The sequence below is a fragment of the Nycticebus coucang genome, chromosome 14 (genome assembly GCF_027406575.1).
Source record: "Nycticebus coucang isolate mNycCou1 chromosome 14, mNycCou1.pri, whole genome shotgun sequence".
NCBI classification, from domain to species: domain Eukaryota; kingdom Metazoa; phylum Chordata; class Mammalia; order Primates; family Lorisidae; genus Nycticebus; species Nycticebus coucang.
Window position 1 is genome coordinate 7,629,799 of NC_069793.1, and position 105,050 is coordinate 7,734,848.

At 49.7% G+C, this 105,050-nt stretch overlaps 2 protein-coding genes and 1 non-coding gene across 17 annotated transcripts; 1 reads left to right on the forward strand and 2 right to left on the reverse strand.

The window, feature by feature from the left end:
• The first annotated feature begins 16,413 nt into the window (after positions 1–16,413).
• MARK2 (microtubule affinity regulating kinase 2) lies at positions 16,414–91,758 on the forward strand. Of its 13 annotated transcripts, none has more exons than XM_053560580.1 (19): positions 16,414–17,389; positions 74,131–74,310; positions 74,532–74,585; positions 78,431–78,479; positions 78,814–78,879; positions 78,962–79,032; positions 79,252–79,308; positions 80,135–80,371; positions 81,733–81,852; positions 81,956–82,055; positions 82,133–82,245; positions 83,157–83,289; positions 83,561–83,742; positions 83,992–84,089; positions 84,894–85,055; positions 85,673–85,930; positions 86,962–86,988; positions 88,949–88,993; positions 89,582–91,758. In XM_053560580.1, exons 1-19 carry the CDS (start codon positions 17,336–17,338, stop codon positions 89,940–89,942), a joined length of 2,367 nt encoding a protein of 788 aa, XP_053416555.1. In that variant the 5' UTR covers positions 16,414–17,335; the 3' UTR covers positions 89,943–91,758. The 13 variants fall into 13 exon arrangements, with proteins under 13 accessions (XP_053416555.1, XP_053416561.1, XP_053416562.1 ...); XM_053560583.1 differs by lacking the exon at positions 16,414–17,389 and adding an exon at positions 66,759–67,522; XM_053560577.1 differs by lacking the exon at positions 16,414–17,389 and adding an exon at positions 69,589–70,059.
• On the reverse strand, positions 71,200–71,303 carry LOC128566157 (U6 spliceosomal RNA). The gene has a single exon (XR_008374452.1). It is a non-coding gene; the product is annotated as a U6 spliceosomal RNA (small nuclear RNA).
• A 209-nt stretch (positions 91,759–91,967) lies between the features above and the next one.
• On the reverse strand, positions 91,968–98,843 carry RCOR2 (REST corepressor 2). Of its 3 annotated transcripts, none has more exons than XM_053561174.1 (13): positions 98,768–98,843; positions 96,964–97,195; positions 96,180–96,236; positions 95,830–95,910; positions 95,545–95,597; positions 95,295–95,456; positions 95,063–95,187; positions 94,658–94,730; positions 94,350–94,565; positions 93,499–93,576; positions 93,313–93,370; positions 92,956–93,185; positions 91,968–92,859 (listed from the first exon to the last, which is right to left on the reverse strand). In XM_053561174.1, exons 2-13 carry the CDS (start codon positions 97,088–97,090, stop codon positions 92,545–92,547), a joined length of 1,575 nt encoding a protein of 524 aa, XP_053417149.1. In that variant the 5' UTR covers positions 97,091–97,195; positions 98,768–98,843; the 3' UTR covers positions 91,968–92,544. The 3 variants fall into 3 exon arrangements, with proteins under 3 accessions (XP_053417149.1, XP_053417150.1, XP_053417151.1); XM_053561175.1 differs by having other exon boundaries at positions 96,964–97,180; positions 98,768–98,814; XM_053561176.1 differs by lacking the exon at positions 98,768–98,843 and having other exon boundaries at positions 94,658–94,727; positions 96,964–97,810.
• Between the last annotated feature and the right edge of the window lie 6,207 nt (positions 98,844–105,050).

The following is a 105,050-nucleotide window of genomic DNA, read 5'->3' on the forward strand; positions in this document are numbered from 1 at the left end:
CTGTGAGCTGTGTGAGGCCACGGCACTCTACTGAGGGCCATAAAGTGAGACTCTGTCTCTACAAAAAAAAAAAAAAAAAAAGAATTACCATGAACTTTCTAAGGTGAGATGTGTTCAGCCTGCGGGTGGAGAGATACACTCCTTCACCCAGGGATGGCAAGGTGGGCATGGGGGTCCTAACTCAGCTCTGCTTCTGAGCCTTTCAGGCCTGTACCCTCAACTGCATCTCACCCTCTCCTTGGCTTAAATGAACCTGAACACCAACCTGGGCCCATTCCCAGGAGCATGAGGTGGCCCACTGGGGGCTCTTCACTGGGCTCTGCACCCTCCTAAACTAAACCTCACAGGCCAAGTCTTTGCGTTCCCCCCCTTGAGCCCCAAACTGCACTGCTGTCCTGTTTGGAGCCCCAGGGGAGGTGTGGTAAGGACAGTGCACCCTGCACCAGGGCTGTCTCGCTCATGGTAAGCAAGTGGGGTGTGGGGGGCACAGGCAGACTTGGAGGGCAATTGTTCCCATGGGATACTGCCCGCCTGATTTTGAGACTGACCGGAAAGTTGGTATCAGGAATGGTTTGGATGTGGGGGTGGTGTGCTGCCTGCCTGTCTGAGCACGTATTGCCAGCCACGCACCCAGCCAGTTGAGGGATCTGTTTTGTGGGCTTCTGGACGTGGACTCTCTTCTCCATCTGACAGGCTCAGAAGGAATCGGAGGATGTACAGGGTCCTTATCCACAGAAGAGTAAAAGACCACTGCTGAGGTGTGGTGGACAAAAGGCAGTGGCCAAGGACTTGGGATGCCTTATGTCCAGGGTGACTGCCCACTGTGTGGCAGCCGGTGGACCGTGGAACTCCAGTACCTCAACCATCATGCCTACAAATTGGCAAAACTTGTACCCCCCTGACACGAAGGAGTAGGTCATGCAAACATCTAGCTCTAGAAACCTAAGTATTACTGCAAGTGATTTCTGTCTGTCCTTTCAGTCGGAGCTGTGTTTACCCTCAATGCCCGTGTGCTTTGAAAACAACACAGTATGTTGCCAGGTGTTTATACCTGAGAAAACGAGTTCCTTATAGGCTCGGCGCCTGTAGCTCAAGCAGCTAAGGCATCGGCCACATACACCTGAGCTGGCGGGTTCGAATCCAGCCTGGCCCACCAAACAATGATGGCTGCAAAAAAAAAAATTCCTTGTAAAGTTGTGAACTAAGGCTGGGCGCAGTGGCTCACGCCTGTAATTCTAGCACTCTGGGAGGCCAGGGTGGGTGGATTGCCTGTGCTCACAGGTTCAAGACCAGCTTGAATAAGAGAGAGAACCCCCATCTCTAAAAATAGCCAGGCATTGTGCGGCTCCCTGTAGTCCCAGCTACTTGGGACGATGAGGCAAGAGAATCCCTTGAGCCCAAGAGTTTGAGGTTGCTGTGAGCTATGATGCCACTGCACTCTACCGGGGAGCAGCACTCTACTAGGGAGCAACAAAATCTCAAAAAAAAAAAAAAAAAAAAAAAGTTGTGAACTTAATGTCCCCCTGATGCTATTATGTGACTAAAGGCTTGGCTTGCTGAACTGAGAGCTCCTTCTGGGCTTCTGGGTGGGGACCAGGTTGTATTGACTTCTTTTCCCAGTGCCCTGCATACAGCCTGGTACATAGCTCCTCAATAAATGTTTGTCCAGGTCCCTCTTGGTATGTATTCCTGTGTGACCTATCTCTGGCACAAGCTGGTTCCTGGAGTGTGGTTCTCTGCACAGGGTGGTGGCCACAGTGACTGGTTGGGTGGTGGTTTCATGACTTCAGCCCCATATCCTGGCTGTAGAGGTCTGAACGTAGCCAGGACCCTTGGGACTCTGTGAGTGTGTGTGGCCATGAGCTGCTTGTGGGCACCTCTGAGTTTCCCAGGAGAGATGGAAAAAATGTGAGCAGGGACATGACTCCCACCAAGTGTGGAAGAATTTTGTTACTGAATGTTAGGTGATCACTTAGGACTCTCCTGCCCTCTACCCTCCCTTGGGAGTCTTTCCACCCACGCCCCCACCCCCGTCATCCCAACACAGTATCAGGGAAGCTCCCCATACAAATACCAGTGACCCTCCAGGGGAGGCAACTTAATCCAAATGTGGGCTGAGGTATGACCATGCCTTAGAGTGAAGGGATGGGCACACACTTTTTCCCCTGCTCCCCCAGCACTCCTGTGCTCCCTGAAGCTGGCCACCTCCTGCCCCTCCCAGCTGCCTTCTTTGAAATTTCAGCAGGGAGGTCTTCTTGGATACCTAAAAAGGAAAAACTTCTATGATCAAAACACTTAAGACAGGGTGGTGTCAGTAGCTCAGTGGGTAAGGTGCTGGCCACATACACCGAGGCTGGCAGGTTCAAACCCAGCCTGGGCCTGCTAAAAGAACGATGACAACTGCAAAAAAAAAAAAAAAAAAAAGCCAGGTGTGGTGGGCACCTGTAGTCCCAGCTACTCAGGAGGCTGAGGCAAGAGAATCACTTGAGACCAAGAGTTTGAGGTTGCTGTGAACTGTAACACCACGGCACTCTACCAAGGGCAACAAAGTAAGACTCTTGTCTCAATAAAAAATAATAAATTAAAATTAGGGCAGCGCCTGTGGCTCAAAGGAGTAGGGCACCAGCCCCATATGCTGGAGGTGGTGGGTTCAAATGCAGCCCCAGCCAAAAACTGCAAAAAAAAAAAAAAAAATTTTAATTAAAATTAAAAACGCTGTCCCAGGCTGTGGAGGGAGAATTGCTTAAGCTCAAGAGTTTGAGACTCGTCTGAGCGGGAGTGAGACCCCGACTCCTAAAAAAATGAAAAAACCCAGCCGGGCGCACGGTAAGCGCCTGTAATCCCAGCGGCTTCAGGAGGCTGAGACAGCAGGGCGCCCGCAGCCCGCTGAGGTTGCAGTGAGCTACCACGCCATTGCACCCTGCTCAGGGCATAGGGTGGGACTCTGTCTCAACAACAACAACAAAAAAAAGCACTGTGCCACTTATGATAGCAAATGTGGAGCAGAGGGGGTTCCTACACCAACCAGATACCAAATGTGTTTCCTCCAGTTCAAGTCCAAGACTAGCAGCCTTCCTGGGGTTAGTGCAGCCCCCACAGGGTAAGGGGGGAGGTGTCTCCCTCAAAACTGCCCCCACTTTAGATGCCAAGCATGCTGCCTATACTTCTGACTAGGCCCAAACCTACCAGGTTTGGTAATTTGCTATAATGGCCCATAAAAACCACAGAAACATTCATTTACGTGAACTGGTTTATTGCAAAGGATGTTAAAGGCCAGGTGTGGTGACTCACACCTATAATCCTAGCACTCTGGGAGGCTAAGGTGGGAGGATTGCTTGAGCTCACTGAGACCAGCCTGAGCAAAAAGCATGACCCATCTCTACTAAAAATAGAAAAACTAGCCCAGCATAGTGGTGAGCACCTATAGTCCCAGTTACTTGGGAGGCTGAGGCAGGAGGATGGCTTGAGCCCAAGAGTTGGAGGTTGCTCTGAGCTGTGATGTTACAGCACTCTACCCAGAGCGACAGCTCGAGGCTCTGTCTCAAAAAAATAACTAAAGGGCAGTGCCTGTGGCTCAAAGGGTAGGGCACCAGCCCCATATGCCGGAGGTTGTGGGTTCAAACCCAGCCCTGGCCAAAAAAAACTAAATAAATAAATAAAAATAAATACATAAATAAATAGGGGGCAGTGCCTCTGGCTCAGTGAGTAGGGCACTGGCCCCATATACCAAGGGTGGCAGGTTCACTGGCCCCAGCCAAACTGCAACAAAAGCTGGGTGTTGTGGACACCTGTAGTCTCAGCTACTCTGGAGGCTGAGGCAGGAGAATCGCCTAAGCCCAAGAGCTGGAGGTTGCTTTGAGCTGTGACGCCACGCACTCTACTGAGGGCGACAAAGTGAGACTCTGTCTCTAAAAAAAAATAATACTAGGGCCGTGCCTGTGGCTCAGTCGGTAGGGCGCTGGCCCCATATACCGAGGGTGACGGGTTCAAACCCGGCCCCGGCCAAACTGCAACCAAAAAATAGCCGGACGTTGTGGCGGGCGCCTGTAGTCCCAGCTACTTGGGAGGCTGAGGCAAGAGAATCGCTTAAGCCCAGGAGTTGGAGGTTGCTGTGAGCTGTGTGATGCCACGGCACTCTACTGAGGGCCATAAAGTGAGACTCTGTCTCTACAAAAAAAAAAAAAAAAGAAGAAAGAAAAGAAAAAGAAAAAAGAGAAGAAAAAGGAAAAGATTTGCCTACCCTGGGCGGCGCCTGTGGGTCAGTCAGTAGGGCACTGGCCCCATATACCGAGGGTGGCAGATTCAAACCCAGCCCCGGCCAAACTGCAACCAAAAAAATAGCCGGGTGTTGTGGCGGGCGCCTGTAGTCCCAGCTACTCGGGAGGCTGAGGCAAGAGAATCGCTTAAGCCCAGGAGTTGGAGGTTGCTGTGAGCTGTGTGAGGCCACGGCACTCTACCGAGGGCCATAAAGTGAGACTTTGTCTCTACAAAAAAAAAAATATAAGAATACTAATAAAATAAATAAATAAATCCTGTGCCAGGAGTCAGGATGAAGACCAAATATATATTTATTATGTCACAATTCTGGTAACGTAAACCTTAATCTCCTGTAGGCAAAGCCAGTGTGAAACACGGGAAGAAGTAGCATCTGCCCTCGTGGGGAAATTCGAGTGTACAGGAGTGTGGCTGGGAGAGGGAATGGTGGCTTGGCCCCTTTGCAGCACCCAAGCTGTGTAACTGGCCTGGTGCTGACTCTGCAGTTCCTGAACAGAAGTTTCTCCTACCTGAGCTTCCTGTTTCTCTGCGTAAAATGTAGTAGTCACCCCCACCCCATCCCACACACAGCTGGGCTACTGTGTGCCTCAAATGAGACTCAATGGGGCCAGGGGCAGTGGCTCACACCTGTAATCCTAGCACTCTGGGAGGCCAAGGTGGATGGATTGCCTGAGCTCACAGGTTCAAGACCAGCCTCAGCAAGAGCGAGACCCCCATCTCTAAAAATAGCCAAGTGTTATGGTGGGCGCCTGTAGACCCAGCTACTAGGGAGGCTGAGACAAGAGAATCCCTGCCATGTTTGAGGTTGCTATGAGCTATGACCCCATGGCACTCTACCAAGGGCGACAAAGTGAGACTTTGTCTCTAAAAAAAAAAAAGAGGGTTGTGCCTGTGGCTCAGTGAGTAGGGCACCGGCCCCATATACCAAGGGTGGCAGATTCAAACCCGGCCCCGGCCGAACTGCAACAAAAAAATAGCCGGGCGTTGTGGCAGATGCCTGTAGTCCCAGCTACTCGGGAGGCTGAGGCAAGAGAATCGCCTAAGCCCAGGAGTTGGAGGTTTCTGTGAGCTGTGACGCTACAATACTCTACCGAGGGCGATAAAGTGAGACTCTGTGTCTACCAAAAAAAGAGAAAGAAGAGAGAAAAAAGAAGAACTGAGGTAAGAGGATCACTTGAGGCTTGGCACCCGTAGCACAGTGGTTACAGAGCCAGCCACATACACCGAGGCTGGCAGGTTCAAACCCAGCCCAGGCTTGTTAAGCAACAATGACAACTGCAACAAAAAATAGCCAGGCATTGTGGCGGGCGCCTGTAGTCCCAGTCACCTGGGAGGCTGAGGCAAGAGAATCACTTAAGCCCAAGAGTTGGAGGTTGCCATGAGCTGTAATGCCATGCACTTTACCGAGGGTGACAATAGTGAGACTCTTGACTCAAGAAAAAAAAGAGGATTGCTTGAATCCAAGAATTGGAGGTTGCTGTGAACTATGACGCCATGGCACTCTACCCAGGGCAACAGCTGGAGACTCTGTCTCAAAAAAAAAAACAAAACAAAAGAAAAAAAGGGCACTGCCTGTGGCTCAAAGGAGTAGGGCGCTGGCCCCATATATCGGAGGTGGCAGGTTGAAACCCAGCCCTGGCCAAAAACTGCAAAAAATAAAATAAAATGAAATAAAAAAAATAAGAAAAGAAAGAAACAGGTGGCGCCTGTGGTTCAGTAAGTAGGGCGCCAGCCCCATATTACGAGGTTGGCAGGTTCAAACCCGGCCCCGACCAAACTGCAACAAAAAATAGCTGGGCGTTATGGTGGGCGCCTGTAGTCCCTGCTACTTGGGAGGCTGAGGCAAGAGAATCGCCTAAGCCCAAGAGCTGGAGGTTGCTGTGAGCTGTGATACTATGGCCCTCTACCAAGGGTGAAAAGGTGAGACTATGTCTCTAAAAAAAAAGAAAGAAAAGAAAGAACCAAATGAGACTCAATTTGTTTGGGGGCCTTTGTAACCTGTAAAGTCCTGCACGCTCCTGAGGTATGATAGAAGGAGAGGGTCTCTGATGGACTGCCAGCCTCTCTGTGCTGCTCCACTGGAGCCTGGGGAAGGGGTGTCCTGCTGATCTCCAAGCAGGGAAGAGCTGTTGCTTGTGCCAGAAGCAGGTCAGGGAGCTTTGCAGCAGCCAGCTATCTGCTTCCCACCTCCCTGGAACCTGAGGCCTCAGCCCAGATCTTCATGCTACCAAATCTGAGCAGTCCCTTCCTCTCCTAGAGGGAGCACTCTCATTCTGAGAACAAAAGCTCCACCCTCCAAAGGAGGAAGAGAAGCAGCTTTTTTTTTTTTTTTTTTGCAGTTTTTGGCCAGGGCCTGGGTTTGAACCCACCACCTCTGGCATATGGGGCCGGCGCCCTACTCCTTGAGCCACAGGTGCCGCCCCAGGAGCAGCTTTTTTTGTCGATGGCTAAGATCTGTTCTGGCCCCACCCTGTAGAGCTCTGATCCACAAACACTGATGAAGGGTCCCATAAGCAGGTACTACGTTAGGAACCCTGGGGTACAGATAGGACACTCTATTATTTTTTTTTTTATTTATTTATTTAGTTTTGGTCGGGGCTGGGTTTGAACCCACCACCCTCGGTATGTGGGACCAGCGTCCTACTCCCTGAGCTACAGGCGCCGCCCTAGGACACTCTGGTTTTATCATGGGTTGCCCTACAATGTGTCTGTCATATGGGTGAGGAAACTGAGGCATAGTGAGACGAACACGGTGACTTACCTGCCATTCCAGAGCTAGGAAAGAAGCAGAGCCTCTGTTGCCCTCAGAAGAGTGCCGTGGCATCTTCATAGCTCACAGCAACCTCAAACTCTTGGGCTCAAGTGATCCTCCTGCCTTATCTTCTCAACTAGCTAGGACTACAGGCACCCACCATGATACCTGGATAATTTTTCTAATTTTAGTAGAGACAGGGTCTCACTCTTACTCAGGCTATTCTTGAACCCCTGAGCTCGGGCAATCCAATTGCCTCAGCCTCCCAGAGTGCTAGGACTACAGGTGCGAGCCCACCTGGCCCAGCCTCATTTTAACCATTTCTGAGCAGGCAGTTCAGTAGAGTTAATTAAATACATTCACATTGCTGTGCTACTGGTCTCCAGAACTGTCCTGTGAAATACCCAAGTAACATCCATATATTGCATTTGGTTGATATTTTTCTTTCAGGCTTGGCGCCTGTGGCTCAAGTGGCTAAGGCGCCAGCCACATACACCTGAGCTGGTGGGTTCGAATCCAGCCTGGCCCACCAAATAACAATGATGGCTGCAACCAAAAAATAGCCGGGTGTTGTGGTGGGCACCTGTAGTCCCAGCTACTTGGGAGGCGGAGGCAGGAGAATCGCTTGAGCCCAGAAGTTGGAGGTTGCTGTGAGCTGTGATGCCCCAGCTCTCTACCCAAGGCAACAGCTTGAGGCTCTGTCTCAAAAAAAAAAAAAAAAAAAAAAAGATATTTTTCTTTCAGCTCATAACAGTTTTTCTTTCCTCTTTTTTCCCTTCTATTATTTTATTATTATTATTATTATTTTCTTTTTTTGAGACAGAGCCTCAACTTGTCACCCTGGGTAGAGTGCCATGGCACTCTTGGGCTCAAGTGATTCTCTTGTCTCAGCCTCCCGAGCAGCTGGGACTACAGGCACCTGCCACAATGCCCAGCTATTTTTTTTTTTTTTTTTTTGTGGTTTTTGGCCAGGGCTGGGTTTGAACCCGCCACCTCCGGCATATGGGACCGGCGCCCTACTCCTTGAGCCACAGGCGCCGCCCAATGCCCAGCTATTTTTTAGAGAAAGGATCTTACTCTTATTGGGGCTAGTCTTGAACTCCTGAGATCAGGCAATCTGCCATCCTCAGCCTCCCAGAGTGCTAGGATTACAGGTGTAAGCCACCATACCCAGCCTTTTATTTTATTATTATTATTATTTTTTTTTTTTTGTAGAGACAGAGTCTCACTTTATTGCTCTTGGTAGCATGCTGTGCCATCACAGCTCACAGCAACCTCCAGCTCCTGGGCTTAGGCAATTCTCTTGCCTCAGCCTCCCCAGTAGCTGGGACCACAGGCACCTGCCACAACGCCTGGCTATTTTTTGTTGCAGTTTGGCTGGGGCCAGGTTTGAACCCACCATCCTTGGTATATGGGGTCTGCGCCCTACTCACTGAGCCACAGGTGCCGCCCTATTTTTTTTTTTTTAAACAGAGTCTCAGTTGGGGTAGTGCCTGTGGCTCAGTGAGTGGGGTGCTGGCCCCATGTACTGAGGGTGGTGAGTTCGAACCCAACCCTGGACAAACTGCAACAATAAAAAAAAAATTAAAACAAAAAACAGAGTCTCAGTTGGTCATTCTGGGTAGAGTGCTGTGATGTCATAGCTCACAGCAACCTCAAACCCTTGGGTTCAAGTGATCCTTTTGCCTCAATCTCCCAATTAGCTGGGACTATAAGCACTCCCTACAACAACTGGCTATTTTTTAGGGATGGGGGTCTCACTCTTGCTCAGGCTAGAATTATTATTGTTATTATTATTACAAATATAGTGGTTTGTTCTATGAACAAAATTTCCTCCATTCTGGATTTCGCTGATTGCCAGACCCATGGCATTGTTTAGCATGCCTCATCGAGGGAGGCCATTGGGAGATGGGGGCTGGAGAGGGCTTTTTCAATAGGAGACATTTAAGCAGAGACCTCAGTGAAGGGAACAAAAGTTATAAAGTGACATGCAATTAAACAGGGAAACAGCATTCTGGGCAGAGGGGATGGGGGTGCCAAAGCGTTGGTTCCCCACGGATTCACAGACACCTGCTGTGTGCTAGGTACTGCTGGGGGGCAGGAGAGCAGGAGGACTCCACGAACCAGAGCTACCCCTGCTCTCCTAGGGGTGGGAGTCTCAGGCACCGTCTTCCATGGGGAGAACTGAAGATGATGAACTGGCATGTTCCTCCACAGACACCCTGCCTGCTCCAGGACTGACTGCATAGCTCTGAGAGTGTGGGGACATCATCTTGGTGCACTGGTGAGTCACTGTCCCTTTTGCCCCCTGCCTTCTCTGAAAAGCCAGTCAGAGCCTTGGACACCAGGTGGCCCTGCTTCCCCTTTTCCAGCTCCAAGTGGGAAGCCACTGTTGGCCCATCTGACATCTCCTCTGGGTAAGAACTCCTAGAAGGCTGGTCTCCTTCTTTCCTGCAAAGTTTGCTCCTGTCCCTGCCATCTTTTTTTGCAGCCCTTTATTCATCCTCAGCATCACCTCCTTCGAGAAGCCTTCCTTGCTGTTCCCTGCAGTCCTCATGCTCCCACAGGCCCCTGGTCTTCCATGTTTGGTGTCCCCTATGAGTTCCATTAAAAACTGCCCATTTGTGGGCGGCGCCTGTGGCTCAGTGAGCAGGGCGCCGGCCCCATATACCGGAGGGTGGCGGGTTCAAACCCAGCCCCGGACAAACTGCAACAAAAAAATAGCCGGGGTGTTGTGGTGGGCGCCTGTAGTCCCAGCTGCTCGGGAGGCTGAGGCAAGAGAATCGCTTAAGCCCAGGAGTTGGAGGTTGCTGTGAGCTGTGTGATGCCACGGCACTCTACCTAGGGCCATAAAGTGAGACTCTGTCTCTACAAAAAAAAAAAAAAAAAAACTGCCCATTTGTTTCCCCCTCTGCTTCTCACGAGTCCCCTGCCAGTATGGAGGCCTGGGTCTTCATCCAAGATGTCCAGCCTTCTCAGGAGTGGCGGCAGCAGGACCTCGCCTGTAGTAGTGACCAAGTGTGGGAGTGTGGGTTGGTCCAAAGGCACCTCCTCCCAAGAAAACAGACCCTGAAGGTGGGGCCCAGTCTGTGCTCCCAGGTTGGTATGTGGCCTCCTGCTGGCCTGTAGGCATAGACAGAGCAAAGCTGGCAGGGACCTGGCCTCCCCCACAACAGGGATGATTCGAGGGGGAGAAGGAAAGGGGCCATGTTGCTGGGTTAGGATTTTGGAGATGGAAGACCCGCAGAAAGCAGTGTCCAGCTCCCCCTTGCTGTACAGAAAAGGAACCCGAGGTCTCAAGACAGGAAGGGAGTTACCTAAGCTTCATATGATGCCCTAGTGACAGAGCCGGAATCAGCTCTCTTACTTCTGATCCAGTGTTGTTCTTCTGGGGAGTGGGGAGGATGCAGCAGGGAGACTTAAAGGAAAACAGAGAGACTTGGCTAGAGTGGCCCCAATAGTAACAGCAGCCTACACAAAGCAGTGGCCGCGTCCCATGCTCTGCGTAAGGATGTTTGATATATTAACTCACCGTATCTTCACAAATCAGTCCTAGGAGGTAGTTTCTGTTATTATCTCCATTTAACAGATGGGAAAACTGGGGTAGAGAGAGGTTAAAGGGCTTGTTTGAAATGACAGTGCTAAGGAGGAGAGTCGTGGGTTAACACACCGCCCCACACTCCCCTGACTCTCATAAGCTTGAAAGCCGGAGATTGATTTTTCCGTTCTTGCCCCCACTAGCAAGGCACCAAGCTTATCTAAGCTTCGATTTCCTTATTAGTAAACTGGGAGAAATATCAATGCCTCTCTGCTCATTGTTTGAGAAATAAATGTGGGTGGTGCCTGTGGCTCAAAGGAGTAGGGCACTGGCCCCATATGCCTGAGGTGGTGGGTTCAAACCCAGCCCCGGCCAAAAACTGCAAAAAAAAAAAAAAAAAAAGTGATAATGTACACATAGCAGACAGCTCTCAAGGCATGTTAACAAAAAGCAATAAGCAGGAAAGAGACTAGAAGCTTCTGCCCTGACATCCTAGTGATGTTTAGGACAGGGAGTACGAATAGTAAACATGTCTATTCCATTAATTCTAAGACGCACATCTTTTCACATTGTAACATCTCTGAAATGTCCTAAGTTCAATGTTATATGTCAGCTCGGCGCCCATAGCACAGTGGTTATGGTGCCAGCCAGATACACTGAGGGTGGCAGGTTCAAACCTGGCCCAAGCCAGCTAGACAACTGCAACAAAAAATTGGGTGGACATTGTGGTGGGTGCCTGTAGTCCCAGCTACTTGGAAGGCTGAGGCAGGAGAATCGTTTAAGCCCAAGAGTTTGTGGTTGCTGTGAGCTGGGACGCTACAGCACTCTATTGAGGGTGACATAACGAGACTTTGTCTCAAAAAAAAAAATTTGTTTAAAACAATAAAAATAGATAAAACTGAGGCAAGAGGATCACTTGACCCAAGAGTTAGAGGTTGCTGTGAGCTATGATGCCATGGTACTCTACCTTGGATGACAGCTTGAGACTGTATCAGAAAATAAATAAATAAATAGCCTGTCAGCTCTACTTTTTGAATAAACCCCAAATCTGATCACTTCTCACTACTTCCACTACTGCAGCCTGGCCCCAAGCCACTGTCCTCTCCCGCCTGAGTTACTACAAGAGCTTCCTTGCTGGGCTCCAAATTCTGCTTCTGTCTCACCCCCTTTACTCTCTAGCCACCCAGGCAGACAGGCAGGATCATGTCACTCCAGCATCAACTCACCTCACTCAGTGGGAAAGCCAAAGCAGTGGCCCAGCAGGCCTGGCTCCCATCACCAATCACCTCCCCACTCATTCTGCTCCTTCTTCCTACCTCAGACTCTTTGCGCGGGCTGTATTCTCTGCCTGGAATGCTCTTCCCCCAGATATCCACAATGCTCACTCCCTCACCTCCTTCAACTCTTCACTCAAGTGTCGTCTACTCAGTGAGGCCTTCACTGACCCCCCCCTCAATGCTGCAACTCCTTTTTTTTTTTTTTGAGACAGAGTCTTACTATGTCACCCTTGATAGAGTACTGTGGTATCACAGCTCACAGCAACCTCAAACTCTTGGGCTTAAGCGATTCTCTTGCCTCAGACTCCCAGGAGCTGGGACTACAAGCGCCTGCCACAACGACCGGCTATTTTTTTGTTGTTATTGTAGTTTTCATTGTTGTTTAGTAGGCATGGGCCAGGTTCAAACCCACCAGCCCTGGTGCATGTGGTTGGCACCCTAGCCGCTGAGCTACAGGTGCTGAGCCTACAACTTATCTTTCGACCCCCATGCCTGCAATCCTGATCCCCTCTAGCTTGCTTTATGTTTTTCCCATGGCACTTAATACCTACTATTTTGTTTGTTGTCTGTCTTCCCCCAGCAGAAAAGTAAGCTCCCCAAGGGCAGAGATCTTTGTCTATTTTGTTCACCGATATGCCAGAAGAACCTAGGACAATGCCTTGTACCTAGTAGGTACTCAATAGAGATTTGTTGAATGAATAAGTTTGCAGATTTAGAGAGAGGTAAATGTGTAGCAATAGTTAATCTTTGAGGAAAACTAGGAAGGTTCATGGATTTGAGTAGGTGACCATTGAACTGGGTCTTGAAGTGGGTCTAGAAGCTGAGGTAGGTAACAGGCAATCATTGATCGGCTTGAACAAAGTATGGAAGAGAGGTTGGTGGTAGGCAGGAGTTAGGGATAGGTGTCAACCAGTGATAGAGAGAACATCGGCAAGGTAATTTGAGGCCAGATTGAGCAAAGCTTTGAATGCAGGTGAAAGGGTTTTTCCACAGCCAGGACTGGCTAGATAATTTGTGGGGCACAGTGCAAAATGAAGATGCAGGGCCCCCTTCGTAAATGCTCAGTGACACCAGAGCATTAAACCAAGCTCAAGGCCTTTCTGAGCACAGGTCTCTGTGTGACTGCACAGGTCATAGGCTCAGGAAGCCAGCCCTGCCTATAGCCCACTGGGGAGTTGGTAATAGCCTTCTAGAAGAGCAAAGATGTAGTTGGAGGTGGACTTCATTTCATGTATTTGTTTTTTGTTCTTGCTGTGGCACCCAGGCTGCAGTGCCACGGCATTATCATAGCTCACTGAAACCTTGAACTCTTGGGCTCAAGCAATCTTCCCATCTTGGCCTACCAAAGTTCTTGGACTATAGGCGTGATGTACTGCAGCCAGAGCTGGACTTTATGATTATTCTGATATGTCTGGTATGGTGGGTTGGAGAGAGCCTAGGCAGGGAGACTGATTGAACAGCTGAGGGACAGAGGGCAGTGGTGAGGCAGAGGTTAGAGTTAGAGTGTGAAACACGAAGAAAGTGGAGTCTACATCAGGCAAGGAGAGACCCCAGAAGGCTCCTTCCTCCTTCAACCCCTTTTTTCTGCTTCCCAGGCCCTGGTTGTAGAGGTGATGCCTGGTGCAGGAATCAGCAACGTATCATCTCCTTTTGGCCACCAGAGGGCAGATCATTCTCATGGATTTTCTGGTTGAATTTGGGGTAGGAGATGGAGTGTTCGCTGCCCTCTTCCTCTATTATCTCTAGACTTCCTTCCCAGTGCCTTCATCAACAGCTTCCTCAAGGGTTAGGTGCCCAAATGAAGCTGGGGTGGGGCACAAGGAAGTGTCCTAGAATCTATAGATTTACTAAGACTGAAGGTGGTACCTGTTGCCTTAGGAGGTACTTTTATACCCCTTTAATTTCATATGTTCAGCTGCTTATTTCTCTGATGTCATCAAGGTGGCTCAGCATCTGTAGATGGGACCTGGAAGTCAAGTGTCAGAGGTCCAACCAACATTTTTTCCCATAACCCCTGGGGCCTCTCTGCTCCTGTGCCTTTGAGGACCTGTTGCCTGAACCTGATCTCTGGTTCCTACGGACCCCTGGCTTCTGTCCACCTTAAGCTGCTGTTGAGCCAGGAGGGCAAGTTTTGGCTGGAGTAACTTAGGTGGGGACAGCTTGGATAAATCAGCACAGTCTTTTTCTTGGTAAGACAGTCTAGGGAGAAGTGAGGAGTGGACTTGGGTTGCCATAGGGACTTCCTGTTAAAGTCAGGGACTCTCCAAAGCTGAGAGGGACCTTGGAGTTCATTAACTCAATGACCTCACTTTATTAATCGGGAAATGAAGCCCAGAGAAGGAAAGAAAAGAAATTTCTCCAATACCCATTCTTTGTACCATCCTGAGGAAGCTTCATTTCAAGAGTTCTTTTGCCAGGTGTAGCGGCTCACACCTGTAATCATAGTACTTTGGAAGGCCAAAGTGGGAGGATTGCTTGAAGCCAGGAGTTTCAGTTCAGCCTGAGCAATATATTGAGACCCTTGTTCAACAAAAAATAGAAATTAGCCAGGCTTGGTAGCACACACCTGTAGTCCCAGCTACTCAGGGGCCTAAGGCAGGAGGATCACCAGAGCCTAGGACTTAGAGGACGCAGTGAGTAATGATGGCACCACTGTACTCTAACCCAGGCAACAAAGCAAGTCAATGTCTCAAAAATGAATAAATGAATAAATAAATACAATTCAAAGATATTATTTTGAATGTCAGCACTGGAACAAAGGCATAGGTCCTTTTGTTTTTTTTTTTTTGTAGAGACAGAGTTTTACTTTATTGCCCTTGGTAGAGTGCCGTGGCATCACACAGCTCACAGCAACCTCCAACTCCTGGGCTTAGGCAATTCTCCTGCCTCAGCCTCCTGAGTAGCTGGGACTACAGGCGCCTGCCACAACGCCCAGCTATTTTTTTTTTGTTGTTGCAGTTTGGCCGGGGCTGGGTTTGGACCTGCCACCCTCAGCATATAGGGCCGGCGCCCTGCTCACTGAGCCACAGGCGCCGCCCGGCATGGGTCCTTTTAAGACAGGGAAAAGGAGCCTAAATTCAAATGTTGTGTGACTTTTCTTTTTTTCAAGATCACAGAGCAGGGGGCAGCTGTAGCTCAATGGTTAGGGCGCTGGCCACATGCACCAGTGCTGGTGGGTTTGAGCCCAGCCTGGGGACTGCTAAACAAACAAACAAAAAATAGCTGGGTGTTTTGGCTGGCAGGCGCCTGCAGCCCCAGCTACTTAGGAGGCTGAGGCAAGAGAATTGCTTAAGCCCAGGAGTTTGAGGTTGCTGTGAGGTGTGACGCCACAGCACTCTACCGAGGGAAACAGTGAGACTCTGTATCAATTAAAAAAATAAATAAATTAGGCTCAGAGCCTGTAGCACAGCAGCTAGGGCACCAGCCAGATACACCAGAGCTAGCTGGTTCGAATCCAGTCCGGGCCTGCCAAACAACAATGACAAACTACAACCAAAAAAAAGCCAGGTTGTGGCAGACGCCTGTAGTCCCAGCTATTTGGGAGGCTGAGGCAAGAGAATTGCTTAAGCCCAAGAGTTTGAGGTTGCTGTGAGCTGTGACACCACAGCGCTCTACACAGGGCTAGAGCTTGAGACTCAGTCTGGAAAAAAAAAGGTGGCGCCTATGGCTCAAAGGGGTAGGGCCCTGGCCCCACATGCTGGAGGTGGCCATTCGAACCCAGCCAGGCCAAGAAAAACTGCAAAAAAATAAAAAAAATCGGGCGGTGGCTGTAGCTCAGTGGGCAGGGTGCCAGGCCCATATACCAAGGGTGGTGGGTTAAAGCCCAACCCCGGCCAAATTGCAACAAAAAAATAGCTAGGTGTTGTGGCGGGCGCCTGTAGTCCCATCTACCTGGGAGGCTGAAGCAAGAGAATTGCCTAAGCCCAGGAGTTGGAGGTTGCTGTGAGCAGTGACGTCACATCACTCTACCAAGGGGGACAAAGTGAAACTCTTGTCTCGCCTGTGGCTCAGTGAGTAGGGCGCCGGCCCCATATACTGAGGGTGGCGGGTTCAATCCCGGCCCCGGCTAAACTGCAATCAAAAAATAGCCGGGCGTTGTGGCGGGCGCCTGTAGTCCCAGCTACTCGGGAGGCTGAGGCAAGAGAATCGCCTAAGCCCAGGAGTTGGAGGTTACTGTGAGCTGTGTGAGGCCACGGCACTCTACCGAGGACAATAAAGTGAAACTCCGTCTCTACAAAAAAAAAAAAAAAAAAATTCACAGAGCATTTTTCTTTTTCTTTTTTTCCAGCTAGGGCTGGAATGTAGGGCCCTGGGCCCTCCTTCAGCCAATGCGGTGGGAAAGATGTTGACCTGGTCTGGCCTTGCCAAGCCCTGCAGACTAGATGCGGGATGTATGACTGATATATAGAAGCCAAGATAAGTGACGGCAGGTATATAGCAGGCAGACTGACGCTGCGTGACATATGTTGATAGGGTAGACGATAAGAGGAAGATGGGTTTCATGAGCTGACCAAGAGATGAACAGAAACGCAGGCAGGAACCAAAGGATGCCAATCGTAGGGACAGCCAACATTCTTATTTTGTATTTAGTAAAATCATAAACACTCACAGGTAACCCATGCTTCCTGTTCAAGGTTTGAAAATACCCGAAAACTGACGGAAAGAAACGAAGAGACTCAGACTTTGAGAACTATCCCGGGAAACGATCGGGTGATCGGCGAGTGTCGGGTGTTGCCGGAAATGGCCGACGACTGTACTCGGAAGCGAGGCGGGACGGGGGCGTGGCCCGCTCTACACGCGGGGCGGCTTCGGGTGTTTCCGGAAACTACCGAAAACTCGCTTGAAGTGGGCGGGGGCGGCTAGTGGGCGTGGCTGGATGGCTCCAGGGTACCTGGAGTCGCTTCGTAGATTTCCGTAAACAGAGCCGAAGCTTCGCCTTCGGAATCAAGGAGGCGCGCGCGTACCCAGGGGGTTACCTTCTTCGGCTGTTTCCGGAATTCACCCGTAGTCTGTGACCGGGAAGAGAGGCACTCCCCCTCCCGTTCCTAACAGCTTCGGATATTTCCGGCTGTTGCCGGCGGAAAGAGCCGAGGGCCGGCGGTGGTGGCGGCCATGTTGGGAGCAGCAGGTCCGGCGGCGGCTGCCTGTGTGCCGGGCGCGGAGCAGTGCCGCTGAGGGCAGGGGAGGAGCGAGGCAGGCGGCCGGCTGCGGCGGCAGAAAGTAGGCGGAGCGGCGCGGCCCGGCCGAAAGGCGGCACAGCCCAGCCGGGGGTCGGGGGGGGTGCGGTCCGGAGCCGCTCGGAGCGGGCGCGGCCTAGCTCGAGCGGCGCATCCCCGGGCTGGCGTGAGCGGCTGCCCGGCCTCCCCGCACCCCCGGCCGGGGCCCATGCGGCCGGTTCTCCTCCTGTGAGAAGCCCCGCCCGGCCGGGCTCCGCGCCTTCCCTTCCCTCCCTTCCTGTAAGCTTCTCGGTTCCCTCCCTGAGATACCGGCGCCATGTCCAGCGCCCGGACCCCCCTACCCACGCTGAACGAAAGGGACACGGAGCAGGTAAGGAGCCCCGAGGGCTCCCTGAATTCTGTGGCTGGGCCCCTGCACCTTGCAGAGTCTCCTCCCTCCTCCGCCCTCCTCGTGCCCCTGCTGCCACCCTGCAAAGCTTCAGTTGCCCTGTCATCCGGCTTTCGGCTTCGGCCCCGCACATCCCCCTTCCGAGTCCTGACCTGGGACCCACCTTGTCCTGACTCCGAGCTGCACACTTGTCTTTCTGCCAACACCTCTCTTCCCTCACCGCCCTCCTGCGCTCTTCCGTGTCACCTCCCCAGCTTCCCCTTCTCTTCCCTTTTTCTCTCAGGGGCCTTTCTGGTCTTCCTCCACCCACGCTTAAAGCAACCACCCTCTGGCTTCTCGAATAACAAGCACCCCGCGATTTGCCACAGATCGCTGTCCACCTCTCCCTTTATCTCTTGACTTGCTTCCCCTTCGCCCGCACCGGTTCTCCCAGTCCCTGGTTATCACCCTTAGGGTGCTTGCCCCAGAGTGTGTTCTCCATCCCTGTCCCCTTTCAGTTCCCCAGCCTTTTCTCTCCAGCTTCTTTTCCAAATTGTACTCTCCCTCTTGTTTGCAACCCACCAGCTCCACCCTCATCACCTTTGCAAATCGTTCGCCTACTCTTTGCTCATCACTTTCCCTTCTTTCCTCCCGGAGCTCCCTGGCTCCTGGCGCTGGCATTTGTCGCTTCCGTGTTTCCCATACAGCTGTCATGCGCATACTTTTCCCACAGGTTGACTTTGAGGCTTCGCAGGCTTCATCATACCCCTCAGAGTCTTTGGGTCTCTTGTTCTCTTCCCCCGGGTGTTTGGTTTTTAAGTTCTTGGGCCTCCTGTTTATTGCTGTGCAGGTCTACCAGCCTGCTCCCTTGGCTCTTCCTTCCAGTGAAGACACTCAAAACACAACCTGTTGCTCAGTCCTTTCCTGGAGCTTGGTGCATCACAGTTTTTGCCTTTCTGCCTTTGTGTCTACTACACAAACCATGGTGGCTTTCTCTCTCCGCTTTTGTGTCTGTCATTTCTCAGTGTCTTCCTCTTTGCGTGTTGCCTTCCTGTTTCTCCACCTTCACCCCGTCTTCCTTACTATGCTGGTTAATCCGTGTCGCCTTTCATCTCCCTGTTAGTCTCCTGCCTTCTTCACACTATCCTCCTAGTCCCCGCTGTGTACTCCTGTCCATTCCCTTCCTATTGGCTGGTCTTTGTAATTCCCAGGAAGTCCAGGCTTTGGGCAGTCCCAGACTTCAGCCTCACCAGCATCCATGCTCCTTCTCATCCTGGCAATCACTGCTGTCGTTTGTCACCCAGTCCTCAGCCTTTTTGTGTCATCTCACCTCTGAGCTGAGAGGATCCACTTTCCACCCCTTCCTTTTCTTTCACTGTCTCCAGTATCCCCTGCTGACTACTTTGTGTAGAGTCCCCTGCCTTTCTCATACCTTTCTAGGTGGAGACCTTTACTAGGCCAAAGTAACTCAACTTGACAAAGGAGCTCTTCTGCCCTGGGGCTGCGGTGCTTTTTGCATTCTTTTCCCTCTTTACATTCTTTGTTTCCTCTTGTTCCCTTCTTTCTTTGTAACTCTAGCTGCTGTTATATTCCCTTGCATGTTAACATCCTTCTCTGAAAAATTTTACCTCCTTTCATTTCCTGTGTTTTTCTATTTCATTATACCCCTCTCCCCATATCATCTGGGCAGTTAAGAACTCAGTAGGAGTTCTGGACAGAGGTTTTCTCTGCTGGGTTGACCCTTTTATTACTGATGGATTGTTTGCTTCTGGGAATGAAATAGGGGTTGAGAGGGAGGGATGGTTAATTTCCATTTCATCACTGGGTTTGGCAGCTGGTTCTGCATGGGACAGAGGTCTTTGGACACAGAGGAACATGGTTGTCTCTCTCCGTCATTCTCTCCCTTCCTTGCCAGCTGTTTTCTCCCTCCTTTCTGGGAACCACTTTCTCCAGGACTTCTTGAGGTTGCTCATTCCATCCCTTTTCCTCTCACTATCTTTGTTTTAGCAGGTAAGCCCTGCTGAACCAGAGAACTTTCCAGACCTTGATTATGAGTTGGTAGGAGGCGGCCAAGTGACTGACTGGCATCCTCAGGCATTTGGGGAGTGGCATGGAGTGCCTACGGGGGGGGGGGCACGCGTTATGTTCAGTGAAGTAGAATAACAGACTACCTCAATGTGTTTTCTTTGTATTGTTTACTAAATGTAAATGTGTTATTACCACGGTCTTTTTCTGGGTGTATGATGTGTGCATTGATTTCCTCTTCCTTAGGTGCGTGTTGTACTGCTGACTGCATAGTAGGGACTCCACTGTAGGGCACATTCACTGATTTCATGACAGCAGTAATCAGTAACCATTTTGGGATGTAAGCTACTCTTTAATAACTTTGTCCAGAGCATTAGTTACATACATTGTTTTCCTGTTCCAATTATGCATTACTTATCCCATTTCTATTCTTTATGGTGTTAGGTTCCCCTGAGCCACTTCAGAGCGCCTACTGTAGTTCTCAGGGTAGCCAATCACACCATCAACTTAAGTCTCATCTGGCCTGGCATGGTGGCTCACACCTGTATTCCTAGCACTCTGGGAGGCCGAGGTGGGTGAATTGCCTGAGCTCACAGATTCAAGACCAGCCTGAGTCAGAGCGAGACCTCATCTCTTTCTTTTTTTTTTTTTTTTTTTTGGCCGGGGCTGGGCTTGAACCCGCCACCTCCGGCATATGGGACCGGCGCCCTACACGTTGAGCCACAGGCGCCGCCCGAGACCTCATCTCTTAAAAAGAGAAAGAAAGAAAGAAAAAGCCATGTGCCGTGGCGGGCACCTACAGTCCCAGCTGGGAGGCTAAGGCAAGAAAATCAAGTCTTTTTTTTTGTTGTTGTTGTGTTTTTTTTTTTTTTCCTTCGGTTTTTGGCCGGGGCTGGGTTTGAACCCGCCACCTCTGGCATATGGGACTGGCGCCCTACTCCTTGAGCCACAGGCGCCGCCCGAGAATCAAGTCTTAAGGTTGCTGTGAGCTATGAGGACATGGCACTCTACCAAGGGTAACAAAGTAAGACTCTGTCTCAAAAAACAAACAAAATAGCTGGGCGTTGTGGCAGGTGCCTGTAATCCCAGCTGCTCGGGAGGCTGAGGCAGGAGAATCACAGAAGCCCAAGAGCTAGAGGTTGCTGTGAGTCCTTTGACATCATGGCACTCTACTGAAGGCAGTAAAGTGAGACTCTGTCTCTACAAAAACAAACAAACAAAATATAACTTAAATCTCATCCCAGTAAAAGCAGGGACTTGGATGCACCTATTCCAAGCAGGTGCCTGTATTCTTTAAAACAAGAAAAAAGACAAGCAGCAGCTTTTCTGGTCACAAGGCCAGGATGTCAAAAGCACTCGCCTCTGGAATACATCTGCCACCAAGTGAAAGTAAGAAACCTCTTCTTGGTCCTGTTGTGAACCAAGCTAAAGTAGTTGTGAAAGCTCAGTCATTGCAGTCTTTTTTTTTTTTTGCAGTTTTTGGCCGGGGCCAGGTTTCAATTCACCGCTCTGGTATATGGGGCCGACACCCTACTCCTTTCAGCCACAGGCGCCACCCATTGCATAGTCTTAATGTTATGAAATAAAACTCAAGGGATTTGGGCTTGGCGTCCATAGCTCAGTGAGTAGGGCACCAGCCACATAAACAAGGCTGGTGAGAGTTCGAGCCCAGTCCCGACCTGTTAAACAATAACAACTACAACCAAAAAACAGCTGGGCATTGTGGCGGGTGCCTGTAGTCCCAGCTACTTGGCAGACTGAGGCAAGAGAATTGCTTAAGCCCAGGAGTTGGAGGTTGCTGTGAGCTGTGACACATGGCACTCTACCCAGGGCAACAGCTTGAGATTCTGTCTCAAGAAAAAAATTAAATTAAAAAATGCTGGACTCTGACCTCTGCCAGAAGCCAACTCAATCAGTATACTATGCTAGACCAAGACAGCCTTAAGGGGCCCCACTTCCTGTGACTGGAGATCCAGTCGTTCAAATTCTCGTGGGCAAAAAGACTAACAACCCACGCGAGGGTCCTCAAACTGCGGCCCCGCAGGCCACATGAGGCGGTGTGATTGCATTTGTTCCTGTTTTTTCTTTTTACTTTAAAATAAGATATGTGCGGTGTGCATAGGAATTTGTTCATAGTTTTTTTTTTAAACTATAGTCCGGCCCTCTAACAGTCTGAGGGACAGTGAACGTGCCCCATGTTTAAAAAGTTTGAGGACTCCTGCTAGGGCCTCTAACACTACATTCAAAGACAGCCAATGACAGCCATCTGTGGAGGAGTGGGAAGTGATGGGGTAAGCAAAGGTCTAAAGAAAGTAGAGGGCTCATGCCTGTAATCCTAGCACCCTGGGAGGACGAGGCAGGAGGAACTCTTGAGCTCAGGAGTTCAAGACTAACCTGAGCAAGAGCAAGACCCAGTCTCTACTAAAAGTAGAAAAACTGGCTGGGCTTAGAGGCTCACACCTGTATCCGAGCACTTTGGGAGGCCAAGGCAGGTGGATTGCTTGAGCTCTACTGAAAATAGAAAAATTGGCTGCGTTTGCAGCTGAGTGGGTAGGGCACTGGCCACATACACCCAGCCTGGGCAAGCTAAACAACAATGACAGCTACAAAAAAAAAAAAAATAGCCGGGCGTTGTGGCAGGCACCTGTAGTCCCAGCTACTTGGGAGGCTGAAGCAAGAGAACCGCTTAAGCCTAAGAGTTAGAGGTTGCTGTGAGCTATGACGCCACGGCACTCTATCAAGGGCGACATAGTAAGACTCTGTCTCAAAAAAAAAAAAAAAGAAAAAAACTCAAAGGATTTAGTTGGGTTGATTCCCTCCACCCAAGTGTCCTATATCACTGTATTTAGATTTCAGTTATTTAAACTGATTTCACCAGAACATAGATGAACAAACACCACTGGTTGTCTCCAATCTCCTTTCTTGCTCTTCCTCTCCCTCTTTCTTTAAAAATGTGGCTGATGAGAAGCTGTTTCCAGGAGGTCTTTGATCACATCTGAAACACACACAGACAGAAAATGTTGAAGCATAAAAATAAACCTTGTGTTGCAGGGAGATTGCCTGTTTGCTGTGGACTCTGCTTCTAACAGTGAAAGTAGGAGATACCAAAAAAAAAAATCAAGCCCTGTCTTTAAGATGTTTTTTTGACACCTGGCTACATACAGATGAGCTTTTTCATAGCCACAGACTTCTTCCTTCTGTAGAAAGAGGATTCTGACCTGGGGCTGGTAGTTTTGGGGATTCTCAGTCTGTGAGCTAAGCTTTCTATTTGCTTCTTTTCCAAATGGCTCTGCTGGCCTGGAGGCTTGGCAGTAGTGAAAGCAATCAGCAAGATGACTGTTTGTCTTCCAGCCAGCAGCAGCAACAGCAGTAACAAGCAAGTATGGAAAAGGGCCCAACTTCCAGAGTTCACCTGCTAGAGCTTTCTGTAACTCCTGGGGGAGGGCTACGTGGCTCCGGATCTGCCCTATCTCTAGGCCTCAGAAACTATGAGAGGAGAGGGCTCTTAAGAGAACACAGAAGCATTCCAATATCTCCCTCTACCCCTTTCTGCTGGAGTGGGCAAGGGAGGGGACTCCTGTCAATTTTCTAGGGAGTGAGTGGCACTGTTTAGTCTCTCAGTCATAGGAAGAGGAATTTGGAAGTTTTGATGAAGAAAACAAATCTAAGTTACAAGATCCTGTGAAGAACAACTGCCACTCCAAACACAAATATTCATTGGATCCCAGCGTTAATGTTGGCTAAATGTTTTTTGCTTTTGAGATCCTCCAGGTAGGCTGGCTCCGTTAGCAAGGCATTTCACTCCCCAATTCTGTAAGCTGCGCAGCACCATGTCCTGGGTCTGAACTCTGATCTGTTCCTTGATTTTGGCTAGGGGCTCCTTGGTGGTGATGCCTCTGGCTAGGGCTGTGGGTGGATACCGGGCCATGTAGCCTCACTTTCTGCTTGGTACTAGAGATCAGAATGAGATGTTGTTAGAGCAAGGGCGGTAGGAGCCCTGGAGTTCATAGAGTTTCTATATCAAAACACTTGAATCTGCTTAAAGAACTGCACCTAGTAAATTATAATATTTTCTCTCCATTGTGGACTTCAGGAAGTAGCTAAACTGATAGATAAAAGGTAATTGTTGAAGTTTGACCTGCTTCAGATGAAAATGAAGTTTCCAAAGGGATAACTGAATCTAGGGCGGCACCTGTGGCTCAGTCGGTAAGGCCCTGGCCCCATATACCGAGGGTGGCGGGTTCAAACCCGGCCCCAGCCGAACTGCAACAAAAAAAAAATAGCCGGGCGTTGTGGCAGGCGCCTGTAGTCCCAGCTGCTCGAGAGGCTGAGGCAAGAGAATTGCCTAAGCCCAGGAGTTGGAGGTTGCTGTGAGCTGTGTGATGCCACGGCACTCTACCCAGGGCCATAAAGTGAAACTCTGTCTCTACAAAAAAAAAAAAAAAAGGGATAACTGAATCTTTTAGGGTGACCAAAGATAAGGCCAGAGATTCTTTTTAGCATAAATGCCTTTTTTTTTTCTTTTTGTTTTTTTGAGGCAGAGTCTCTCTTTGTTGTCCTCTGTAGAGTGCTGTGGCGTCACAGCTCCTGGCAACCTCAAACTCTTGGGCTTAAGCAATTCTCTTGCCTCAGCCTCCCGTGTAGCTGGGACTACAGGTGCCTGCCACAACACCTGGCTAATTTTTTTTTTTTTTTTTTTTTTTTGGTAGAGACAGAGTTTCACTTTATTGCCCTCGGTAGAGTGCCGTGGCGTCACACAGCTCACAGCAACCTCCAACTCCTGGGCTTAGGCGATTCTCCTGCCTCAGCCTCCCGAGTAGCTGGGACTACAGGCGCCCACCACAACGCCCGGCTATTTTTTTGTTGCAGTTTGGCAGGGGCTGGGTTGAACCCGCCACCCTCGGTATATGGGGCCGGCGCCCTGCTCACTGAGCCACAGGCACCGCCCACCTGGCTAATTTTTTTATTGCAGTGGTCTTTGTTTAGCTGGCCCGGGCTGGGTTCAAACCCGCCACCGTTTGTGTATGTGGCTGGCGCCAGGCCTAGCATAAATGTCTTAAACAGAGCTGATGACTGTGAGGTAGGAAAAGATAGAGAATTTGTTTGCCTGAGAGGTTTACAGGGTTAGATCTGTTGTTAGATCCCTTTGGACAGAAGAACCCTATTCTGAGTGGGTATTTGACCAGGACTAACCGAGGCTTTCATGAACTCTTTCCCATTGAGCACTTAGCCACCTGACCAGCATTTATTTTCTCCCAGGACCTTTCATGATGTTCCTACATATGTATTATGCTGACTTGAATGAATATTTTATGCCTAGAGTGCAGCCAAGCCTCAGACTTTGCGGCCCATTATTGACAAGTGGGGTGGGGGCTGGGTGCTACCTTTGGCCCCATGATAGCGTCTCTGCTAAATGGACTCCCCCAGCAGCACTTTGAAGCCCATTAATGGATTGGGATGAAGTAACCCCAGCAGATCATCTTCCTTTTCTGAGAGTGCCTGATGAGGCTTTCTTGCAGTAACCAGGATCACCTCAGTCTCTGCTTGGTTAATCTATAGACTGGGGCTGCTAGGCCTCTGCTTTGAGAGGAGGTGTGGAAAGGGTTTGATTCCCTTTCAGCTGTGGTGCTGCTGCCAGGTTTATTAGTTTCCCATCAAAGCAAAAATTGAGAGGGATGTGGAAAGGGTGGGTGTTTAAACCTGGCCCTTTCTTCTTCATTAGAAGTTCAGCAAAATGATAAACTAGATAGGTGGCTGAGTTTCCTTCTCTTGATAGGAGATACCAGTATTTATATTCTTTGCACTTGAAGCATACGTTTTCCAGGCTTTCTCCAGTCTTCATGAGACATGAGTGAGTCAGAGAAGTGTTATCTGCTCGTTTTTAGTCCATTTAGCAGGAGAGGGAAGAGTAAGCCTTTGCGATCCCTGTGGGGAGGAAAGTAATCTTGTACCTACTGCTGGCATGGGCAGAGACAGGCCATCCCCAGGTTAGCTCTCCGAGCAGCATGGCACTACCCCATCACAGCCTTTTTGGTGTAGGCCTCTGAAGATCTTTGCTAATCTTTTGGACAGATAGTATAGCTAACCTAAAACACCAAAGTGAATCTCACCTCTTGGTTTCCAGTAATTGCAGAGGAGGCATGCCATTTCCTACTCCTTGCCTCTAGACCAGCTCCTCTTTTGGGAAGTATAAATAGGCTAGTCTTTTTATTTGCATTTCTGTTTTTGTCTAGAATGTTTGAAGTCTCTTGGTCCCTGTGAGGAGTTCTTTCCACAGATGTCTGTCTTTGGGTTGGTACTCATTTCTCCCTACTTCAGTTATTCCTTACATTTCTCACTAGAAAATGGCAAAAGGGGCAAATATAAATGTTTTTCCTCTTGTACACCAAATCATTAATTTTAGGCTTATACACATGTAAAGCAATATGGTCACGCATGATTTGGTAGTAGAGAGGGTGAGGTGGACACTAATACTGATGGCTGGGTGATCTCCAGGGCCATTTGGGCCCGGGGAGAAAGGAGGAGTGTGTTCAATCACTGGCTCCAAGCCACTTTTTGGCCTTTTTTCTTAACTTAAGGAAGGTGGAGCAGACCAGGGGCTTCTCTGTAGAACCAGTTAAGCTGGTTTTGAGTAGCCTCGTCCTATTTTCCTGTGTGCTCTTTGGGAAGTTGGCAATACAAAGGTCTGCCTCCTCTGGGACTGTGTTCCTTCAAGCATGAGTTTGGAAGCCGGCTGTAAACAACCTCCTCCCCCTTTTCCTCCCCAAACATTGAATGGGTCTCTGAGCTTAGCCTCTGCTCCAGGGAGGAGACTTTCTCTACACCCTATACTAAACTTCAGGCAGCTTTGTTTTACACACCTTTCACTAGAAGTTGTAAGACACACTGCTTTTCTTGTGAAGGGGCTCCAGATTCACAGCTTGGCAAAAGGTCCCCAGCCTGGCCAGGAGGCAGGGACTGGGTCTGCTGTGGCTTCTCATTTGTGGATCTGGAAAGGAATTGGGTCTCCTGACGGCTGTGATCTGGCTGCTCAATTCATTAAGACTCCAGACCTTTTGGGACTATGTAGAACTGTCCAGGCCTGCTGGGAAAGAACACAGAAAAGAGTAGTTTCTGATCTTTGGCAATTTGCAGGTGTGTCAGCTGTAAGAAATAGCCTATAGGAAAGGTAGGAACTATCTGTCTGTCACCACATGTGTGATACTTCCTGAAACAGCAGTGGGGAGTTTTTCTCAGGGAGTAAGACCTAGCCAGGCTCTGAGATGCCACCGTCAGCACTGCTAACAGTGCATGGTTGTTGATCCAGTCTCCTGACTAAACAGAAGATTCCCAAGTGTGAAAGTTTGGTAAGTAGTGAGTGAAACTACCTACAGAGAGGGCTCCAGCCAATGTCTTTATCCTTGAATGCTGGCTATACCTGTTGCCTCTACAATAATCCACACAAGGCTTCTTCTGAGTACCATTTGCCCTGAGATTGTCTTGGTAACTGATATCCCATATGCAGAGTGGCTCCCTTTTTCCTCCACCTTTTTTTTTGAGACAGTCCTACTTTGTCACCCTTGGTAGAGTGTTGTGGCATCATAGCTCACAGCAACCTCAAACTCTTAGGCTCAATAGATCCTCTTGCCTTAGCCTCCTGAGTAGCTGGAGCTACAGGCATTTGCCACAAAGCCCGGCTATTTTTTTTTTTTTTTTTTTTTTTTGAGACAGAGTCTCACTTTGTCATCCTTGGTAGAATGCTGTGGCATCACAGCTCACAGCAACCTCAAACTCCTGGGCTTAAGCAATTCTCTTGCTTCAGCCTCCTGAGTAGCTGGGACTATAGGTGCCTGCCACAACACTCAGCTATTTTTAGAGATGAGATCTCATTCTGGCTCAGGCTGGTCTCGAACCTGTGAACTCAGGCAACCACCCGCTTCAGCCTCCCAAGTGCTGGGATTACAGGCGTGAGCCACTGCATCTGGCCTTATTATTTATTTATGTATTTACTTATTTTTATTTTTTAGAGATTGGGTCTTGCTCTTGGTTAGGTTGGTCTTTAACTCAAGAGCTCAAGCAATCCACCTGCCTTGGCCTTCCAGAGTGCTAGGATACAGGTGTGAGCCTCTATGCCCAGCCAGTTTTTCTGCTTTTAGTAGAGACTGGGTCTTGCTCTTGCTCAGGGTAGTCTTGAACTCCTGAGCTCAAGGGTTCCTCCTGCCTCAGTCTCCCAGGGTGCTAGTATTACAGGCATGAGCTGTTGTGCCCAGCCCTCTACTTTCTTTAGACCCCATCACTTCCCACCCCTCCACAGATGGCTGTCATTGGTTGTCTTTGAATGTAATGTTAGAGGCCCTAGTGGGTTGTTACTATCTTTTTGCCCATGATAATTTAAATTACTGGGTCTCCAGTCACAAGGAAGTGGGGCCCCTTAAGGCTGTCTTGGTAGCATACTGATCGAGTTGGCTTCTGGCAGAGGTGAGAGTCCAGCATTTTTTTTTTTTTTTCTTCTTCTTGAGACAGAGTCTTAAGCTGCCGTCCTGGGTAGAGTGCAATGGCGTCACAGCTCACAGCAAACTCCAACTCCTGGGCTTAAGCAATTCTCTTGCCTCAACCTCCCAAGTAGCTGGGTCTACAGGTACCCGCCACAATGCCCAGCTATTTTTTGGTTGTAGTTGTCATTGTTGTTTGGCCGGCCTGGGCTGGATTCAAACCTTAGCCCCTTGAGCTATAGGCGCTGAGCCAAGTCCAGCATTTTTTTTTTTTTTTTGAGACAGAGCCTCAAGCTGTCACACTGGGTAGAGTGCTATGGCTTCACAGCTCACAGCAACCTCAAACTCCTGGGCTCAAGAGATTCTCCTGCCTCAGCCTCCCAAGTAGCTGGGACTACAAGTGCCTGCCACAATGCCCAGCTATTTTTGGGTTGCAGCCATCGTTGTTTGGCGGGCCTGGGCTGGATGCGAATCCACCAGCTCAGGTGTATGTGGCTGGTGCTTTAGCCTCTTGAGCCACAGGCACTGAGCCCAAGTCCAGCATTTTTTGACTTCAAATAAGTGGTTCAACTGTGGTTAAGAGCAGGTTTTGCAGCTTAATTCTGTGGATTGGAATCCTGGGTTAGCCTCTGCTGTGGTTTTAGTTTCCTTAATCCCTCTGTTTGCTGACCCATACAATGGAAGTAGGAACAGTACCTATCTTACAGGTATAGTTGTGAGCATTAAAAGAGTTAATGAGTATAAAGTTTTTAGACCAGCACCTGACACAGCAGAATATTCATTGTCATAATTGTTCCAGTTGAACAACTTAGTGAATTTTCTCTGAGCACCACTCAGCTCAAGGTCAGAATGAGGGATGCATTTTGGAATTCCTCTGTAGTCAGTTAAAGAATTTATTTATTTTTTTTTAATTTGAGATAGTCTCAAGCTGTCGCCATGGATTTAGTCCATGGCATCGTAGCTCACAGCAACCTCCAACTCTTGGGCTCAAGTGATCCTCTTGTCTCAGATTGTCTGTTTTTCGTAGAGACAGGGTCTCGCTCTTGCTCAGGCTGGTCTCAAAACTGTGAGCTCAGGCAGTTCACCTGCCTTGGTCTGCCAGAGTGCTAGGATTACAGGTGTGAGCCGCTGCACTCAGCTCTAACATTTGTTTGCTTATTTTTATTAGTGTTTTTTTGTTTGTTTTGTTTTTTAACCAATCAGCTGTCAGGCAGTTTTATTGATTAAAGGGGGGAACCCCATCCCGTGCCTGCCTGTATTCTCTGTCGTAAATGGTGATGGTGGTGGATGTGCTTTGCTATCGGTGGTTGGAATGCCAAATCCAAAGTCACCAGAGCTGGCTGGGCGCCTGTAGCTCAGTGCTTAGGGCTCCGGCCACATGTACTGGGCCAGCTCAGGCCTGCTAAAACAATAACAAAAAAAGCCAGGCTTTGTGGCAGGCCCCTGTAGTCCCAGCTGTTAGAGAGGCTGAGGCAAGAGAATCTCTTGAGCGCAAAGTTTGAGGTTGCTGTGAGCTATGATGCCCTAGCAGTCTATAAACTGAGACTCTGTCTCAATTAAAAAAAAAAAAAAAAAAAACAAGGTCTGGGTGTTAGAGGGGAAATGGCAGGGTTCCTCTGTGCAGGGTCCCACCAAGTATGGGGATTCCTTTCTTTAGAAAGTACAGAGAGTGGGCGGCGCCTGTGGCTCAGTCGGTAAGGCGCCGGCCCCATATACCGAGGGTGGCGGGTTCAAACCCGGCCCCCGCCAAACTGCAACCAAAAAAATAGCCAGGCGTTGTGGCAGGCGCCTGTAGTCCCAGCTACTCGGGAGGCTGAGGCAAGAGAATCGCCTAAGCCCAGGAGTTGGAGGTTGCTGTGAGCTGTGTGAGGCCACGGCACTCTACCAAGGGCCATAAAGTGAGACTCCGTCTCTACAAAAAAAAAAAAAAGAAAGTACAGACAGTGTTGACCCTGTGGCCTGAGGAGAAAGCTCCCTGTTGCTCATAAAGACAACATGGGAACTTAGCAGCCCGACTGCAATTCCTTTTTCCCTACCAGAGTGGTCTTATTACCTCTGCTTTGAGAAACCTGAAGGGATGCAGCCATTTCTCAGCTGTGCTTATGAATTTGTGGACTTTGAATCTTGGGCTCATATGTTGGTCTGTATTGGTTCCCTGCTCAGTCTTCATCTTCTTGCCATTTTTGGAGCACAGACACATTGTCAGAACAGCAAGTAAGTTGCTTCATGTTGCAGCCGTGGCTGGGGGAAACAAGGTAACAGCTGAACTCACCTGGGACTGTTTCTGTCTGTATTTTCCTCTTGCTTTTGACCCCTCTACTGCCTTGTCTCACTTCTCTTTTTTTTTCCTGTTTGATTTCTTTGAACTCTATTCCTTCATTATTATGTCCATGTTCCCATTCTCGGATTTTCACTCTCCCTTTCCATTTTTGTGCCTTTTTTGTGACATAGCTTAGAAGAGGAATTTTGATAGTCTGAGATCCTTCATGTATAGACCAGACCACCTAGTCTTTTTTTTTTCTCCCATCCTCTGATTTCTGTAAAGTTAAGGATTCACTGCTTTAGAAAACGTGTTCTTTTTATGTCTCTGAGCCACCTTCCTCAATTAAGTCAGGCTTGGTAACCTGACAGCTTACTAGGGACTGCATTCTGGTTTCCCTGGTGACAGGCTCTATGCTAGTTCTGGGCTGTTTTCCTCTGACCCATCAGGAAGCTCGTAAGTTTAGGCCCTGTTTTGGGAGAGATCTGAAGAGGCACTTGTGAATTTTGGACAGTGCAGTATTGAATTTAGTTCTAAATGTGGTCAGGGGACACTGTGGATCACTCAGACACTGTGGATCACTCAGACTCTTTACATGCACAAAGTCAAAAAATTATTTTCATTATGACATTAATACAGTATTTGCCTTTATCACTCTCATTCCCTTGCCAGTATACAGTGGCATGTTCCAGAGGCCAAATGATGGTGTGGTGACATCATCAGTCCCTGGGTAATGAAATGCGTGATTCTGTATTTCTTTGTTTCCTAGAATTTTTAAGGTAGTACTTTAAGGTAAAAATACAGAAGTTTTCAATGATGAGCTGAGTTGGTTTACAGTACTTCTACAATGCTCCTACTAGCTCTCTTTGGTTATAACTGCTGTGATTTTTCTGTAAATTTCATTATTGCCTAATAAGTCATTATTTTGAAACCTCAGCATTTTCCTGGTGCTTTTGAGGAAATACAGCAAGAAGTAAGTACAACTTGTAAAAACTTTTGGTAAAACTTCTAATATTTCAAAATATTTACAACTTATTTTAGCATTTAATTCTATTCTAAAATAGAAGAAAATTTATAACATTTCTCTTATATTTAAGGATGGATTGTTGGCTTAAAAAAGGGAGATTATTAGAAGACTTGCTTTTTCAACCCATAACTGCAGCTTCTATGTTTAAAGATACCGGAGGGCGGCACCTGTGGCTCAAAGGAGTAGGGCGCCGGCCCCATATACCAGAGGTGGTGGGTTCAAACCTGACCCCGGCCAAAAACTGCAGAAAAAAAAAAAAGACATAACAAGTGAACTCTAAGCCAAAGAAACTGGGTGTAACTACAAATAAACATAAAAAAAAATAAAAAGAAAACTATAATGTAAGCTATCTTTTCAACTTCGTAGGTGTTTATAATATATCTTACTGTATCTTATGCAACAGCATTTCGTATAGTATTATGGTGCCCGTTAAGTTGTGGCACTCTTTCAAGATCAGTCATTCAGAGTTTAAAGCAAAAGGAATTGAATATTTTAAGTGGATATACTGTGAGCTCTTTAAAAGCCAAAATTTGTTCCAGCTTTTCAAACTGGAACTAAAAAAGTCACTGAAGCTTTTGTACGGGGAAAGTTACCACTTTGCTCTGGCTGGAGAAACCCACACAATGGCTGAGAGACTAGCAAAGTCCTGAACAGCTGATGTTCCTGAATGCCCACTGGATGAAAAGTCATTAGAATTCAGAGCAGTGCCACGTCAATCAGATGTCATTAAATTAAAAGATTAGGCAGCTTGCCTGAAGACCAAGTTAATATCTTGTTTATAGAATTTTGCTTTCCCTATGTACTCAATTTTGATATGAGGACAATTAATGACAATTAAGGTTATGAGGGGGGGAAAGCAGAAAGAGGGATGAAGGGAGGGGGGTGGGGCCTTGGTGTGTGTCACACTTTATGGGGGCAAGACATGATTGCAAGAGGGACTTTACCTAACAATTGCAATCAGTGTAACCTGGCTTATTGTACCCTCAATGAATCCCCAACAATAAAAACAAAAAAAAAGAATTTTGCTTTCACCATACATATGAGCAGATCTATAGGTGGGGCTCAACTTGCCATATCAGCACCAACTTTCTCCAAAGAATAATTTTTTTTATGTGAATGTTCATCAACAGACACAAGTGATGGTAAATATTCAACAAGTTGACTAACTTTTGGAATCTCATGGTTTATTCTGGAACAACTTTGTTTCTTTTCTTTCTTTCTTTTTTTTTTTTGAGACAGAGCCTCAAGCTGTCACCCTGGGTAGAGTGCCATGGCATCTTAGCTCACAGCAACCTCCAACTCCTGGGCTTAAGCGATTCTCTTGCCTCAGCCTCCCAAGTAGCTGGGACTACAGGCACCCACCACAACACCTGGCTATTTTTTTTGGTTGCAGCCGTCATTGTTTGGCAGTTCCCGGGCTGGATTTGAACCCGCCAGCTCAGGTGTATGTGGCTGCCACCTTAGCCGCTTGAGCTCAGGTGCCGAGCCTAACAACTTCATTTCCGTTTGCGCTGTTGGTGCAATGGCAGAGAACACTGCTGGCACCATAACGCACGCAAAGGCAATGGCACCAGAGTCTACGATTTGTTGTTGTCATTGTCTTCTTTCCTGCCACACACTTGGGGGGAGGGCATTTTCACTTAATAATGTCTGGCATGAAAAACTAGAAATTATTTTCATTAAGTCTCAACTCTCTAATAAAGGTTTATTTACTATTGTGAGGGATGAAATACAGAGTATCCACACAGCATTGCTGACATGGTGTTTATAATGGTCTTACGGAAAGCACATGTGTGATGCAGCTAAACCAGTTGTAGGGGTCATCATTTTTTTTTTTTTTTTGTAGAGACAGCGTCTCACTTTATCCCCCTCACCCTTGGTAGAGTGCCGTGGTATCACACAGCTCACAGCAACCTCCAACTCCTGGGCTTAGGTGATTCTCTTGCCTCAGCCTCCTGAGTAGCTGGGAATACAGGTGCCCGCCACAACGCCCGGCTATTTTTTGTTGCAGTTGTCACTGCTGTTTTAGCTGACTGGGGCCGGTTTTGAACCCGCCACCCTCCGTATACGGGGCCAGTGCCCTACCCATTGAGCCACAGGTGCTGTCAAAGGGGTCATCATTTTTGCTTGAAAGAATAATGATGGAAAAACTCATGTTTGAGTATGTGATGAACACTTTTTTTTTTTTTGTGACAGTTTCATTATGTCGCTTTCGGTAGAGTGTTGTGCCGTCACAGCTCATAGCAACCTCCAACTCTTGGGCTTAAGCGATTCTCTTGCCTTAGCCTCCCAAGAAGCTGGGATTACAGGCACCCACCACAGCACCCACCTGTTTTTTGGTTATAGTTGTCGTCGTTTGGCAGGCCTGGACTGGACTTGAACCCACCTGCTCCGGTGTATGTGGCTGGCACCCTACCTGCTGAGCTACAGGTGCTGAGCCGACATTTTCTTGAATATGAGCAAAGTGAGTCTGTTATTGTCACTAGTGATAAAATTCAAGTTTTCAAGAGAAAATTAGAATTTTAAAAAACTTATCTGTTAAAGACTTTTCCAATAAGCGTGGTGGTAAAATCAATGAATGTGAATTTTAAATATTGTACGAAATGTTGATATTTGGAAATTCTACACATCAGTGAAGGAGTTATTTTCCAGATTGCCAGTGGGTAAAAGAGCCACTCAAAGTACAAGATAACCGATGGATTTTGTAAAAGAATACAAAAGATTCATTGAGAAAATGTCAGATTCCACATTGCACCCAGCCTTTAAAAACTGCCACTTGGTGAGTTTTGATCTAGTATCAAAGAAGAAAATCCTGTGTATTTGAAAGGCTGTTAAATTCCATTTTCCAACTATATGTCTGTGTGAAGTGAGATTTTCTTCATACACTTAAACCAAAAATGACATATCAAAACAACACTGAACACAAGAAGCAGATAAGAAGCTGTCTTCCATTAAGCCAGGCATTAAAGAGATGTGCAAGAGGAATTTTTTTTTTTGTGTGTGTGTGTTTTTGGCTGGGCCTGGGTTTGAACCCGCCACCTCCGGCATATGGGACCGGCGCCCTACTCATTGAGCCACAGGCACCACCCCTGAATTTTTTTTTTTTTAAGATAGAGTCTCAAGCTATAGCCCTCGGTAGAGTGCTGTGACGTCACAGCAACCTCCAACTCTTAGGCTTAAGCGATTTTCTTGCCTTAGCTCCCAAGTAGCTGGTACTATAGGCGCCCACCACAACGACAGCTATTTTATCTTTGAGCATTTTTTTGTTTGTTTGCAGATTTTGGCCAGGGCTGGGTTTGAACCTGCCACCTCTGGCATATGGGGCCGGTGCCCTTCTCCTTTAAGCCACAGGCGTCGCCCACGGCTAGTTTTTCTTTTGGTTGTAGTTGTCATTGTTACTTGGCAGGCCCCGTCTGGATTTGAACCTCCCAGCTCTGGTGTATGTGGCTGGTGCCCTTAGTCGCTGAGCTACAGGTGCTGAGCCAAGAGCAATTCTTTTTTTTTTTTTTTTTTTGAGACAGTCTCACTATGTCACCCTTCGTAGAGTACTGTGGCGTCACAGCTTACACAACCTCAAACTCCTGGGCTTAGGTGATTCTCTTGCCTCAGCCTCCCAAGTAGCTGGGACCACAGGCGCCTGCCATAACACTCAGCTATTTTTTGTTGCAGTTTGGCTGGGGCTGGGTTCAAACCCACCACCCTCGGTATATGGGGCCAGTGCCCTACCCACTGAGCCACAGGTGCCGCCCCAAGAGCAATCCTTGTTGTGAAATCTTGTTTTGGAAAATACTGGGGTTTTTTTGTTTGTTAATTTTCTTTGAGACAGAGTATCACTTTGTCACTCTCCATAGAGTGCGATCGTATCATAGCTCACAGCAACCTCAAACTCTCGGGTTGTGATTCTCTTGCCTCACCCTCCCTTGGGACTATAAGTGCCCAGGCATGATGCCCAGCTATTTTTAGAGACGGGTCTCCTTCTAGCCAGGCTAGTCTTGAACACATGAGCTCAGGCAATCTACCTGTCTCGGCCTCCCAGAGTGCTAGGATTATAGGTGTGAGCCACCATGCGAGGTTGAAAATACTGGTTTTTCATTAAGAAGATAAGTTGTTTGTTTAAACATGTCATGGATTTATTGTTATTTTGAATGAATAAATACTTTAAAAAATTAAAAGTTTTGATTTCTAGTAAGATAGATACGGATAGGGTGGCGCCTGTGGCTCAGTGAGTGGGGCGCCGGCCTATATGCCGAGGGTGACAGGTTCAAACCCAGCCCCGGCCAAACTGCAACAAAAAAATAGCCAGGTGTTGTGGCGGGCGCCTGTAGTCCCAGCTGCTTGGGAGGCTGAGGCAAGAGAATCGCGTAAGCCCAAGAGTTGGAGGTTGCTGTGAGCCGTGTGACGCCACAGCACTCTACCCGAGGGCGGTACAGTGAGACTCTGTCTCCACAAAAAAAGATAGATACAGATAGCTGTAACCTACTTAAAAGATTTTTGTGGTCCTCAATAATTTTTGGCCGGACTGGGTTTGAACCCGCCACCTCCAGCATATGGGGCCGGTGCCTCACTCCTTTGAGCCACAGGCACCACCCCCTCAATAATTTTTTAAGCCTGTAAAGAGTTCTTCAGACCAAAGTGATAAAAATACTCCAGTAGACAAAGCTTAGGTTGATTGTCCTCAGGATGGATTGTTTGGTTACTTGCCATGACTTAATAAGGAGCCCTTGTTCCTGCCCATCTTTTAAATTCCTCTTTTTCTCATTTTCCCTTTCATTTTATTTTTATTTTTTTGCTTTCTCATTTTTTCCATTTTTTATTTATCTTTTTTACTTTATTTGTGCTCATCTTTTTCTTTTTTGCTTAATGTCAACCTTCCTAATGCTGTGACCCTTTAATACAGTTCCTCATGTGGTGGTGACCCCCAACCATAAAATTATTTTCATTCCTACTTCATAACTGTAATTTTGCTACTGTTATGAATCATAATGTAAATATCTGATATGCAGGATGGTCTTAGGTGACCCCTGTGAAAGGGGTGGACTTCCTTTGGTATATAGTTATGGTTTAGAAAGTAGAGTTGTTTTGTTTTTTTGTTGTTTTTTTTTTCCTGAGATCACTTTGTCATCTTTGGTAGAATGCCATGGTGTCATAGCTCACAGCAACCTCAAACTCTTGGGCTACAAACTCCTGTCAGCCTCCTGAGTAGCTGGGACTACAGGCGCCCACCACATGGCTAGTTTTAAGTAGAGATGGGGTCTTGCTCTTGCTTAGGCTGGTCTTGAAAGTCAGCTCAAGCCATTTACCTATCTCAGCCTCCCAGAGTGCTAGGATTATATACCTGGCTACTGTGAAAGTTTTGAGAAATACTGTGTTCTGGTTCATTATTTCACTATTAAGAGCGTCCTTTCTTTTTTTTTCTTTTTTTTGCAGTTTCTGGTGGGGGCTGGGTTTGAACCCACCACCTCTGCCATATGGGGTGCCACTTTGAGCCACAGGTGCTGCCCGAGAGCGTCCTTTCTGATATACCCGTGACAGTTTCAACTTGCCGGTCTTATCAGGCAGACTTCATTTGTTACCATCCACACAGATTTCACATTTCTTGCTTTTATGTATCTCAAAGCTTTCATAATGACCCACGTATACAAGCAAAGGGCTTTTGAGAGTTTTATTTTTAAGAATGCAAACGGTTGGGCTGGGCACAATGGCTCACACCTGTAATACTAGCATTCTGGGAAGCCAAGGTGGGTAGCTTGCCTGAGCTTAGGTGTTCAAGACCAGCCTGAGCAAAAGCCAGACCCTAGTCTCTAAAAATAGTCCAGCATTGTGGCAGGTGTCTGTTGTTCACTGCTTGGGAGGCTTAAGCAGGAGGATCACTTGAGCCCAAATGTTTGAGGTTACTGTGAACTATGAAGTCATGGCACTCTACTGAGAGCAACAAAGTAAGACTCTGTCTCAAAAAAAAAAAAAAAAAGAATGCAAAGATCTTGAAACCAAAAAGTTTAATAATCACAGTTGTACATAAAGCTTGGGTTGATTCTGCCTGGCTTTGGGTAGTTTCTTGATAACTGCATAGGAAACTTTCATTTTGCAATTTTTTTTTATTAATAGTTTATAACTCATATTCATAGCTCAGGAACATGGGTCAGTGACAAACGTCTATGTAAATCAGCCCAAAGAAATTATTTATATTCCAAAATCACTTTACGCTCTGAAAGACACCAGCCTTCCTCATCTCCTCAAAATCTTTCATAGAATCATAATTTCTGTAGAAATCTGCATATGCCTTCTTTCTTGGTTCAGCCACAGCATACTTATAGAAAGCTGCAACCCCCAGGGGTACAACAAATGCTCCAACAATATGAATCCGCAGGTGCCTGGCCTCTGAGGTTTGGCCAAAGCACTGGAAGCCATGGTAGTCATTGTCCTTGATGAGTATGCCAACCTCAATACCTCATTTTGCAGTTTGAGCCCCTATTTAGTCCTGACTTAACAATAACTTTTTATTTATTAAATTTTTTTTTTTTTTTTTAGAGACAGAGTCTTACTTTGTCGCCCTGGGTAGAGTGCTATGGCGTCACAGCTCACAGCAACCTCCAGCTCTTGGGCTTAGGTGATTCTCTTGCCTCAGCCTCTCAAGTAGCTGGGACTACAGGTGCCTGCCACAATGCCCGGCTATTTTTTTGTTGCTGTTTGGCGGGGACTGGGTTTGAATCTGCCACCCTCAGTATGTGGGGCCGGCGCCCTACTCACTGAGCCACAGGTGCCGCCCTGTTTTTTTTTTTAATTTTGAGATAAACTTAGAAGAGTTGTAAAAAATATTTCAAAAAGTTCTTTTTTTCCTTTTCTTTTCTTCTTGAGACAGTCTCATTTGTTGCCCTCAGTCGAGTGCTGTGGCAACTGCCAGCTCTTGAGGTCAAACAATCCTTTTGCCTCAGCCTTCTGAGTAGCTGGGACTACAGGTGCCCACCACAATGGCTGGCTATTTGTAAAGGAGAGGAGTCTTGCTCTTGCTTAGGCTGGTCTTGAAACTATGAACTCAGGGCAGTCCACCTCCTTTGGCCTCCTAGAGTGCTAGGATTATAGGCCTGAGCCACCAAGTCTGGCCCATTAATGTGCTTTTAATGTCCCCTCATCCTACATTGCATGTGACTATCATGTCTCCATAGTCTTTTTTTTTTTTTTTTTTTTTTTTGAGAAAGAGTCTTCACTTTGTCACCCATGGTAGGGTGTTGTGGTGGCATAGCTCATAGCAACCTCAACCTCTTGGGCTCAAGTGATTCTCTTGCCTCAGTCTCTCAAGTAGTTGGGACTATAGGTGCCGCCATAATGCCTGGCTATTTTTAGAGATGGGGTCTTGCTCTTGCACAGGCTGATCTCAAACCTGTGAGCTCAGGCAATCCACCTGCCTCGGCCTCCTGGGGTGTTAGGATTACAGGCGTGAGCCACCATGCCTGGCCTTCCATAGTCTTCTGACGTCTATGACCATTTCTTACTTTTTCCATATCTTTCATGACCTTGACAATTTTAAGAATATGGGTCTGGGGCGGCACCTGTGGCTCAGTCGGTAGGGTGCCAGCCCCATATACCGAGGGTGGTGGGTTCAAACCCGGCCCCGGCTGAACTGCAGCCAAAAAATAGCTGGGCGTTGTGGCGGGTGCCTCTAGTCCCAGCTGCTCAGGAGGCTGAGGCAGGAGAATCGCTTAAGCCCAGGAGTTGGAGGTTGCTGTGAGCTGTGTGATGCCACGGCACTCTACCAAGGGCCATAAAGTGAGACTCTGTCTCTACAAAAAAAAAAGAATATGGGTCTGTTATTTTCTAGAATGTTTGTTCTTTACTTATGATGATCTGAAATTCTCTCATGGTCTCCTGCTTTCATTTCATTTTTTATTATTTTATATTAATTAATTTTTTATTGTTGGGGAATGAATTTATTTATTTTGAGACAGAGCCTCAAGCTGTCGCCCTGGGTAGAGTGCTGTGGCATCACAGCTCACAGCAACCTCCAACTCTTGGGCTCAAGTGATTCTCCTGCCTCCACCTCCCAAGTAGCTGGGACTATAGGCGCCCGCCACAACACCCGGCTATTTTTTGGTTGTAGCCGTCATTGTTGTTTGGTGAGCCCGGGCTAGATTCGAACCTGCCAGCTCAGGTGTATGTGGCTGGCGCCTTAGCCGCTTGAGCCACAGGTGCCGAGTCTCATTTTTTATTTTGGTAAAAAATATATAACAGAGGCCGGGGCACAGTGGTTCATGCCTATAATCCCAGCACTTGGGAGGCCAAGATGGGTGGATTGCCTGTGCGCACTGGTTTGAGACCAGTCTGAGCAAGAGCAAGAACCAGTCTCTAAAAATAGCTGGGTGTTGTGTTGCACACCTGTAGTCCCAGCTACTTGGGAGGGTGAGGCAAGAATCACTTGAGCCTAAGAGTTTGAGGTTGCTGTGAGCTTTGATACCACGGCACTCTACCGAGGGTGACAAGTGAGACTCTTGTCTCCAAAACATATATATATATATATATATATATATATATATATATATATACACACACACACATATATATATCACATAAACTTTATCATTTTAATCATTTATACTTATATAGTCCAGTAGCATTAGGTAAAGCACCATCACTATTTCCAGAACTTCATCCCAATAGAAACTACCAGTTAAATAGTTGCTTCCTGTTTTCCTCTCTCTCCAACACCTGTTAGCCTCTATTCTTTTTGTGTCTATAAATTAGTCTATTCTAAATATGTAAGTGGAATCATGCAATATTTGTCCTTCTGTGCATAGCTCATTTCACTTTGGCATAATGTTTCAAGTTTCAATGTTTCAACTATATTATATGTTTAATTGCATTTTAAAAGTTGGTTAGCCTATTCATATTTTACTATGATGATAATGTATTAAATATATATAGGTGGAAAATATGGTGTTCTTTGAAAGTTTACTTTTTTGAGACAGAGTCTCTCTTTGTCTCCCTGGTTAGAGTGTTATGGCATCATAGGTCACGGCACCCTCAAACTCTTGGGCTTAAGCAATCCTCTTGCCTCAACCTCCCGAGTAGCTGGGACTATAGGTGGCCACCACCATGCTTGGGTAGTTTTGTATTTTTAGTAGAGATGGGAATCTCACTCTTGCTCGGGTTGGTCTTAAACTCCTGAGCTTGAGCAGTCCACCTGCCCTGGCCTCCCAGAGTGCTGAGATTACAGATGTGAGCTCCTGTGCCTGGTCATATAGTTATTTTTTATTTAAAAAATGGGGGCCAGGTGCAGTAGGTCACACCTGTATTCTGAGCACTCTGGGAGGCTGAGGAAGGTGGATTGCTCAAGCTCAGAAGGTCGAGACCAGTCTGAGCAGTAGTGAGATCCCATCTCTTAAAAAAAAGAAAATAGCTGGGCATTGTGCCAAGTGCTTAGAGTCCCATCTTCTTGGGAGGCTAAGGCAGGAGGATCGCTTGAGTCCAAGAGTTTGAGGTTGCCAGGCAGCGCCTGTGGCTCAGTGAGTAGGGTGCCGGCCCCATTTACTGAGGTTGGTTTTGAGCCCAGCCCCGGGCAAACTGCAACAAAAAAATAGCTGGGCATTGTGGTGGGTGCCTGTGGTCCCAGCTACTTGGGAGGCTGAGGCTAGAGAATCACCTAAGCCCAAGAACTGGATGTTGCTGTGAGCTGTGATGCCTCAGCACTCTACCCAGGGTGACAAAGTAAGACTCTGTCTCTTAAAAAAAAAAAAAAAGAGTATGAGGTTGCTGTGAGCTATGATGCCCTGGCACTCTACCAAGGATGACAAAGTGAGACTGTTTAAAAAAAAAAAAAGAAATTATAGTATATATGTAACAATTATATATAATGAAAAATATAAAAATGTAATGGGTTTAGTAGTACTAAATAATTTTAACATTTTCTCAGATTTAGTTCTATTACAGTAAACATCAATAGCTGTAAGCTATCAATAAATCTATTCATCAATAAGAATTTCCTGGGCAGCGCCTGTGGCTCAGTGGGTAGGGTGCCGGCCCCATATACCAAGGGTAGTGGGTAGGGTGCCGGCCCCATATACCAAGGGTGGTCAGTTCAAACCCAGCCCCTGCCGAACTACAACAAAAAAATAGCCAGGTGTTCTGGCAGGCGCCTCTAGTCTCAGCTACTCGGGAGGCTGATGAGGCAAGAGAATCACTTAAGCCCAGGACTTGGAGGTTGCTCTGAGCTGTGTGACGCCACGGCATCCACCGAGGGTGACAGTGAGACTCTGTCGCTGTTTAAAAAAAAAAAAAAGAATTTCCAGACAGGGTATGAGAACCAGTTTCCACTTTTGTAGACAGAGAGTTGATCATCCCTGTCTTTGATTGGTTGATTAGTTTCTATGACATCATAATGAGTCTCTGTTTTGCAATTCTCAGAGTCCTGAGGAGGCTTCAGGAAAGTACTTGTTGCCATGGTTTGCAGTTGATACTTGCTGAGGAAGCTGGTTCTCAGTGACCCAAGGGACTTTGTCCAAAGTTGACATGTTTCCTCCTTTGAATACATAGCATTGGCTATTTTTTTTCTACTCCATTAGAGAGATCATTTGGCTTACTTGGATTTTTTTAAGCTTATATGTTGGCTAATGGTCAGTTCCAAATTTGAAAATTGCAAAGCTTATATATCTTCTCTCCTTGAAGAACCTTAGTGCTTACAATAGCTGAAGGCTGGTGGGCTGCAATCAATAAGGCCAAAATGTTCAACAATCTATATTCTCTTATTTACTTTATTTTTCTTTTTGTACTTTACTCTTTTTAGCACTTATTTCTTAGTGAAACTTGCTTACCAGTCCCCCACATTTAAAGGTACACTTTTATTTTCTCCTGTAAGACACAGACATTTGTGGTGTGTTTGTAACAGGGTGTCAACTTCATCTTAGCTTGGTAGATCTTTAGGACATAGGAAAGTTTGTAGTAGATATATAGTTTCTAAGATACCCATAATTCTCAACCTTGTTCTTTTGCACATACTCATTCTCCAATTTCCATAGCACTTTTAACTTCTAAAAAGCCTCTCTTAGGGGTGGCGCCTGTGGCTCAGTGAGTAGGGCGCCGGCCCCATATACCAAGGGTGGCGAGTTCAAACTCGGCTCCAGCCGAACTGCAACAAAAAAAATAGCTGGGCGTTGTGGCAGGCGCCTGTAGTCCCAGCTACTGAGAAGGCCGAGGCAAGAGAATCACCTAAGCCCAGGAGTAGGAGGTTGCTGTCAGCTGTGTGACGCCACGGCACTCTACTGAGGGCGATAAAGTGAGACTCTGTTTCTACAAAAAAAAAAAAGAAAAAAAGCCTCTCAGTACCATAAATAGTAGACCTTGGGTCTCCTCTAATAGTCTCTTTGACCCCCTTTAAGGATGTCTTTTAAAATTCATGTCATTTGCTCAGAACCACTTCTTATTGGAATCATTAAAAAATATTTAATCAGGCGCTCCATACCTGTAGCTCAATGGCTAGGGTGCTCGCCACATACACCAGAGCTGGTGGGTTTGAACCCAGCCTGGGCCTGCCAAACAACAATGACAACTACAAACAAAAAAATAGCCAGGCGTTGTGGCAGGCACCTGTAGTCCCAGCTATATGGGAGGCTGAGGCAAGAGAAACGCTTAAGCCCAAGAGTTGGAGGTTGCTGTGAGCTGTGATGCCATGGCACTCTACCGAGGGTGACATAGTGAGACTCTGTCTCAAAAAAAAAAAAAAGGTGTTTATATCAATCTGAGTCTATATACAGACTTACAGGATTATAGCTTTATTTCCCGTCACCCATCATCCTCTGCTTTTTTTTTTTTTAAAACAGTCTCCCTCTGTCACACCCCAGTAGAAGTCCCCTGGCATCATCATACTTCACATCAACCTCAAACTCCTAGACTCAAGTGATTATCTTGCCTCAGCCTCCTGAGTAGCTGGGACTACAGGCACCTGCCACAACATCTGGCTAGTTTTTCTATTTTTAGTAGAGATGGGGTCTCATTCTTGCTCAGGGTGGTCTCTAGCTCCTGAGCTCAAGCAATCTGCCTGCCTCAGCCTCCTTGAGTGCTAGGAATACAGATTTGGATGTGGCTTTCATCTTAATTCCATCCAGAATTGAACTTGATGTGTTATTTTCTCTTCTTTGGTCCCTGGTCTTCTGGTCTTTTTTTTTTTTTTCTTTCTTTTTTATTTTTTTGAGAAAGATTCTCACTCAGTTGCTCTGGGGTTGAGTGCCAGGGCATTATAGCTCACAGCAACCTCAAACTCTTGGGCTCAAGTGATCCTTTTGCCGTGGCCTCCCAAGTAGCTGGAACTACAGGCATCCACTACAATGCCCAGCTGTTTTTAGAGATAGGGTCTCAAACTCCAGAGCTCAGGCATTCCACAGGTCTTGGCCTCCCAGAGTGCTAGGATTACAGATGTGAGCCACCATGCCAGCAGGTCATTGGTCTTTATGGAAGATAAAAAAATTTTGCTTTCAGGCAGCGCCTTTGGCTCAGTGAGTAGGGCCAAACTGCAACAACAACAACAACAACTGCAACAACAACAACAAAAAATAGCCAGGTGTTGTGGCGGGCACTTGTAATTCCAGTTACTCAGGAGGCTGAGGGAAGAGAATCGCCTAAGCCCAAGAGCTGGAGGTTGCTATGAACTGTGATGCCACAGCACTCTACCGAGGGCGACAAAGTGACTCTGTCTTAAAAAAAAAATTTGCTTTCAAAGGTTTATTCACTTGTGCTAAGCAACAGCTCAGCTCAGTAACAGCACCTCCTCAGTGGCCCTCTGAGTGCAGCACTCTGTTCCAAGTCATTATGAAACTAGGTCTTAAAGAGAATGGATTGAGTAGACAGTTTCGTTTTATGTTCACTGACTCAGTTACTCTCTGTGAAATAATAGGTCTTAGGGCGGCGCCTGTGGCTCAAAGGGATAGGGCGCCAGTCCCATATGCTGGAGGTGGTGGGTTCAAACCCAGCCTCGGCCAAAAACCACAAAAAAAAAAAAAAAGAATAGGTCTTTTACGTGTATGTATGTATATGTGTGTGTGTGTATATATATATATATTTTTTTTTTTTTTTTTTTCTTTTCTTTTCTTTTTTTTGCAGTTTTTGGCTGGGGCTGGGTGTGAACCTGCCACCTCCGGATCCGGCATATGGGGCTGGTGCCCTACTCCTTTGAGCCACAGGCACCACCCCTTGTATTTTTATAAATGAGGAAACAGAGGCCCCAAAGTGTTGAGTAACTTGTTTAAGACAAACTCATGTGGTCCAGAGTGTGTTATTGTCAGACTGTCCTTTCTTGGCTATGAGAGCCCTTCAGCCCTGGCTCCAGTTGTGTCCAGGCAGTAGAAGATAGCATCCTTAGGATTGGCTCCCGGTCTATGTGAGGCCAAAAAATGTCTCCCAGATTGGATTTGTAGTCATATATGGTCCACAGTTGTTTCCTTCTGTCCTCTGTGGCCTACTATATATATATATACCGGAAGTAGTCTGGATGCAGGGAGTGCAGCTCTCTGGGTTTACCACCTTGTGGTTGCATGCTCCCTACAGGGCTTATGGAAAACTTTTTTAAAAGTGTTATTGGGGGCGGTGCCTGTGGCTCAGTTGGTAAGGCGCCGGCCCCATATACCGAGGGTGGCGGGTTCAAACCCGGCCCCGGCTGAACTGCAAACCAAAAAATAGCAGGGCGTTGTGGCGGGCGCTTGTAGTCCCAGCTACTTGGGAGGCTGAGGCAAGAGAATCGCTTAAGCCCAGGAGTTGGAGGTTGCTGTGAGCTGTGTGATGCCATGGCACTCTACCTAGGGCCATAAAGTGAGACTCTGTCTCTACAAAAAAAAAAGTGTTATTGGGGGGCGGCGACTGTGGCTCAGTGAGTAGGGTACCAGCCCCATATGCTGAGGGTGGCGGGTTCAAACCCAGCCCCGGCCAAACTGCAACAACAACAAAAAAAAATAGCCGGGTGTTGTGGCGGGCGCCTGTAGTTCCAGCTACTTGGGAGGCTGAGGCAAGAGAATCGCTTAAGCCCAGGAGCTGGAGATTGCCGTGAGCTGTGTGATGCCACAGCACTCCACCAAGGGCCATAAAGTGAGACTCTGTCTCTACAAAAAAAATAAATAAATTAAAATAAAATAAAATAAAATAAAAAGTGTTATTTGGCTGGGCTTAGTGGCTCATACCTGTAACCCTAGCACTCTATGAGGCTGAGGTAGGAGGATTGCTGGAGCTCAGGCGCTCCAGCTCAGAAGTTTGAGACCAGCCTAAGCAAGAGTGAGACTCTTTTTCTACAAAAAATAGAAAAATTATCTGGGCATGATGGTATGTACCTGTAGTCCCAGCTACTCAGGAGGCTGAGGCAGGAGCATCACTTGAGCCCAGGAATCTGTGGTTGCACAGAGCTATGATTACACCATTGCACTCTAGCCCAGGCCACGACTCTGTCTCAAAAAAGAAAAAAAAAGCCCTATTTAATCCTGGCTTGTGATTTACATTTTTATCTCTTCCCATATTTTGGAATTTCAAGAACCCCTTTAAAAAAATCAGGGCGGCGCCTGTGGCTCAGTCGGTAAGGCACTGGCCCCATATACCGAGGGTGGCGGGATCAAACCCGGTCCCGGCTGAACTGCAACCAAAAAATAGCTGGGCGTTGTGTTGGGCACCTGTAGTCCCAGCTACTCGGGAGGCTGAGGCAAGAGAATTGCTTAAGCCCAGGAGTTGGAGGTTGCTGTGAGCTGTGTGATGCCATGGCACTCTACCCGAGGGCCATAAAGTGAGACTCTGTCTCTACAAAAAAAAAAAAAAAAAAAATCAAAGCCCTCTGCCCAGTTTAGAATTAGTAAAAAGAAAAAAATCAAAGCCTGAGACCTAAAATTGGTAACCAACAAATAAGTACCTTACAGCATAGGACTTTTTTTTTTTTTTTTTGTAGAGACAGAGTCTCACTTTACCGCCCTCGGTAGAGTGCCATGGCGTCACACGGCTCACAGCAACCTCCAGCTTTTGGGCTTAGGCGATTCTCTTGTCTCAGCCTCCAGAGCAGCTGGGACTACGGGCGCCCGCCACAATGCCCGGCTATTTTTTGGTTGCAGTTTGGCTGAGGCCGACCCACTACCCTCGGTATATGGGGCAGGCGCCCTATTCACTGAGCCACGGGTGCCACCCAGCATAGGACATTTTTAAATTAAATCATAACTGTGTACATTTATGCATTTATGGAGTACAGTGTACTGATTTGATATACAATGTGGAATGCTTACATCAAATTGATTAACATAGCCATCACCTCACTTATTTGTTGTGGTAAGACATTTATACTCTTTTTTTTTTGGGCCGGGGCTGGGTTTGAACCTACCACCTTTGGCATATGGGACTGGCGCCCTACTCCTTTGAGCCACAGGCACCACCCGACATTTATACTCTTTTTTTTTTTTTTTGTAGAGACAGAGTCTCACTGTACCGCCCTCAGGTATTGTGCCGTGGCATCACACGGCTCACAGCAACCTCCAGCTCTTGGGCTTACGCGAGTCTCTTGCCTCAGCCTCCCAATATACTCTTAATAGTTTTGAAATGTACCATTGCACTGTGCACAATAAATGACATCCCACCAAATACCCTCCCTCCTCCCGCCCTACCTCCTCCCTTCTCCTCTCTTTTTCTTTCCTTTACCTCCTCTTCCCTCCTTCTTTCTGGACTATAGATGTCCAGAAAGTTGTGTTTTATTATTCATATGAATGTGTAGGTGATTATATATTGGTTTCATAGTAGTATTGAGTACATTGGATACTTTTCTTCTGTGACATTTTGGATTTTTATGTTTGTCCTCTGTGGCAACCATGAAATGTTGGGGTTCTAGAACTTTTTTTGTAAATACCCTCACCCCCTGAACAAAAAAAGAAGCTCCTTCCCTTTTTTTTCCCTTTAGGGCATAGGTAGGAAGAAAAAGAAGCTTTTGTGTGGGGCTCTTAATTTTGTGTATTTTGTCTTTATTAAACTCAAGTTCTCTCCTTCCACCCCTCCGTGTGCTGCTTCCACACACAACCCCACAGAGCTACTCCTCTTTGCCTTGACTGCCAAGAGCACTGAGCACTGTAGCTGGTAGTGTCAGGCCTCTGTGTGTATTTTGGACTTGCCATCCAATCCTGAGAGCTGAACTCTGGCCATCCTGATGTGTGTCTTTTTCTCCCATTGCTTGTGTAATATGCCACTACTTCCTGTTTGCACTTAATTGGTCTGTCCTTTAGTTCACATTTCTCCTGAAGCTGGTGCCTATAGCTGTGTGTGTGGCTAGCCATGGAGACCAGATTCTAGATGTCCTAGACATCCCTGCAATTGTTTCTTTTTTGGAGTGGTTGCTGTGTGCCCTGTACGGAATTTTAGGTAAACTTGAGTGTAAGGTTTATTTTACTTGCTCTTCTAACCTTGGTAGTAGTGCCTTTTATTTTAGCATGCCAGCATGGGGTACGGGAAAGGGGTGAGCTACTTTCCTTGATTCAGTCCTCGCTTACCCACTTGTGCCACTATTGCAGCCCTAGCAATGAAGAAGAGAGAGTTGGACTATAGCTTGTTTGTGTTTGCATTCAAAGCTGATTCACTTCTCCATAACCACAGTCATGTGCCATTTCTAAATTACTTTCGAACTTAGGGTCTCATAAATTATTTTGAGAAGCACAACTTGTTGGCCTTATGAGTCTAAGTTCTCTCCTTCCCTTTACCCATCTGCAACATATTTTTATCAAGAGAGGCAGCTGCTGTTCACACACAGGTGTTCTTTAGCGATGCAGGCCACAGCTTCCTTGGAGAATGCATGGCAGTGTTACCCTTGCTAATGAAAAGGCTGTCATAATGGGTTAGGTCCCGTAGGGGCTCTGCCCTTCTGTACTTGTATTCCCAGCTAGAGACGGCTCTACCTTAATTACCGGCTTCATGCTGTCAGAGAGGTGTGGCTTGCTAATTGATTAGATGTCAGTCCTTTGCATTAAGGTGGAACTGTTGGAGTAGTTTGGTTTGGTTTGTGTTTTTTAAGATAAACAAATAGTTTTGGGCCAGCTGAGTTGGTTTTGAAGAGGAAGATCTGTGTAGGCATTTTCCTTTTATTAATCTCATGTCTTTAGTGCCACTTCTGTGTTCTAGTTTTCTAACTTGGTATTGAGAAGTTTTGAGTTAGCTTGTCTTGCCATTTTGGTGCAGGTGGTAGATAATATCTCTTTCTGCCCTGCTGCTTGGTGTGCTCCCTTTTAGTTTGGTAACACCAGATTCCTTTATTTGGTTTGGTTTTCATTCCATCCTGCTGTGTTGGAATGGTTGAATCCTATTCTGAAATGTATTTTTAAGACAGTGTTTAAAAGCAAACACCCTGCCTTTCTTGAAACCACAGAAACTGCTTATGAAACATTTGATAGGGCAGGCTGCCAAATACAAACTGTTAAGACCAATCCCTTAATAACAAAATGCCATACATTAATGTTAAACCTTCATTATGATTGCGGTGTGAGGATTTTTCTCAATATTAAGTGTTTAGGTGCTGAATTCCGTTTCACATTTTGAATGCTTACATTATAAAATTCTTAAAGAGTCTAATGTGCATGTACATGTGATGTACAGGAAAGGTTTTTAAACCAGTTTCTATTCCCTCTCATCTATTTATTTATTTATTTTTTTTTTTGGTTTTTGGCCGGGGCTGGGTTTGAACCCACCACCTCTGGCATATGGGACCTGCGCCCTACTCCTTGAGCCACAGGCGCCGCCCATATTTATTTATTTTTTTAATTCCAGGAAGTAATTTTTATTTTTTTTAAACAGAGTCTCACTTTGTTGCCCTGTGTAAAGTCCTGTGGCGTCACATCTCATAGTAACCTCAAACTCTTGGGCTCAAGCGATTCTCTTGCCTCAGCCTTGCAAGTAGCTGGGACTACAGGTGCCGGTCACAACACCCGGCTATTTTTAGAGGCAGGATCTCCCTCTTGTTCAGGCTGGTCCTGTACCAGGTGAGCTCAGGCAGTCCACCTACCTCGGCTTCCCAGAGTACTAGGATTACAGGCATGAGCCACCGTACCTGGTTGATTTTTTTTGGTTTTTGGCCGGGGCTGGATTTGAACCCGCCACCTCCAGCATATGGGACGGGCGCCCTACTGCTTGAGCTACAGGCGCCACCCTTTTTTTTTTTTTTTTTTTAAGGTAATTTGGACCAAGACTTACACCAGCTTTTCCCATTTGTGTTTTTTCCCCCAACAAAAGATTAAGACTGGAGCATTAATCTTTATTCCCATGCCTGAATTAACTGACTTATCTTTTTTTAGATGGCATAGAATCTTTTGTTTGTCCAGGGAATTTTACATAGCTTTTTTTTTTTTTTTTTTTTTTTTTTTTTGTGGTTTTTGGCCGGGGCTGGGTTTGAACCCGCCACCTCTGGCATATGGGACTGGCGCCCTACTCCTTGAGCCACAGGTGCTGCCCTTGTCCAGGGAATTTTATTTTTGCCAAGCATTTTCAGGAATGACTATTTTTTTTTCCTCCTTACTATCATCTTGAAGAGCTTTGAGGCCTCTGGTAGCCCAGTGGATAAGGATCTACTAAAACTGGTATGGGTGTGAACTGAGCTATAGCACTGGTTGGATGGGAATTAAGGAGACCAGGCTTGCCAACCCAAAATTGGAAATTAAAGAAAAAATATACAAATGTGCCTTCCTAGTCACAGCCAACACTAAGTTATGGAGGTTCTGGATATATAACTTTAGGAATCCCTTTCAAATCGTCCCCAAGATAACCTACTTCTTGTTCCTATTCCAAAGGACTTTTTCCACCTTCATTTCCATTAGTCAGAGTCCTGTGGCATCATAGCTCACAGTAGCCTCAAACTCCTGGGCTCAAGCAATCCCCTTGCCTCAACCTCCCAAGTAGCTGCAACTACAGGCACCTGCCACCATGCCTGGGTAGTTTTTATACTTGTAGAGATGAGGTCTCGCTTTGTTCAGGCTGGTCTCAAATTCCTGAACTCAGGCGATCCCCCTACCTCAATCTCCGAGAATGCTAGGGTCACAGGCCTGAGCCACGGTGCCTAGCCTGAGTTGGCTCCTCTTGACACTGCATGACACTAGCTGCAGTTGCTTCAGTGGGCAGGCATCCCCCTTCATGCACTCCACTGTATTTAGACAGGTCTCAGCAGAACTCATGGTCCTAGGGAGCAGTGACACTTGGGATCTCTGAAAAATAACAGAAGCAACTAGTGAACTGGGGGTAAGAGACTAACTTTTACATTGTTCCTGGATTTGGTCCCACATTGATTGTGCAATTTGTGGTGCATCTCTCTTAGACTATCACCTCCTTTGAAGGTTGGGCTGTATTTTATCCTTCTTTGTATTCCTTCCTATGGAGGAGTGGTTTGCACAGGTCAATGAATTATTTGTAAAAAATAAAATAAAATAAAAATTGTCATAGATGCACCTTCTTCCTGGTAAAAGCAAAATAAATTAATTAAAAATAATTGTGGCTCCGCGCCCATAGCACAGTAGTTACAGCGCCAGCCACATACACCAAAGGTGGCAGGTTTGAGCCCAGCCGGGCCAGCTAACTAGCAATGAAAACTGCAACAAAAAATAGTCAGGCGTTGTGGCCGGTGCCTCTTGGTCCTAGCTGCTTGGGAGGCTGAGGCAAGAGAATTGCTTGAGCCCAAGAGTTTGAGGTTGCTGTGAGGGTGACATGGTGAGACTCTGTCTCAAAAAAAAATAAAATAAATAAAAATAATCGTAACATGGGTTATTCTTCATTACAACTACCTGTAGGGAAGTATGTGTCCACATTGATTTGTAAATCAGGCATCTGTCTTCGTCCAGTTTTTTTGGCCATAGAAGTCACAAGTCTTAATTGGTATCTTAAATTAGGCACGATAATGACTCAAAAGAGCTACTTTTTCAGATTGAGAGAATGAGGGCAACGGTTTACACCATTGCTAGATTGTGTTAAAAGCTGAGAGAGGAAACTACAGGGAGAGTATGTGCTGCTGAGGAAATTGTCTGGCTGCCCCAAGTAGGGACCAGAGCCAGAGCACTAGGTTCTGTTCTTGTGCCTAATACTCAGCATGTCTGCCTGCATTAGTGCTTCTGGTTACCTTGGCCTTATGCTTCCCTCTTTTTCAGTGGGTGAACAGAGGTACACTAAGTGTTGGGGATTTTTTCTGGAGTTGGGGAGATCATGTAGTCTGTGTCAGAAGGCTAGTTATTTACAGCAGGAGAAAAGCTCAGGAGCATGGCATAGGAAGTAACTGATTCTATACCAACCCAGCACCTGCTGATGGTGAGAACCCAGATTTTTCTTTGAGCAATTCAGAGAACATCAATTGTGTTCTAAATTGACCTAAGATCTGCAAAGAGATTAGGGACCATGTTTTCTAGGACCACTAGGGGTAGAGCAAGAGTGAGAAAGATTTTCTCCTTGTTTCTTGATTCTCTGGTCTTTTTGAGGTGTAATATGAAAACTATCCAACTTTTATTTATTTATTTTTACTGTTTGGGATTCACTGAGGGTACAAAGATCTATCCAACTTTTAAATCTTCTGTTTTTGAACTGGTGAAGAGAGCACCAGCTGTGTAAGGTGGTGGAAATGAGGACCTGTTAGACTGGTTTGCTTTTACCCCCCCCTTCCCGCCCAACCAGGCAGTGAGACTGAAACTGCTGCTTGCTGAGCTTTGCCTAGTCAGTTTCTCCCTGAGGATTACCTGCTCTTGGCAGCCAGGTCATAGGCAGGCAGCTCCCTACTCAGAAGCCATCAGACAAGCCAAGCTGCTGTGGGAGTCACGGAGTCACGATGCAGGTGGGGGCAGGTACTAGTTGCTAGGTGTGCTGTTCACCCTATAAGGGACTGTGGGGTGGCACCTATGACTCAGTGAGTAGGGCGCTGGCCCCATATACCGAGGCTGGTGGGTTCAAACCTGGTCCTGGCCAAGCTGCAACAACAACAAAAAATAGCCTGGTGTGTGGCGGGCGCCTATAGTCCCAGCTACTCGGGAGGCTGAGGCAAGACAATCTCCTAAGCCCAAGAGCTGGAGGTTGCTGTGAGTTGTAATGCCACAGCACTCTACTGAGGGCACAAAGTGAGACTGTCTCTAAAAAAAAGGGGGACTGTGCTCACTCAGAGCTGCTTAAGCTAAGGCTGCAAAGCCCGGAGCCCTGCTGGAAGTAGACTACGCTACCGCCTTTCTCTGCACCATGTGGCCACATTTATGATATGTGTAGAGTGAGAGGGGTGAGGAGTTTGTAAATTGTAGGTAAATGAAATCTAGGGAGGGAGAGGATTTTCCCTAGGGCATCCCAGGTTTAAGGCTGTCTTATTTCTAAGGCATGCTTCTGTTTAGTATCTTAATTTTTAGAGCGGTCACCTGGGTTACCTTTAAGTTTTTCAGCCCTAGGTGAAGAGGTTTTCCAGTGTGTGCACCTGGTGTCCATGTTAGGTGAGGTTTACTTACAGAGCTAGACTTTAGGCGGGTTGACTTGACATAAGCCAAGGTCAGGAAGTGGCCTTGAGGACATGCAGACCATACCCACTTCCTCCTGTGGTCTGGGAGGGGACTGGAAGGCTTGTACCACCTTGGCCCTGAGGGCTCTCACATATATACAGGACAGACTCTTAGGAGCTTGTCTCTGGCCCCTCCTTTTATAAGCAGAGAAACAAAGGTCCTACAAGTTCTGCCTTGCTCAAGGTGTTACGTAACTAGTTTGGGCAGAGCTGGGTCTAGAATAGATCTCTCTTGGGACCCTTGGCATCATAGCCCCATTGCTTCTACTTCAGAGGCAGTCCTGCCCCTTCGCAGGTCTGCTGTGTGCAGCCCTCACAGCAGAGGGCAAGCTGGGAAAGGGCAAGTGGATGGGCAGCAGGCCCCAGCTCTGCACACTAGAGGTGAGCTGTGGCATCCTGCCAGAGACTGCATACCTGGAGGTACCAGAGGCCCCAGGGAATGGATTTGAAGCAGTGGATGCCAGCATTCTAGCTCTGACCCAGGCCTAAGGGGCCATGTTTAGCAGTTGATGAAAACCTTTTAGGATGAGGGTGTCATTTCAAAAAAGGCAAGAAGGCTCGGCACTCATAGCTCAATGTTTAGGGCGCCAGCCACATGCACAGGGGCTGTTGGGTTTGAACCCAGCCCAGGCCTGCTAAACAACAATGACAACTACTACAACAACAACAAAAAATAGCCGGGTATTGTGGTGGGTGCCTGTAGTCCCAGCTACTTGGGAGACTGCGGCAACAGAATCGCTTAAGCCCAAGAGTTTGAGGTTGCTGTGAGCTGTGACACCACAGCACTCTACCGAGGTTGACATAGTGAGATTCGGTCTCAAAAAAAAAAAAAAAAAAAGGAGGAGGAGGAGGCTTGGTGCGTGCAGCTCAGCGGCTCTGGTGCCAGCCACACACGCTGGAGCTGACAGATTCGAATCCAGCCCAGCCCAGGCCTGCCAAGCAGCAGTGACAGCTACAACCAAAAAAAAAAAAAAAAAAAACAGCTGGGCGTTGCAGCAAGTGCCTGTGGTCCCAGCTGCTTGGGAGGCTGAGGCAAGAGAATTGCTTAAGCCCAAGAGTTGGAGGTTGCTGTGAGCTGTGACACTACAGCACTCTACCCAGCGCGACATAGTGAGACCCTGTCTCAAAAGAAAAAAGGCAAGAAGATCCTGACCCTCTGTTCCCCATTATGAGTTAGGAAAGCATTTCCAGAGATGCCATTAAGTACCAGGAGCTGTGCCTAGCACGTGGGGACACAGAAGTGACTTAGTCTTGGCAATTTCCCTTAGGCTGCTTTTCAGTCTTGGGAAATAGTGAACAAGACAGCCACCAAGAGTTGTGAAGGAGACAGCTATTCAGCAAGAGTGAAGTCCTAGTGCTAGAAGGCCTGAACTAGGGGACTCCTGGAGTGACACGGATGAAGCAGGAAAAACTTGTGGAGAAGGTGATATCTGAGCTGAGGTTCACCAGGAAAAGGAATGGGAGCTGTTTATGGAGGGATATCGTTCCAGGTGGCGGGAGGCTTTAGCAAAGACCTGGAAGTCTGAGAGAACATGCTGTGTTTCAAGACAAGTGGTCAGAGCCCAGAGAGAGATTCTAGAAAGGGAAGAGGGTGAGGCTGAAACTGCAGGCAGGGAAAGGAAGCCAGCCAGCTCATGGTGCCATGTTGTAGGAAAAAATCCAGAAGCCATGTGGGTCTAGCCTGGATATCAGTTTGACATATATTTGTGTAAGCACCTATATACAGATGTGTATATGTATAAATCAGTTTTATGTGTGCATGTATGTGTGTATATGTGTAGAGAGAGGTTTTCTGTTTTTTATTTTTTGTTTTGAGACAATCCCACTCTGTTGCCCTGTGTAGAGTGATATGGTGTCATAGCTCACAGCATCCCCCAACCTTTTTTTTGCGCAACAGTCTCAAGCTGTCACCCTGGATAGAGTGCTATGGCATCACATCTCATAGCAACCTCCAACTCTTGGATTTAAGCGATTCTTTTGCCTCAGCCTCCCAAGTAGCTGGGACCACAGGCGCTCGCCACAACGCCTAGCTATTTTTTGTTGTAGTTGTCATTGTTGTTTAGCAGGACCAGGCTGGATTCGAACCCGCCAGCTCCAGGGTACGTGGCTAGTGCCCTAGCCGCTGAGCTACAGGCACTGAGCCAGCATCCTCAAACTCTTGAGCTCAAGCAATCCTGTTGTCAAAGCCTCCTAAGTAGTTGGGGCTACAGGCCTCCCCACAAAGCCCGCCTACTTTTTTTTTTTTGCAGTTTTTGGCCAGGGCTGGGTTTGAACCCACCACCTCTGGCATATGGGGCCGATGCCCTACCCCTTTGAGCCATAGGTGCTGCCCAGCCCGCCTACTTTTTAGAGACCAGGTCTTGATCTTGCTCAGGCTGGTCTTGAACTCCTGAGCTCTGGAACCTCGGCCTTCCAGAGTTGCTAGGATTACAAGCATGAGCCACCACGCCCAGTCCAAAGTTGTTTTTTGAAGACATGCTTTGAGTGTGAAGCCATCACTCCCTATTCCCAGTGCTGGGTGCCCTGCTGAAATGACTGTGGTGCTCCTACTGCCAAGTGCCGTGTTGCAGAGGAAGAGGGACTGGGGTCTCTGTGTGTCATGTGGGTGGAGAGTGGGCTACCTGAGGGTTCGGTCCTTTCGGGGAGCTCTGGCTTTCGCTTTGCAGCAGGGCTGGCTGAGGACACGGGCCTCTTCAGGCTAGGGAGTCAGGACTACTTTCCCTTTTTTCTTGGGAGAGTGACTCAGACCATTGTTGCCACCAAAAGTTTTGCAGGCTTTTCAGAGGCTGCTTGTGGAGGCTGAGGGTAGCCATCACTGAGAAAGAGGAAGTACCTAGTAGCCATCCCTCCTGCCACTCCTGACAAACAGTTCTGTCGCTAAACAGCACCTCTCTGTGGCAGCGGTGGGCTCTGCTCTGGAAAGGGAGGAGCTCTTCCCTCCCTGTGGGTGGGGCCATCATCTGTGGCTTCTGCTCTGCCCTTGGCCACAGAGTAGATTGTACAACACAGCCAAAGAGCGGTACAGCCAGTGTTCATCCCTGTTCCCTCTTGTTATTGGCAGTCAGTGGCACAAGTGCTTGGAGTGGCTGTCCTTAACTTACAAGGATGTAGAAATGACTGTGCTCCAGACTGCAGGGTCCAGGAAAGTGTGAAAATTGACCTAAGGTTAGACTATGACTGTCTGGTTGGGGAAGGTTTACTGGGACAGCATTTCACTTCTGGCTACTTAGGCTGTCCTCCTGCCCAGGAGTGAGTCCCCCCCCCGCCCCCCCGTCCTGCTCTGTATTGTTTTCCCTCCTGCCTTTTCCCAGAGACCATAACAGCCCACCTACTATTATGCGCTAGCTCTGATAGGAGCACCATTCAAAGTTGTTGGCAGGAGACCAATCCACTTACACCCTGGTTGCTTCCCCTCCTTTCTCCAACTTTTGAGGTGCACATTCCCCAGAGTTCTCCTTAAGTAGCTGGTTGCCTCTGTAATACCCAGAGATTGGAACTCCTGCAACGGGATCCCAGCTGCTTCCCTCCCTGGTTTTAAGGGTGGGGCCTGAAAATAGAGAATCATAATCTCCCTTCCTCCTCCTTTTCACCCCACCCCCACACTGCTAGGCAAACTGGAGTGACCAGCTCAGAGTGGGACTCAGCCCGCCTCCCAGCTCTGCATGACAGCAGCTACCTGGAGGAATATACATGGACTTATGAGTATGTGAACTCTGGAGTGTGTTACCACCTTGGGTTGGCCCTCTGGCAGGTGCGCGCTCATTCTGGTGTTAGTAGAAATCAGGGCTCCTTGGTGAGGTGGTGCCCCAGCCAGATGTTCTCTAATGCCTTGGGAAATAGAAAGGGCTTCTCAACACCTCTGTTCTTTAGAAGGGCTACCTTGTTCTCTAATGCCTTGGGAAATAGAAAGGGCTTCTCAACACCTCTGTTCTTCAGAAGGGCTGGGTGGGTGGTTTGGAGAGTTTATTCTTGGAATCCCTTGCAGTACAATATCCCTTTTCCTCCCAAAGCCAGGTTCTTTAATCCTAAGCTAGGTTCTTTTGTTTCTAACTTAATACCTTCAGTGTTCTTAGGATGGGTACATCTTCCTTGGCCTCAATGAGACTATGGGTGGAAGGTTCAGAGAGTGGCATCTGCTCCTTTGCGAGAAGGGGATGTCGGGGTGGGAGCACATGTTGCCAGAAGTTGTTTCACATTGCCCCTTTCTGCTGGCTAGAGAAAAGGGGCACTACCTCAGCCTCCTGCCAACTTCTGCAGCCAGCCACAGGAACACCCAGGCCAAGTGAAGCATCTTCTTGCTGCTAAGGCTTAAATGGCTAAAGTGGGCCAGCCAGTAGCAGCTGAGCTTTTGCTCAATGGGAAGATCAGTTATTTAAGGGCTATTACGGTTGTGACAGATAGTTTTACAGGGAGCAGGGGATAAAGAATCTAATTTCACAGAGCTGGGGCCAGCTTCTGCTGTGTAGCCATTTAGCTTCCACAGCTTTGACTCCTAGAGCCAAGGGCTCAGTTGCGGACAGCTTTTCCCCACTTCCTTCCTGTGTCTTGCGGCTAGGGACTGTCATCTTCAGGTTTACCTACTGGTTAGAGCAGATGTCCCTGGCCCAGTCTCCAGACCCCTTGCTGCCTGATTTCTTCTGTCCTAGAGTTGGACCTAAGGATGATTTTTTTCCCCTTCCCATTTTTTTTTTTTTTTTAGAGATAAGAGTTTCACTTTGTTGCCCTTAGTAGAGTGCCGTGGCGTCACAGCTCACAGCAACCTCCAGCTCTTGGGCTTAGGCAATTCACTTGCCTCAGCCATTTGTTGCAGTTTGGCTGGAGCTGGGTTCAAACCTGCCACCCTCGGTATATGGGGATAGCGCCCTACTCACTGAGCCACAGTTGCCGCCCTCCCCTCCCTATTCTTACACTGATTAGGGCAACAAGTGGTCACAAGAAGTTCTCTTTTGGCAGTTTGACTTCTGGTCAAACTGAATGCTTTCTTTATCCACATGTACCTTTAAGATATCTCTCTCTTCTTTTCTAAACCCTACATGTATTTCGTGGCAGGCCTGAAAGCCTTTGCTTGGGTATTAATTTGGGGCTCTTTAGGGACTCTATGTTGACCACTCTCATTTTTCCTCCACTCCCAAAACCCCAAATATTAGCCTTTCGTACAAAGAACATTGGAAAAATTAAGCAGTGCCTCAAGGTCACTTGATCATAAGTGGCATTTGGCATAGTTAGCTGGTTTGGCATTTGGTGAGAGATTTCTGCTTTATATTTGAGCAAAAGATTTCTTGGCGGGAGGCCTCTATGGTATGTTCCCAAAGCTTGTCCTGTGCACAGAATTTGCCCCTTTTCCTCCCCTAACAGGTTGTTTTAATCCCCTTGCCTATAAACAAGTGAGCAGAACGTGTTGGCCCAGCTTACATGACCTTAGTTGTCTCTTCATGGTGTAACCAGCATCAGTGTTAAATACCATAGTCACTTGACATGGTAGAGCTGTCAGGGTAAAAGGGTGGGGATTCCAAGAGAAAGCCTGGTCTGCCACAGAAGGTCAGTGGGAATGTATGTGCTTTCTGAGGAGCAAGTGGGGAGTCAGCTCCCACAGAGGAGTGCTTTCAGCTGTGAGAAGGCGGCAGTTTCTGAATTCCTTGCTCTGGAATCTCATTTTCCTTTCTCTTGTATCTCAAGTCCTGGCTGCAGGGGCTCAGGACATGTAGCTTTTTCAGGAAACTGTCCCTGAGAAAGATGCATGCTAGTTCATGGGATATAAAACCCAGCACCCCAAATCCCACCGTCCCAAACAGTGATCCTGTTATGTTGTGTGAAAGACAGCTGAGGACTGGTCCCTGGCTGTGGAAGAGGCTACCAAGTCCCAGGGCAGAGACACTCAGGAGCTAGAAGTGTAGCTAAGCTAAGTGTAGCTAAGCTGTAACCACCACCATCACCATCACTGAGTTCTTTTTCCTGTTCTAGACTGTGGTTCAACTCAAGAATGGTTCATATACTACTTCACATATAATGTGGGCTCTCATGGGCTGGCTTCAAAACATAACCACCATTTGTAACAGGTTTCTATGGAAAAATAGTTCCTTCTCACAGTGGAACCTTTGGTAATTTGGAGGTTTCTTGACTAATAGGCTACAAAAGATTTGCATTTGCCTGTGGAAGTGTCTCTTTATAGCCATAGTGTTATCACACAAGTAAGTTGTCTTTAGAGATGCCAAATGACAAAGACAAAAAAAAAACAACACCCCCTCTTCCTACCCAGAAAAATTGCTGGAGGGCTGCATTCGTGATAGAATTGTCTGGCTTCTGCATTTCAGCTGATTTGATCCATTTTTGGTAGCCCCTGAAACAGGCTCCCCCTCTCCCATTCCATGACTAGGGTTCCAGTAGGGTGCCCTCTACTGCTAGGGTTTTTAATGATCTGAGGTAGGAGGAAGACAGCACTTCTGCCTATCAGCAGGTGCAGCCCAGTTGGTTTTTTAGTGGTCACTTAAGTAAAGCAGCCACATTTCAGTCTGGCTGATGGGGACAGTTCTGAGGTGAGGGCAGCAGTGATGGCCTTGGGTAGTTTCTCTTGTGCTCTGACCTCTGGCCATGGTGACTTCTGGGGCAGCAAACTCTGCCCCAGTGTTTTTTCTAACATTTCCTCCTCTTCCTCCTTCAACTCCGTTTTTTCAAGCTAGACAACTAGACAAGCAGGAAGGCAGTATTTGTCCCACTTCTAGAGGAAGGTGCAGTGGAAAGAGACACATCTTTTTTTTTTTTTTTTTGGCTGTGGTCGGGTATGAACCTGCCACCTCCAGCATATGGGGCCTGTGCCTTATTCCTTTGAGCCACAGGTGCCACCCTAAAGAGGCACATCTTTTTCAGCACCTTCTAGCAGTAGAGCTGGAACTGGATAGTACATGTGGAAGGCCTGTTTCCCACCAGCCCAACCCTGGGCCTGCTTCTCAATGATTTCTTAAAGGCATTTTAAGGAAGCCACATTGGAAAGGGCAGAAACAAAGGTTTAAATCTGTACTCAGGTGAAAGACTACTGCATAAACACTGAGAGAGTTTTACTGTTTTGTTTTGCTTTGTTTTTAAGATCTCATGCTTCTTTTTACTTTGTGTTGGCAAAAACCTCAGGAGAAGATGGGAGATTCTGGGAGGAGATGATTATGCCTGGTGAGTCAACTGAGCTCCCCAGCTGCCGTTTTTAGTTCTTTTGCTTTTTTGTATGTAACAGGAGGCAGTTTGGGGAGGGTGGGGGCAGGGTGGGAATGCTGATTTGTGCCCCAGGACAGGAGGCACGTGTGTATGGGTGAGAGTTTTTGGCCACCTTACTATCTACGGGGCCTTACAGTCACTACGTTGTTTCTAGCAAGAAATATTAAAGTAGAACTCTCAGCATGGAAATCAGTAAATAAATGTCTCCTGGACTTTTATACAAGTCTCTGTCATGTCCCCAATCAGTAGCTCTTAGAATGTCTCAAGTTGCATGCATTCTCACAGAAACATGCAGTAGTTTTGATAGCAGAGCAGTGAAGGAAGTGAATATAGGGAGGCCAAGAGAACTGTCTTAAGAGAGAGGGGCCAGGTGGTCGTCATGGGCTGCAGGAAGTTCAAAGGATAGGGTTACCCCTCTGGAATGAAAGGAGGGCTTAGGCTTGATTCAGGAGAAGCAGGAGGAAGGAGGTGGGTCCCCGACTGTGTTTGTGTTCTGAGTCTGTCTCCCACTTCACTTTAGTGACTGCCTTTCAACCATACTTGGGAGAGAGGGGATCTTGTGGCCCCCTGCTCATATGTCTGCAGAGTACACTTAGATTATCAGTTGTGGGTCCCACAGGCTCTAATGAAGACAAGCATACACATTTTCTTACTTATTCATTTGTACACGTTTATTCATTCAGCACTTATTTAATACTGTGCTAGGCATTGTTCTGGGCCATGAGTAAGACCAAGGTCCCTTTTTGTCATGTACTCTAGTGGGAAGCACAGACAGTAACCAACCAACTTCAAGTTGCCTTCAGAGAAGGGAAATGGATCTCATGGCAAGAGGTTTTGGTCTTCCTTCCTCTGTCCTTATCTCCTGGGGTCAAGGGAAGGCAACTTTAGGGATCAAGAGGTTGTATTTCTCTTTTTCCGGTAAGTATTTTAACATGGGCCAGCTAGGTATGGGCACTATTAGGCCCTGAGGGCTTATCCAGGTGAGCGAGACAAAGACACAGAGATGAAATAAATAGTAGGACCAGACACAGTGGCTCATGCCTTTAATCCCAGCTCCCAGCACTTTGGCAGACCAAGGCAGGAGGATAATTTGAGTCCAGGAGGTTAAGATCAGCCTGGACAATATAGTGAGATCCCATTTCTAAACAAAAAAATGAAAAAAATTAGCTGAGCATGGTGCTGCACACCTGTAGTGCCAACTACTGGAGAGGCTGAGGGGGAGTATTGCCTTGAACTTAGGAGTTCAATGCTTCAGTGAGCTATAATTCTGCCACTGCACTCTAGCCTGGGTGACAGAGCAAGACCCTGTCTCTATAAATTTTTTTTTTTTTGAGGCAGAGTCTCACTTTGTTACCCTCAGTAGAGTGCCATGGCGTCACAGCACGCAGCAACCTCAAACTCTTGGGCTTAAGCAATTCATTTGCCTCAGCCTCCCAAGTAGCTGGGACAGTAGGCGTTCACCACAGCGCCTGGCTATTTTTAGAAACAAGGTCTCGCTCTGGCTCAGGTTGGTCTCAAACTCAAGAGCTCAGGCAATCCACCTGCCTCGGCCTCCCAGAGTACTAGGATTATAAGCATGAGCCACTGCGCCCAGCCCAACCTGTCTCTAAAATAAAAATATCTTTTTTTTTTTTTGGAGACATCCTCAATCTGTCACCTTGGGTAGAGTGCTGTGGCATCATAGCTCACAGCAACCTCCAACTCCTGTGCTCAAGCGATTCTCCTGCCTCTGCCTCCCAAGTAGCTGCGACTACAGGGGCCTGCCACAACGCCCAGCTATTTTTTGGTTGCAGCCATCCTTATTGTTTGGCGGGCCCGGGCTGGATTTGAACCCTCCAGCTCAGGTGTATGTGTCTCTCGCCTTAGTGACTTGAGCCACAGGCGCCGAGCCTAAATAAATAAAATTTTAAGAAAAAGAAAAGAGGCTCGGCACCCCTAGCATAATGGTTACGGCAGCAGCCACATACACCAAGGCTGGCGGGTTCAAACCCAGCTTTGGCCAGTAATGACAACTGCAACCAAAAAATAGCCAAGCATTGTGGCAGGCGCCTGTAGTCCCAGCTACTTGAGAGGCTGAGGGCAAGAGAATCGCTTAAGCCCAGGAGTTTGACATTGCTGGGAGCTGTGATGCCACGGTACTCTATCAAGGGTGATGTACTGAGACTCTGTCTCAAAAAAAAAAAAAAGAAAGAAAAGAAATGAAATGAAGGGTAGAGATAGAGTGTTGTGAGAGTCCAGAGAAAGGAGCATTCACTCCCAGCTAAGCCAGTGTCTGGATTTGGGATAAACAACGGATAAGAAGGTTTGCTTACCTCAGTCATAAGAAGGCTTAAGTGATAGGTGGAGTGCTTCCTTTTAGTATGGTGGATCTGGGTGGCTCTTCATGGCACAATTCTGACCCATTCCCTACATGGCAACCAGAGTGGTTGAGCTGTGATACACCGCAGGTCTGACTGCAGAGTGGTGCTCTCACTACCCTGCTGTATACAGCTTCCCAGTACACAGCTATGGGGCTGGGTATAGAAGCCCAGAGTCCAGAGAGTTCAGAGAATATGCTAAAAATATAAACTACTAGGCAAAGAAAATGAGGTTAGGAGGTGGCCCAGGTACCTCAGCTGCGCTGATTAGTATCCATCAACTTCACGCAGTCCTCTGTAAAGTGAGCCAAAGCTTTTTGCTGTGGACTGCCTTTTGCCTGTTCTTCCCCCATCCCCCCAGAGCCCTGGGCTGCTGGCAGGCTGGCTCTTCTGTGATATGGAGGAACTTGTTGGTCTCCATGGTTACCGTAACCCACTGGTACAGGAGGAGCCGTGTGAAGTATGAGGCTGGCAGTGTGAGCTTCCCCCAGCCCTTGGCACCATGTGGTACTGGTAGGTTGGCTGTTACTTGGACCCTTTCTGGGAGGACAGAGTTAAAGAACTAATAAGGAAGGGAAGATCCCAGCAAGACCACTTTCATGGTCCTTTTGGCTACACAAGGGCTGAGGCTTGTCTCCCTTCTCATTCACCCTCTTCTCTTGGCAGGATGGTTTAATGTCAGGAAAGAAGGTCCTCTTTGCTGACAGACCACTCACGGCAGAAATCTGACTTTGTTATAGGACTACTAGGGGGTAGTGGGAATCAGCTTACCTACGCTGGTGCCTGGACTCAAGTTCTGAGAGATGATAGTTATTCCAGGGCCCGGAGAACCCTTTTCAAAAGTAAAGAGAGAGGGCTAGGTATGGTGGTGTAAATCCTGTAATCCCAGGATTTTGGGAGGCCGAGGCAGATGTACTGCCTGAGCTAACAAGTTCGAGACCAGCTTAAGCAAGACGAGACCCTGACCCTAAAAAATAGCCAGGCATGGGCGGCACCTGTGGCTCAGTGAGTAGGGCGCCAGCCCCATATGCCGAGGGTAGCGGGTTCAAGCCCAGCCCCGGCCAAACTGCAACAAAAAAATAGCCAGGCGTTGTGGTGGGCGCCTGTAGTCCCAGCTACTTGGGAAGCTGAGGCAGGAGAATCGCGTAAGCCCAAGAGTTGGAGGTTGCTGTGAGCCGTGTGATGTCATGGCACTACCCGAGGGCGGTACAGTGAGACTCTGTCTCTACAAAAAAAAAAAAAAAAAATAGCCAGGCATTAGGGCCGGTGTGTATAGCCTAGCTACACAGGAGGCTGAGGCAAGAGAATCGCTTGAGTCCAAGAGTTTGAGGTTGCTGTGAGCTAAGACTCTACCCAGGGCCATGAAGTGAGACTGTCTCAAAAAAAAAAAAAAAAAAAGAAGAAGAAAGAAAGAAAAGAAAAAGTAAAGAGAGATACTAAAAAACATCATCAAAATACCACCGAGCACCAGGTACTGTGGCAAACACTGACGTGGGTGTTCTTATTTAATCTTCACTCTGGTCCTATGAAGCGGTACAGCTAGCATCCTCATGTTCCAAATAAGGAAACAGGTTTAGAGGAGTCGTGTGATCTTGCCAATGTTTAGGCAGCTAATAAGTAGCAAGCCTGGAAGTGGGACTATAGTAGGTCTTCTGTATAGCTTCCTTCTTCTAGGTTTCTAGAAGGCAGGAACTGGATCTCACTGAACTTGTCAGCTGGAGCTAAGGCTCTAAAGGTACGTGCTCAATGAAAGTTTGCTGAGGTATCAATAGCTGGGCATTTAGAAACCATTTAGACCCCAGTGAGCAGTTCTTAGGGATAAAGGGTGCTGGAGGCCTCTGAAGCCCTGCCTGCTTGATAGAATCTCAATGTGGGGCAGTGCCTGTGGCTCAGTGGGTAAGGTGCTGACCCCATATACCAAGGGTGGCAGGTTTGAACCCGGCCCCAGCCAAATTGCAACGAAAAAATAGCTGGGCATTGTGGTGGGCGCCTATAGTCCCAGCTACCTGGGAGGCTGAGGCAAGAGAATCACCTAAGCCCAGGAGCTGGAGGTTGCTGTGAGTTGTGTGACATCACGGCACTCTACCGTGGGCGATAAGGTAAGACTGTCTCTAAAAAAACATCTACCCAATGTGTCAGGTGGCTCTGAAGACAGAAGGTCTGGGCCATACTCACAATTCTTGGCTTCTAGTCTCTCCAGGCAGTCTGTGGCTTCTCCTGAGACCGCTCTGAGGCATGTAAGCTCCCTTTACAGCCCAGGCTGGAGTATTGGTGTCCCTGCCTTGGGGTAAAGGTTGCAGGTCATAGAGCTAAAGGGCAGCAAACCCCCCTTGTTTTTGGCTTTGTGCTTAAGTTTCACACTTTTGCTGGTGTCCTTTGCCAGGGGGGCTCCTACCCTGGCTGGAAAAAGGGAGCAGCCAAGCCTGTGCTCTACCATGGGATATTAGGGGAACATGAATGCTCCCCAGGTGGGGCCATCACAGTTAATTTTGGGGGCAGGGAGTATCCAGCCTCTGCACTGTTAAGTGCTTACCATAATTTTACAAGTTCTCTCCTACTCTGAACGTGCTGATGGTTACTGACTCTTGGCAGATGACAGTGACAGTTGTTCAAGATCCAGGATCAAAGGATGCAAAAAAAGTTCCTGGAAGCAGTGAAGGAAGAAGGGTTTAAAAACCAGGGACTTTCGACAGCCACAACTTTTTATCTAGGTCCTTCCCTCTTCCCACCCTTTCTGTTTGAGGTCAGTGCTTGGTACTTTTTCAGTTTCCAAAACCCCTTATGTCTCCCACAAACAGGATTAAGGAAACAATCCTGTCACACTGGCAAACCCTGGGGACTAGAAAAATGAAGCTGTATGAGCCAGCTCCGGCCTCTGAGTCTGCCAGTTAGTGAAGGTGCAGGTAGTCTCAGGCATGCCTGAGCCCCGCATCCAGATTTAAACCAACACCTCTTCCACTGAGTTCATGGCCCACTCTGGGTAGAGGTGAGAAAAGGAAGGCTGTTGTGGGACCACCTGGGCAGGCCTTTACCAATTTTGCCCCTGGCCTGAATTGAACATTGTCATCCTGTTGTCCCAGGCTTCCTTGTTCCTTCCTGAGTTGTTTTTTATTGTTATTGATGCCGTTTGGTGCTGGATTCAAACCCACCACCCTCGGTATATAGGGCCGGCGCCCTACCCACTAAGCCACAGGTGTCACCCACCTTCCTGAGTTTTTTTTTTTTTTTTTGTAGAGACAGAGTCTCACTTTATGGCCCTCAGTAGAGTGCCGTGGCCTCACACAGCTCACAGCAACCTCCAACTCCCTGGGCTTAAGCGATTCTCTTGCCTCAGCCTCCCGAGTAGCTGGGACTACAGGCGCCCGCCGCGACGCCCGGCTATTTTTTGGTTGCAGTTCAGCCGGGGCCGGGTTTGAACCCGCCACCCTCGGTATATGGGGCCGGCGCCTTACCGACTGAGCCACAGGCGCCGCCCTCACCTTCCTGAGTTTTTATATCTTCTCCCTCCTTGCCTGTGGAGGGAGAGCCAGGGGCTTACCTTCTTTGGGGGGTAAGTGAGAGCAGATTAAACATCAAGAAAGGTTGATGAGAAGATGGAAAGGGAGACTGATTGTCAGGAGGCATAGAGTGCCGAAGCATGTGTGAAAGCCCTGGCTCCAGTCTCACCTCTGTACTGAGAGGCTGTGGGCCTTGGGGAGGTCTCCTAACCTCTGAGTGTCAGTTGTTCATTGGAAAATGGAAACACTACCTGCCCTATACATAGGTCTGTGTGTGGAGAAAACACAGTAAAAGTGCTGGATGTACAGTAGCATCAGAGATGTTGACTGTTGATCAGGGCTCATGTGTAAGGCACACATTTCTTGTCCACCCCTAAGTGACGTGTTCTCCCAGGGTTTGTGCTTAGTGCTGTGAGGGCATAGGGGAAGCTTTGTCCTTCCCCAGTGGACTTCTTGGCCTACCAACATGAAGTTCTTCAGATTGGCTTAATAGAAAATATCCTAGCCTGGAGTTGTGGAATGAATGAGAAACAAAAGTGAGAGCGAGAAGAAGGGCTGAGACCAGGACAGAGGTGGAGGTCAGTGGTCTGGAAGGACAGTCTTCTCTCTGCAAGAGATGGCCAACTCGCCTTGTGCTTCCCATGTGACCTGATAGTGGGGGCTTTGCAAAAAGGTGTGAGAAATCCCAGGCCCTTGGACTTCCTAGAGTTCGGGAGTGGGAGTGGTGATTGGAGACACCGAGGTGAGCGGGAACCTACAGATAAATTTCCAGAAGCAGGGCTGGACAGGACTTAGGAGGGACTTTTGGATTGTTCCCCAGCCTTTGAATAAAATCTAGTATTAAACATCTTTCTGTTAGTGATAAAGACTTCTTATGTATAATCCTTAGACCACTAGGAGGCTCACAGGGTTCTGAACCCCCTGAAGTAATGTCCACAGTGTTTTTTTCTGAGTGGAATATGCATTTTCCTAAGGTTAAAGCTTTTTTAGGAAGAGGGAGGTCAGTCTGCCACTGTCAACTTGCTGATTTTTGCTCATCCCCCTCCCATCTTGGTTCCTGAAGGGTGGTTTGCTGTTCTTCATCAGGGCTGCCACTCTGGGTCAGAACATCTGGGTTAAGCATGTATTCCTCCTGAGCCCTATTTGAGGTCTTGTTAAAGTGATCTGCCCCCACCCTGGTCCCACCTGCCACAGGTGAGATGAGACTTTATGACAGTCCAGAGGCTGGAGCAGTGTCCGCACCCTTCCCTCTTGCCAGCTGTTACCCAGTAAAACACCTTGGGGAGGGTGGGGCAGCCCACTTCCGGGGAGAGAGTGGGAGGGTAGAAGGAAGTTGATCTAAACCCGCCTCTTTCTCTTTTTCTCTCTCTTTCTCTCTTTTCCCTTCCCTTCCCTGCCCTGCTCCCCTCCTGCCCCTTCCTCCCACCTTGCTCCTGGGTAGTAACCTGGAACTGCACACCCTTCCTGACCACAGGCCCTGGCTCCCCTGGTCCTCAAGAAACCGTGGGGCTTTGTCCCTGTTGCTCTCCTCGCCAAACCCAGCCTTTCTCCTGCTAGTGGTAGTTTCGGTTGCAACATAGTCCAGGTTCCCAGGCGGGGAACCGCTTGGCCTGGCTGCTTCGCTACTTTTCACTGAGGAGGTGGTGGAAGGTGTCGCCTGCTCCAGCTGCATAAGGGTGGCTGGCTGAGGTGCAGCCCCCGCCCTGGGCCTGGCTCTTCCCGGTCTCTGTACTTTGCCCTCGCTGCCCGACAGGTTCTGCTGTGGGCTCTGCTGAATGGAAGTCGCTGGTAGTCCTTGCCCCTTTCTCCAGCCGGGTATGTTGTCCCCTTCCTTACTCTGGGAGTACCCTCTCCTCCCTCCCACCTCAAACATGAGATCTTTAAAGAGTTGCTAAACAGAGCCAGGCAATAGCACAGGAGCCAGGCATTAGCACAGCGTATTATATTCTTGAGAATGGTGTCCAGACATGGTCAAGGCATTGACTAAGAGGGGATGGGGGACAGGTACTCAGAGTAGACCCTCCTGGGTTCAAGTCAGCAGGCTTAGTAAGCAGAAGGATATGTGTCGGGGGTTGGCAGGGTGAGCAAAGAGGAGCTTCGCTACTGTCGGGGGGAAGCCTGGGATCTGGGGCCATTGCCCAGGGCTAGTGCCAGATGAACACTTTCTTCTCCCCACTCCACAGTGCCTACTTACTCTGCCCCTGGCCAGGGTGTGCCTTCCTCTTACCCTTCCCAGCTCAGCCCCTTCTCAGGCAGGGGAAGCCTCAGGACACTTGAGGCCAGCCCTGAATGCAAAGCCCCAAAGCGGGAACTTCTCTAGGAGAGAACTATTGGTAGGAGCCTCCAATGTTAGGGCAGGGGGCCCTGCCTACCTGAGTCAGCACCAGGCCTCTCAGGGTGGAGGCTGTCTTCCGGGCGAGCCTGGCAACATGCCTAGGCCAAGTTCTGAGATCCCTGGCAGACCCAGTTGATATAAAACTTTACTTTTTTTTATCCTCCATGTCCTGTCTTCTTTCCTCTTCTTGACCCTGGACCCCAAAGCTGTTTTGGCCTTACTTCTGAATCAGGCCTGCTTAGTAACCTGCTTGGTCTGCCATTTGGTTTCAAATACTGCCTTGCAAGGTGTCCGCCGTATCCTTTCTGAAGGTGTTTGAGAGCCATGGGGGCTACTTTCAACAGATTTCCTCAGTCCTTTGGGGCCTGCCTGGGTTATGATATAGGCCAGAGCTTTGGGAATGCTCGTGTCCCACATCTTACTGTGAAGAGGGAGGATGGAGGTGGAGGGGAGGGCATGGCTGTCACTAGGTCCTGTTAGCCCAGCAGAGTGGGCTGGTTCACAGCTTGCCACCTTGTTGGTGAAACCCAGGGCCAAGCTGGATGGGCCTGGCCAGAACCAGGGGGAAAAAACTCTCTCCCTGATGGCCATTCTTCTTACCTCCTTTTCATCCTTGAGAGAAGCAGTCAGATGAGGAAATTGACTCACATGGGGCCTTGGCCCAACAAGCATTTTCTACTGGGGATTTTCTCCTTTCCATATTCTCTTTTTCTGCTTCCTCCAGTGGCTCTCCTCCTTGCCCTGTCCTACATCCCTGGTGTGGGAAGCATCACAGCATAGAAGGGGCTAAGAGGTCGGGGTAGAGAAGGAGTGAGTGCTTTGAGTCTTTGAGAGTTGAGTGGTTCAGTCCTAGAATAGCAATCAGTGACTCTGGAGCAGAAGATCAAAGATCAGATGGCAGTTTTTATTGATCCTCAGGGTCCTTTCGCTGTCCTGGGTACCCTGCTTAAGACCAGACCTTCACAGCCGCCCTCTCTGAGGTTCTGGCTACCTGTCTTCCCTCTAGAAGGCTAGAGGTGTTGGTGGCATTTCATCAGGTCTGGAGAATGGTGGGTGCTTAGCTTGGACCCCTCTCCAGTGGAGAAGGCCCCAGCATCTCTTACTGGCATCAGACGGACTGCATCCTGCTTATGGAACTGGAAATAGATGCAGGAGGTTGTTGACAAGGCTTCTGGGTCTTCATACAGTAGTATTTAGGGACATAATGGTTGCTCTCTCATGATCTCTCATCTACCTGTGTGAAGTAGGAATATTTATTGTTACTTCACAGATAAAGAAACTAAAGCTAAGGGCGGCGCCTGTGGCTCAGTTGGTAAAGCGCTGGCCCCATATACCGAGGGTGGCGGGTTCAAACCTGGCCCCGGCTGAACTGCAGCCAAAAAATAGCCGGGCGTTGTGGCGGGTGCCTGTAGTCCCAGCTACTCTGGAGGCTGAGGCAGGAGAATCGCTTAAGCCCGGGAGTTGGAGGTTGCTGTGAGCTGTGTGATGCCATAGCACTCTACCGAGGGCCATAAAGTGAGACTCTGTCTCTACAAAAAAAAAAAAAGAAACTAAAGCTAGCAAGTTGAGGAGCCAGGGCTTGAACCTAGCTCTGCTGGAATGTAGAGCTCTTCAGCACCCATGAGACTACTGTCTGGCACAGATGTGTGGGAACACCCAACATGGGTCGTCTTTCAGGTGGTTCTCTTTCCCCCTGATAATCTCACCTCCCTCTTAAGATGATGCTGATAATAATAGAGTTAATGTGTGTTGAGTAAGTGGCAGATGAGGGTTTGTCTCTGGCATCTATACTCTAAATTTTAACCAGAAAGAAAGTGGCAGAGTCCCACTTGTGGTTGTTAGTTGTTAGTTGTTGCTCCTTTAAGACTAACATGCAACCAAGCCAGGTGGGGAGTGCTGTCCTGCCGTCCCACACAGATCAGCCCCTGGGAACCCAAGATGGATGACCAGAGCAGAGCTCAGAATGGACACGGGATGCCCAGATTTGGCTTCAGAGGGGCAGAGGCCAAACCTGCAGGTAGATACTAATTCCCTATTTTGGATTTTGAGGACTTAAGAGACTGTCAAACTCTTGCTGCCTTTGGTTTGTATCCTCAGAGAAGAGAGGAATGATAAAACTTAGAAGGTGAATTAGAGGTTGCCAAGGAAACTTGCCCACCTATCTTCCTCTCGTGGGAGTTGGGGCAAAAGGAAGGTTTTCCCTGCTCATGGTCCCTAGGCAGGCTGTAGCGTGGGGAGGCAGTCTAGAGCAGTGCTTCGGGGAGGGTGGGCTGAGAAGAGGTAAGCCCTGGAAGCCAGGCATTCAGGACCCTGCTGGGTGGGCTCAGGCTGCCCTTCAGGAGACTGACCCACTTAGGTAGTGGCAGGGCCTAGAAATATTCTTCTCTAGGTGTGAACCCTAGAGTAACTTTGGGAGGGAAAAAAGCCCGTATTAAAAAATCTACTTGTGTAGCACATGCTGTTTGAGGACTAGCCAGGCTAAGATGAGCTGCAGAGTGTGTGGAGTACAGGTCCAGAGATCTCTGTGGGCTGCAGTGAGCAAGCAGTAAGGGCTGGGGGCTTCATGGAGAAGTGGAGGTTGGTAAGGATATGTAGAAGAGGCGGCGCCTGTGGCTCAGTGAGCAGGGCGCCGGCCCCATATGCCGAGTGTGGCGGGTTCAAACCCAGCCCCGGCCAAACTGCAACTAAAAAATAGCTGGGCGTTGTGGCGGGCGCCTGTAGTCCCAGCTACTCAGGAGGCTGAGGCAAGAGAATCACGTAAGCCCAAGAGTTAGAGGTTGCTGTGAGCCGTGTGACGCCACGGCCCTCTACCGAGTGAGATTCTGTCTGTACAAAAAAAAAAAAAAAAAAGGGATATGTAGAAGAGAGAATGTTCCCTAAAGTGCCAAGCAGGTCAAAGGGACTTTTCTGGGATGCCAGGAGCCTCCCTCTTCAGAGCCTAACAGAGTCATGGGCTCTTTGCTCCACCAACGTCCAATCCCAGGTGCTTCTGCAATCTGAGCCAAACAACTTACGAAAAAACAGCCGTAGCTACTCTGCCAAGGCCGTACATTGACACGGAAAAGTCATAATCAGAATACTGTACTTGTTGCTGGTGCTGTTGTTTCTGCCTGAAAACATCTAGTTAGGCAAGTAAGCTTCTTATTTATTTGTTTATCTTTATATAGAATACTTCATGAATTTTGATGTCATCTTTGAGCAGGGGTCATGCTAATCTCTGTATGGTTCCAATTTTAGTATATATGCTACTGAACTGAACATGAAAACATTCTTGCCAAGGAACCTTGGACAGTTCCTTGGATAGTAGCAAGCCATTCTTTTGCTCTGTGGTTTTGAGGGCTTCACTTACAGCCAGCAAGGGCCATGAAAGGAAGGATTTGATTCACACTTCTCTCATCACCGTGCCACCCAACAAACTGTCCTTGAAGTTTCCAAGACAGCTCTGGATGGTTCTGCAAGGAGCTCTGGCCACATCTTTTGACCCAGTATGCTGGTGCAGTGTTGCCAGGAGTTCTTTGAGAGAGGCAAATTGGGGCTCTACAGGGGGATTAGAACAGACCCTGTGGACAGGTTTATTGAGATCTAATTGGCCAGGCGTAGTGGCTCACACGTGTAATCCTAGCACCCTGGGAGGCTGAGGCAGGAGGATCCCTCGAGCTTAGGAGTTTAAAACTAGCCTGACCAAGAGCAAGACCCCATCTCTAAATTAGCCAGATATTGTGGCACCTATAGTGCTAGCTCCCTGGGAGACTTAAGGCAGGAGGATCATTTGAGCCCAGCAGTTTGAGGTTGCTGTTAGCTAGGCTGATGCCGTGGCACTCTAGCATGGGCAACAGAGTGTGACTCTGGAAAAAAAAAAAGAAAGAGATAATTTACATACCATTCAATGTATTCTACCTATTTAAAGTGCAAATTGAGGCGGCCACATACACCCAGGCTGGTGGGTTCAAACCCAGCCTGGGCCAGCTAAAGCAACAATGACAACCGCAACCAAAAATAGCTGGGCTGGGTGGCGCCTGTGGCTCAGTGGGTAGGGCGCCAGCCCCATATACCGAAGGTGGCCGGGTTTGGCCAAACTGCAACAAAAAAATAGCCAGGCGTTATGGCAGGTGCCTGTAGTCTCAGCTACTCAGGAGGCTGAGGCAGGAGAATCGCCTAAGCCCAAGAGCTGGAGGTTGCTGTGAGCTGTATGAGGCCACGGCACTCTACCGAGGGCGATACAAAAAAAAAAAAAAAAAAAAGCTGGGCATTGTGGTGGGTGCCTGTAATTCCATCTACTTGGGAGGCTGAGGCAGGAGAATCACTTGAGCCCAAGAGTTTGTGATGCTACGGCACTCTACTGAGGATGACATGGTGATGCTCTGTCAAAAAAAGAAAAAAGAAAAGTGTAAACTGAGTGGCTTTTAGAAAATTCACCCAGTGTGCTGTCACCACAATTAATTTCAGAAAAATTTAATTACCCTAGAAAGAAATCCACAGCCCTAAGCTGTCACCTCAAATTCTCACCCCTGCCCACCCTCAGCTGTAAGCAATCAAGTAATCTACTTCCTGTCTCTCTAGCTTGCCTGTTCTGGGCTTACCATGTAAATGGAATCATATAATGTGTGTGGTCCTTTGTGACTAGCCTTATTTACTTAATATTTTCAAGGTTCTTCTGTGTCATAGCTTGTATCAGTACCTCACTTTTTATTGCTGACTAATATTCTACTACACGGGTGTGACACACTTGTTTATCCATTCATCAGTTGATGGACATTTGAGTTGTTTCTGCTTTTTGGCTGTTTTAGGTCATGCTGCTGTGAACGTTGACTATACAATTTTGTGTGTGGATGCATGTTTTATTTCTCTCGAATATGTACCTAGGAGTGGAGTTGCTGGCTCACATTCTCTATGTTTAGCACTTTGAGGAACTTACAAATCTTCATGTAGACATACATCTTTTTCTGAACCATTCTCTTTTTATGGGGGATGAGCATCCCTAATCTGAAAATCTGAAATCCTGAAATCCCCAATGCTTCAAAATCCAAAACTTTTTGAGTACCCACATTATGTCACAAATGGAAAATTCCACACCTGACCTTATGTGACAGGTTACAGTCAAAGGCAGTCAAGACTTTTTGTTCCATGCACAAAATTACTTGAAATATTGTATAAAATTACCTTCAGCCAGTAAAAAAAAAAAAAAATTCCTTCAGAGTATTTGTGTAAGATATGTGTGAAACAAATGAATTTCATGCTTAGATTTGGGTCCCACTCCTGAAATGGTTGATGACGTATATGCTGATATTTCAAAATCAGAAATACTTCTGGTCCCAAGCATTTCAGATAAGGGGTACTCCACCTGTATTATGTTTATATGCCCACTCGGTGCCAATTATTGTAGATTCTGCTTCTTTACCCTTATTTGAGCTCTGGGGTATCTAAGGCGGGCAAAGCAGAACAGATTGTTTCCTTGCTCAGACCTAGTCGTTCGGTTCATCGTTGTACAATTATTCATTCAGCAGCGGACATGTGCCAGTCTGTCTGGGTGCTGGGATGTGTCTGAATAAAGGTCACATGTATATCATTATGGACTTCCACTCCCACTGAGCTAGACAACAAATAAATAAATAATAAATGTAAGTGTGACAAATAATAAAGATTCAAATAAATGTAAAGCAACAAATAATAAAGATTCATCTAAAATAGTGGGTGGCAATAGGGCTTTGAAGTGATTTCTGACCAACTTTGAGATGCAGCCTTCTCACAGTGTGGACAGGCAGCAGGGGCCTAGAGCTCCTACCTGTACTGGTGGAGCCGTTGTCTTGCTACTGGTGTGTTGGGGGAGCTATTGATGAAACAGCTCTGTTCCTAGGCTCTAATTCCTGAAGGATCTTGGCACTGGACCTTATGCTCTGTTATTTTGGAATAAACACTGGCCGTCATCTCATCCCTCTTCCTCTTCTGCCTTATGAATCTTTGCTTACCTACCATCCCCCTGGAGTCTAGTGCACCCCCAGCCTCATATATCTTCTGCAGAGAGCTGAGGGCAAGGGTTTAGAGGCCTAGAAGGGCAGAATGTAAAGGTGTGTCTGTTTCTACTCTGCAGCCCACCTTGGGACATCTTGATTCCAAGCCCAGCAGTAAATCCAACATGCTGCGGGGCCGCAACTCAGCCACTTCTGCTGATGAGCAGCCCCATATTGGCAACTACCGACTCCTCAAGACCATTGGCAAGGGTAACTTTGCCAAGGTGAAGTTGGCCCGGCACATCCTGACTGGGAAAGAGGTGAGCACTGGGGCTGGGGACACAGCAGTACTTTCCAACCCTATTGACACTCCAGCAGGTAGTGCTGAGACCACTATGGCAGCCAGCCTCTTTTATAGCAGGCAGAAAGGAAAACTGAGGCATGCCAAAAGGAGTAGGGAATACAAAGGAGGAACTGGATTCCAGTCCTGGGTTTAGCCTAGTCAAGGAGGTGATCTTGGGCTTTTTTGTCTCATGTTTAGGTAGCTGTGAAGATCATTGACAAGACTCAACTGAACTCCTCCAGCCTTCAGAAAGTAAGCACGCGGCACCTCCTCTCCCTTTCTATACTTCTCTTCAGTAGATCACTGACCCCATTTGGACCTTCTCTTGAATTCCTAGTTTAACATCTCTGGCCATCCCACTGTCCCCACCACCTCCTCCCGGATTCCCTGCGGTGACTCTTGGGTGGGCTTCCTGGCCATGGACACTGGCTCTTTTGAAATCTTTCTGCCCATTCCCAGACACTTGGTCTATCTGTCTAACCTACTTCCTGCATCTTATCTTCTGGGCTGTGGCCATCCCTATGCCAAAACACATGTCTGTAGCCATTGTGAGAAACACATGCAGCTTCTCCAAGATCAGGAGTGATCCAGAGAAATGGCTCTAGAAGTACAGGGGTAAGAGGAGGCAGGAAAACTGCCCCTGGATTCTGTGCTAGCTACATTTTGCAGCATGAGTATGGAAGACTGAAGTTTTTAGACACTAAACCCCTAAACCCGAGTTCTAAGTCTCTGACGTGTATTCAGATTAAGGACAGTTTTCTTTCTTTTTTTTTTTTTTTTTTTGAGACAGAGTCTCACTATGTCACCCTCAGTAGAGTGTCATGGTGTCACAGCTCACAGCAACCTCAAACTCTTGGGCTTAAGTGATTCTCTTGCCTGAGCCTCCCAAGTAGCTGGGACTACAGGCACTGCCACAAAGCCTGGATATTTTCTTGTTGCAGTTGTCATTGTTGTTTAGCTGGCCCTGGCCAGGTACGAACCCTCCAGCTTCCGTATATGTGGCTGGTGCTGTAACCAATGTGCTACAGGCACTGAGCCAGATTAAGGACAGTTTTCCTTCTCTACTTCTAGGCTCCGCTTGGCTAGAGGTCATAAAGATATTTGCACATAGTTTTTGCTAGGCACAGTAGAACTTTTTCTTTCCTCCTTGTTTAATAGTGAGAAACTAAGGTCTTAGGTGGTAGGAGGAATACCCCAGGTGGGAACACATAGTTTCTCTGTCCAAGAAACTATGAAAGGCTGGTGGAAGCAAGAAAAGAAAGGCAAACTTTTATTTGCAGAAGGGGGACAGCTTGCCAGTGGCTGGTTATTTTAGAACCAGAAACTGCCTGCTTTCTTCATCCTGGGCTCTAGGAACGCCTGTCTGGCTCTCCAAAAGCTGCCCTTATTCAGGTCAGTCAGAATTCCTTCATGCCCTGACTGTTCATCTGACCCTTGCTCAAATATTCTGACAAAGGCCTAGTTCTTTTCATCTTGTGGCAGATTAAATTTTGTTTTCATAAGTACATCGTGGTAGTTGAGTTAGAAGAATGTGGCTCCAGGCTGCCAGAGTAAGATTCAGTGACAGTGATGCTGGGACTAGGGGTTCTTGTCAAGAGAGGTACTCATGGAATTGGTATAGATGTGTTGAGTTCACCTGACCTGCTAACCAGGTGTTTCCTAATTTTGTTACCCCTAAGATCCCCTTAAGGGTTCTTTGGTGTAACAGAAACATTGCTGTCATCACCAGAGCATCCCTGCTTGGAGCTCTCCAGGAGGAAGGGATGCTCTTGACATGCTGGCTTTAACCCTACAGAAGTAGAAGTCAGTGTTGGGACAGCCATTTGGTCTCTGGAGCCGTGTAGCTCCATAATAATTGCCAGAGTCAACCAAGCCATCTTACTGTCTACCTTTTTTTCTCCTTACATTTTCCTGACTGGAAGGTACTCGCCCCAGACAAATATGGGCATTTTAAAAGCCTTTTAGCACACTTTGTTACCAAGGCCAGTATGATCCTGGACAAATTATTCTATTTCTTTTCTTTTTTTTTTTTTTTGAGACAGAGCCTCAAGCTGTCACCCCAGGTAGAGTGCTGTGGCATCACAGCTCACAGCAACCTCCAACTCCTGGGCTCAAGTGATTCTCCTGTCTCCACCTCCCAAGTAGCTGGGACTATAGGCGCCTACCACAACACCTAGTTGTTTTTTGGTTGTAGCTGTCACTGGGCTGGATTGGGCTGGATTTGGCAGGCCTGGGCTGGATTTGAACCCGCCAGCTCAGGTGTATGTGGCTGGTACCTTAACCACTAGAGCCACAGGCGCCAAGCCCCATTCTATTTATTTTCATTTATTTATATATTTATTTACTTACTTCTTTTTTTTTTTTTTTTTTGAGACAGAGTCTCACTTTGTGGGCCCCAGTAGAGTGCCGTGGCATTATAGCTCACAGCAACCTCAAACTCTTGGGCTCAAGTGATTCTCTTGCCTCAGCCTACCAAGTAGCTGGGACTATAGATGCCTACCATAATGCCCAGATCTTTTTTAGAAGCAAGGTCTCACTTTTGCTTAGGCTGGTCTCGAACCTGTGAGCTCAGGCAATCCACGCACCTTGGCCTCCCAGACTACTGGGATTACGGGCATGAGCCACTGTGTCTGATCCTCTTACTTATTTATTTAGAGACAGAATCTCACTCTGTTGCCCTGGGTAGAGTGCTGTTGCCTCATAGGTCACAAACTCAAAACTCCTGGGCTCAAGTGATGCCCTTGTCCCAGCCTCCCGAGTAGCTGGAGCTATGGGAGCCTACCACAATACCCAGCGAGTTTTTCTATTTTTAGTAGTGATGAGGTCTTGCTCTTGCTCAGGTGATCTTAAACTCCTGAGGTCAGATGATTTGACCTGCCTCAGTCTCCCAGAGTGCAAGGATTATAGGGGTGAGCCACCATGCCCAACCTAAAATCATTCTGTTTAAATTTGATCCCAGCAATAACCCCAAAATGATTAACATTGAAGAAGCTAGCCCCCTCAGGGTTCCAGATGAACCTAGAAAAACTCCATGCTTTCCTAGGAGAAGTGCCACTTCCAGGCCAAGTAGACACCCTTAGAGAAAGAGTCTTGGCAGCTATCTCTGAGCCCCATTTCATTGCAATGCCCCATTATTACTCCTGAGATGGTATCTAGGACTTTTATACCTCTTTATCCAAAATAACTGTTGGGCCAGAGAAGGAAAGCAAGCGGACCCTGGGCTCTATCAGGAGCTAAGGTCACAGTCAGGTTCCTGAAGATTTAAAAACCTGTTCTTTTCCTTTCCAGCTCATGAGAACTCTGGGATGTCATTATGGAAAAAAATGTATTCACTTTATTCCATAAACTATATCCTCAGAATTAGGGTTCTACCCCCCAAAAAAACAACTACCACCTCTGTTCTTTGTGCAAGTGGTGAGCCCTGAAACTTACAAAACCCCCATCTCCAGTTCTCTGGCCCCCGCAGAGGGGAAGGAGTTCATTTCTGTCATCTTTCTTTATGGAAATGTATGGTTTGGAGCCCCTGATTTTGTTTCACAAAGAGAGCGTGAGTGTGTGGAGGTGGATTTGATTAAAATTGGCATCAGCTATATATAGGAGTGGTTTCCTCTGTCACCACCCTGGAGGCCCAGGAAGGAAAGGCCTACCTCCTAGTACAGAACCCTCTGACTTCTGTAAATCAGAAAATAATGGGGTCTCTTCTCCTTCAGAACTGTACCACCTCTTCACACAGACTATGTTGGGTCTAAAGCAACCACTCGGGTCCTGAATATTCACCTACACAGACTCACAGTCCCTCCTACAGAGGCACCCAACCAAAACTTGAATGCTATTTGGGGGCTGGATTTGGTAGACACAGCAGAGGGCACGGCTGGCTTGTCCAGATGCCAAGGTTGGGGTGGGGCCCAGCTCTCCTCCAGTTCCCATGCTTTTCAGTCAGAGGAGGGCTGTGGATGAACTTGACACCTGCCCTTTTTCCTGCGTGGTTTTGGTTTTGTTTTGTTTCTGTTTTTCTAAAATCCTAGCAGGGGCTCTGTTTGGAAGGATCTGAGGAGGGTAAGTTGAACAAGCATGACTGCTGGTATTTTATTTTACAGCTGTTCCGTGAAGTAAGAATAATGAAGGTTTTGAATCATCCCAATATAGGTGAGAAGTAATTATCACTCCTTTCTTCTTCCCCCACAGCAGGGCTCCTCTTTCCAGTATGTAGTCCTACCTGAGGCACAGTGCCTTCTGGGGTCTGTAGTCTACCAGGATGTCAAGGATACCCCTGGGAAAGCTCAGCTCAAAATCCAGCGCTACCTCTGGCACACTGGGCTGTTCTTAGTAGTTAGGCTGATATGAGAGGAACTTGTCCTTGGCAAGGGGAATGTGAAAGTGGAGGGGGAACTTTCATCCCTAGGATGTCTTTGGACATGTTGGGGCTCAGCATATGGCCCTGCTACTTCTCTGACTCAAGGCTTGGCCTTTTTTCTTACAGTTAAGTTATTCGAAGTGATCGAGACTGAGAAAACACTTTACCTTGTCATGGAATACGCTAGTGGTGGTAGGTATGGGATTGGCCCTTCCCGTTCCGCCCCACTTCTCCCAACTCAAGCTCTGATCAAGACCCTGCCCGTCTCTTTCAGGAGAAGTATTTGATTACCTAGTGGCTCATGGCAGGATGAAAGAAAAAGAGGCTCGAGCCAAATTCCGCCAGGTGGGTGTGACTCTCTCCATAGGGTCTGGGCCTGACCTCGCCTTTTGGAGTTTGGCATACAAGGAGGAGCTGCCCATCTGTAAATGGCCTTTGGAGAGTGCCTTGGGGTTTGCCTATCTTATGTGGCAGCTTAGAACGAGGTCGTGGAGTTCCTGCTCTGCCAGCCCTGTGTGGCCCACCATCAGGTGCCCTGGGCTAACCCTTCTTCCTTCCTTTCAGATAGTGTCTGCTGTGCAGTACTGTCATCAGAAGTTTATCGTTCATAGAGACTTAAAGGTAAGTCACACTTTTATCTCCCATGCCTTTAAGTGGAGGCTGGGTATTCCCCCTCCCTTCTCATAGAACCAATCAGTAACCATTAAGCCCTGAGTGCTCAAGGAAACTCCAGCCTATCAATTTTTTTTTTTTTTTAGATGACCAGGAAGTGCCTTAGAGCTGCTTCTAATATAAATAATAGGCCTGCGGCTGGACGTAGGACCCCATTCCAGCCAGCAAGCTGGGGTCTCTGCCATTTCACCTCTCAGCATATTGCCTTTCAATGCTGCTAGGCAAGCCAGGAGCACTCCAGGCTTTCTTAGTTCTTCAGGCAGCCTGGCAGCTGATGGAGGGAAGTGTTAACCGTTCCACAGCTGCTTTGAAGGCACGCATGTGCCATCTCTATCACTGAGATATTTGAGTTTGAGGATGCCGATAAGTATCTTGGCATAAGTATCACAGACATGACTGTGATTAACCTGAGCCTGATGCTAAAGCTTTACACAGCTACCCTGTTTCCCCGAAAATAAGACCTACTTACAGGAAAGATAAGACGTCACCTGAAAATAAGACCTAGCGCATCTTTGGGAGCACACCTTAAAATAAGCCACTGTCTTATTTTTGGGGAAACAGGGTATCAGGATGTCTAGCCCTTCAGGTTCTAGCTTTCCTGAGGCTGCCTTCCTCCTGCCAGCTTGTCCATGCTGATTGAAGCCCTCTCCTGGACAGTGGGGAGAGCTCTGAGACTGAAGATGACTTCCCACTTGTCCATTCCCCTCAGCTCCTTCCTGCCTAGTGCCTTACTGTAGTCTGCATGGTTCCCTGACATTTTCCATCTTACTCCCAGGCAGAAAACCTGCTCTTGGATGCTGACATGAACATCAAGATTGCAGACTTTGGCTTTAGCAACGAGTTCACCTTTGGGAACAAGTTGGACACCTTCTGTGGCAGTCCGCCTTATGCTGCCCCAGAACTGTTCCAGGGCAAAAAGTATGATGGCCCCGAGGTGGATGTATGGAGCCTAGGAGTTATCCTCTACACACTGGTCAGCGGATCCCTGCCTTTTGATGGACAGAACCTCAAGGTGGAGTGAAGTGCACACTTTGATCATTTTTATTACTTCTCGTTTCTCCTCTTAGCCTCTGTCTTAGCCCTGGATTTCCACCTTTACTACCATTTTATCTTGAGCAAGAACATCAGAGCAGGGCTTGCTGAAGTGCCAACAAATGAAAGGCCTTTTACACCTGGGGAATGAATGACCTCAGTTCCTTTCTTGAGAGTTGGGAGGAAAAAAAAATTAAAAAGAGTTGGGAGAGGCTTAGTGCCCATAGCTCAGTGATTAGGGCACCGGCCACATACACAGAGGCAGGTGGGTTCAAACCCAGCCCAGGCCTGCTAAACAACAATGACAACTGCAGCAAAAAAAAAATAGCCGGACATTGTGGCAGGCAACTGTAGTCCCAGCTACTCAAGAGGCTGAGGCAAGAAAATTGCTTAAGCCCAAGAGTTTGAGGTCACTGTGAGCTGTGACACCGTGGCACGCTACCAAGGGCGACATATAGTGAGACTCTGTCTCAAATTAAAAAAAAAAAAAGAAAGAAAAAGTGTGTGTGTGTTCACACTCCAAGGCAGTCTGGGATAGCAGACCACTTGGGCAGGTCAAGTTATAAGGTCAAGGATATAAGAGTTTGAAGTCACTGTGACTGTAATGCCACAGCACTCTACCAAGAGCGACATAGTGAGACTCTGCCTCTCAAAAAAAAAAAAAAGAGTGAGACCCCTGTCTGTACTGAAAAGAGAAAAAACTAGTGGGACATTTTGGTGGGCACTTAGAGTCCTAGCTACTTGGGGTACTGAAGCAAGAGGATCACTTGAGCCCAAGAGTTTGAGGATGCTGTGAGCTATGACTCCACAGCACTCTGCCCAGAATGACAGAGTGAGACTCTATCTCAAAAAATAAATAAGTTGGGGCAGTGCCTATGGCTCAAAGGAGTAAGGCGCCAGCCCCATATGCTGGAGGTGGCAGGTTCAAACCCAGCCCTGGCCATAAACTGCAAAAAAATAAAAAAAATACATAAAATAAACAAGAGTAATGATTGTCCTTTCTTTTTTTTTTTTTTTTTGTAGAGACAGAGTCTCACTGTACCGCCCTCGGGTAGAGTGCCGTGGTGTCACACGGCTCACAGCAACCTCTAACTCTTGGGCTTACGCGATTCTCTTGCCTCAGCCTCCCGAGCAGCTGGGACTACAGGCGCCCGCCACAACGCCCGGCTATTTTGTTGTTGTTGTTGTTGCAGTTTGGCCGGGGCTGGGTTTGAACCCGCCACCCTCGGCATATGGGGCCGGCGCCCTACTCACTGAGCCACAGGCACCGCCCGTAATGATTGTCCTTTAAAAAATATAAACAAAAATAAAAAAGTTTTCTAACCCCGGATCCTTCTACAGGAGCTTCGGGAGCGGGTACTGAGGGGAAAATACCGTATTCCATTCTACATGTCCACAGACTGTGAAAACCTGCTAAAGAAGTTTCTCATTCTTAATCCCAGCAAAAGAGGCACTTTAGAGGTGAGCAACCTGGAGCCCAGCTTAAAGTTCCTGGAGTCCCCATAGAAACCTCCAAGCTGAGTTTCCTCTTCCTCTGCCCTTTTCCTTTCTATGTGCTCCCCAGCAAATCATGAAAGATCGATGGATGAATGTGGGTCATGAAGATGATGAACTAAAGCCTTATGTGGAACCACTCCCTGACTACAAGGACCCCCGGCGGACAGGTAAGGGTGTGCTGGGCCATGAGGTTGAGCCTGCCCAAGAGTCAAGACAAGTCTTAACCATGTGTCTCCCTGTGCAGAGCTGATGGTGTCTATGGGTTATACGCGCGAAGAGATCCAGGATTCACTGGTGGGCCAGAGGTACAACGAGGTGATGGCCACCTACCTGCTTCTGGGCTACAAGAGCTCTGAGGTGTGTGCTCCCTGACCCACCCAGCATTGCTGTTAGCAGCACCCCATGCTTCTAGCACATGTTGAGGGCAGAAGTGCATCTCCAAGTAGGCATGCTCTCTGCAGACCAATTCTAAGCTTCAGCTTTGGTGTTTAAGGTCCTCTGGCCCATTCACTATCATTCTCCATCAGTGAATGACTAAGAAAACTGGTGGGGCCTGGGACTTGGTCTGAGTGTTGATACAGGTGAGTTGATCTGGCCAAGTCTGTGTTGATTAACTAGATGGGTCATGGGCAGCTGGCAGCTGGCAGTTCTACACTGATCTCATTATCTTTGTGTCTCTCTCTGTATCTGAAAGTGTACATTCTGGTGTGTGTGGGGGTGTCTCTTTGCCTTACGGGAAGCCTGAGTCTTGTGTTGTGTTGCTTCTGTCTTGGTGTGTGTACCTGTATGTATATCCATACCCCAGTCTGTGGATCTGGAGGCTTGTGATTATTCTTCTGCCCATTTGGGTTTTGTTTACCGTCTGCATAACCCCACATGAACTCACAGCCTCCCCACCCTTCTCTCCCTCTGGAGGTGGTGGGCATTCTCTCTTGGTTCTCACTTTAGCCTCTTAAGAGGTATCTACTGACTCTTAGGGTGGGCCCATATTACTCTGTGTTGGCAGGGATAGTCTCTGAGTCTGAATGTATGTTGTGGTGGGTAGTCATGACTCAGGGTGTGTGGGCCTTTGGGCTGTTTGTTGGTGTCTTGGGTCAGGGCATGTATGTCTTTAGGGTGTTTAGGTGTGTATTACTCTTGTGAGTGTTGTCTCGTGTGATCCTGGGGGGGGTGTGTGTTGGGGCAGGGTGGTGTATGTAAGTGTCCATCCATAGTGATCACCATATGACTTCTGCCCTCCCTTGAAGCTAGGTTTTCTGTTCTTACAGCTGGAAGGTGACACCATTACCTTGAAGCCTCGGCCTTCAGCTGATCTGACCAATAGCAGTGCCCCATCCCCATCCCACAAGGTACAGCGCAGTGTCTCGGCCAATCCCAAGCAACGGCGCTTCAGTGACCAGGGTAAATGCTTTGGGGAGTTGTAGGTCATAGACTCTCCCCTCTCCAGAGAGGTCATAGGTTCTCTGGGGGGCTTTGGGTGATACAGCTGGGGATCGGTCCTGGTTCAGCCACTTACCAGTGCCATGGCTATGGGCAGGTCACTTGTACCTTCCTACATCCTCTGTTGAGTGGGGTTTGCCAGGTTGCCAGCCAGACCATAGGCAAGTGCCATGCATATGGGTGCTCAGGGGACCCCCGGGCCTTACCCATCCCCACTGTTCCTCTGGCCCAGCAGCTGGTCCTGCCATTCCCACCTCCAATTCCTACTCTAAGAAGACACAGAGTAACAACACAGAAAATAAACGGCCTGAGGAGGACCGGGAGGCAGGGCGGAAGGCCAGCAGCACAGCCAAGGTGCCCGCCAGCCCCTTGCCTGGCATGGAGAGGAAGAAGACCACCCCCACCCCTTCCACGGTGAGCCATGCCTCTATCTGCTCCTCCCCCTCTTTCTGCAATGGAGCCTGGCCTCTCTAGGCAGCTCTTAATTCAAACCTATTCCCTGTATCGTAGACAGCCTACCCCCCAGGAATGAAAGCAAAGTCCTTTCTTTACCTGCTTGAGATGGAAGGTTGCGGAGAAGCCTTTTCCACAAACCTGGGGGGAGAACCTAACTGTAAAACACCTTGGTTCTCTGATACAGCTCTTGCCCTTTATTTCCCACAGAATAGTGTCCTCTCTACCAGCACAAATCGAAGCAGGAATTCTCCACTTTTGGAGAGGGCCAGCCTTGGCCAGGCCTCCATCCAGAATGGCAAAGACAGGTGAGCTGCCTGGGCCCTGCCTGCCTCGCTCCCCAGGAGCCACCTCTCCAGGGTGATGTCTGTCAGCAGCACCATCTCCTGTCCCCACCGGTTCACTGCTCCCTTCAGTTCCTTTCTGGCTCTGTCCAGTCCAGCTTTCTACCTCCTCTACTCCTATTCTGTACCATCTCCTTCTTCCCATCCTCCTGACTGCCTTTCCCAGTTTGCCAAGGGTGGGGCTCTTCATGACCATCTCAGCTGCCTACTTGCTTCTTGACAGCAGCCAGGGCATGGCAGCTGCTCTTATCCAGTCACCAGTGCCCATAGCCTTGTTTTGAAGACCCCAGCTCAGGGAAGAACCAAAAGATGCCCATCTGAGGGGTGTCCACACGGAGGGTGACTTCAGCTATACCCATGAGAACAGAGCTCCCCAGCCTTGACCATCAACATCTCTTGGCATGTTGTGTTCCTGGCTCTACTTCTCTAAGCCACAGACGAAAGTTTCCTCTTAGCAACACCCTGGCCCTTCTATAGAAGAAACTTCCTTATTCTTAGAATTCCTAGGAGACCAGTGCAGCCTGGAGGCAGTGGCCTCCTGTCAGCTTTCCTTCATTTCTGGTTTCCTCTTCCCAGATGTGGCCTACCTCATTGCTTCATCACCCTGCCCTCCACTTCCCAGCCCTGCCTTCCTCAGCTCAACTTGCATCCACCGCTGCTGACAGTGCTAGCTCCGGCCTTGCCCTTGCCCTCGCCCTCGCTTCCTAACCTGGGCCTCCAGCCCTCACCCACCCTAACCCAGGCCTCTCCGCTGCTTTTGTCTCCTAGCCTAACCATGCCAGGGTCCCGGGCCTCCACGGCTTCTGCTTCCGCCGCAGTCTCTGCGGCCCGACCCCGCCAGCATCAGAAATCCATGTCGGCCTCCGTGCACCCCAACAAGGCCACTGGGCTGCCCCCCACGGAGAGTAACTGTGAGGTGCCGCGGCCCAGGCAAGTGTGCTGGGGCAGCTGTGCACCTGCTGCCCTCAAGTCTGCCCTCTCCCTCCCCCAGCTCTTTCTTCTTCGTACTTGGGGATCCTGTTCTGTTCTTGTTAACTTAGCCAAAAGAAACGGCTCTGTCCCCTACAGCCAGGAAGTGGAGGGAACAAAAAAACATAAATGCCCCTCTCTTCCTTCAGTTCTCCCTCTCAAAACAGTTATGCAGGAATCTGTCCTGAGGCTCCAAAGGGAAGCCTTTTGTTCTGAACCTTCCTCAATTTCCTTAGGATCCTGGGATGGTCAGCATCACAGGGACTCTATCCTCAAGAGTCAGTCCCTGTTATTCCCTTGAGGACCCAGGCACTGGCTCCCAGGGAGACCTCTCCAGCCTGTACTACTTGCCACATATGGGTCCTTCCTTGCCTCCCTCCCTTTCCAAACCATCTCCTTCCACCTCTGCAAGACTTCCTCCTTGCCGCTGTCCTCAGTGGTTGCATCCTTCCTTTTGTGTCCTTGTGATGGCTAGCATTGCCCATCCCTGTCCACGCCACAGGGTATTCCCAGTGCCTGGTGGTGATGGCTTTTCTGTGCCTGATGTGTTCCCCTCACCCCCACTTCTTTTCCCACAGCACAGCCCCTCAGCGTGTCCCTGTCGCCTCCCCCTCCGCCCACAACATCAGCAGCAGTGGTGGAGCCCCAGAACGAACTAATTTCCCCCGGGGTGTGTCCAGTCGAAGCACCTTCCATGCTGGGCAGCTCCGACAGGTGCGGGACCAGCAGAATTTGCCCTACGGTGTGACCCCAGCCTCTCCCTCTGGCCACAGCCAGGGCCGGCGGGGGGCCTCTGGGAGCATCTTCAGCAAGTTCACCTCCAAGTTTGTACGCAGGTGAGCAGGGAGCTTAGAGTGGCAGAGAGGCTCAAGCCAGACCTTCCTACTTGCCTGGGAGTGGGGGTGGTTAGGGATAACCAGAACCAGGGTTGGGTCCTGGGGGCAGAACAGGCCTCAAGAATCCTAAGAAATTGGGTCTTTAACTCAGCATCCATGTGCCTAGGCCCACCCCCCCCCCACCCCCCTTAGGTCTCCTAAATCCTTACAGGCACCCCTTAGTCTCTGGCCCCAAACAGATGGCCCATCCCGCCTCCTCTCTAGGAGAGTGTGAACTCAGATGCTAAAATAAAAGCCCCCCTCTTCTCTCCTGGGTTCCCATGGAAACTTGTATTTGGTGACGCAGCTACAAAGTCATGAGGTGTGAGCCAGGCTATGCTGGCAAAGAAAATTTTTTCCTGGTCTCTGTTTTGCCCCTGTGACTGCCTTTCTCCCCATACAGTTGGTTCTGTCTGGCTACAGCCACTCCCCTCTGCTGCAGCCATGTTCTTCCACCCAGGGATACCCAGGATGAAGCCCATGCGTGAAATAGTTGGTGAGGGCCTGCTCCCTTGCCAGACAGTGCTCTGATGCTTTCCTGTGTTAGACCCAGAGTGGGAATCTCTTCATGGGGTTCTCACACTGGAGCCTCAGCCCCCACAAAGGACAGTTTGAGGTGCGTTCAGCCATTTGGCCTCTTTGAGATGCTCCTTATCCCCATCTCACCCATACTTAACCCCTTTGGAGCAGCAGCTCAGGAAGCAGCAGGAGCTTTGAGAGAGCAGGCTCACCTGCCCTCCTGCAGCTCACTCCGTGGGAGGAGTCCAAAGCCACGGCCCCATGCAGGCCCCCAAATGCAGGTGTGAGGGCTGCAGAGAGGGTGGGAGCAGGTCTGAAGTCTGCGACTCTAGTCTCGCTGAGCGGCTCTTCCAAAAACGGGATGACCCTTGAACCTGTAAAGCCCACTCCCCACCTGCTTATCCACATACCGTCTTGTTGGTTTTTTTTTTATTTCTTTTTTTATTTTGTCTTTTTTTTGTTTGTTTTTTTAGAAATCTGTCTTTCAGGTTTGCCAGAAGGTAGGCGTTGAGCCCGCTGTGTGTGTGTGCGTATCTGTGTCCTGTGTCCTGCCTCCATCACTAACTCTCCTTTTCTGGCTCTTGCTCCGTCCCCCATCTGCTAACCAAGTCTGCGTGGCCCTCCTGTCTCTGCCATCTTAAAGGGATGAACAGTGCCTCTGAGTGGGCGCCAGACAGGCAGGGCTTGGGAATATGTCAGCCCACTCAGGGCAAATGGCTTAAAAACAAGAGGCCTTTCTTGGGCCTACAGTCAATGCCTGTCCTCAAGCAAGGGGAGACTTTCTCAGGGGATTCTCCCTTTAAGATTGTCTCTGCTCGCCCACCCACTCCCCCCAGATTTTGGTCCCAAGCATCGGGTTTCTTCTGGCCCTTCCCTGTCATGTGCATGCGCTGTAAAGAGGCTCGACTGGGCTTACTCGTGCATCTGGTATGGTGTCTCATTTGGGGCCTCCTTCCTGGGCTTCCTGAACTTCAGGACTGTGTGACCTCTTCCCTCTGGCCTGTGGGATTGCAGGACTTCGGAGGTACTACAAGGACACCAGGGTCCCAAGGTGTAGCCTCTCTCCTCCAAGCCCAAGGAGCCTTTGCCTCACAAATGGGGCACAGCACCCCCTTCTGGCAGCTCCTGCAGAACCAGGTCCATTCCCACCCCTGCCTGAGGGCCCCAGCAGCATCCAAATGAATCAAGTCTCCTCTCCTCTAGATATGCCCTATTCTGGGGTAGGGGCCGATCTGCCCAAGCCCTGGCAAAACAATGGGAAATCTCAGGCATCCTCCTTCCTGGGCCACATCCTGGCTCCTTCATGCCTGGCCTTATCCTCATCCTCTCTGAAGGCTTGTGTGGGCCGGATACCCAGCTGAAGAACAAGGGCCAAGTTGGGAGCCCTAGTGCCCCAGGGCTATGAGCCGAGGCCCTGCACTGGTGGAGGAACTGTCCAGACAGGGTCTTCAGGGTTTTCTCATCCCCTCCTCCTCCCACCTAGCTCTTTAATGCATGATTGGCTGCTGCCTCAAGTGGCCCCAGTGGGATCCTGGAGCAAGCAGCAGGGAGGGCGCCTTCCTTGCACAGCCGGGCTCCCTGCTCGCAGTGCACTTATTTGCTCTCTTGTGTCTGTTGTGTCTTCGTGTTCCTTTCCATGTGGTACTGCTTCTCTTTCACTCTTCTCACATCCCTCCTCCTCTGCAGTCCCCAATTTCCTGGCTCCAGGCACCCATCTTCCAGCCAGGAGCTGGAGAAGCCGCTCAGCAGGGCCAGACCTCTTCCCTACCCACTCTCCCAAGGTGTCTGCCCTGCCCCACCCTCCATCCTCCCTTCTGTACCAGCAGATGGCCTGGCAAGCCAGCAGGTAGGGGCATTACAGAAGGTCGGAGGAGGAGGCCTTTGCCACTCATCACCTTTGCCTCAGGTGCCCACCACACAGATCCAGGCCTTGGCACTTTGAGCCTCCTGGAAGAGGCCTATACATACCCCCCATCCCCATCTCCCACCAGCGATCCAAACATTGCAGCCCCTTCCCTACAACAGGACTACAGTCCTAAGACCATGGTGCATTGGTACAAAAGACCTACTCATAGGTCCCTGACCCCCAGAACAGAGTGAGAGCCCTGGCTGTTGACTAGTGGGTGAGGCTGCCTCATGTGGGGCTGGGTGCACAAAACCAGGGTACACAGCCATCCCCTGCCAATTGGAGCAAAAGCTCCATCTCCCCAGCTCACATCTGGGAGTGTGGGGAGGGTCAGACCTCATATGCTGGGCTACCTGTTGGGAAGGATTGTTGAGCTGCCAGTGTGAGGTGCTGCAGAGCCAAGTTGGCCTGCCAGGTGATGGGCACATGACCTTGGGCTTGGGTCCTGCCCACCTATTAGTGACACCTTCCCAGACCCACTCTCACCTGGGTCTGTGGCGGCGGAAGGAGCGAGAGATACCAGCACTAAACTCTCCCTCGCTCTGTTTTTTGAGGAACCCGAATGAACCTGAAAGCAAAGACCGAGTGGAGACGCTCAGGTGAGAGGGCTGGAGCCAGCACTGGCCCTGCCCGGGCTACCGGGCTTGCCACAAGCCTCCTGCTCCTCTCTTCCTTCTGCCACTTGGCTCCTCTGGTGGTTCTGCCCTATTCCCACCCTCTGGGGCCTTCTCTTCCCAAATCCAACTGCAGTATTCTGGGCCCTTCACAGATCTGGTATATTCTGGAAGTCAGAGCCCTGGGTTGGGCGGTTGGGGCTACGGACTCCTACTCCTGGACTACCTGACCTTTCAGCTGCTGCTTTCTGAAAAGACAGTCTGTGCTGGGTGCTGTGGAGTGCACTCATTCTTCCTTGACCCTCCCCTCTTCAAAGAGAAGAGCCGATATCAGCATGGAGCTGTCACCCCCACTCCAGGGCAGATTGCTCAGTCCTCCATCCTGACAGATGGCGGCTTGGAAGACTGCGGCCCCCTCGCCTCCCTCTGCCCATTAGACAGGGTCTCAGTAGCCTTAATGGTCCTGTGCTCCTCCTGCTCTCCTCTCTGGTCTCGGGTTATCTGTCAGGGTGGCTCTCCCGGGGGTGGGGTACCTCAGCCCCTCCCCTGATGCAGTCTCTGCCCTCTCCACAGACCTCATGTGGTAGGCGGCGGAGGCAACGATAAAGAAAAGGAAGAGTTTCGGGAGGCCAAGCCACGTTCACTGCGCTTCACATGGAGTATGAAGACCACGAGCTCCATGGAGCCCAATGAGATGATGCGGGAGATCCGCAAGGTGCTGGACGCAAACAGCTGCCAGAGCGAGCTGCACGAGAAGTACATGCTGCTGTGCATGCATGGCACGCCGGGCCATGAGGACTTCGTGCAGTGGGAGATGGAGGTGTGCAAACTGCCGCGGCTGTCTCTCAACGGGGTTCGGTTTAAGCGGATATCGGGCACCTCCATGGCCTTCAAAAACATTGCCTCCAAAATAGCCAATGAGCTGAAGCTTTAACAGGCTGCCGGGAGTGGGGAGCGGCAGAGGTGCGCCAGCTGGACTTGGCTGCTGGGGCCGGCCACTCCGCCCCACTGGATGAGACTGCAGTGATGGATTGGTGTGTCTCCCCTGCTGGCACTTCTCCCCTCCCTGCCCCGTCTCAGTTTTTTTTTTCCATGTTTGTGGGGGAAGGGAGATCGTCCTCCCCACCCCACATTCACCCTGCCCTAAAATTCCCCCTTCCCCTCTCTCCCCCCAGGAGGCAAAGGAAGGGGAGGGTGGGGGGGGGCAGGGCTCCCCCTTGGTACTGCGGTTGCACAGAGTATTTCTCCTAAACCAAGAAATTTTTTATTACCAAAAAGAAAAAAGAAAAAAAAAATCCCAGCGGCCACCTTTCCTCCCTGCCCCATTGGGACAGTCGAGACTGGATCTGTGGGGTTTCCCGGGAGGGTGGCTCAGGGCTGGAACACTCTCAGGCAAGAGTGGTGGAGTTCCCTGTCAGGCCCTCCGCCAGGCCCACTTTGGGCTTCTCCCCTCTCTTCCCCTCCTTCCCCTCCAAGTGAACCACCAGAGGTGGCCTTCCCCTGACCTCAGGCCCCTGGCTGGAGGCCTGGGCACAGGGCGCGGCAAGGGGCGGGTGGGGTGCTGCACAGCCCTGAGTGGGTGGGGCTGGCGGCAGCTCTGGGGCTGGCGAGGCAGGACAGCTGGCTGAGGCTCTGGCCTCCCTCCATGCTGAACCCTCTGCCCCTCCTTCCCCAGAGCTGGGCATTTCCTTCCACAAGCTGCTGTGGGGACATTTGTTCCCCTCCTCAAAAGTCTGTGCCATCTTCTCCCACCACTCCTCCCTCCCGGTTAGGAGGAGGGGATGACCCCAGGGCTGGGAGAGTGGAGGGGACTGCAGGGCAGATTGGCTCCTTGACCCCCAGGGGGCCACTTGGGCTGCTGGTCTCCAGAGTAGGGGCGCTGGGCATTCTCCATTATGGGAGAGCCTTTGTCTGAAAGCACAGCCCCCCTTGCTGCTCCTCTCCCCCACGGCTTCCCCTTCATTGGCATTAATCTGGGCACCAGCTCGCTCCATTGCAGTGACTTCCCTCCCCACTCATCATCTCTCAGCCTTGCCTTTTCTTCCTGACACTGTCGCCCCTCCTCTCAGGAGATGCTGCCCAGGGCCTGGGGAGGGGGGCCTGGCTGGGATTGGGCAGCAGGGCCAGGAGCATCTGCCTCCATGGGGTGGGGTCAGACAGGCCAAGTGACTCTCAGCTTGCTAACCTCGTGGCCAGTGTGGGAGTGGGTAGTTGTGGGCGCTTGGCTGGTGGTGGCCACTGCATCCCTTAATTTATTTCTCTGCTGTTTTCTGTTCTTGAGAAATTGGGGGAGGGAGTCCTACACAGAGGCTGCCCCTACCCTCACCTGAGTTGTACATTTTTTTGTGATGGGTTTTATTTTTTATTTTATTATTTTATTTTTATTTTTTTTTTTTTGATTTATGACAGCTCCACCCTTACTCACCACCCCTACTCCCAGGCCAGGGTCAGCGACAAGGCGAGCCCTTGGGTCCCAGGAAGGGGCCTCGCCAACCTCAGCTCTCCTGCCCCACACTCCTATATGGCTCAGACCAAGGGCTCCCCTCCTCCCTTCCCCCCTCCTGCCCTAGGGAGCAGCCCGGGTGCTCTGAGGGGGCCGGGAGGGCATGGCTTGGCTCCCAAGGGGGGTGGGGGCTGGAAGGGCACCCAGGCAAGGTGGCCCCTCCCCACCTCGCCCCCTCCTCTCCTGCCCTGCACTTAGTTTCTCCTCTGGATCAAACACGTAATAAAGAGAATGTTTGGAATCTGAACTGCCTGCTCCTGTTTCTTCTCCCAGCCGGAAAGGGACCCAGTCCTCTGTGGCAAGATGTGGCCTAAGCCCACCTGCCTTGCAGGAGAGTTGATTACTGTCTGGGACCTGGGGGAGAGGCCTGTGCTGTGTGGGCCTAGCTCCCTACTGCCCCCCAAGTGCAGACAGGGTCCTTATACCAAAAGAGAATGTGGACACGGTAGGCTTAGAAGGTTTCATTTTTTTATTTTTTAAAAATGTTGAAAAATAAATCCATGTCTGCTGCATAAGTGCCCAACCTCCTCTCTCCAAGCTTTTGGGAGGTGGGCACAGTGGAGCTCCTTAGCATTTCCCACTGGCCCTGAAAACAGAGTTTGCCTTCCAGCCTCTGGACTGTCAGGCCCACCTACCCTCTCCTGCCCCCCTCCCTACTTCACCCCAAACTTATTGCTAAAAGAAGAGAAAGGGGAAGGAGAACAGCTAACAGGCCAAACTGTCCTCTCCCCCACACTAAGGTCACTACCCCCTACACACAAAGGGCAGGGCCCAAGGGCCAAGCCCCAGCAAACTAGGAGGCAGCCATTCCAGTCCCAGACAGGAAGCAGAAAGTACTCTCAGGCCAGCTTAGAAGGCCCCTGAGCCTCTGGCTGGAGGGAGACAGGCTCAGCTGCCAGGAACACATGCAGAACCCACAGGTCCAGGCTGTGCCAGTGGGCAGCTCTGTCTTTGAAAGACCTGGCAAGAGCCCTTAGTCCCTTCTGTCCTCAGATGCCAGCAAAGGGGTTGGAGCCTCTGGTTGGGGGCGGGCTCAGAGTGAAGGTGCTGGAGGCTCCAGAGGGGCTCCAATCAGGGTGGGTGGGGGCTGAGGGCCAGGACGGGCACTGTGGCGGGAGGCAGCCAGAGCAGGACGGATAAGTGGTGGGGGGGGCTGGTTAGGGGCCAGCCGAGGCTGAAGGAAGCGGCCCTGCTGTAGAGGGGGTGGCTGGCGAAGTAGAGTGGGAGCCGTGGGCAGAGGTGGCCTCAGCAGTGGGGGTGGCTGAGACAGTGAGGTGGGAGGTGGAGGGGGTGGTGGTGCAGGGGGCACAGGTCGGGGTACAGATGTTGAGACTGATGTAATCTGGACCTGAGGGGAGAGAAAAGCATCAAGAGGCCAGGCTCTCTACCTCCTTCAGCCCAGTCTAAGGGCCAAAGTGGTACCTTTTCTTTCTGACCTCCTCACCTCATCATCTTCCTCTAGGGCTGGGGCTGGCAAGGGAGCCCCTCTCCTAGCCTCCTCCATGGGGACCGGGGCTCCAGGGGTCCCATCCTGCTCAGCCTCCCATTCCTGCAGCACCTCCTCCAGATTGAAGCGGCGCCGGTAGCTCACAAAGAAGGTCTTCACCTGGGTCAGAGTCTTGTTCCCAATCACCTCTGCAATAGCCCCAAAGTCTTTGCCATACCTACGGATGGCTGCAAGGGCCAAAAGGGGAGCAGAGTGTGAATACCCCTTGAACTAGTTACTTTCCTGACCTTTCCCCTCTACTCCCAGCTCCTTGGTGGATGAGGAGTCCTCTCTTCTCCCCATGGTCTAACCCACCTTGGACAGCCAAAAGCTGCTCATCTGTGGTCCAACGGGAATTGAACTTGGTGTTGGCCTGGAAAGCAAAGTATATCCTTTAGGCTCAAAAACATGGGAATGGAAGCCCTACTTCCTAATTAGAACATTTTCTGTTCTGCCTCCAGAGAACCCCCTTTTGTACCCAAGCTTGAAGAGTAGTCTTACCTCAGGGGGGCGGAGTGGATCAATTCCGCCCTCCAGGGCTTGGCGCAGGCTGCTGTTGGTCTGCTTCATGCTCTGCACCTGGGAGGGCCAGGAAATGGAGGCACATCAAACTCAGCCAGGCTGCCACACCCCTGGAGGGTCCTATTTCTGCATAAACATGAGCCCCACTGCCCTGACAAAGCTCTGCCACCTAACATCTGGCTCATTTCCCCCCTGGCAACTACTCAGTAAAGGGAGATGCAGGGTTCTCTTTTTTGCAGATCAGTTTTTGTTTTGTTTTGTTTTTTTAGGGGGTCTCACTGTGTTGCTAAAGCTGGTTTCAAACTCCTGACCTTAGTTGATCCTCTTGCCTCAGCCTTCCAAAGTGCTGGGGAGACAGATTACAGGCATGAACTATTGTGCCCAGCCCAGTTGTTTTTTTTTTTTTTTGAGATTGAACCTCAAGCTGTCACCCTGGGTAGAGTGCCATGGCTTCACAGTTCACAGCAACCTCCAACTCCTGGGCTTAAGCAATTCTCCTGCCTCAGCCTCCCAAGTAGCTGGGACTACAGGTGCCTGCCACAATGCCCGGCTATTTTTTTGGTTGTAGTTGTCATTGTTGTTTGGCAGGCCTGGGCCGGTTTCAAACCTGCCAGCTCAGATGTATGTGGCTGGCACCTTAGCCGCTTGACGGACGCTAAGCCCCAGACCAGTTTTTTAAGAAGGCCCAGAAAAGAATACATTACTCAGAATCTCAAGGATGGGGCAGACAGGTTTGGCGCCCTCTCCCTTACTCCTCAGCTACCCCCAAAGTTTAGTTCCCAGGTGCCAACTGCCCCCTTTGTATAGCTCCTTCGTTTTTCAGCCCCCACCTGGCGCTTGAGGGAGATGAGCTGGGAATCCAGACCTCGGAGTGTGAGGTTGGCAAGGTCTGGGCTTCCTGACACTGCAGTGAGACCCTCAGGGCTCAGGTACATGCCCTTAGGTGGGCGACGCCGTGTTCGCAATGGGTGGTGGCGGTACTGAGACACCTGGATCTCCTTCTTCCCAGGGCCTGGGCGCGCATTCAGGGGCCGAGAGGGCAGAGGCTGCCAGGGAAAGAGGAAAGTGTGGGTGGCACAGAGTTGGAGGAGAGGCGGACAGGCAGGCAGGTGGGGCCAGACCAGCTCTGAGAGCTCACCTCCCGCTTGGGGTCTCCAGCATCTGGCTCTCCCTCACTCACGGTTCCTCGTCCCTCTTCAAGCTCATCACTGCTGACACGGGGCCAGGGAAAATGAGGAAGGGTCCAAGACTGTCTGCTCCCACCTTTTCTTTGAGACAGAGTCTCACTCTGTCACCTGAACTTCAGCCTAGTTCACAGCAACTTCAAACTCCTGGGCTAAAGTGATTGTCTTACCTCGGCCTCCCAAGTATCTGGGTCTACAGGTGCCTGCTACAATGCCTGGCTCATTTTTCTATTTTTAGTAGAGATGGGATCTCATTCTTGCTCAGTCTGGTCTCAAACTCCTGAGCTCAAACAATCCTCCCACCTTGGCCTCCCAGAGTGCTAGGATTATAAGTATGAGCTACTGCGCCTGGCCCCCACCTGTCTTCTTTGTCCTTGCGGCCCCCCAGCCGCCGTGCCTGTCTGTCCATCACACTAGTTCGGCTGCGAGTCTTCTTCCAAGAGTAGTAATATTTCACTAGGCTGGGAATCAATTTGTCTGGCAGCTAGAAGAGGCAACACCAGAGGTTGGGGCCCATCCAAGACTCTGGGCCCCAACTGTACTCCTTAGGAGGGAGGAGCTGAGGAGCGCTGGGAGGTAGAATGGCTTTACCATCTGTTGGATCCGCTGGAAGCATTTGCCATGGAAGCCAAAGGCCTGTTCAAACAGCACCTTGTCCTCCACTGTCCACTCATCAGGGAATGGGGTGAAGTTGGCCAGGTCAGCCAGTGACTTCTCCACATCGTGTTTATGCCAAAGGAGCATGCCCAGCGCCTGGCCCGGGATGAGGGGCAACTCAGGCTCAGCTGTCCCCAGCACTGTCCTGTCCCTACTCCCAAATCCCTGCTGGGCCCAGGCTCACCTGCTCAATGTTGTAGCCATGCTTCTCTTTGGCCATTGCAATGTACTTGTCAACTGCAGGGGCAGGAGGGATAGGGCCTTGGAGGAGGGGGTGAAAGCTCCTAACCTAGATCTGTCCAAAGAGGGGTACCCCCGGGGACCAGGCCCCCCACACCTGAGCCCCAGGGCAGGGTTGAATTGCCACATTTCAGACTCCAGCCGCTTTTTGGGAAGAGCTGGCCTGAGGATGGGATAAACCTAAGCCCTCACCTCCCACAGATGAATATGAACCAGAGTTCCCACTCACGTTTGGCATCTGACACACAGTGGTTGGGCGACCACACCAGCATCCCTTTCAGCTCCTTGTTGCTGTAGCGTGCAGGGCTCTCTGAAAAGCAGAGGGAAATTACTCAGATCAGCCTGCTGGTGCTAGCAAGCCAGGGCCAGGGACAGCAGAGGAGTGGGGCCTGGGAGGTGAGGCCCAGAAGGGAAGGAGGGGCAGAAACCCAGACAGGAAGGCAAAGCAGGAAAACTAACCATGCCACAGGGCCAACCTCCCCCGCCTGCCCTTCCAGAGGGAGCCAGCCAAGGGCTCCCCAGGTGGGGCTGAAGGCCAAGCCATGGGCCTCCCCTCTTGCAGCCTGTCCTGCCACTCACCAGGCTTGCACTCCGGAATTACGGCCTGGTAATTGGTTCCAACGCGGATCATGCTGTCTGTGGAACCAGGGGAAGGCAGTGAGGACTCCAGGGAGGGAGGGAGGGAAGGAGAGGATGCGGGGGAGGTGGCTGGCCTGAAGTTCTCCTTCCTGACCACCCAGGGCCCCCATCTTCCAGGAGGTTCGCTTTTCCCTGATCTTTCCCCTCCAGCTCTGGGTTACCCTCAGCTGCAGAGGAATTGGAAGAGACCCTGCCTAGTCATGGCCACTGGGGGTGGAGGGTAGCCACGGGGACAGTTTCAGAGGCCAGGCCAAGCAGAGTGCTTTGTTCTGACTAGGGGCTGGTGGGTTGGAGGGCAGCTGGGAACCCAAGGCTCCTTCCAAAGCCCTGCTGGGAACCCAAGGCTCCTTCCCACATGAGCCTCACAGCTGGGTGTGGAGTGTGCCTCTACAGCCTCTGCCCCAGTCCTCAGTCTTGTGCAAGGTGGCAAGGTATGAGGCATCCAATCTGTGCAAGGAGGGACGCCTGGGTCCCTGGGGGACTGAGTGCAGGGCGGGGGTGGGCAGGACAGCATCCGCAGCACCTAAGGGGCCCAGCCTCCAGACTCCCTGTTCCACCAACCCAGGGATTGGGGTAGAAGCAAGGCAGAGTCTCCAATCCAGGAAAGGCAGGAACCATCAGCAGAACAGGCCCGTGGTCTGCAACACTTTCCCCCTCTCGCCCCAGTCCGCGTCCCCCTCCCCTGCTGGCTAGCGCGCCCTTAACCCTAGGCCGCCAGGCTCACCGTGCGAATGCTCCTCCTCGCTGCTGTCATCCTCCGAGTGGGGCTGCCCACCGTTGGGCACCGTCTTGGCCCGACTGCGGGACAGGATCCCGGAGCCCGCGCTCGGCTTCTCCATCACAGAGGGCATTACCCCGCCCAGCTGCCCCGGGGGGCCCGGGAGTCCTCTAAGACCCGCGGTGGTTGCCGCGCTCGCCTCGAGTGCCGTGCCCGACCCGACCTGGAGAGGTCGCCACTGAGGTTACGAGAGGCAGGTCAGCGTGGCTAGGGTCCGGGGGAGCGGTAGCAGAGCAAGCAACCCTAGCGCTCTCCGCGACCCCCACGGGCGAGGGCGTTGGAAAAGTTTGTGCAGAAGTGGGGTACGCGGGGAATGAGCGTAAGGTCCGGTGCGCCCAGGGCACGTTCGTTCTGTACGCCCCTCGGGGTTGGGGCTCTCCCGGGAAGTCAGGGCGCCCTGCCCTCGGGGCGCCCCAGAACCCCACCGCCCGCCTGCCCACGCCGTTCAGCGGGCGCGCGCAGAAGCGCAATTTGCACTCCCCGCGGACTCCGCTTCTCTCGGCTGCGCCAGGGATGCCCCAGGACCCCGTCCCAGCCAGACCCCTGCCCGCGACAGCAGCGGACGCGGCCCCGGCGGCGGTGGCGGGACGGCGCGCACAGCGCGCGGCGCCGGGCAGAGTTGCTGGGAGGCGGGCGGAGCGCAGCCGCGGGCGCCGCCTCGCACCCTCCCCGGCGCGTTTGCTCTCCCCGCCGCGCTCAGGCTGCCGCTCGCTCGCCTGCTCTCCGCCGCCGCTCGCTCCTCGCGCACACAATGAAGCTGCTGGCAGGGAAGTAGTGCCGGCTGCGGCCTCAGCACCCCTCCCCCAGCCGATGCCTCCGCCAGCTGAACATCTGGCCCTGGGGTGGGAGGGAAGGCCGGGGGCGGGGCCTAGGGGCCGGGGCTAGACCTCCAGGGGGTGGGATCAGGACCCGGGTGGGGAGAGCGTCCCTCTACAGTGCCCCCCTCGCGTCCCTGGGCTCCCAGATTTACCCCTGAGGGAACCCTACTGCCCCCCAGGAGTACCCGAGGGTCAGCCCCACCCACGCGCACACCAGCCCCACACACTAGTGGGTTCGAGTTACTACCGCCTGCCCCAGGGGCCCTGAGGCCGCCCGCCTGCCCGCCCGGGTGGAGCCCAGCTTTTCCTTCCATTTCCCTTCCTGCCAAGGAACTCCCCACCCCCCCTTCCGCAGGGGGACCCCCCCTTCATGCGCCCTTGGGGGCCAGAACGGATGGGAGGCCGGACAGGCGAGGAATGAATTCCTCCAAGAGCCCCGGCCAGCAGCCTGGCTTCTGGTGGATCTATGTGTCTCCAGGGGTCACCTCAATTCCCTTTAACTACTGCAGTCTGCACCCCAAAACAGTGGCAGCTAGAGCTGAGGGATGGGGAGTAGGGGTATAAGGAAAGTATGGACTGCAGGGGAGGGAGGATCAGGGTCTCCTCCCCACTGGGTTCACTGTCACCCCAGCTGGAAGCCGCATTCCCCCTACCCCGCCCCCCCTCAACAAGCACAGGCAGAGTGACAGACCGGGAAGCGGGTAGAGCCGCACAGACGGAGATGGGGGAGGGGGTGGGCAGAGACTTTCAAAGCCAGACCTAGCCACCCTGCCAGGCACACAAAGAGCCAGCACACACACCGGCGGCGGCTCCGAGCCTGCGAGCTGCACCGGTGCCCGTCTCTGCTTCCCCGGGCACGTGCTGCGGCGCACACCAGCCAAAGCCCCCGCCCGCCGACCCTCCCACCCGGAGCCCCAGAGTCCTGGACACACCTCCACCCGGGCACACCCCGCTGTGCCCAGACCGAGCCGAGCCTGCACTTGTGCCCTCCTCTCCCTTTCCTTCCATGGCCACTCTGTAATCAGACTTCTAAATTTAGAAGCAACCCAGGACCCAGCCGGGGATCCCCGCCCCCACATTCTGCCTGCGGCTGAGCGGCCAGGGTCCTGTGGTCCGGCCACGACCCAGCTGGGGCCGGCAGTTCCTGGGGGCTCCTGCGGACGTCCGCGCAAAGCCAGGGATGACCCCACCCGGCTGCTGCGCTGTCGGTCCACACAGGGCCACCCAGCCAGCGGCCACGTTGCCCGCCACACCTAGGACCAGGGCTATGGGACCGTTTTCCTCCTCTTAAATCATGAATTGGGCATCAAGCCTCAGGGTGGGGAGGTCTGGACAAAGGAGGAGAATGAATGGACCAAAGACTGGTCTGAAGATCTGCTGCAGGACGAAAAGTCTTCCCAGGCTGACCTCTTCTGGATGGCAGGGTGCCATCCCTGCCCCCCAGCCTCCTCTGGGGAGGCTCTCATCTCTGCCCCCTCCTTCCTCTCAGGCAACCCTTGCCGCACACCACCTTCTCATACCGTGGTGGCTTCCATCTTGCCTGGAGCCCCCCCCCCCCATTACTCAGGGCCTCAGTTGAGTTTCCGTGCCCTCCCCCCTTGCCTCCTTCTCATAACTAGGGGCCAGGGTCCAGCCTCCTAACCCTCAGCGTCCAGCTTCAGCATCTTGCTGTTTTCTTGCCACCTTCCCCCCCCCCACCCAGTCTCTCTAGCAAGGATCCCTAGCCACTGGCTTCCTTCCCTCTTGCCCCAGCAGCACGACACCCCCAATTAAAAACCTAATTTATTTCTCCCTAGAGCCAGGCACACAGGATTGAAGGAAGATTCTGCCCTGGAGGTGGGGGCAGGGAAGGGAGGTTTATTCCTTGGGGAGGGGCGTCCCTAGGTCAGGGTGTGGTAAGGCTTCTGCCTAGAAGGTGTGACTTGATATGGGAGAGGTATCTGAGGAGTTTGGGGGTGAGGGTAGGGGCCACAGTGTGGTGAAAGGAGGTGTATTTCTAGTGAGCAACTCCCTCTGCAAGGAGCAAATCTACCGGGCTGGGGATGGGGAGGGACAAGGCCCCACCCCTCCCACCTGCTGCAGCCCCCCCTCCCCAGCTGGCCCCCTCTTTTGTGCGAAGCCACACAAAGGACAAGGGGCCCCGGCCGGCCTGGCCATCTGCTCCCAGCAGCCTGAAGGCTCTTAAAGAGACAGCACCCCCTCCCTGCGGCCTTGGGGCTGCTGGGCAGGGCTGTGCCATATGACCTGGTTCAATGGTACCCCAAACCCACCCATCTTTCCTTAGGTCCCCAATCCTCTAGGTCAGGAATCATCCTCCCCCAGGCCTGGGTCACTGAGGTGCCACGTGGCCAGGAACATAGGGTGTGGGAGGGGTAGAGGAGAGACAGTCCTTCCCTCCAGCCTGAGGCAGCTCATAGCGCAGAAGGCAGCCCCAGAAGTAGGGTCCCTCACCTCCCTGAGGCCAACTCAGAGCTTGGTGAGAGCTGGTAAGCTCCCAGGAATGCTCTCCCCACTATTTTCGCAGAGGAGCACCTCCTCATCCTTCCACAGGGAGGCCAGGGCTTTCTTGGAGGGCTGCAGCCACCTTGCAGCAACCGTGATCAGGGCACATTCATTTCCCGAATTTTTCCAGATAAGGAAACTGCGTCTTTGCTCAGCTCCTACAGAAGCCTCTGCCTGAAGCCCACCCACCTCCCTTGACAAAGCCAGATAAGACTCCTCACCCCTGAAATCCCCAGTGAAGCCCACTCTGACCAGGCAAAATCCCACATGATCCCTTCACAAGTTTGCCTCATTTGTGTGGGTATTTTTCTTGCCTGTCTCCCTGTTAGGCTGTGAGCCCCATAAGAACAGAGATTGTGTTCACCTCTGTGTTCTCAGGGCCTCATATATAGAGGCACTTAGTATACGTTGAGTGAATACATGTTAGGAGCCTAAAGAGCCTTTCTCTCACTCTAGATTCCTCCATGCTCTGCCTGCAGGACATCTGGCCACTTCCCTCCTTAAGGTGAGGTGGAGGGGACAAAGTTTGAACAGAGATGCTGGGAAAGAAAAGGAGGGTGACCTTGGGTAAGCCACTGACCTCCCCTTGTGGCTCCCCCCTCCCAAAGGCGGGGGCAGCTCCAGCCAATCCTAGCCCGCCAGCCCTGCCAGACAGACTGGGACTGTCCCAAGCTCTGGCCCTGCAAGGCTGGCCACTGTGGTGTGGTGCCTGGGACCCTAGCCAGGTCCTCAGTGGCCATGGCCAAGGGGCTAAACTTGGAGGGAGGTATGCTGGGGTGGGTGTAGGGGGTGTCCCTGGGGTGGGGGAGAGAGGGTGGCACCATCTGAGCTGAAACCTGGCTGAGCAACTGGATGGGTCTTTGGGGGGGCTGCTCCAGTGAACTGCAAGCCTAGAGGAGGTGGGCTACAGGGGAGAAGCGTGGGAACTCCCTTTTGGGTCCACACCCTGTCTGACAGGACCTTGGTCCCTCTTCCCCACATGCTCATTGCCTACCACCCACAGGCTGTGTGGCCCTGGGTACCACCCTCCCCAACTCTGGGCCCTATTGGTAATCCCCTGGCCTGGCCCACAGTGCCCCTCCACAGGGTTGTTCAGAAGCCAAGAGAAGGGGACAGAGGTGGTAATCTGGTGTGCTGCCTCACTTAAAGGTCCTGTGAGGACAGCCAAGAAGGGCGAGGCATGCACATCTGGGAGTGGTGTAGGGGCAGAACAGAGCAGGACCAGGGTGAGGTCAGTAAGGAGACCTCAGGCTTACTGACCCCCACACCACCAAGGAAATCTGACTCCCTGAGCAGAGCAGGAACTTGGAAGGAAGGATCAATTGAGAGAAATGGGAATGTGAGGAGGTAGGAGGGCTTCCCAGACTCCAGGAGGGGCCAGCTTCCAGACCTGGGAGCTGCTGGGTTTTCCCCCGAAGCTGGGAAGGGGCCTCCTTGCTGCCCTCACCTGGGCAACAGCTGAGCCCTCTGGTGGTGACAGCATGGACCAAGGGGGCCCCACCTCAGCCTGGGCACAAATGACGAGGCTGAGCCTGGCACCCTGAGAAGCCCATGCTCCTGAGGTAGGATCACAGTACCCCCTAGGCCATTGGAATCACTGAGCCTTAAATTCTTCCCCCCCCCAGTGGGTACTCCTGCTCCCTCCCAGCCACCTGCTCCCCTAGAGAAATAGGGACTCAGACTCAGTGAGTCCTGGCTCTGCTTCTTGCTTGCAGTGTGGCCTTAAGTGAGACTCAGTCCCTCTGTCTGTAAAAGGGAATGACAGTCATGACCTCATTTGGAGGATCTGAGGACATCAGGGTGGAACGTGGTAAGAATATCAATCAATGCTGGTTTCCTTCAGAAGCAGGGCTCCCCTTGACCCATGGTTCACTGCTCTCTGAGGCAGCCCATTCCAATGGACCAGCTCAAGGCCATCCCACCTTGGGCTCCATCTAACCTGTGGAGCAAGAAGCTTCTTCTTGTGACATCAGATACTTGACATCCTCCTTGCTATAAATTGAATGTGTTCCCCAAAGTTCTTGTGTTAGAAACTTAATCCCTAAAGCCACCATGTTGAGAGGTGGGACATTTACGAGGTGACTAGGTCATGAGTCTCTGCCCTCAGGAATAGATTCATGCAATTATCTCAGGAGTGGGTTCCAGATAAAGGATGAATTTGGCCCCCTCCCCATCTCTCTTGCTCTCTCTCTCTCCCCGCCCCTCCTCTTCTCTTTCACAAGTGCACTTTCTCTTGCCTGGGATATAAGAACAGAAAGAAGGTCCTCACCAGATGCCAGCACCACGTCCTTGGACTTTCCAGCCTCTAGAACTGTGAGCCAAATCAACTACTGTTTATAAACTGACCAGTCAGTATTCTGTTACAGCAACACAAGACAGACTGAGATACTCCCTTTAGACTTGTCAACAGCACTAGATTCTTGCCTTCAGTCTGACTCCTCTAATTCACTATGCACACATATCTGGATACTTTTTTTTCCTGAGACAGGGTCTCACTGTGTTGCTCAGGCTGGAGTGCAGTGGCATCATCATAGCTCACTGCAGCCTCAAACTCCTGAGTTCAAGAGATCCTCCTGCCTTGCCATCCTGAGTAGCTGGGACTACAGATGCATTCCACAATACTCAGCTAATTTTTTTTGTAAAGATGGGATCTTGCGCCGGGCGCAGTGGCTCGTGCCTGTAATCCCAGCACTGTGGGAGGCTGAGGAGGGAGAATCGCTTGAGCTCAGGAGTTCAAGACTCGCCTGAGCGACAGTGAGACCCCAACTCATGAAAAAAATGGAAAAACCCAGCCGGGCGCCGCGGCAAGCGCCTGTAATCCCAGCGGCTTCCGGAGGCTGAGGCAGTGGGGTGCCCACAGCCCGAGTCTGAGGTTGTGGTGAGCTACCACACCCACTGCACTCAGCTCAGGGGCATAGGGTGGGACCCTGTCTCAACAAAAAAAAAAAAAAAAGATGGGATCTTGCTATGTTGCCCAGGCTGGTCTCAAACTTCTGGCCTCAAGTAATCTTCCCACCTCAGCCTCCCAAAGTGCTGGGTTCACAGGTATGAGCTACTGTACCCAGCCTAAATACAAATTATTAAATACTGCTTTGGTCATATCCCCTTTATGCTCAATATCCTTCCATGTTCCCTACTGCCAAATATTCAAGGGCCTTCTGGCCTATGTCTGATCTAGCCAAACAGGTCTGCTCACTCTCCACTGAGCCCCACCTGATGTCCCAGAATGCCCCACCCACCCTATAAACCCTGACCTGGCCCACCCATGTGTATGCCCCACACATAACCCCTCCCTTGGGGCTGCTGGGCCCTGCAGGTGAGCTCTGCCAGGGCATATCCAGGGCTCCCTCTGCTCACTGCTCTCCCCACCTGCCACCCCTCCATAGTCTTCCTCCACACCCACCCCACACACAGCTCTTAGCACATGGCACATGACTTTTGCTTCCCACTTCCAGAGAGAATCAAGGCCATCTGGGAAGAACTCCTTCCTTGGCTGCCCCCTGCTCCTTCCCGTCCCTTTAGTGTAGCTGTCCCTTCCCCCTTCAAGGCTACCCTCATTCCCAGGCTCCACATTCCCCCACCCTCCCGTCCCCACTTCCCCTCCAATGCCTTGGTTTTTATCTCCTTCTGCCTATGGTGGTATCTTTCCCTTATTGCATAAACCTGGTAAGTCTGTCCATCCTAAAACATATGCCCCCACACCACCCCAGTGCAGCCCCCACTCCTCCCTCTGCCCTGGGTTCACCTTAGTTACCCCTTTCAGCTAAAGTTACTGCTGCCTTTTATTTTAACTGTGCTTCTTAAAAGAGTTATTCACACCCCTCTAGGCTTCTCCTCACCTCCCACTCCCTCCCAACCCCCTGACTCGTCACTTCACAGAAACCATTCCTCAAGGGCACCAGTAACTTTGTCATATCTAAACACAAGGGTCTCACTCTACCTCTGGATGGCAGGACAGAGAGGGCCACCTCCCATCCTGATGTGAGCTCCTCCCTGGTTCTCCGCCAGGAGGGCTGGCCTTCAACCCTTCATGTTGGTCCTTCAGTGCTGGGAGAATGGGGACCAAATATCCCATTCTTGGCAAGGGAAAGCACCCCCAGAAAAAGAGGAAAATTAAAAAGTAAGCTGAGCGGGTAGTGCCTGTGGCTCTGTAGGTAGGGCGCCAGCCCCATATACCGAGGTGGCAGGTTCAAACCCAGCCCCGGCCAAACTGCAACAACAACAACAACAACATCAAAATAGCTGGGCAGCACCTGTGGCTCAATGGGAGTAGGGCGCTGGCCCCATATGCCGGAGATAGCAGGTTCAAACCCAGCCCCAGCCAAAAACTGCAAAAAAAAAAAATAGCTGGTTATTGTGGCAGGCCCCTGTAATCCCAGCTACTCAGGAGGCTGAGGCAAGAGAATTGCCTAAATCCAAGAGTTGGAGGTTGCTGTGGGCTGTGATGCCATGGCACTCTACCCAGGTGATAGAGTGAGACTCTGTCTCAAAAAAAAAAAAGCGCTTGTGGCTCAAAGGAGTAGGGTGCGGGCCCCATATACCAGAGGTGGTGGGTTCAAACCCAGCCCCAGCCAAAACTGCAAAAAAAAAAAAAAAAAAGTAAGCTGAGCAAGTTGAAACAAAGAAAAGTCAGCTAGTTTACATTTAAGCTAGCCATTGCTAGCAAGCTTCCTGCCTTTTCTGAAATTCTAGCCTCTTGGGGATATAGCTTAC

Bases quoted from the DNA above. Each gene is read 5' to 3' on its own strand.
- RCOR2 (XM_053561174.1), bottom strand. From the start codon at position 97,090: ATGCCCTCTGTGATGGAGAAGCCGAGCGCGGGCTCCGGGATCCTGTCC. The intron at 95,188-95,294 runs GTAAAGCCATTC...TGCCTCTTCTAG, and splicing joins TCCAGCGGATCCAACAGATG to CTGCCAGACAAATTGATTCC. The intron at 92,860-92,955 runs GTGAGGAGGTCA...CTCTCCCCTCAG, and splicing joins CCCTAGAGGAAGATGATGAG to GTCCAGATTACATCAGTCTC.
- MARK2 (XM_053560577.1), top strand. From the start codon at position 69,985: ATGACCAGAGCAGAGCTCAGAATGGACACGGGATGCCCAGATTTGGCT. The intron at 70,060-74,130 runs GTAGATACTAAT...TCTACTCTGCAG, and splicing joins GGCAGAGGCCAAACCTGCAG to CCCACCTTGGGACATCTTGA. The intron at 84,090-84,893 runs GTGAGCTGCCTG...TTTGTCTCCTAG, and splicing joins ATCCAGAATGGCAAAGACAG to CCTAACCATGCCAGGGTCCC.